We start from the raw sequence: 144179 nt of genomic DNA, 5'->3' as shown, positions 1-144179 counted from the left end.
ATGACTAATACGGATCGGCCATCATTTAAGAAAAATGACACTTTTATTATGAGAAACGTTCGCCTACGCTTCAAAATAATACATTTAAAGTATCCTTCAGGTGTCGCTTCTGAGGTATTGGGTGAGTTGTGTCGTTATAATGCTTCAGAGCGGGGCAACATTCACTCACAAGGACATCGAGAAATTTGTCCTTGCTAAGCAGCACGCCTGCGCAGGTATATATATATATATATATATTGTGTGTGTGTGTGCGCGCGCACGCACATACTCTTGAATTGAATTGAATCCTTGGGTTTTACGTGGCACAGCTCCGAGCTTATTTTGAGACAGCGCAATGGGGGAACTCCAGATACATTTCGACCACCAGGGGATCTTTAGCGTGCCCACAATGTACGGGGCACGGGCGCCTTTGCATTTCGCGTCCATCGATATGAGACCACCTCGGCAGAAATTTCATCCCACGACCTCGTGCTATCCAGCGCGACACCATAACGGCTAATCAACCGCGGCGAGCGTTACGTGGGTATGTTTGTTCCTGCGTACGTTTAACAATCGTAAGAAAATATGCCAGAATCAAATGCCTTCATTTCTGCTCTGCTGTGACAACATAGTACTCATCGGTGGTCACGCGCCGGCGATGCGAAAAGTGTTACAAAAAATCTCGAAGGAGAAGCTCCTGCAGCCAACCGTAGCCATTGTCCGCGCGTCTACGAAAGCAGTTGGGACGTTGATATACTAAATATGTCTAATAATTAACCCTGCACGTGGTGCATGTCACAGTCCTGGTTCCAGTAGTGTCCCTGCACTGGGCGTGAATTCTCCGTCTGAGCTGATTCCCTCATGTAGTAGGAGTTGATTGAAATGAATGCTGGAACGCGCAAAAACATAACAAATGCTACACGTACGCAAGAAAATAGCATGAGTCAGGTAACGTAGAAACAGGCGAATCAAGAACATTTATTCTTTGAGGGCATATCACACTGCATTCGCACTGTTGGGCAGCACCTCTTATCGTTCAGGAGTCGACCGTCGCGTAATGTCTCAAGTACCGCAGTTTTCTTACCTATAGCTATTTCCTTCTCTATGCATATTCACGTTGTTTACTTCGTGTGGCATCTTCTTAAAGGCATGTTCGAAAGAAATATTCGCTCCTTAGACGAGATATACTAATGTTAAATGACCTCAGGCACACAAAGTACAGCAACTCTGCGTACAATTGTACAGAGCAATAATGCGAATAATGTCAAACTCGCTTAGCCATGGTTTGTCGTAGACATCCTTGACCGTTCCGCCACCCTTTTGCAGCATGGAGGGGAGACCGGGACCACGGGAAAATGAGTCTGAGCCATACAGCATCACCGACTGGTAGTCGAATTTTGTCAGGAAGCGGATGTGACTAGGATCCCCCCTCTCGAAGCTTGACAGGAACTCTTCAAGGCAAAGGAAGAAAGGCAGTTCATTGGGCAAGGAAGAAAAGTGGCTACGAAAGGACGCGCTTTCAAGCACATTTGACAAACGTTTCAAACATAACAATAAATGCACACTCATTTATTCACATACTTTTATTGCATCAATACCGGGTTATTGACGCGAAATCCACCGAAACACCCTTTTTGGAAGTGTGCCTCAATTTCTTTCCTTTTCTGAAAGTTCCAGCATGAAAGAAAAAAAAAAACAGGTTTTCCGTTTCAGCACACGGACGATAGAGGCGAACAGATAAAGATACAAGACATAAGTACAGACACGAGGAGTGTCATGACTTTCCTTTCAGTCGTCCTGTCTGTCGTTATTTCGTGTGTCTCCCTTGACGTCTTGGACATGTCGCAAAAAATTTTTCGCACAACAGAGCAACAAGATATCCTAAGATGCGATATTTTTTTCTTTCTCATTTTGGTTTAGTTTTGCTCTGCCCTTCCTTATAATTTACGCCCTAATGAGGCGTTAACATTATTTTATTAGGACATTGTCGATGTAAATCATGAATTATATTTATGCCTTCACGCCTGCCTTTCCCACTGTTTCTCATTTTTTTATTTGCTCCTATTTCCTTCCTTATTTCTCTGTCAATACAGTATTGTTGGAATTGGTAGGTTATCTCTACACGTTTTTGTGTAAGCCAATAGAGCTTCTCAAGGTTATATTCGAAAGGCAATATTTTTTTATTGATGTACTAGATGAGTGACTTGCACAGAGCACTGACAGTGCGACTTTGGCTCTTTTATATATATTTTTTTGCGCTTGTATAAGAAAATTAGGTGCTTACGTGCCGTCCAATTCTTTATTTTTTGTCACACTGAAGCACTTTTCTTTCGCAATTCCCTCGATCACCTGAGGATGAGGTGGTGTGCCAGGAATTGGGAGCACCAGCTGTGGAAATCATTAGACAGCTTAGCTTACATTAGGAACATAACTTAGACATTATAATTAGACAATAGGAACATACCTTAGAGATGATGAAGGAAATGCTCGTTAAAGAATGCTAAGCAGTCAAAATCAGGACAATGATACCGCCAATAAATGTTTATTCTTTCTTTCTTTTTTCCTCTCTCTCTCGTGCTGTTCCAACAGCTAATGTAAATGAATTATGCAAAAACTATAGCCTTGCTGTATACCACCGCTTAGACTTCTGTGCCCACGTGAAACATTCATGCAATAAGCCCTTTTATGCTGTAACTCTACGTCTTGCAGTACAACGTGATAAGAGCCTAATATCAACTGTCACTCACATTTCTTACACTCCTTCAATGCCGGAGTGCGATAGCTCTCACCTGTGAGCAGTAAGTGGTTCTGCCAAAACATTAAAGCGCACGAAAGGTTCCAGTACCATGTTTTGCGCTTTTAGCGGAGTAGGATGCAGGGTAATTAGCAAAAAAAAGAAAAGGGCAAGGAAATTATACAATGTTAGGAGCTAACCACGAAAAAGAAGTCTCTAACATTTATAGATAAGGCAATACAGAAAACAAATGGATTGTTTAAAGTAGAAAAAAAGAAGAACGTAAATATACAAATGTTAGAGGGTAAAGATGAGTGAATAAGTCTGTAACAAATATAAATAACACAATACTTGAAGCAAGAAATGTTGTACAGAACGTCGCCAGTGATGCACAGTAAATTCAGTTGTGTTAAATTACAGAAATATTAGGTTTAACTATGCTCTTGAGGATATAATTTATGAAAGTCAACTGTGTCGTTTCGTAGGTTATTTCAATGCTACATCGCGCGTATCCACGCAGATGAATTGAAAGCATTGGTTAAGACAAAAATCCGCTGCAAACTGATGTGACTATGTGGGCGAGCGCATCAGTGAGGAGGGGGGCGCGCTATTGATAATTTTGTGAAACAGGCAAAGCAATACTATGGTTATTCGCGATTAGATACATGAGAGGGGTGAAATTGTCATTGTTACTCACGCTTGACTCCCTGTGAATATTCTCACACAATGAAGCGGGCGGCGCGATTTTGAACTAACTCGAGTGTCGTGATTAGGGAAGGTTGATGAGGGGACCAGACAGGAGCCGCCAATTAGAGTTGAATCCTCACAAATATCTACTAAGCAATTTGTCTCGTGAGGGCAGGCGTACCACGAAGGTTACGTTTAAGGTAACCCAGCATACAAGAATTTTAAGCAATTATTTTTCGATGTGGGAAGACAGTGACAGGTTAGATGTAATGAGATTCCCAAGGCACTTGTATGCGTTAGTGCGCGTCCTTTTTTGCGTGAAGGTTAACACTTTGCATTTGTCAAAGTTTAGTATCATGTGCCACGAAGGGCACCCGTTACTAACACGGTCAAGATCTCGTTGAAGAGTGATGTGACCGGATGGTGATCAGATTTTCCCATGGGTCACGCGGTCGTCTGTAAACAAGCGAGTGGATGAGGTTATTTTGGGTGGAAGGTGGTTTATATAAATCCGAAAGAGTCATGATTTGAGTTTTATCCTTGAGGTACACCAGATGTTACATCACTAATACTGGAAATGTGATTATCGACGACGGATAATTGTTTACCGAGTGACAAGCAAATTGTTCTGCAAGATATACTATTACGAAATCTACGTTCAAGAACGAAATTATAGCTACGAGACAGCAATGATCAATGCGATGAAAATCCTTAGCGAAGTCGATGAATATAGAATCTGTCGTGGGCTTGTATTCATGTTTAGAAAAATATCTGTAGATAATTCGTTTAGCTGTGCTTCACATGATATTTCTTTTCTAAAACCATGCTGAGGTTGGAAGAAACTGTTAATTTCCAAGTGATGTGCTACAGTTCTAGTAGTTTACCGGGAACACATTTTAGTGATTTTGGGGGGTAAATGATAAGAGCGCTCTTATGAGAGGACTTCAAAAATGTTATAACTTTACCGACCTTCCAGCCACAAGGAACTTCCCCGAATGATAGGATCTTTTTAGACAAGCGAGAAAGGGCTGTGCATGAGAGAACTACTGCATAGATAAAAATTGTTTAGTTGATGCCATCTATGCCAGATGAAGTTGAAATTTGAGGTTGTCAATCAACTCAGCAATGCAAGTGGTTCTTATATTGATAGGGGCCTTGTCTGGTTATTCGTGTTTGAAGGGTGTTGGCATTTGCGAATGACGTTCTTTGTAAATGCGGCCATTAAGTAACTGTAAGAAACAGATGCAATAATATCTCGCCCCATCGGCAAGCTAGAACTATCTGGCAGTGGTGAAATGTCGCAATCTCGGGCAGGAGGGATCCCTTTCCAAATTTTTTTGTTATCTTGAAGTAGAGATTGCTGGTTGCGGAAGCACTTATCCTTAGGATGACGCAGATCATTGTAATAGGCTTTGTCTCAAGTTTTATGTTGCCTACAAAATTCAAACCCACCGTGGTTGCTCAGTGGCTATGGTGTTGTGCTGCTGAGCGCGAGGTCGCGGGATCGAATCCCGGCCACGGCGGCCGCATTTCGATGGGGGCGAAAACACCCGTGTGCTTAGATTTAGGTGCACGTTAAAGAACCCCAGGGGGTCGAAATTTCCGGAGTCCCTCACTACGGCGTGCGACATAATCAGAAAGTGGTTTTGGCACGTAAAACCCCCATAATTTATTTTTTTTACTTGATTCACGTGTGTCCTTCTTTTGGCTGTCCTGTAGAACCGTTCTTTTTTATATTTTTGTAGAGCGAAGGGTATTACTGAACCATAGTTTCCTTTCCTTTTTGCAAAATGAAACCTTTGGTATATCCGCATGTGCTAGTTCCATCATCCTTTCTTTGTACAGGCACCGATTCTAGTGCACTGTTGGCTCAGAAAAAGTTGCCAAGAATGACATGAAACTTTCGATACCAATATGAGCATTGGGGTCTGCTCTTTTGTAATCAAGTGCTTGTTTCCTCTTTACGTGACGTGAGCAGGAAAGCACATGAACGGCGAGCTCTAATAACAATTGGTCACGGAACCCATCAATAAAAGTGATAGTATTAGCCCTCGAGGCATAGGGGAGAAAAGAACCAAATTATTATAATATAAGTTGGTTGCTTGGTAAATAGCACAATTGAGAAACCAAGTGTTAGTTGGACGAACTCACAATATAGAAACGATTGCGTTCGCAAGTTTCGCCGGTCAATATCTGCAAAGTTTGTCACCAAGAAGTAAATTGCTGTTTTGTTATATTGGGATGGAATACAGTTAATGTTGTTGCTGAATTCGTAAATGAAACGGGAGGAGCTGTTGGGTTGTGTGTAGCGTTTATCATAACTTGAATTCGATTGGTGCGATGGTCTGCAAAACCAACGAATTTGGATATTCCAAGGCATGTGCACAAGAAGCGACGTGATAACCCTTTTTATGGTCAGCAATAGCCAACCTCCATTTCAGTCGCCCACACTTTCTCTGTGATAGATAGTGTAATCGTCGGAACCGAATAGGATTTCTTCTTGCGTAATTTTAGAGCTCAGCAAAGTTTCGCTAACAGACAATATGTCGCATTTACAGCAATCTCAGTAGGACGGAGCTGCAATGGATTTACAGAACAATAATACGAATAGTATTGAATGATATGGATAGGTGCGAGTGAATAATATTAGGTTTTCATTGCGACATCAGGTATGTGGACACTCAAGGCGCATTCCTTTCGTCGGCGTCGCCGTCATATTCCGCGTAAAGTCCAACGGTGGCAACACCGTCGCCACGCACCCTGCGCTCTAAGTGCGAATGAAAGCTTGCGAGGGGAGCGGACGATCGTGGTTCGAATTCGCCCTTGCGACAGGCAAGAAAGCGGGAGGAAGCGCGCCGTCTTCCGTCGCACTCGAAGCAACCCATGTTGCGAGGCGCCGAGGGGGGGGGGGGGGGGACAGGCGGGTTGCTTTCTACTCCCGAATACAATTACGCACGTGGCGGCTGCGCCAACTCGCGCCGCCGTATCTTCAAAGCGATCTGCATTGGGGGCACAGTCTAGGTGCGGCGACGCGTCGTAGATTTGCGCGTGATGTGCGTTGTCGGCGCTGCGTTTACGCTGAAGCGACACACAGCACGAATGTCACTTCGCTCGCTGATGCAGCCACGCTTTCTCATGCCGCGTTCTGACTGAGTTCATCGAGTATGATGTTGTCATATCTGCTGTGGACGCTGATACCAAGCTTGTTAATTTATTTAGCAAGCTAATGTTTAAAAAATTTGCATGGCCGATAAAAGTAATATCCTTACATCATATGGCTGCCTGATAATTTGCTATCCCAATCCATGCTTCGCTTTTCGATCGAAACTACGACTTTTTTCTTAGATACACGTGTTTCCAAGGTAGTTCTACACTCAAAGAAAAATTTACATCCTTTGAGTCATACCTCGCCAAACAACAACGATAAACGTCATCTGTCTTGCCCTGATTTCCTTTCTTTAATTCTGTGAGCACGGTACTTCCTAGTAACGAACCGCATGCGCGTTATCAGCATGACAGAGCATTGCCGACAGCGAAGTAGTGGGCGTGGTGTTTTCTAGAAAGGAAACGCAAGCAATGCAGATGACAATTATTGATCTGTAGCGGATATACAGCCCAAAATGTGTACACTTTTTTAATGTGTATGCGATCAGTGTAAGGGAACTACGGAGACGGACGCTGCGTCGTGTGTGTAGACAATGCGATCAATTAAAAGTCTATCGAGGGTTAGCTTAAATTATGCATGTATGGTTAATGGGAAGTCAATGAGCTCGCGTTGAGCGATACACGTATGCAAAGACAATTCCTCACGAACCGCAAAATTAGTGTTTGTGAACTTGTAGCCTTTATCTGTTCAAGGCTGCTTGCCGTTGAAAAATGTCAACTTGATTGCCCTATTATTTCTCACTGTTGTACTGACAGAAGCGATGCGTGCTAACAATTTGGCCTGGATTGACAGTTATGCCAAGGTGATGGTTACATATGTCAATGACTTTTGATTCTGATGTTCCCCTTCAATCGCTTTTTAGTCAGGGATTCAAAAAAAGAGCAAGTTGCAGCGGGGAAATCTAGTTTCTGTGTCTTCACAGCGCGATCACATTATCTTTACCCGGGTGGAAATTCGGTTAAGTATGTTCACTGATTCCGGCGATCTACTTATGAGAAAATTTTTTGCGGACACAGTATCGACATCAAGAGTACGAGCCACACGCAACAACTCATTTAGCTCGACATGAAATGACGCCTGCCAACACTTTATTGCATGCAAGTCATTGCTAATATCGTACTAGCGGGATTCAATACGTCACAAAGTTGGAAGCACGCGTTCCAATACACGTGGCCCTGGGTTAGTCCCGACATCGCTGCAAGAAGTAGGCGTAGCGTACATATGAATAAAGAGAACAAGTTTTTGCAGCGCGTCGATAACGGCAGCTGCTCACTGTGGCAAGGCGCAGCAAAAATGAACCTAGATCAACCAACAATGTAAACGTGTGGTATAAAGCTTGTTTCAAAGTTCAACCAGAATATACGCTCACCCTCTATAATATTTTCTGGGAAGATGTCGATGGTAGATTACATTATGGGGTTTTACGTGCCAAAAGCACTTTTTGATCTGGAGGCACGCCGTAGTGGAGGATTCCGGAAATTTCGACCACCTGGGGTAATTTAGCGTGGACCTCAATCAAGTACACGGGTGTTTTCGCATTTCGCCCCTATCGAAATGCAGCCGCCGTGGCCGCGATTCGATCTCGCGACCTCGAAGATGTCGATGTAGTCGTCCCTGTCGGAACGTGAGTGCTCGTAGAAGAAGCCCACCGCGTGAAGCAGCTCGTGCGTGACTGTGCCCCTGTAGAGGCAACCGCGTCCCAAGGACAACTCTTGCTCACCGCCATTGCGGCCTAGGTACGAGTAGCACCTGCGTATGATGAAGCACGTTTGCAGACAGGCAGGTGGCAACGGCAAGGATGATAACGAATTCAGCGCTTAGATTGGTTAACACGATATGCATCGCGCTTCATCTAGCAATAAAGGCGGAGGAACTGCAACATTTTAACGGTGCAAGAGAGCCCTGCAGGCAGGTGTGCTAATACGAAAATAAGCACGCGCGCGGGCACTGCTTCCGCTTAGTGCGATCACTCTGCCTTGATACTATCATTCCAGTTCGTAAAACAAGTTACGGGTACGGCATCGAAGTTGATAGTTTGAACACACATATACCTTGTCTCCCGAATTCTTCAACGCTGGACCTACGCTGTACTGCGGCAAAAACGTAGACTGAAGCTATGGTTTCGTGCGTTTGCATCAATCAAATAATTTTTTGGAGAACGAGTACTCAGGAATATCGAATGAAACATTTAATATTTCCTGAGTTTTAAATAAAATTAAATGGCAGCTTTTAGCGCAGCTTGCTTGCAGCGAAACAAAACTTACTTCATATATGTACCTTTCACAACGTAGAAATGTATGTTTACAAAGGAGACGTTCTATGTTTATCGTCATGACTGCATGCCCAACGCACTGCAATTACGTCTACGTACGAGCAGTGATATCTCCTCCTGTTATTCATATACGCATTGAAGGATGTCAAATATTCGTTAAGAAGCTGGGCAATGCCGCGACCTCAAAGGTGTATGAAAGGACATTAAAATATTACTATAGCTAAACGCTCGCTGCTGTTTGCGTTCATATCGGAGCTAAACGTATTTTTTTTTCAGATCTAAGCAGCCCAATGAGTAAAAATTCTCATTCATGTATGACAAACAATCATTTATTTTGTGAAAGGCAACGTATGCACAATTCGCGAAACTCGCGCGTTTCTCGTTATTTGTACGGCAGGGTACGCTAACATCGCATTGACTCGTAGGAGTGTACCACGTGGTACGCAGGTTCAAATGCGTGATATGCCCTGACACCCAGCCGAGAAATAACTATAAGAACCCCATTTCCCTATCTCGATCATTCAGGCACTCCACTGCACATAGAAGGCTTTGATGTGGCGTCGGAAGCAGTAGCGCCATCTAGTTCCCACTCCCCACAGTGACCACTGTTCACGGTCCACAGTGAAGCAAGTTTTCGTTTCAACAATGATGACCACATGTAACCTCCGCGAAAAGAGAAACCCTTTTTAAAGTGGATTACGAATGCACTCTGTCGTGCAGCTCTTTCTCATCCGATTCACAACAGATGTTTTGCGTGCGAGAAGCGGAGCACTGTTCCAAAATTGCTAAAACTTTTTTGTCATCATACCACGGGAAACCTCAGCTTTGCACTCTAAGCTTTATGCAAGGATAGGGGTACCTACATCGAGGCAAGAGACTGGGATTCGACGTGTTCTATCGTAGTATTGGTTTTTTGCGTCCACGTTTTTTTGGCGCCGGGCCCGACTGCAGATTTGGCTCCGAAGCTTGTGCGTGCATCAGTAATGATCGTCTACTGTAAAGAACAACATTTTTCTCCTTATGCGGTCAGATTGGGATGAGATTGTGTATATGCATATGTCTGTTACTAGACAGGAAATCCAGCTGGCTCAGCTCGGTCATTGCGTCACCGCAGGGAGTGACGTAGTAGAAAGGCATGTAGTGGGCCTACGCCTAAAGACAAGAAAAAAGAGGGTTGCCTGGAAGTTTCTGCGGCTGCACTCGAGAGTTCAGAATGCCTTAATGTGCATGGATCACCGTTTAGAGATAACGGAACGCCGGACTAAAGAGCTCACGGTGCAACGCTGGTGCTGATACCTGTTGGCGCGTTTCAAACTAGAATTTGTAAGAAAAATGTTGCCTTTGCATGGCCGCTGTCTTGAGAAAGGAGCCTCCCTGACGCGTAATTGATTATTTTGCCATCCGCGTCTTTGTACCAGCGGCTATGTATAACACTCCTTATTGCCATAACAGTTGGCGATAACATTTTTTTCGCAGCCTCACAAGATGGGCAGGGAGCGCTGGTGATCACCCTGACGCCTGCACTAGTCTGTTATACCATAAATTGTAGTATCGACGGGTTATATTTCTCTAATGCGCGACTAATCAAAGCACCTTCTTTACCTCAGCGATTGCTCCAGATAATCTTTCTTTTTTTTCTTTTCTTTTTTCTTCCATTTTTTGCCTAAGGTGGACTTCTTGTTGTGGCTTGCAAATTAAATAATACGTTTGAAGTGAACCATCTCTTTGATGTATGGCACAAAGTGCCTGTTCTATCAATAACACGACGGGTCGTGAGAGCAAGAGAGTTTAAGGCGCTAAAATATAGGAAGTGGTTAAGAACGTTCACAACAAAGTGTAGAGCAACTAAAAGTGTAAATAAGTTACCCGAGGCCATCAAACAGAAATTTAGATAAACAAATGCAGTAAATCTTCAAATGACGAAAATAACATTGCAAGTTTACAAATGCGGCGAAAAAGAAATCACGAGAATACATGGGCACCCCGCAGGGGCGTCTGCGTCAGCAGGCGTTTGGTGTGTGGCGACACCACGTACCCGAGCACACGAGGGTTGGAACCTACCGCGTGTAGCCGTGCGCGGCTTAGCCGTGTCTAGGGAAAAGGGGATCCTGAGGGTTGAGCCGATGCTGGGTGTTTGGACCTTTAAGGCCCCTCGGTGGAGGCAACACACCTCTTCGGCCTCGGCTTCACATAGACGGCACCTCCAGACTGACCCACCTGGAGGAAATCGGCAGTCGCCTTTTCCTGTCTCTCCCTCCTCGAATCTTCGTCTTTATGTCTCACTTTTTGACCTTTCCTGTCTCCTTCTCTCTTCTATTTATTTCCTTTCTCCTGGCGGCAACGGTTAACCCTGTGTGGCTATCCAACCTTGGGTACACCATATTGATACGTGTACTTATCTTTATCGGGCGACCACGTTTCGCCGCTTAACAAATGCAATCGCACAGCGCGGGACGCGCCTGCATGTATCCGACGTTTCTGGAAAGTTATCGATGCTTCTACCCGGCTGTCTGTTGTCGCCGAACCTTGTGTTATCTGATTTCATCGCGTAGCGCGAATGGTGTAGAACTTTGTGGAAAGCACGCGGGTCCAAACGATTAGTCTGGAACATTCGACGACTGCTCTATAAAAGCCGACGCGCTTGACCCGCTGAGCAGATTTTCGACGATCGCCGAGCGTGTTCGCCGCTATCGTTGCGCTATAAGCGTAGCCTGTTTTGTGGGCACAGGTTCGCCCAATAAAAGTTAGTTTTCTTGTTCACAGTATTGCTACTGTGTTCTTTCTTCAACGTCACCACCACGTGACATCTGGTGGAGGTGCTTGTGCGTTCATGTACCGAACGCCCCCGCAAAGCCGCGATCCAAGCCCGAAGCCCGAGGACAAAACCGACACCGCCCAAGACCAGCGTGCTAGCCGCAGACTGCAAGGCCTGCCCCCAGAGCACGGACTTCTACCTGAGGCAACAAAGAAGATCGTGGTCAAGACAACCTCAATGGCTGCCCCAGCGTCCCCCGTTATCCTACAACAACCCCGGGACCCACCGACCTTCCATGGAGCAGCGACTGAAGACCCGGAATCTTGGCTGGAGACCTACGAGCGAATCGCGACATTCAACAACTGGGACTCCGACGACAAGCTGCGGCATGTCTACTTCGCCTTAGAAGACGCCGCCAGAACGTGGTTTGAGAACAGGGAGTCGACCTTGACTACGTGGGACCTGTTCCGTAGCGGCTTCCTGTGCACCTTTACAAGTGTCGTGCGCAAGGAAAGGGCCGAAGCTATGCTGGACGCCCGAGTGCAGCTACCAAACGAGAACGTTGCCATCTTTACGGAAGAAATGACCCGTCTGTTCCGCCACGCCGACCCGGATATGGCCGAGGAAAAGAAAGTTCGCCTACTCATGCGTGGTGTGAAGGAGGAACTTTTCGCCGGGATGGTAAGAAGCCCACCGAAGACCGTCGAAGAGTTTCTTCGTGAGGCGACGAACATCGAGAAGACACTCGAAATGCGGAACCGGCAATTCAACCGCCGTACAAGCTCTACCCCCTACGCAGGAATTCAATCACTGGCCACGGACGATCTGCGCGAGACCATCAGGGCCATTGTGCGCGAAGAACTGCGCAAGGTCTTGCCTTCGTCGCAGCCTCAAGTGGCTTCGATCGCCGACATCGTAAAAGAAGAGGTGCACCGATCGCTTGGAGTTCCTGAGGTGCAACCAGAACCACCGCAGCCTCAGCCGCAAGCGATGAGCTACGCCGCCGTCGCCCGCCGTCAAGGTCCCTTTCCACTACCGCGCCAGGGCCCCGTAACGCCGCAATTCCGTCGACCACCACCGCCGCCGCCAGCACGCCCACCCGTCGCCCAGCGCAGCTACCCGAGGAAGACTGACGTTTGGCGCGCTCCTGACCACCGCCCGCTCTGCTACCACTGCGGAGAGGCAGGTCACGTCTACCGACGATGCCCATACCGAGAGATGGGACTGCGAGGTTTCGCCGTTAATGCGCCGCGTCCACAGCTTGGAGAGCGCCCACGTGACATCGCCGACTACCTCGCCGCTACTCAATGCAGCTCTCGACGACCGTCGCGTTCGCCATCACCAGGCCGCTACCTGTCGCCGCAGCGCCGACCATACAGTGGCCCAGCCCGGGGCCGGTCAGCGAGCCCATATCCGGAAAACTAAAAGCAGCAACCGATGGAGGTGCGGTTGCTGTTCGTCGAACTGACGAAGATCCTCCGCCGCCGACGAAAGCGCCGAAGAAACCATCTCGACGACATAATGACGACGCGCCACCGTCCCGAGGAAGTCAGGAAGCCAAGACTGCACCGACGAAAGACGACTTCACGACGCGACGTACTAGCTTCAATTCAACACGACGCAGCCGTGATCCGACGCCAAGACCCAACTGCAACGCAAGACAAAGAACCACCGACCTCGACGTGCTTCTAGACGGCCACGCAGTCACCGCCTTAATCGACACACGCGCCGATTTCTCAGTCATGAGTGGACACATCGCCGTCCAGATGAAGAAGGTTAAGACTGCATGGGAAGGCCCTCAAATTCGGACCGCTGGAGGACACCTGATTACGCCGACAGGAATGTGCACGGCAAGAATTACCATTCACGACCGGACTTACCCTGTCACCTTCGTTATCCTCCAACAGTGTTCACGAGACGTCATCCTCGGTATGGACTTCCTGGACCAACACGGCGCAATCATCAACCTGAAGTCGAAGTCAATAACGCTGTCGGAAGATAAAGCGATACCGCCGGAGAGCCCTCGTAGTCACCACGCCTTGAATGTGCTCGAAGACCAAGTGAGCATCCCGCCCCGCTCCAGCATTGTTATTTCGGTCGGCACCGAAATACCCGCTGACGTAGAAGGCGTCATCGAAGGCGACCAACGTCTACTGCTAGACCGTGAAATTTGCGTCGCAAGAGGGATCGCTCGACTGCATGGAGGGAAAACTGAAGTGTTGCTGACAAACTTCAGCCAGGAGTTCAAGCACCTCAACAAGGGCACGACGATCGCGTACATCGAGGAAATTCTGGAAACAAGTAATGCGTTTGTCCTCTCGGATTCCGCCGCATCTACCCCGACGACCATGGTTCCCGAACCAGACTACGACATTAATCCAAGTCTCCCAGTGATTAAGCAACAGCAGCTCAGAAGTCTGCTCCGACGATACAAAAGCTGCTTTTCGACGACATCGAGGATTCGACAAACACCAGTCGCCAAGCATCGCATAATCACCGAGGAGTACGCTCGACCACTCCGCCAAAGCCCTTACCGAGTTTCGCCGCGAGAACGCGAAGGTATAAGAGAACAAGTCGACGAAATGCTGCGCGACGACATCATCCAGCCGTCGAAAAGCCCATGGGCATCCCCTGTTGTCCTGGTGAAGAAAAAGGACGGAACCCTACGTTTCTGCGTCGATTATCGTCGTCTGAACAAGATCACGAAGAAGGACGTATACCCCCTTCCACGGATAGACGACGCATTGGATCAGCTCTGCAACGCTAAGTACTTCTCCTCGATGGACCTCAAGTCTGGCTATTGGCAAATAGAAGTCGACGAAAGAGATCGCGAAAAGACCGCCTTCATCACCCCAGACGGCCTCTACGAGTTCAAGGTTATGCCATTTGGACTGTGCTCGGCGCCTGCAACGTTCCAGCGCGTGATGGACACGGTTTTAGCGGGATTGAAATGGCAGACCTGTCTCGTTTACTTGGATGACGTCGTTGTATTCGCCGGAAATTTCGACGATCACCTTAGGCGGCTTGCCACAGTACTAGAGGCCATCAAGTCATCAGGCCTCACTCTGAAGCCAGAAAAATGCCGCTTCGCTTACGACGAGCTTCTGTTCCTAGGCCACGTCATCAGTAAATCCGGAGTACGCCCCGACCCCCAGAAAACAGCTGCCATCGCAAAGTTCCCGCAGCCCACCGACAAGAAGGCAGTGCGTAGATTCCTTGGCATGTGTGCCTACTACAGGCGCTTTGTCAAGGACTTTTCACGCATCGCCGAGCCGTTGACACGTCTAACTAAATGTGATGTTGAGTTCAAGTGGGAAACGCCGCAGGCCGACGCATTTGAAGAACTCAAACGACGCATGCAGTCGCCGCCGGTACTTGCGCACTTCGACGAGTACGCCGATACAGAAATCCATACTGACGCCAGTAGCCTAGGCCTCGGTGCCGTTCTAGTCCAGAGGAGAAACGGAGTCGAACAGGTGATAGCTTACGCTAGCCGGTCGCTGTCAAAAGCGGAAGGCAACTATTCTACAACCGAAAAGGAATGCCTCGCCATCGTTTGGGCTACAGCTAAATTTCGCCCTTATCTTTATGGCAGGCCATTCAAAGTCGTCAGTGACCATCACGCGTTGTGTTGGCTAGCGAGTATAAAGGATCCTTCAGGACGACTGGCACGGTGGAGCCTCAGACTACAAGAATACGACATCACTGTAACCTACAAGTCAGGACGAAAACACTCCGATGCCGATTGCCTATCACGCGCCCCCATTGACCCGCCGCCGCAAGATGACGAAGATGACGCCTTCCTTGGCATGATAAGCGCGGAAGACTTCGCTGAACAGCAACGGGCAGACCCGGAGCTAAAAGGCCTGGTGGAATATTTGGAAGGGCACACCGACGTTGTCCCCAGGGCATTTAAGCGCGGATTATCTTCCTTCACGCTTCAAAACAATCTCCTCGTGAAGAAGAACTTTTCACCAGTCCGCGCCAACTACCTTCTTGTTGTCCCGTCAGGACTTCGTCCAGAAGTACTGCACGCCCTACATGACGATCCGACCGCTGGACACCTCGGTTTTTCCCGGACACTATCGAGGATACAAGAAAAGTATTATTGGCCACGCCTGACCGCCGACGTCGCCCGTTATGTCAGAACATGCCGAGACTGTCAGCGACGCAAGACACCGCCGACAAGGCCAGCCGGATTACTACAGCCAATCGAGCCTCCTTGCCGACCATTCCAGCAGATCGGGATGGACTTGCTGGGACCCTTTCCGACGTCAACAACCGGAAATAAGTGGATCGTCGTGGCGACAGACTACCTCACCCGCTTCGCTGAAACTAAAGCACTGCCGAAAGGTAGCGCAGCCGAAGTGGCGAAATTCTTTGTCGAAAACATCCTGCTTCGACATGGCGCCCCAGAAGTCCTCATCACCGACAGAGGAACGGCCTTTACAGCGGAGCTCACCCAAGCCATTCTGAAATACAGTCAGACAAGGCACAGGAGAACCACGGCCTACCACCCGCAGACGAATGGTCTTACGGAGCGGCTGAATAAGACCCTCGCCGACATGCTAGCGATGTACGTCGACGTCGAACACAAGACCTGGGATGCCGTCCTGCCGTACGTAACATTCGCTTACAACACGGCGGTGCAAGAAACAACACAGATCACGCCGTTTAAGCTGGTTTACGGCAGGAACCCGACGATGACGCTCGACGCCATGCTGCCCCACGTCACTGACGAAGAGAATGTTGACGTCGCTAGCTATCTCCAGCGAGCCGAAGAAGCCCGACAGCTCGCCCGCCTACGGATCAAGAACCAACAGAGGACCGACAGCCGACACTACAACCTCCGACGACGCTTTGTTGAGTACCAGCCCGGCGACCGTGTTTGGGTTTGGACCCCGATACGCCGACGAGGACTCAGTGAGAAACTACTCCGACGCTATTTCGGACCCTACAAGGTCATCCGACGTATTGGCGCTCTGGACTATGAGGTCGTGCCAGACGGCATTTCGCATTCACAGCGGCGCCGCGCACGATCTGAAGTGGTCCACGTGGTGCACCTTAAACCCTTTTACGGACGCTGACGAACTTCGTCATTTTGTTCTTTTCTTTGCTACGAGTGCTTTTGTTTATTACCTTCGTTTGTTTGCAGCATCGGGTCGATGCTTTTTAAGAGGGGGGTATTGATACGTGTACTTATCTTTATCGGGCGACCACGTTTCGCCGCTTAACAAATGCAATCGCACAGCGCGGGACGCGCCTGCATGTATCCGACGTTTCTGGAAAGTTATCGATGCTTCTACCCGGCTGTCTGTTGTCGCCGAACCTTGTGTTATCTGATTTCATCGCGTAGCGCGAATGGTGTAGAACTTTGTGGAAAGCACGCGGGTCCAAACGATTAGTCTGGAACATTCGACGACTGCTCTATAAAAGCCGACGCGCTTGACCCGCTGAGCAGATTTTCGACGATCGCCGAGCGTGTTCGCCGCTATCGTTGCGCTATAAGCGTAGCCTGTTTTGTGGGCACAGGTTCGCCCAATAAAAGTTAGTTTTCTTGTTCACAGTATTGCTACTGTGTTCTTTCTTCAACGTCACCACCACGTGACAATATTCGGTTATAGTGATGGCGTATGACTGGCGTCGTGCAGTCTTGTATGCAAGCTCTGCCGCGTCCCCTCGTTGGGCTCCGTGGTAGGCGGTCGGCGCTGTTGCCAAATGTATATATTTTTTCATGGAAACTTCTTTCCCCTCCCTTCTTGATCGCCCTCAGAAACGAGGGCGCACCGAAGATGTCTTCAAGTTTTTCGGACGCCAAACCCAGAATTTTCCCCGCTTCCACGTTATTCATTCTGAAAAGCCAAACAAAGCAGTGCGAAACATTTCACCATTCCTTGTTTCAAAGTCCCTGACTGATGTTTTTGGTCCAGGTTACAAGGTGTCGAGGATGGCAAGCGGCGACCTCCTCTTGGAGCTCCGCGATGTAAAACAATATGAGAAACTACCGCAACTAGTGTCATTTGGGGAGACCCCCATAACAATAACCCCGCACCGTACAATGAACACCACCCGTGGTGTTGTGTCAGATGATGATTTGCTTGAGCTGACTGAAGCGGAACTCCTGGAGGACTTCAGCGAACAAAATGTGATCAACGTCAGAAGAATTAAGATGAGGCGGGATGGTAAACAGATTCAGACGCAGCACCTAATAATTACTTTCGGAACAAGTATCTTGCCCGAGTCAATCGAGGCCGGGTACATCAAGCTCCGTGTTAGGCCGTACGTGCCAAACCCACTCCATTGTTTCAAAGCCCAGCACTTCGGCCACAGCTCGCAGAGCTGCCGAGGCCGCCAAACTTGTGCTAAATGTAGTGCCCAAGAACACACCTCTGGAGCTTGTGAGAACGCTCTCCACTGTGTAAACTGTGACGGGGATCACGCCGCGTACTCGCGGTCATGCAACTCTTGGAAGAAGGAAAAAGAAATCGTAACGACCCAAGTAAAAGAGAATATATCGTTCGTAGAGGAACGCAGGCGGGCAGCGTACCTGCCAAAGAAAAGCTTTTCCGAAGTGGCGCGTCAGGGGGCAGCGTCACAACGGCCTCCGGCGGCTGTCCGACCCACAGGCAGTGAGTCGGCAGTTACGCCATCTGCCCCCGCGGCGGTTGCAGCTAGCGCTGCTCCGTCAACACAGCAGAGGGGACCATCGACCCCGAAGGTGGGCGCAGCCGAGGCTGCCCCAACCTCTCTGGCACCTTCCAGCGCTGGCAACAGCCGGCGCAGCCAAATCCCGCAGGGTGCCTCATCGACCTCCGGGCTGGTGGGCGCAGGCGTCTTGCCCTCCAAGGCAGGACTCTCTCTTGTAACTTCTCGCTCGCAAGAGCACGTGTCCGGCGCCTCACAAGAGGCAATGGACACTACACCTGTCCTTATGGCGCACCAAACACCTAAGGAGCGGCGAGGCTCCCTCGAACGCTCCAGAAAGGGCGGAACCCCGGTTACAGGGCCTCGAAAGAGCTCTGTAACCTAAGGCATGACCTCCGTTTCCATACACACAGCACTTATTTAGTTTCAATATGGATACACAAATTATTCAATGGAACGTTACAGGTTTTCTTAGGAACCTTGATGACGTGCAAGAGCTTATCTAGAAACACAATCCAAAAGTGCTGTGTCTACAGGAAACACACTTAAAACCACAACACACAAACTTTCTCAGACGGTATGTCAAGTTCCGGAAAGATCGCGATGATGCAGTCGTATCATCAGGCGGTGTTGGCATTTTTATTCATAAAAGCATCTCCTGTAAGCGTTTACAGCTACAAACGCCCCTTGAAGGAGTGGCGGTTCGAGCTGTTCTTCTAAATAAACTCGTCACCATTTGCTCGCTTTACGTACACCAACACTACAGATTAAACAAACATGAATTTCAGTCATTTATAGACGAATTGCCAGAACCTTATGTTGTTGTTGGCGATTTCAATGCGCACAGCTGCCTGTGGGGCGACTCTCGTATAAACGCGCGAGGTCGTCTTGTTAAACAGTTCCTTTTTTCTTCAGGTGCGTGCTTGCTGAATAAAAAGGAAACCACATATTACTCTCTAGGAAACAGAACTTTTTCTTCAATAGATCTTAGTAAGATCTAACTCGAATGGGAAATTGTGAGCGATCCCTACGGGAGCGACCACTTCCCCACACTGATAAGAACATCTAAAGAAAACGAATATCCTCCACAAGCTCCTAGGTGGAAGATAGACACAGCGGACTGGGAGAAATTTCGAACTCTCACTAGGATATCATGGGCTGACATGTCTTCTTTAGAAATTCATGCAGCTGTGGAGTATCTTACAGCATTCATAATAGATGCCGCATCAAAATGCATATCCAAAGTAAGTGGTCTGGCATGCAAACGACGTGTACCGTGGTGGAACGGCGAATGTAGGATCGCTCGTAAGAATCAGAACAAGGCGTGGGGGTTGCTGCGCGCTTCTCCCACTGCTGAGAATCTTGTCAACTTTAAAAAAATAAAGTCCCAAGGCAGGCGAACCCGCCGACAGGCTAGAAGAGAAAGTTGGTGCAAGTTTTTATTGTGTATTAACTCGTTTAGAGACGAGGCCAAAGCCTGGAACAGGGTTAATAGGATTAGAGGGCGCCAAACATATTCACTCCCTCTGGTAAACACACAAGAGGATACCCTGCAAGATCAGGCAGACTCACTTGGGGAGCACTTTGAGAGCGTGTCGCGCCCAACCCATTATTCTCAGTCCTTTCTCAACTATAAACAAATAGAAGAATGTAAGCCAATAATTAGAAAATCCAGACAGAATGAACCCTATAACCGGCCCTTCAGTATTGCCGAGTTGAGAGCTGCCTTGAACACATGCGAAACCACTGCACCGGGACCTGACAGAGTCATGTATGATATGATCAGAAACCTGCATACTGACACTCAAGTTACACTACTCACACTTTACAGCACTATTTGGGCTGAGGGATACCTCCCATCTACGCGGAAAGAGGCGATTGTGGTTCCTGTCCTAAAGCAGGCAAAAGACCCCTCCTTGGCTGCAAGTTATCGTCCGATGGCTCTTACGAATTGTCTGTGTAAGCTCTTTGAAAAAATGATTAATCACAGACTCATACACTTCCTTGAATCCAACAATATACTCGATCCCTATCTGTGTGGCTTCAGACAAGAGCGGTCAACAAGAGATCTTTTTGTGCGCATTGAAGGATATATTCGCGATGCCTTTGTACACAAACAGTATTTCTTCTCGATATTCCTCGATATGGAGAAGGCATATGATACAACATGGCATTACGGTATCTGGCGAGACTTGTCGGGAATGGGCATGTGTGGAAATATGTTGAAAATAATTGAAAGATATTTGTCCAATCGTACCTTCCGTGTAAAAGTCGGCAATGCACTGTCACGTCCCTTTACGCAGGAAACTGGTGTACCCCAGGGAGGCGTGCTCAGCTGCACTCTCTTTATTGTTACGATGAACACACTACGTGCTTCACTACCACCTGCCATTTTTTATTCCGTATACGTAACGATATACAAATAGGCTTCAAATCCTGCAACCTCACAGTATGCGAAAGACAGGTACCGCAGGGCTTAAACAAAGTGTCCAAATGGGCAGACCAAAACGGATTTAAGGTCAACCCCCACAAAAGTTCTTGTCTTCTCTTCACAAGAATGAGAGGCCTGGTCCCAGATCCTTGTGTAGAACTGGGAGGACAACAAATTCCTGTCAACAAAGAACACAAATTCCTAGGTGTTATTCTTGACTCCAGGCTCACTTTCATTCCTCACACAAAACATCTTAAAGAAAAATGTCTTAGAACAATGTACCTACTTAAAATCATATCCCACACAACGTGGGGTAGCGACAGACAGTGTTTATTGAATATTTACAAGAGCCTAGTTCGATCACGGTTAGATTATGGTGCCGTTGTATATCACTCTGCCGCACCGAGCGCGCTTAAGATGCTAGACCCAGTTCACCATCTGGGTATCCGTCTGGCCACTGGCGCATTTAGGACAAGCCCTGTTGAAAGTCTATATGTAGAGTCAGATGAGTGGCCACTCCATCTTCAGAGAACAAACATCAGCTTAACGTATTTTCTCAAGGTTCGGTCTAATAAGGAACATTCGTGTTTCACAACTGCTAACGGCTTGACGTGTGAAACACTTTTTCATAACAGACCCTATATGAGACTTCCTTTCTCACTGCGTGCAAGAGAACTTAGCACGGAAATGGATGTCCCCTTCTCGAACAACGCCTAATGCCTCCAGCTAAGCTAGTACCGCCCTAGGAGTGCCAGCTGATAGAGTGTGACACATCCTTTGTAGAGGTCACTAAACATGCGCCAGAGACACATATCAAAATGAATTTCTTGGAGCTCCAGTACTAGTACTCGTGCACAGAGTTTTACACAGACGCTTCTAAGTCGCATGCCGGGGTGCCCTACGCAGCCATTGGTCCATCCTTCTCGTAATCCGGTGTACTGCACCCTGAAACAAGTATATTTACGGCTGAGGCCCATGCACTATTGTCGGCTGTGAAACATATCAAAAAATCCAATATTCAAAAAACAATTTTGTTTACAGACTCCTTAAGCGTCGTAAAAGCCTTGAAGTCACACTGTAAACACAGAAACCCCGTAATTACTGAGCTCTATTCCATTCCTGTAGAGCGTATATGTCTAACCAGCATGTCATTATATGCTGGGTGCCTGGACATAGGGGCATCGAGGGTAACGTTCTAGCAGACCAGATGGCCACATCAATTTCATCGCATACAGTTAATCCTACTGCTTCAGTCCCTGTCACAGACCTGAAGCCTTTTTTAGCGCCGGGCGCGGATGGAATCACCTACCAGATGTTGCGAAATATCGACGACGAGCAGCTCCCATCGCTGTTGGAGGTGTACAACCGCGTCTGGCGCACCGGCGTCGTCCCTCCCGAGTGGAAAGAAGCAACCGTGGTACCTCTCCTCAAGAGTGGCAAACCGCGAAGCAGCGTGAGCTCCTACCGCCCGGTTTCACTCACATATATCGCCGGTAAGACACTCGAAGCTATGGCACTTCGTCGTCTGGAGTGGATTGCGGCGGCACTCGAAGCATTCGCTACCGAGCAGAGCAGCTTCCGCCGGCTGCGCGCAACGGCTGACGCCCTGGCCGAGGTTGTCGCTACTCTCGAGCAGGCGGCGAGCCGTCGCGAGGCCGGCTACCTCGTCCTGCTTGATGTACAGGGCGCCTTCGATGGGCTGCCGCAGTCTACGATCGTCAGTGCGCTGCACGAACTCGGCATCACCGACCGGCTACTCGACTACGTGCGAGCCTTCTTGTCTGATCGCACGCTTCGGGTGCGGGTTGGAGGTGCGCTCAGCCGGCCGCGCAGTGTGTTTTCTGGTGTTCCGCAGGGCAGTGTTTTGAGCCCCTTTTTGTTTAATCTTGCCCTCGCGCGACTTCCGGACTACATCCCAAAAGCGATGTCGCACGAAGTACGGGTGGCCATCTACGCTGACGACATCGCCCTCTTTGCGACTGGCCCTACTCAAGTCGGCTATCAGGTGCGCGCATCTGTCCAGACTGCAATTGACGCGGTGGACCAGTACATGGGAAGCATCGGCCTCCAGCTGTCGGTGACAGAGGCACTACTGGTACACCCGTGAGGAACGCGAGCACGTTCCGAAGCACCACCGCTGACTCTGCGCCGTTGCCCTCTCCCATGGCGCAAGAGCGTCCGTTACCTCGGCCTGCAGATCGACTGCCACGTCAACTTCAATGCGGCCGTCTCCCACATCTGCAAGCAATCAAGGAAAGTCGCCAGCGCCGCGCGCTCTCTTCTCGCGCGTGGACACGGATGCACGCCGCAACTCGCACTGCGCGTTTACAACTCTGTGGCCACATCGAGGGCACTCTACGCCCTCCTCACAACCAACGCTCGAGCGGCGAATTGGAATGCCATTGACATGGCGCACCGTACTGCGGTGCGAGAACTATACGGCCTCCCCCGCTCCTCCCAAGTAGGGGCGATACTCGCGGAAGTGGGCAACTGGCCGCCATCGCTTCGTGCACGAAAGTAGGCGCTCCACAACATTGAGCGCCTGCAGCGCTCACCACAGGGCCAGCGGCTCGTCTGCAGACTCCACTCCCTGCCGAACTCGGGAATGGGCAAGTGCGCCACCGAGTTCTCAAAGCTCATCGGGTCGTCGCCACAGTTCGTCTCCCTGCCGTACTACTCCAGTCTGCTCGACGTGACGATCGCGGTGCCTGGCGTCGCATCAAAGCGCCGAACTGCGGTGTGCGCCATGAGACAGGAGACCGCCTCCCTACTGCACGAGCGACTGGCAGGACGACTTCTTGTCTACACCGATGGCTCGGTGACGCCGGACGGGTCGGGTGCTACGGTTGCACGGCACCGGACATCTCGGAAACACGCCAGTGCCGACTGCGCTTTGCCGCGTCATCGACAGTGGCCGAACTCGCCACCATCGATCTCGCTGCCGACCTCCTTTTGGAACATCCGAACATTGTGTCAGCGGCCATTATCAATGACTCTCGTGCGGCGCTTTGCATGCTGGCCAGGGACTATGGCGGAGTGGCCCTTGTTGCTCGAGTTGGCTGCAAGCTGCGACACATCGTGAATCAAGGTTGCGATCTGGCGCTTCAATGGATACCCGCACACATCGGATTGCCAGGCAACGCGGAGGCTGACTCCCTCGCCAAGGCGGCGCACGGTGAGCGCTTTCCCCTCACCCACTTGGTGACGAGCTTCGACGCGGCCAAGACAGCGGTTCTGCGCAGCCTCATTGCGCAACAGCCCGATCGGCGCGTCGCGGCAAGAACGCCCCCGCGCCTGCTCCCGCGTGCGGGCCTCGCTCGGGCTGACTGCGCCTTCCTTCTCCGCCTGCGCATCTGCTGCTACAAAACAGCGGCGCGCACACATAGGCTCACGGGAACCGGCAGTCCCGTGTGTGGTAACTGCGACGACGTGGAGACACTGGAACACCTTCTGCTTCACTTCCCGGCCTTCGGGACCGAGAGGGAGGCTCTGTACGCCTCCCACCGCCAATATGGCTTGCCATCCACCACCCTGCAGTGCCTACTCTTCCCCAATGCTCACAGTTCCATCACCAAGCGTGCATTTTCGGCATTGATGGAATTCTGTGAAGCAACTCACCTCAGAGCGCGGCTGTAGGCCCCGCAAACGCTTAGCTACATTGTCGCCTTTTCTTTTTTGCTATTCCGGCCTGTCTCTCCTTTTTACTTCCGGTCACTATCTCCATCTTTTTCTCCCCACACCCCTTTCCCCGTGCAGTGCTGTTGAGGTGTCCTCCTGTGAGAGACAGTTACGGCACTGCACTTATCTCTTCCGTTTCTCTTTAATAATCACTTCACACACAGCCTTTTTTAAGAAGGAAACTGCGAAACCACTGGCAACGTAAGTGGGACGCAGAAGTAAATAACAAACTGCACGTGATAAAGCCACAGTTAGGTTCTTGGCCTTCCGTAACAAAATCACGGCGAACAGATGTCCTATTCTGTCGCCTCAGAATAGGACACACATTTGGCACACATAACTTTACACTCACTGAAAATGATCCTCCAACCTGCGGTAGATGCGGGGAGAGGCTGACAGTCCTCCACGTCCTCCTGGAGTGTCGGGCAGCCGAATCTGAGAGAAAGAAACATTTTCCCCTAGCATACCGGCAGCAGATCCCCTTCATCCTGCAATGTTACTCGGCCGAGAACCTTTATTTGACACCAACGCAGTCCTAAGTTTCCTGAAAGATGTTGTCCTGCATGTTTTTAGCCCAACATGTTCGTAGCGGGTACTCTCTTCAGAGGATGCCGCTGTGATAGCTCTTTCGTATGCCCTTGTGTTTCAAGGGCTCTGGCGAGGCAGCAGGGCTCCAAGTGATTTTGCCATCTTATATATTTTCTATTTTACATCGTTCTTCTACGATGGATATTAATGCTCATAGCACGAGTCATTTGTCATCGACCTAACTTTATTACAAGTACATTTTACGCCCTTTACAGCGGCTATTTTAGGCCCCTTGACAGCCAAGTCACATCTTCACAGAACTCATCATTCCACCGCGAAATCACTAACACTGTCTTGGTGCTCTTTGGCCATACCTGGCACTTGCGCCACTAAACCACACACATTCATTTATTCAAAACATCGGCACGATAACAAAGAAGGCTGTGCTTCGCTGTTTGAGGGCCGAACTTCTTGCTAGGGAAGAAACATACAGCCGTAAATGTTCGTAGCAGGGTCAGGCATGCATCTGTTGCAGCAAAAGTAAAGAAACTCTTAGCACATCGCAATGGACTGCCGTGACATTCAACTAGCAAGGACCCTATAGGACATCCACCTTTTAAAAACTCTGGTATTCAAAGCACTCAGAAGCGTTAACTCGTGAGTAGTCTAGATAAACAATAGATTAGTGTACCAAGGGGGGGCCGGGGAGAGATTGAAAAAACCGGAGTCGTCAAAGTCATAAAGTATGGAAACAGAAGTTGCAATTAGGAGAGAAGTACCAAAGAGCGACATGCCGAATGCTGGACTGCTTTTCGTCTGTGTAATACATGATCATAGCCTAAGTATGCTAGTAACTATTTCTCACCGCCTCATTCAGTATAGAAATATTAGGCATCGTCATTATAATTGTCAACAAAACCATCGTCATGATACTCTACGCTCGTTTATTCTTGTTTTGCTTGCATTAACACAACCTTTCTTACTTGTCCGTGTAGTTATATCCGCACGTTCAAGCCCCCTTATGCAGAAAAATGTAAAGGGCGTACACGGCTCGAAAGCGAGAAGCTTCAAGCACTATACAGGCTTCTTGCCGCACAATGTCGCTATTGGGAAATCGAAACCTGTGTGGGCATCCAGCGCTAATGTTCCGCATTTCCTGCAGCAACGCCATACAACACACAGCATAGCAAGCGCAGGAACGAGTTTTCAACAGCACATGCTGCCATTTGCTGTCGGTAAATTACCCGCTTATATTGAGGCACATGTGGAAATTTCTTACTTGACTGGCAACTGCCTACTACCGCACACCGTCATGTCTGTTGGTGGCAAGATGACTATCTGTGCATATTACAAAGCAATGCGGCTTCCTCATCACCCTGCGGTGCTCGCTGAATATAGGCGAATCACTATTAAATTTTGTCGTGTTATAGGTGGAGTTTTGAATATTGCAAAGAGTCACGGCAGACGTCTTTTGTTTGATTTATTTCATGTCCGATCGATTTAAACAACAATGTTTAACAACAATGATTAAACAGCAAGTGATGTCGGCGCTTACCCGTCTTTGGATACAAGGCGTACATAGTCTTTCTGGAAGGCCTCATAACAAAACGCAGACAGATCTTCTCCTCGATCCAATCCATGGCATACCTGATTATTCTCATACTTCTGCTTGTACCTGTGAGAGAGGAGACAGTTTGCATGTGCCAGTTAAAACTAAGAATTGGCTTCGCGCGGCTTTGCACTGTTTTGTTTGGAAACAGCTCGGGATGTCGAGGACCTACGGAAGGCGAAAAGATTATTGCCCCCGCAAACCATGTCACCGTTCTATTCTAGTTAATTTGCTTAGGTACATCGATATACATTAACGGACCTTTGCTATACAGCGTAGAAAAAGGAGGCACAATGAACAGTCATGCGGGAGTTTTTCGCAAGCATCCTTTGACATATAAATAGATTCCAAACAAACGGTGTCTAGACTTTACGTTTTTTTTTTAAATGCCACAGACCTCGTCGAATTTGGTGCAGTGGTTGCCGAGATAAACGAATTCTCCTTTTACATGTATTTAGATAGGAGCACCTGAGCTAATGCTTTCTATTAAGCTTTAGCTCAGGTGCTCCTATCATAATACATGTAAAAGGAGAATTCGTTTTTCTCGGCAACCATTGCACCACATTTGATGAGGTTTGTAGCATTTAAAAGGAAAACTTAAAATCTAGTGACCGTTGGTTCCGAAGTTTTGAGTTAGGTTGTCAATTTTTTATCAAAAATTGGCAAAATCGAAAACTTTCAGTAAACGAAACTATCAAGTTTACAACTCTCAAACTCAACAGCAAAAAAGCATAATACAATTCTGTGAATTGTATCTAATAGCACATTTAAAGCGGACAAACATGATATGTTGCACATGAATATAAAAAAAATTAATAATATGGAAATACAGCTTTTGCAGAACCCTTGTAGCCAACGTAACGAATTCACATAAGATGCAAAATGACATATGGAATTTGTCAGCCTTTAACGATCTAATGGATGCCGTTGACAGAACCGCGATATGTGTTTTTGATGCAGAGATATGAATTTGTAAACTTTGTGATTGTATATTCTTCAAACGGTTGAATATTTGAAAATCTTAACAAAATGCAAGCCCTAAATCCAAATTCCGCTTCCAACAGTCACTAGAACTTTGCTTTCTCTCTCAAATGCAACAAATTTCATTAAAATCGCTCCAGGGGATATCTCAGCAAAACTTTTTTTTGCGTTTTCCATGTATTTGAATTGGCCGCGTTGAAGTTGGTCCAGAGCTAAAGCTTCCTCTTAAGGCGAAAGCCTTTCTAGGCTCATGGTGAAATTTGGGTTAGCACACCTGACGGCCAGAGTCTCCGTCGTAGCATCATCACGCCATATGAAAAGAGATTAAGTTAGTGAATGATACGTTATAACATGTATTGGTAGAGGTTAATAATGAACAATAATGACTAATAATGAATTGTAATGGCTATTATTGACTCCAATATTACCAGTATCTTTAAAGACGGCTTGTAAGGACCACAATTGATTATAAATGACTAGAAATGTCTAGTGATGTGTAGTGATGACTAAAGGGACCACTAATGACTTGCAATGACTACTAATGACTACGAAATGGCCAATATGTCTAACGACGGGTTGCAATGACCAAAATCGATTACAAATTACTAGAAATACTTACTAGTGAACAGTAATGACTAATAATGACTGAAATGATTTGTAATGACTACTAATGTCTATGCAATGACCAATGTGTATAACCAGGAATTGTAACGCCTACAATCAATTAGAAACGACTAATAATGCTTAGTAATGACCAGTAATGACTAATAATGACTGTAATGACTTTTAATTACTACTAATGACTAGGAAATGACCAAAATATCTCACGACGGCGTGTAATGACCACAATTAATTACAAATGACTGAAAATGCTTAGTAGTGAGCAAATATGACTAATAATGACTGAAATGACTTGTAATGACTAGTAAAGACTTGAAGATGACAAATATGTCTAACGACAACTTGTAACGGCAATTCTTTAAATTGACTAAAAATGCTTAGTCATGACCAGTAATGACTAATAATAACTGAAATGACTTGTAATAAATACTAATGACTATCGTACAAGCAACATGTCGAACGACCGCTTGTAGTGACCATAATTGATGACAAATGCCTAAAACACTTAGTGAGAAGTAATGACTAAAAGAAAGAAGAGAGGCAAACAAACATCGTCGAATGATAAGATGAGCAAGAAGAGGCTTTGCCTTTCACCTCTTAAGAAAGATCTAAAGAGACCCTGTAATTTTTCGTACGCTAGAGGGGCCCCTAAAGTATAAACCCTATGCAAGGGATCTTGCAGGCGACAGCGACAAGCGACGCAATGCAGATTGCTGTCGCGTTCGCTCGTCGCCTACAGCTTGTACCCGATGCGAGTGATGACTTCGAGCGACGTCTCCTAGCAATCCTAGCAATATAGGCACCGAACCTAGCGTGAAACGTGCTTTATTAACTTAAGTTGATGTGATTTACGGTAAAAAGCAGCATAAAATATTTCTCAAAGTCTTGCAGTAGGGGCTTATCCTTGCACATATAAAAATTCAAATATTTACTCGTTCCGTGTGACAATCGGAAGTACTTGAGTTATGTACATCCTGCTCCGGCTTCACCCTATTGGCTAGTCACTCAAAGCACTTCCGGGCGACGAGCGACGAATTGTAGATTTGCAGAACCTAGCGATCGCGCGACAAGACCGAGCGATCTGTTCACGCGGCGGCCCGATCCTTCGCTCGAAGCCGTCGCTCGTCACTGTCGTGCAGAAAATTGCGCTCATGGGGTTTAGCCTTAACCACTGCGCAAACAGCAACGTAGAAGCAGAGACGTACCGATATTCCCTTTGGCAGTGTTGAAGCAGTTTCCGTATGTATACGCCTACAATGCAGATCGAATCCCGCGCCACTGAAAATTTCTACTTCTGCACTTTCAAATGCGCCAAATCACAAAGCGGTCTTCTAATCACTATACTCCGTTCCATACATAGCAGTTGAAGCAGTTCAAGATCCGCTAGAAATTCCGCCAAGAAAAGCGACCGCTGTGCGCGTTCCGTCTATGCTTCGCTGCGCGCCAACAGCGTTCGCTCGCGCGGGCCTGCATGGGCAAATCCTCGCGACGGGCTTCAAATAAAACACGCAAAAGAACAACAAAAATAGAAATGATCTAAAATAACCCAACAGCACCCGTATACCACAATTCGTTTCTAAGGATGAAAACTTGTTCCAATAAATATTGAGCCTATGTCAAAACAATTGCGAACGAAATCGGGCATAAAATGTCGACCTATATTCTAGTATGAACGAAGCCAGTGCAAGAGTGCATCTTCATCCTCCACAACGTTGACTGCTATGTATGGAACGGAGAATAGTTTAAGGATTCCTTTCTTCCAGTCTCTGGCGCTTTCTTGACGAATATTAGCGAACATCTTGGAACATTAATGTTTATTGAAATATCGTGGCCGACTTTGAAATTCATTAAATGTGAAAAACCCTTTGTGCAGAATATAACACAATAAACTTTCGCACGGTTTAGCGTAATGATTGTTGAGGCAGACTACTAATAGGTTTATGAGAATATTTCTACCGTGAATGCCTACAGCTGGCGTTTTGACGTGCTGAAAGACCTGTGTATTATGTGCTTCATGTCCGTACAAAACTGTGTGCAAAACAAAAAAATAAACCAACCAACCAAAATTCGAAAAAACATTGCCTGTTGAAAAAGGTTATTGCTGCCAAGGATACAAGCACATTGCATGAGTTTAAAATGTGGGAACAAAGTTCAGGACAATCTGGAGAAGAAGAGAAAAGCAAATGCATTAACCTCGTCACTTCGTGTATCGAAACTAATTCTGTATGGAATATGATCAACCAGTTTCTAAATCGAGTAGATGTGCAAATCCTTGGAGATTTTTCCAGAGCATCGAATTACGAAGTCATCACCGATATTGCAATAGCGAGCATTTTTCAATAAACATGATATGGATGCCCCCACAAATACGCCAAGAACCGCATTTATTGCACTAACATTCATTATCCTGTTACCACCAATGAATTGATAGATGGGCATAGCAACTTAAATAATAGTTAGGCATGCTGCACGGACAATATACAAATACGGCCAGTAAAAGATGCTCTCATGCATTTTGCGCCTGCTCTAACATTTATTGTTTTATCTTTCCCTATAGAAAGCAGTCTTTCCTTGCGGCAAGAGAGTTGCCGGAGTGCTTCCTATATTCAAAAATTGAAATAAAAATGAGCTTGGCATTTATCGCCCTTTTTTCAGACACCATGTTTTCTGTAAGAGATTCGAAAAAGAAATTCTGTCCAGGCTATAGGCCGTCGCTGTTAAGCATGGCGTTCCCATAATACGCACCTCACACAGAAGTAGCACTAATAAAGCGCAAAGAATTCATTTTACAGACAATGGAAAACAAATATTGTATTGAGTTTGTTCATCGACTTCGCAAGAGCTTCCTGTTTCCTTTTTGAACAAATTGATTTTCCTAAACATAAAGTCTTACGGCTAGCAAAAGCACACACACACAATTAAATGTATCGTATCAGGGGCCCCTCAAGGGACTACTCCTGGGTAGTTTCCTTTTACCATATACATAAACGACATCGTAAACACTACACTGTACACTAAATTCATCAATTACGCGGGCGACACATTATTTCTTTCTAACTCAAATAAAGCCCACTTAGTAATTTAGCAAGAAGAGCATTAATGAAGCTTCAGAAATGGGCTAAGAAAAAAATAATAACAACCACCATCTCTAACACGAAAGTGATGCTTTTTCATACTAACAACAAGCCACTTGACGCCAGCATTGTTATGGTGTGTGATGCCAAATCGATTCAGGTAGTGGATCAGTTCATACCACGTGTAGATGCTGACTTTTTCCGTGTAAGCGTTTTTCACCGTCTAACAGTTGTTATCCCTAAGTGTGGGACATGGCTGCAAGTACCAGAAATTCCTCCAATGTTACCGATGGTTGCTTTGCCACCGAAGCTTGTGTAATCTGATTGCACGTGCGAAGTGAATTTTGTAGAACTTCATGGATGACATGCGGGCACCACCGATTACTCTGGAGCCTTCGATGAATCGTGAATAAAAGAGGAAGCGCTTGAGCGGTTGACCAGATTTTCGGCGGTCGCCGACTGTGTTCGCCGCTATCGTTGTACTTAGTGTGTAGCTTGTTTTTAAGGGTACAGGTTGGGCCAATGTAACGCTAATTTGGCCATGAACAGGTTTGCTGCTTTCTTCACCGTCACTACCACGTGACAATATTTTCCAGAGTGTCGTCGTAGACCATCACATTCAGTACATAGCTGGAAAACCCTCATCTCAAGTTGGAACTTCCCCATATTCGGTGCACCGCTCCACCTCGCGCAAACTTATTGATATTAAATTTCTTATTCTTATCTCCTCTTAATGATGGTCACCAGGTTTAGGGAAATACGACGCACATTAAAAAATTAATTTATATGCCGCAAAAAATAAAAAAGAGCTATAAGGGCTAACTATGATCTCGTCCTACAAATAGACAACTTCCTTCTTTTTCACGTGAAGGCATTGTACTCATAAATAGTATATGCGATAGCAATATCTTTTTGCTGCAGGTTCAGTAATCAGTTAATTCTGATTATCCGCCTTCTTTCTACATCCTGGGCCTACCTGCCACGTGTGGTCAAGTTTCGCCCTTCGGCCGCTATCCCAGGCAAAGCGCCGACCCCAAGAGGACACGTGCGGACTGTTCCTAGCCGTTGGTTTGCTGAGACATTTTGACGTCATCAGCGAAAAGGCTACAAATACCGGGACCTTGTCGGACACCGACCAAATGGCAGCAGTGGCGTGAACAGCACTGGATCATCCGCATGGACTGACAGCAATATCTTTTTGCTGCAGGTTCGATAATCAGTTTGTGGCGACACACTCCGCGCATATTTCTGCGCACCCTCCGTCTTATCATCTGGCCCAGCATAACACAGCTGCACGCTGGACTGCATGGTCAATAAAACATAGCGCCACCGCTACGTCACCCGAGGTGTGCGTCACCGACGGTGGCTATAAAAACAGGCTGCCTGGCTGAAAAAGGGCGTCTTCTACCTTCCGCTACTGGGACGAACGTAGCGTTGGTATGCCCGTCCGCTGCCATCGTTAGCCGAATAAAGAAGCCTTACGTTTTTATGTTGGGATTCGTCCTTCGACAGACACGACATCCCACATCTGGTGACCCGCACAACGAACAAGAACGCGTCGCCATGGACGAACAAGACGCTCTTCAACGACAGCTGGAACTTCTCAACAGACAGCTGCACACGCAGCAAGAGGTGATCCAGAGGCAAGAGCAACAGCTTCAGGAACGGCATGACCAGCTCAATGTTTCCGTGCAGCAGCATCCTGCCGGCTCCGCCGAGGACGTCACAACCCCGGCAGATGGCATCCCGCACGCTGCCCCGCACGGCGTCTGGCATGTCGCTGTCAAGCTTCCACCGTTTTGGGCCGACTCGCCCGAGGTATGGTTCACCCAAGTCGAGGCCCAGTTCTCCCTTGCGCACATCACACAAGACCGGACCCGCTACGATTATGTCGTCACCCACCTCGATGCCCGCTACGCCAGCGAGGTCCGCGATATCCTTGCCAACCCACCAACGGCCAACCTTTACGAGCACCTCAACACGGAACTCATTCGCCGCCTGTCACTCTCGGAAGACCAGAAGGTGCGACAACTTCAGTCCGCCGAACTTGCCGAGCGCAAGCCTTCGCAGCTCCTCCGCCACATGCGTGCTCTCGCGGGCAACATGGAAGTCCAGGATTCCTTCCTGCGAGCACTTTGGCTTCAACGACTTCCACCACACGTCCAGGCGATTCTGCAGGCTCAGCTTACGCTACCTCTCGACCAACTCGCCGGGATCGCTGATCGCGTCATCGAGGTCTCTTTGCCGCCGTTGTCGCCCACCGTCCAGGCTGTGGCCACACCGCTGAACACCATAGAGCTTGCGCGGCGAATCGACGATATCAACCGACAGCTCAGCTCCTTTCAACGACGCCTGGATCAACACTTGCCGACGCGCCACTCGCGAAGCCGTTGCCAGAACACTACCCCGTCGCAGCAGCCTGGTGACAACGACCGGTGTTACTACCATAGACGCTTCGGGGACAGAGCACGGCAATGTCGACCACCCTGCTCCGCTAGGAATCGGGGAAACGCCAACGGCAGCTCGTAGCCACGGCTGCGAGCTGCCAACCTGGAGGCCGTCGCGTCTTCGTCACCGACCAAATTGCAAAGCAACGGTTCTTTGTCGACAGCGGTTCCGACATTTGCTGCTACCCGCGAGCCCACCTTCAAGGTCCCCGTCCTTCTACGTCTTTCGAGCTCAGCGCGGCAAACCGGTCCACTGTCATAACTTACGGCTCGCTCCGCCTGCACGTCCAGCTTAAAAACCTACGCCGTGACCTTCATTGGAATTTTGTCATCGCCGACGTCACAGAGCCAATCATCGGCTCAGACTTTTTGGCGCACTACAACCTCCTTCCGGACTGCCGCCACGACCGTCTCATCGACGCGACAACGGGACATTCTGCTCCAGGACAGCGAACGACTCCCCACCAGCCAAGCATCAAAGTACTCAGCGTCGAACATAATTCACCGTACCACGCCATCCTCGCCGAATTTCCCGGTTTGACGCGCCCCAGCGGGTCGCCACGCGACGTGCAGCACACCACCTTGCACTACATCCGGACCACCCAAGGCCCCCGGTTTTCTGTCGCGCCCGTCGCCTTGCCCCGGACCGCATGCGCATAGCTAAAGCAGAGTTCGAAGCCATGCTCCAGGAGGGAATCGCCCGCCCCTCCGACGGCCCATGGGCTTCGCCACTTCACCTCGCCCCTAAGAAGACCGAAGGCTGGCGGCCCTGTGGGGACTACCGTGCCCTCAACGCCCGCGCGATTCCGGACAGGTACCCCATTCACCACATACAGGACTTCACCCATCGCATTTGCGACTGCCACGTTTTTTCCGTGCTAGACCTGGTCAAGGCCTACACGCAGATACCCGTCAATCCGGACGACGTCCCGAAAACTGCAATTATTACTCCTTTCGGCTTGTTCGAGTTTCCCTTCATGAGCTTTAGCCCGAGGAACGCTGGACAAACCTTTGAACGCTTCATCGACGAAGTCGCCCGCGGCCTCGACTTCTGCTTCGTCTATCTTGACGACATATTGGTCTTTTCTCGCAACGCCGACGAACACCACAGGCACCTTCGTCTGCTTTTCCAACGCCTCGATGACCACGGGCTTCTCGTCAATGTCCCAAAGAGCACGCTCGGCGCTTCAGTCGTCAAATTCCTCGGCCATGAAGTTTCATCAGAGGGAACTCGACCCTTACCTGAACGCATCTCAAACATGCAAAATTACCCTCAACCAACCACCGCTAAAGACCTTCGCCGTTTCCTCGCATGCTGAACCTTTACAGGCGTTTCTTGCCACACGCAGCCGAGTACCAGGCTCCCCTCCATGATGCCTTGGCTGGTCTGCGAGGAAACCAACCCGTCACGTGGACACCGGCTTTAACAGAACTTTTCGAAAAATGCAAAGCTGCTCTTTGCACCGCCACACTTCTCTCCCATCTTGTGCCAGACGCTCCCTTGGGGCTCTTCACGGACGCCTCTAGCATCGCCGTAGGCGCCGCCCTTATGCAGCACGTAGACAACACCTGGCATCCCTTGGTGTTCTTCTCCAAGAAACTCTCAACTCGCAAAACGCCCCCTTCTGCGGCCAGTCCCACCGACGAAACCACGACCCCCGCGCCGTCGAGTTCGCCAGCTCACTACAGAGCACTTCTGGCGATATACGAAGCAGTTCAGCACTTTCGCCACATTCTCGAAGTACAACACTGCACTATCTACACCGATCATAAACCTCTGATCTACGCCTTCTCTCAGCGCCGCGACAAACTCGCGCCGGTTCAGCAGAACCAGCTCTCGTTCATCACCCAGTTTACCACCGACATCCAACATGTCAGCGGGAAGAACAACGTGGTCGCCGACGCGCTTTCACGTGTGGCAGCTATTAACCCTTCGCAGATAACAGCTGATGTCCTCGCCGAGGCTCAGACTATGGACGCTGAACTGCAGGAGCTTCTTAAGGGCGAGTCCTCGCTACAGCTGCAGCAAGTCCCCATACCTGAATCGACAAAGACTATCTACTGCGACATGTCAACAGCGCAAAGCAGGCCTTACGTTCCCCTTTCCCATCGCCGTGGCCTCTTTAACCAGCTACATAATCGCAGCCATCCCGGCATGCGCGCCTCTGCACACCTCGTGGCTGACCGTTATGTCTGGCCCTACATGCAGCGGGATTGCCGCACCTGGGCGCGCCCCTGCATTCAGTGCCAGCGCGCTAACCTCACCAGGCATGTCACTTCGCCACTCGGCGCATTCCCCCAGACCTCTGGTCGGTTTCAACACGTCCACCTTGACATCATAGGGCCCTTGCCTCCAGCTGAACGCTATCGCTACTGCCTCACTGCCATCGATCGGTACACTCGATGGCCTGAGGCATGGCCCCTCGAGGGAATCACTGCGGAAGACGTAATAATAATAATAATTGTGGGGTTTTACGTGCCAAAACCACTTTCTGATTATGAGGCATGCCGTAGTGGAGGACTCCGGAGATTTCGACCACCTGGGGTTCTTTAACGTGCACCTAAATCTAAGTACACGGGTGTTTTCGCATTTCACCCCCATCGAAATGCGGCCGCCGTGGCCGGCATTCGATCCCGCGACCTCGTGCTCAGCAGCCCAACACGATAGCCACTGAGCAACCACGGCGGTTTGCGGAAGACGTCGCCATGGCCTTCTTCGCCGGCTGAATTGCCCGCTTCGGGCCCCCTTCGCCGCGTGATCACCGACCAAGGACGACAGTTCGAATCGCACCTTTTCCGGCTGCTCGGGCTGACCACCGGGTTCGAACGCTCACGGACCACCAGCTGCCACCCATGCGCCAACGGGATTATCGAACGTTGCCACCGTCAGTTCAAAGCAGCCATCATGTGCCACCCGGACTCAACCTGGCATGAAGCCATCCCAGCCGTCACCCTAGGTCTTCGCACCACCTTTAAGCCCGACTATCAGGCTACACCCGCGGAGCTCGTCTACGGGGAACCCCTCCGCCTCCCAGGCGAAGTTCTCGCTGCACCGCCATCCACCACCGCGACGTCAGATCCCACCAACTTCATCGCCCGGCTCCGACGCACTATCGCTGCCCTCAGCCCGTAACCTGCAGCTCACCATTTTAAGACCACCCCCTTCGTCTTCAAGGATCTGGCAACGTACTCGCACACTTTTCTCCGCGACGACCCCGTCCGCCGGCCTTTACAGCCACCTTACAGCGAACCCTACCCAGTTCTCCGTCGCGACAAAACCTTCGCCCTGCGCATTAAAGGGAACGCCGTCCGCGACTCTATCGACCGGCTGAAGCCGGCCTACACCAATTCCGCCGAACTAGGGAATACCAGTACACCCACAGACGTCCATCCACGACCGTCGACATCGCAGCCTGCTTCTATCACTACACGCATCGGACGTCGCGTACGCTGCCCAGATTTTTTCAAGCCCTGAGGGCTCTCCACTCCGCAGGGGGTGATGTGGCGACACACTCTGCACATATTTCTGCGCACCCTCCGTCTTATCATCTGGCCCAGCATAACACAGCTGCACGCTGGACTGCGTGGTCGATAAAATATAGCGCCACCGCCACGTCACCCGAGGTATGCGTCACCGACGGTGGCTATAAAAACAGGCTGCCTGGCTGAAAAAGGGCGCCTTCTACCTTCCGCTACTGGGACGAACGTAGCGTTGGTATGCCCGTCCGCTGCCATCCTTAGTCGAATAAAGAAGCCTTACGTTTTTATGTTGGGATTCGTCCTTCGACAGACACGACATCCCACAAGTTCATTCTGATTATCCGTCTTCTATCTACGTCCTGGGCCTACCTGCCACGCGCGGTCAAGTTTCGCCCTTCGGCCGCTACCCCCAGCAAAGCGCTGACTCCAAGACGACACGTGCGGACTGTTCCTAGCTGTTGGTTTGCCGACATCTGTTTACTCCTTTTGTAGCTTCGTCCCTACACTTGAAATTATGCCATGCCACTGCTGCCATACGATAGCATACCAGTGTTTGTTGTAACTTACTCTTGGTCATCATGGCAAAAATAAGCGAAGAATTGGTATGTGCCCTTGAGAACCTGAACAGAGAAATTATGATCGACCTCAAGAATTAGGAAGATCCTCTGGAATGAGACTTTCGAAATGAACTCACAGAAACAAACGCTAATCTAAAGTTTACTGATGACAAATTTGATGATATGGTAACTAATCTGAAAGCAGTTCTAGAAGAAAATAAACGCTTGCGCACTGAAAATGACAACCTAATGTCGCGTTGTGATCAAATAGGAAGTCAAGCGAAATCGAACGAGTCTCGAATCGTGGACTGCGAACAGTACTCGCGAAACGCCAATATAGAAATAAAAGGAATACCAGTGAATGCTAATGAAACACTGACGGAAATCATGATGAAGCTTAGTGACTGTATTCGGGAACCCATATCACCATCTGATATTGACGTGTGCCACCGGATTTCAATACCAGGAAGCCAAACTGGAAAGAGCATTATTGTCCAGTTTGCACTCCGAAGGAAACGAAATGATGTGCTGGAGAATGGAAGACGAAAGCGCCTAATGACTAATGAACTTGGGTTTTCTGAATCTGTTCCCATTTACGTCAATGAGCACCTGTGTCCTGAAAGAAAGCGCCTCCTTGCGCAGGCCATTGCCAAAAAGCGTGAAACTAACTGGAAGTTTGTTTGGGTGCATGACGACCACATTTATGCCCGCAAATCTGAAAACAGTGCCAGACTAAGGATCACTAGCTCGAATGATTTCTCCGCAGGGGCGTCTGCGTCAGCAGGCGTTCGGTGTGTTGCGACACCAAGTACCCGAGCACATGAGGATTGCACCCTCCCGCGTGTAGCCGTGCGCGGCTTAGCCGTGTCTGGGGAAAGGGGGATCCTGGAGGTTGAGCCAATGCTGGGTGTTCGGACCTTTAAGGCCCCTCGGCGGAGGCAACACACCTCTTTGGCTTCTGCTTCACGCAGACGGCACCCCCGGACTGACCCACCCGGGAGAAATCGGCAGTCGCCTTTTCCTGTCCTCCTCTCCAATCTTCGTCTTTCTCTCTCGCCTTTCTCATCTTTCCTGTCTTCTCATCACTTCTCCTCACTTCCTAGTTTCACGGCGGCAAGGGTTAACCTTGTGTAGCTAGGCAGCCTTGGTTATGCTGTATTTGGTTATAGCGGCGATGTACGGCCGGCGTTCGCAGGGTTTCTCCATCAGGAACTTCTGTCCCGTCACCCTGTTAGCTCCATGGTGGATGGTCGGCATCGCGGCCGAAAACCCAACTGTACTTATGGAAAACGCTTTTCCTAAACTCCCTGATCGCCCTCAGAAACGAGGGCGCACCGAAGAGACCTTTCAGTTTTTCGGACGCCAAGTCCACAATTTTCCTCGTTTTCATGTGATCCACGCAGAAAAACCAGCTAAAGAAGTGCGAACAATTTCCCCATTCCTTCTGTCTAAGTCTCTTACCGATGTTTTTGGTCCAGGATATAAGGTGTCGAGGATAGCTAGCGGTGACCTCCTCTTGGAGCTCCACGATCAAAAGCAATTTGAGAAACTGCCTCAGCTAGTATCATGTGGGGAGACCCAAGTAGTAGTAACCCCGCACCGCACGATGAATACCTCACGCGGCGTTGTCTCGGACGATGATTTGCTGGAGCTCACTGAGGCTGAGCTCTTGGAGGGCTTCAGCGAACAGATTGTTATAAATGTCAAAAGAATTAAGATGAGGCGAGATGGAAAAGAAATCCAAGCAAAACATCTGATACTCACTTTCGGCTCAAGTGTCCTCCCCGAGTCCATCGAGGCGGGTATATCAAACTTCGTGTTAGGCCATACGTGCCCAATCCTTTCAGATGCTTTAAGTGCCAAAGGTTCGGCCACAGTTCACAGACCTGTCGAGGCCGGCTGACATGTGCCAAGCGTAGCGACACTGAACATTCCTCCGAAACATGCCAGAACACTCCACATTGTGTCAACTGTGATGGCGAGCATGCCGCATACTCGCGGTCCTGCCCGTCATTGGAAAAAGAAAAGGAGATTGTGACAATCAAAGTCAAAGAAAACGTATCTTTCAAAGAGGCACGTAGGCTGGTGCCATATCTGTCTAAGAGCAGCTTTGCCGATGTGGCGCGTTAGGGGCCAGCGTCACAACGGCCTCCGGCGGCTGTCCGACCCACAGGCAATGAGTCGGCAGTTACGGCATCTGCCCCCGCGGCGGTTGCAGCTAGCGCTGCTCCGTCAACACAGCAAGGGGGACCATCGACCCCGAAGGTAGGTGCAGCCGAGGCTACCCCAACCACCCCGGCCTCTTCCAGCGCTGGCAACAGCCGGCGCAGCCAAATCCCGTAGGGTGCCCCATCGACCTCCGGGCTGGTGGGCGCAGGGGTCTTGCCCTCCAAGGCAGGACTCTCCCTTGTAACTTCTCGCTCGCAAGAGCACGTGTCCGGCGCCTCACAAGAGGCAATGGACACACCTGTCCTCAAGGTGCACCAAACGCCTAAGGAGCGGCGAGGCTCCCTCGAATGCTCCAGAAAAGGCAGAACCCCCGTTACAGGGCCTCGAAAGAGCTCTGTAACCTAAGGCATCACCTCCGTTTCCATACGCACAGCACTTATTTACTTCCAATATGGCTACATAAATAATTCAATGGAATGTCAGAGGTCTTCTAAGGAACCCTGATGAAGTGTAAGAGCTTGTCCAAAAACACAATCCAATAGTGCTGTGTCTACAGGAAGCACACTTAAAACCACAACACACAAACTTTCTCCGACCGTATGTCAAGTTCCGTAAAGATCGCATGATGCTGTCGTATCATCAGGCGGTGTTGCCATTTTTATTCATAAAAGTATCTCCTGTCAGCGTTTACAGCTACAAACGCCGCTTGAAGCAGTGACGGTTCGATCTGTTCTTCTAAATAAACTCGTCGCCATTTGCTCCCTTTACGTACCCCCACACTACAAATTAACGAAACATGAATTCCAATCTTTTATAGATCAATTGCCAGAACATTATGTTGTTCTTGGCGCTTTCAATGCGCGCAGGTCCCAGTGGGGCGACTCTCGTATAGATGCGCGAGGTCGTCTTGTTGAACAGTTCCTTTTTTCTTCTGGTGCGTGCCTCCTCAATAAGAAGAAACCCACATATTACTGTATTGCAAACAATACCTTTTCTTCAATTGATCTGAGCATAGTTTCCCCGTCCATACTGCCTGAACTCGAATGGGAAGTTACGAATAATTCTTACGGAAGCGACCATTTCCCCATACTATTAAGAACACTTAAAGAAGACGAATATCCACCACAGGCTCCTAGGTGGAAGATTGAGACAGCAGACTGGGAGAAATTCCGAAACTTAACTAGTATATCATGGGATGACATGTCCTCGTTAGGAATTGATGCTGCCGTGGAATATTTTACAGCCTTCATAATAGATGCCGCAACTAAATGTATATCACAAGTAAATGGATTGGCATGCAAAGGGCGTGCTCCGTGGAGAAACGACGATTGTAGGATTGCTCGTACGAAACAAAACAAAGCGTGGGGGTTGCTACGCGCCTCCCCCACTGCGGAGAATCTTATCAATTTTAAAAAAGTAAAATCCCAAGGCAGGCGAACCCGCCGAAAGGCCAGAAGAGAGAGTTGGCAGAAGGTTTTATCTGGTATCAACTCCTATACACATTAGGCCAAAGTCTGGAACAGGGTTAATAGGAGAAATGGGCGACAAACATATTCACTTCCTTTGGTGAACACACAAGGTGAAACACTGAAAGATCAGGCAGACTCACTTGGAGAAGACTTTGAGAGCGTGTCGTGTTCAAACCATTATTCGCAATCCTTTTTGAAGTACAAACAAGTAGAAGAATGTAAGCCCATAATACGAAAATACAGACAGAATGTACCTTATAACCGGCCGTTCAGTATTGCTGAGTTGAGAGCTGCCTTGGCCACATGCAAAAGCTCTGCCCCGGGACCTGATAGAGTCATGTACAAAATGATCAGAAACTTGCACACTGACGCCAAACTTACACTACTCACGCTTTTCAGCGCTATTTGGGCTACGGGATACCTCCCATCCACATGGAAAGAAGCGATTGTGGCCCCTGTTCTTAAGCAGGGTAAAGATCCTTTCTTGGCAGCAAGTTACCGTCCGATAGCTTTTACAAATTGTCTTTGTAAGCTTTTTGAAAAAATGGTTAACCGCAGACTTGTACATTTCCTTGAACTCAACAATATCCTCGATCCCTTTCAGTGTGGCTTCAGAGAAGGGTGGTCCACAACCGATCACCTTGTGCGCATTGAGGGAATCATTCGCGACGCCTTTCTACATAAACAATATTTCCTATCCGTTTACCTCGATATGGAGAAGGCGTACGACACTACGTGGCGCTATGGAATCTTGAGAGACTTGTCGGGAATTGGCATCCGTGGCAATATGCTCGCCCTAATAGAAAGCTATTTGTCCAACCGTACATTCCGCGGGAAAGTCGGCAATGCATTGTCGCGACCTTTTATACAGGAAACTGGTGTACCTCAAGGAGGTGTACTTAGCTGCACGCTCTTCATCGTGAAAATGAACACCCTTCGTGCTTCATTACCGCCAGCCATTTTTTATTCTGTTTACGTAGACGACATACAGATAGGTTTCAAATCCTGCAACCTTACTGTATGTGAGAGGCAAGTTCAACAGGCCTTGAACAAAGTGTCCAAATGGGCAGAAGAAAACGGATTTAAAGTTAACCCCACCAAAAGTTCTTGTGTGCTTTTCACAATAAAGAGAGGGCTCAGTGCAGAACCCAGTATCGAAATGTATGGTCAGCGAATTCCTGTGAACAAAGAACACAAGTTCTTAGGCATCATACTTGATTCGAAATTAACTTTTATTCCACACACGAAGTACCTCAAGGTGAAATGCTTAAAAACAATGAACTTACTTAAAGTGTTATCCCACACAACATGGGGCAGCGACAGGAAATGTTTAATGAACCTTTACAAGAGCCTCATCCGATCACGGTTGGACTACGGTGCCGTGATCTATCATTCTGCAGCCCCGAGCGCGCTAAAGATGCTAGATCCGGTCCACCATCTAGGAATCCGACTGGCCACTGGAGCTTTCAGAACAAGTCCTATTGAAAGTTTATATGCAGAATCAAATGAGTGGTCACTTCATCTGCAGAGAACATACATCAGCCAAACATATTTTTTGAAAATCCACTCTAATCCTCAGCATCCGTGTTTTAATACCATTAACGATACGACATATGCTACACTCTTTCATAATCGTCCCTCCGTAAGACAGCCTTTCTCGCTGCGTGTGAGGGAGGTTTGTGACGAAATGCGTGTACGTACTAGCGGACCAGATGGCCACATCCATTTCATTGCATGCAGTTAGTCCTACTGCTTCGGTCCCTGTCACAGACCTGAAGCCTTTCTTAAGAAGAAAACTGCGAAACCACTGGCAACGTATGTGGGACGCAGAAGTAAATAATAAACTGCACGTAATAAAGCCACAGCTAGGTTCTTGGCCCTCCGTAACAAAATCACGGCGAACAGATGTCCTATTCTGTCGCCTCAGAATAGGACACACGTTTGCCACGCATAACTTTCTACTCACTGGAAATGATCCTCCAACCTGTGGTAGATGCGGGGAGAGGCTGACTGTCCTCCACGTCGTCCTGGAGTGTCGGGCAGCCGAATCTGAGAGAAGCAAACATTTTTCCCTAGCATACCGGCAGCACATCCCCCTACATCCCGTAATGCTACTCGGCCCAAAACCTTTATTTGATACCGACGCAGTCCCAAGTTTTCTGAAAGATGTTGTCTTGCATGTTTTTAGCCCCACATGTTCGTAGCAGGTCCTCTCTTCAGAGGATGCCGCTGCGATAGCTCTTTAGTATAGCACATGCCTCTAGGCCCTTGTGTTTCAAGGGCTCTGGCGAGGCAGCAGTACTCCAAGTAATTTTACCATCCTATATATCTTTCATCTTACATCATTCTTCTACGATGGATTTTAACGTTTGTACTATTCGTCATCAGTCATCGCCATGATTTTATAGTACATAGATTTTACGCACTTTACTGCGACAACATTTAGGCCAGTTTACAGCCAAGTCACATCTTCCATAATACATCGTCAACATTACCACTTGTCATGGAACTCTTTGGCCAAACCTGGCCCTTGCGCCATAAAACACCACATCATCATCGAATGATGTGGATAAAATGAGCTAAAAACATGGATGCCCCCATGAGATGCCTCGAACTTCCTTCGATCGCAGATCTAGATAGCGTTTACTGTGAAAATAGCGTTGCTCTTTCTAATATGAACTGTCGTTCTGTGTGCAACAAGGCTGATGAAATACATAGCCTGTTTACTTCCCTTAATTTTTCGTTTCTAGCAATAATGTTTACTGAAACCTGGTACCACAATGATTCAACATACTTTGTGCTAGACAATTATGCTCACTTTGCTAATAACAGGGAAACTCGAAGAGGTGGTGGTGTATTCCTGCAAATTGTGAATTCGCTTCCTGCAACAATACTTGAGAAATTCACGTTCTGCGCTCCGGACTGTGAAGTGCTAACCATTCACAGTGACAAAAATATATTTTGTGTTGTGTACTACCCTCCGGACGGATAACTTGAAAATTTGTTTTCATCGTTAGAAGCACTTTTTGATTATGTGTCTTTAAATGAACACGTGCTATACCTTTCCAGTGATATGAATATTGATATGCGAACCGCGTCACCAGAGCAGACAGAATTTACTTCTTTACTTGATTCTTGCGCTCTTGTGAATGTAATTACTGTACCAACACGCGTAGCTTGTTCCCCTTCAACTACTTTAGATTTAATTATCACTAACAACGATCAAAGCACTATAACTTCCAGAACTTTGATAACTGACGTCATTGATAATTTTCCACTCTTTGCCTTTATTGCTAATAGCAACCCTTCTAAGTCACCGGTGTCTTATTATCGCTGCATTTATTCACAATCCCTCGACACCTTTCGTAATGAAATATGTACAGCCAACTTCTTCCGTATATTGTCGCTACCTGACGCAGATGTTGCGTACGACGCACTAATGATTGTGTTAAACCACATATATGAAAACTGCTTTCCTTTGGAATGCTGTCGCAAACGAAAATCGAAGAAACCATGAATTACGAATACAGTATTGAAAAAAAAAATAGAAAAAGAACGAAACTATATGCACAATTCATTAAATACAGGGATCCCGTGAAATTGTCTCAATATAAGAAATTTCGCAATAACTTGAACAGAGAACTACGTCAAGCCAAGTACGAATACTTCAGCTATTCGTTCTGAGATAATTGTAGCACGAACCCTCAGCATCGATGGCATCGACTAGGTGAACTGCTTGGACATCGCTACAACACTGGTCCAAACTGCATTATGCGCATGCGCGATGGTGCTGTGCTGACAGGGCAGGATCTATCAAATGCTTTTAACGATTTCTTTGTGAATATCACAAATACAGCAAGCTGTCCTATTAATTCAATGAACACGTCAATTCACCAAGCACCAGCAGTCTCGATGTCGATGTTTAAGTCCCCTACAACCGAAAATAAAATAATTTCTGTATTCACAAATCTTAAAAACAGTAGCGCTTTAGATATTCACCGCTTTCAAATAATACCTCTAAAGTATGTAAATGATTTGTTAGCCCCAATCTTAACCTATATACTCAACTTTTGTCTCAATAATGGAGTATTTCCTAAGCAGATGCATATTGCAAAAGTTATCGTGATACGCAAAGGAGGCGATACCTCTGAATTGTCAAATTATAGGCCAATTTATATTCCACCCGTAATTTCTAAAGGCATAGAAAAATTATTCACACAAGAATAACTAATTTTTTAGATAAGCATTCCGTTTTGTCGAATGATCAGTTCGGGTTCATACCAAAAAGATCCACTGAATTGGCACTGCTCAACCAAAAGGAACTCATCATAAATGCATTTGAAGACAAGCTCCTTGTCCTCGGAATTTATATTGATTTTTCCAAAGCCTTTGATTTAATCAATCATGACTTGTTAGTAAATAAACTAAACCACTATGGTATAAGAGGGATTCCTAATTCTTTGATACTGTCATACCTTCAACATCGTAAACAAATTGTAGCACACAATGATGCTCTGTCTGATGGCCAATACATAAAATCGGGCATGCCGTAAAGCAGCATCTTAGGCAATTTGTTGTTTTTAGTTTACTTAAATGATATATTTTACACTAAGCTACCGGTGAACCTTACTGCCTGCGCTGATGACCTTACGGTGCTCATTACGGGTAGTAGAGAAAATGACTTATCCTCTACGGGTAATGAGTTTTTGCAATACATGTGTCAGTGGTCGCAGGAAAATTGCCTAAAGGTGAACACAAGCAAAACTAAAGCCATGGTATTTCGAGTGAAAAACAACGTTGTAAGAGGTATATGCTTAGATTTCGGAACAACTATATTGAAATCGTGCGTACTATCAAATGTCTGGGAGTAGCCTTCTCGGAATCGCTTAATTGTGATGCCCAAATGAATAACATACGATCAAAAATGAACAAAGTGAATGGGGTGCTATCTCGTCAACGGTATGTGCTATCAACAACAATTAAACTGTTAATCTACAACGCTTTCTTAGTTCCAATACTTAACTATTGCCACACTGTCTGGGGCACAAGTAGGAAGCACTATTTATCCAACATTGTTGTTGCTCAGAAACGTGCAATAAGAATAATTGCTAACATATCATGGTATGTCCCCACAGAAAGCTATTATTCCGAGTTTAACATCATTCAAGTGCCTAATCTTTATGCCTTCAGATTAAGTCCTATGCAAAAAAAATGCTATTAGAGCAAACAACGCAGATATGTTGACACTATTGAACCTTCACAGCCATGTGCCCATGTACAATGTACGTCGTTGCACCGCTTGGTGTACACCGTTTTGTCGCACTGTGTAACGATTTTAATCATGCCCCTATAAACTTCCCTGCTACTTTAACACACTTCGACGTAATAACATCTCACTGGAAGAAATATAGAAAAATAAGTTAATTAGTGTTTTGCCGCTCCTGCACTAATGTATGGTGTTTCATTCTGTTTTTGTATGTCGCGCTATTGTTTCTTATATCACACAATGTTAACAAATGCACTAAGGCTGTTCTCAATTTCGTACGTATATTTTCTCTCTGATCCCTACTGTATTTTTGCGCTTGTATGTTCACAAATTTCGCAATGTATTCCAATGTTTCTATTAATTCTCTGCGTTTGTCATGACTAAGCTGTCTCCTCGCTGTACTGTCATGTGGGGCGTAATGGAGTTTCTTTTTCATGCCGCTGCATGCGGCTTTTACCCTTACGTCCGCTCTGGTTCTGTATTCTGTGGAAAGAGAGAAATAAAGATTATAAAAAAAACAGCGCCCAGCAGAGAGGATGGAAGTGAGCGGAAATACAGAAGTAACAGCATAACAGCCAACAATAGCTGTGCCGGAGAGAAAAGGTCTCTGACTGTTGGTTCAGTATCCGGCCAGCTTCATTGCAGGAACACACATCTGTTAAAATAGCATGGCAAGCACTTAAGGTGAATCACTGATTAGAGCAACGTCCTGATCGGTCGATGGAACACGACATTGCTTTCTTGCTCGCATCGGAAACACTAGAACAAAACAATACACACATACTGCCCAACAAATGACCATGATAATCTAAAGTCATCATTATTATCATAAATATATTCTAATTTATGGGGAAGCAGTTCCAGTACATTTCAAATGTTATCTCACAAACAGTATCCGAAAAGCCATGGTTAAAATAAAGCGCCATCTTTGTGTTTTAGTCGCGCCAAAGCAGCGGCTACAATGTGAGAGGGGTTCCCGGCCGAACGTGCTCTACCTCTTCTTCACAATTGGCGGATATTTTCGCACAAAGCGCTTTGTGAAATGCTGAAGCACAAGTGCGTAGGAATGTAATGTTTCGAGTAATATATAATATCACGAAATCTGAAGCCTAAATAGATCCGTAGGAAGTCTGCTACGGGAAAACAATGCTCGCAATGAATGACACTCATGACTGACGCAAAAAGTTTCCAAAATTGGGGACATACTATCAACCCCTGCAACAAGCTTTCCACCGTATACGTCATGTTTCCCTCCCCCTGGCTTCCGAGAGGTATCACACTGCTCGCTCGTGCAGCTGTAGTAAATGCTGATGTTTAACAGCCTAGCGGCTCGCAAAAACCCTGTTCGTTCGTCATAAGTGAAAGTACTTCGTAAATGTCATATACCCATCGGTCTCTGCAAGCAAGGTGTCATTCCGTAAGCTTCTTCCTGGGCCGCGTACAACATCTTACGTGGAACACCACCAGCACCATGAAACTGTCAGCGGTGAAAATTGTCGCTCTGATGCTTCTGGCTACAGCGGCATGGAAGGCAGAGTCTGCTCCCACTCCTGAAGTGCCCCTTTCCGAGATACACGAAGGTAAAGCGGTGGCATTGTAATACAGTCGGCTTTCGTCACTTTTTCATTGTTGAATCAATCGTTTCCGCGTATTTGATCCATTGTGTTAAGTGTTTATTTGCTGTACATTGACAATTTTTCAGAAATTACCAGAAAAATTACTTTTACGAAGCTTTGCACGTATCCTCCGACAACAGCCAACAATAGCAGTGCCGGAGAGAAAAGGTCTCTGCCTGTTGGTTCAGTATCCGGCCAGCTTCATTGCAGGAACACACATCTGTTAAAAGAGCCTGTGTAGGTGTGTTTTGGCGTAATGTTCAAAGAAGGCGAGAAGATAGAGCTGTGTCGAGGTCTCGAGTATGAATTTAGAGATAGCAGTTTTGAGATGATCATTCAATCCGTTGACAGTGTCAACGTCATTGCGCACGTCACCGGATTTATCGTCGCAATGTACGCGGTCTATGAGAAAGGCTCTAGAGTATAGAGGGTACCCGAAGCTCGGCACATGTTTTGGGCACACGCGAAAAAAAGGGGGGGGGGGGAGGTTGCAGTCTACTCCCATGGGGATGGAACCACCGCGAGACGGGCTGCATTGGTACTCCATAGCCACGGCGGTGGATCGTGACATGTCCGGTGAACTTCATTTGAGATCGAATAGAGAATAATGAGTGGCCCCAGTTGACAGTGATCGTGTGCAATGTGGCATGTTGAAGTGCCTTGGTCATGGTCACGGAAATAATATGGAAATATCTTTTTCTTTTTCTTTTGAGCCCTATTTAGCCAGTCACAGGCGTTCGGCGCCAGTGCGGTACTGCTTAGCGCATTGACACCATACACCGTCGTTCTGGTCCACCTTCTGCCTCAGAGTAGCATTACACGAACATTTCGAAAAATATTGCAGGCAAGTAGACGCTGTACCACGTGTCCCAGCTAACGTTAGCCAAGCTGTTCAAAGAAGAAGAATGATTAAAATATCGCGATGGAAGTTACGATTTCAATACTTGCGGTGAGCGGTTTTCCGAGGTCCGACGACCGAACACCGTAGCTCTCAACATCACATCTTCTACTGTAATTTTCGTATCTCGTAACATGGTATCTCGTAACATCATAACATCGTGTCTTCCAATGTAACAGCTTGGCTAACGTGACCTTTCACACCCAATGTATTCACAAAACGGGGCCTTTCAGTGCATAGCGGCTGATTGTACTTTCAACATCAGCCCTTCGACAATGAAATCCCGTAATGGTCTCCCAGAACGTTTGCCCTCTGCCGTCTCGCGTGTTAAAATTACGTCTCTTTGCCTTCTGCACATGTCTCCGCCTTGCAAAAATACTTTCATCACACCAGCCCACCACCTCGTCAGCACCAGCGCGAACTACTCGTCCTGCTCTTGCTAAACCGCGTTTCTACTGACAGCTTTAGACTTAATGCTTGTTCGACTGTCATGGCCACATCTAGCTTCGTTTTTTTTTTCAAATTTCTTGTCCGATTAGCAAGCACTACGACCAAGTTAGCTTTTATCAACGGAAGCCTATTTTTGAAACCTTTGTAGTTTGGTATTCGTAAGGATAAAGAACGTCACAGTCCCGCCCTAAAGTGGAGCAACGGTTGCAATACCAAATCATTGTAGAGCCATACGAAGTAAGTATAGTAGGTTTATCGGCCGCATAAAGTTTAAACATTCGCGTCTTAATAGTTAACGAGCCTGGTGTCACGTGCGAACACGCAAACAAGAACGCATCTCATCTCAAGTATGACCACTGACGTGAAGAAGATAGGCAGTGGCAGCGAGCGAATAGACCTTCGCGCTGCCTCTCGCTCTAACGATAAATAAGTGGTGAGAATAGAGCGCACACGAAGCTATCAACTCTCGGCGCGTCTACAGTTCGTACCCATCGCAGATTGCTTTCAAGTAGGACGTGGGCGGTGGTGTCATGCCACGCCGGAGTAGAACCTTCCCTCACCCGCACAAAATCTTACGCCAGGCGGAAGACTGAGAGCCGAGCTTCCTAACTGCCTGCCTCCCTTGCGCGCACGAGGTCGAGCCACGAACCTCGGCTCACCCTCGCAGACCTTCACTCGCACCCACAGTATAGGGCACGACACTACGATACTATCGCACTTGGACTTTCTACGGCACATAAGGATGACGCCGGGGACGGAAATGCACCTGGAGTGTCTATGTAACTGTTATCGCATCAAAACTTATCCGGGGATAATTGACTCCAAATATAAATAATATAAGCGTGAGTTGTGGTGCTGATGGGGCGCAAAATCTGTCTGGTAAAGGACGAAATCGGTCGCAGAAATCAGGTCCCGGACGCTGCTAACGGTGCGTCCGGGATCTGAATTAGCTACTCCGAAAGGATGCAGCACACCTGTTACTTGTGGGGTGGTTTAGTGCTTCTGGGCTACATGGCTTTAAAAAGGCGTACCGAATGAGCGATTCTCTACCCTATGCGAATTTAGTTAATCGGCAATGTACAGGCATGATTTGGTGGCTGCTACTGAGTTATTTATTCTGCCCTATGGGAATCAACCATTTTAGAAAGAAAAAATTGTGCTCCAAATAAGCTGCCAAGGTTGTTGACCAGCGAAGCTTTGGTATCACCTGATTCGATAGACCAATGTGACGTACTGCTTAGTAGATCATAAATATAATGGTTTCGGCGCAAACAAAGAAGCACGGAAGGGAACCAGGGCGAGCACTCTCCTTGTTGCGAGTGCTCTTCTTGTTCCCTTCCCTCCTTCCGTGTTTGGTGCCAAAGCGATCATAATTATGGTCTAGTCAGCAACATGGACCGACTAGCCCCGCTACATGCACCTCTGGATTTTAAGTGTCGAAGCCTTGAAGGATGGAGGAATGCATTACGCGAGATTACGGACAGCAAGAGAAATTATTGTACTGTACAAAAAGGGTTCTACTTAAATTGAGGACTACGCAACGAGCTATGGAAAGAAGAATGATAGGTGCAACGTTAAAGGATCAGAAGAGAGCAGATTGGGTGAGTGAACCAACACGAGGTAATGACATCCTAGTTGAATTCAAGGAAAGGAAATGGACATGGGTAAAGAATGTAATGAGGAGGGGAGATAACCGGTGGTCATTAAGGGTTACGGACTGGACTCCAAGAGAATGGAGGCACAGCAGGTGGCGGCAGGAAGTTAAGTGGACCGATGAGATTAAGACGATTGCAGAGATAAGATGGCCACCATTAGCACATGACAGGCGTAGTTGGAGAAGTATGGGAGAGGCCCTTGCCCTGCAGTGGGTGTAGCCAGGCTGATGATGATGATGATGACATAACTAAAAAGTATAGTGTAAAAGGCGTCCTATCTGTGCATGGTTTGCTTTGGGCAGGGAGCGCTGCATCCTGCCTAGCCTTAGCACGACGCCTTCTTGCATATTGACGTTGCTGTTCCCGACGCCGCTGATCATGTTCACGGTGCTCTTCGGAAGTCCTGTTATGCATGCATTGCCGTAGCGCTATCACAAAACAGAAGAAAGCAGTTGCTATACGTGTTCTTCGTTGACAGGGGAAAGTGTAATGACATCACTCACTGGGGTCAGTTGCCGCTTAGTGGCAAGTGAACCTTAAGCTTTACTAGGAAATGCAAGAGGTGAACGCTACATGCTTCGCATTCTATGAACGTGCCTTATCGACAGGAAGGATGCGCCTGTCTGTCGCCAAAAAGTTATTTGTCCGAAGGGAAGGAATTTTCTCATTAGTAAAAATTTGCCTGTTATTCGCGAATGATATTCTTTAAATAATAATGAATCCGTGGCCATAGCACGATTTAATATTGACATGATTTCTACACACAGGGGTTCGTGCGATGCAAGCTGGGTACTTTGAAGGAGACATGAACATGGAAGGGCTCCACGAGACTGACGTGAGCCTATTTATTAGAACGTTTATTAAGCAGCCGTACCAGAACGTTCGCCTTCATTATTTCGCGTGCGTAAAGTGTTCCTTCAAGAGCTTGGCTACTCCAAAATTATTTAATGGAGAGACATAAAATAAATGTGTATATTTTAAACATATAATGGTATCCAACTCATGCTACGAAAGTGGCTGGGCAGCGAAACTGTAAAGGACAAGTAGGACGATTACCAATTAGGACATAAGCTGAAAATGTTCACGTGGCGATTTGCCTAATCAGTATCCTAAGATGTTTTGCCGGCCTGCGACTTGGCTTGCGCCACTACGTCATGCAGCCACAAAAAGTGGACCAGAGAGAAGAGAAATTCGCAATGTCTCGTAGGCACCCTGTTCTTCAGGCGTCCCCACTACACGTCGCCTTGCCATAGCACTGTTACAACCCTGTAGCTAGGCAGGTTCCTCTTTTGCGCACGAAAGTGTAGTTACGTCACCCTCTGCTTCGTATGGTACAGTTAAGCTGCCACCGCCGTGGCAGCGTCCGCAACAGCAAATATTTCCGGGAAATATATGCGGACAGCACCATGTAATTCGCATTGCATGTAGGCGCAGGAACACCTTATCATCAAATATGCGGTTTGGACGCTTATTTTGGCTTTGATCTTTAATTAAACGTATGTTCTTCTGTATGTTGTGTGCGTGATTCCAAAGAATATATGCACTGTTCACTTCACTTTGCTGAGTGCTTCTCGCCTCTGCCTTACGTGGCTCTCAGCTATTGCATTTAGGGTAGGAGCTATTGATGATGATAGCTTTTGTCGACGTTACGCCAAGAAGAAATCCCGGTTATTCTAGCCATAGACAGCTTCGCTGCAAAAGAAAGGGCGAGTAGCTATGCAAATGACACGGTGGTACGTGCTTTGTAGCGTTTATGCATCCTACCTTGGTGTACCTATTTATTGGTGCATATATACTCAATTTGTTTTTGCTGAGAAATTAGGTGATTAAACGCCTATATTGAGATCCTCGACACCAGAGATAAATTTGCTGTATGAGGTCAAGGCAACGAATGAAACTATCGAATATGTGCAGCGGGCTGCAACGACTGACAGTAAGAGACTGTGGCCTGGGGGAATCATATGGTACGCTGTGGATTCCACACTTGGTGAGTGCGTTCCGTCACCCTCTATGCATGCGATAAGGTCTAAGTCATGTATAACATGCTTGTGCTGTGACCTTAGCATCGAGTGTTTCGGTCAATACGATCCATTTTAATAACAAGAAAAGACATTACTTTTTCATGATATAAGAGTTACATTTAAACATTTGCATAATAAAGGCTTTTGCAGTTACACGAATAAAGAGAACAGATCAAACCCAATGCTGGAAGCTTGATGACATGAGGAATGCTTGAGTTAGTGGTGTCGCAGCGGTTGAGAATGACACGAGCAAAACTTCGTCGTCTGTATATTAGCTGAGTTAGCTGTCTTTGCCACGAAGAAGGTGGCGATGTATGCCCGTGGAAAGAAGAATCTTGATGATATGTGTATGCACAGAGAAGTACGACAGATGTGAATACATATAGCTTGCTTATGGGCACATGCGCAATTGTCAAAGTCGTCAATTCGGGCGCACACGCCGTGCCATATATAGCGAGATAGTCAAGTTTTATTGAGCCCTTAGTAAAGGTTGGTGCACGCTGGCACCAGACGGGGTGGATCCTTCTTCTCAGGTCCCATATGCGTCCAGCAGTTCGTGGCTCTTAGCAGCCAGTGCGAGCTGGTTCGGTAGGTCGGGGCTGGACAAGTTCTCCCATCGCTCGAGGGGGGGGGGCGCTGTGGAGAGTGGAGGGTAGGGATGGTGGGGGGTTCTTGAGTTTAGTGCACTCTGCAAGGATGTGGGCTACAGTGCCTTCTGATCGTCTGCAAAACGGGCATGATGTGTCGTAATCTGTTGGGAACATCTTGTGCTAGAGCACAGGATACGCCAGCGACCCCGCTTACGTGCGTCGCGCGATCGTTTGCTGCCTTCGGTTGAGTTGCGGGTGTGGACGCGGAAGCCTTCATCGACCGCCCCTGTACATTTCAGGGATGTCTGTAATTTGTGACGGGGTGCGGTAGCTCTGACTCGTCCTCAGCCCTGATTGACAGTTCTCGGGCATAGTGGTTGGCGAGTGCGTTGCCTTCCACTTGCGAGTGAGCCGGGACCCACACGAGCTCAACGGCCCGTCCCGGTGAATTGCGTTTGGTGAGGATCGCTATTGCCGCGGGAGAGATGTTCCACTTGCGGTAGCTTGCGTAGGCGGTTTTGGAGTCTGTGACCACGGCCCTCACTCCCGGTTGCGCGAGTGCGAGGGCCACGGCCAGTTCTTCTGCTTCGGTTGTATTCGTCGTCCGTATCGACGCGCCTGTGACCAGTTTGTCGATGGTGCTGACGACCACCGTTGCTCTTGTGCCGTGCTTGGCAAGCGAGGCGTCCGCGTAGAGAACCTCGGGGCCCTCTTCCAGCTGTCAAGCCAGTGCCTTGGCCCGCGCAGAGCGTCTCACGTCGTTCCTCCGCGGCTGCATGTTCCGGGAGAGGGGCTTGGTCTTAATAATATCTATCCACGTTGCGGGGAGCTGCTCAGTGGTCGGTTGCTTTTCATTTTGCAATCCTATCTTGCGTAGGACGGCCTGGCCGTGCTCTGTCCGGCTCAGCCTCACCCTCTTGTGGGATAGGTGTGCTTCCACCAGCTCTTCCACCGTGTTGTGGGCACCTATGTCCAGCAGCATCTGCGTTGACGAGTAGGCTGGGATGCCCATGGCGAGTTTGACTGCTTTTCTTATCGCCGTGTTCAGCGTCTCGTGGTACGTGCGCCTTGCAATCGCTGCGAACTACTCAATCCGATTGAAGTCGTGAACTACGCATTCTATGCCGAAGATATAACGGTGTGGGCGAACGGCCCGGGGTCCGATGTCTCGGCGGAGGAAGCCCTGAAGAGAGCGGCCACGTCCGTCCACGAGTATGCCTGAGCTGCGCTCCACCGAAATCGGACCTGCTCAGGGTACAGCCCTGAAGACCACAGAAAGAGCCACCACCGAAGATAATTATCACCATCGACGCCACAGAGATCAAGCCAACGCAGCAGATCCGTGCCATATACGTAGTGGACTAAGTTTGTGTCTACTCGGCAAGATTGCACCCGAATAGTGGGAAAAAGACGGAAACGCAGCTTCACTTTAAAGAAATCGTATACGCATTCGAAGCTGTTATTACAAAACCTAACCGTGTATCAGTTCACTGACCCGACGGAAATGCGTGATCATTGTAGCGTTTACATTCCTTTCTGCGCCCATAACCATTCGAATAACTATGACCTCACTTGGTGTTTTCTGTATTCAGTGTATGACAGCTTATTCCAAGCACTAGCGGGTCGTGTATGACATCGGTGGTAATTTGCATTTACTGTATACGAGTTGACTTTTCCATGCATTTTGCGTTGTCTTTGCGATATTTATGTAATATGGACATATGTCGAAATCTGTCTTATATGTGATCTGTGTGGCTAACTTTTTTGGTGCATTTAAGTTACCGGGCCTCTTTACTTTTTTGTTTTCAACTTTCTCTTGTTAAGTGTCGCTTGTTATTCCACATTTAGTATACGGGTTGCTTCGACGAAGTAATGGATAAAAATAACCGCATTGAAATAAGAAAACAGTTCTTACAGAGGCATGCCGTAAGTGCTAGTGGTCAAGGATTGATGGCTGATACAGGGTGAATGCTGGGTATTTAGGAAGACATAAAATAATTACATTTTAAGCGTTTAGTTTCAGTGGCCTCATCGTAATAGGAAATTGAAGGGAGCTCTTCGTGCACGTCGTATCTACTATTGGATCTGGAAAAATGCGATAACACGCGGAACTATGGCCCGGCGAACTAAAGCTATCAGAGCGCCCGCCGCCAAAACTGTGAGGCTGCACCCAGCGCAAAGACGCGCCCCTTCAGGCGATGTTCTGGTTACGTCACCCTGTAGCGCTTAGGGAGCGCGCTGCGTCTTCTTGCTCCTCGCTGTCGTCGGGCAGCGTATTGTGAGCGCCCCGGCCACCAATGTTTGTCCTCCAGTCCGATGCTGAAAGTATTGTTGCAACTTGTACTTGTGCAATGGGGAAGTCTCGCCAAATGAAGTACAGTGCTTGGCAAAACGTTCTTTCAAATGTGCGAGGAAGACCGTCTATGCCGAGACGACCAGTCGAGAAGACCACCTCGGGTCGGCAGGACACGAACAATTTCGGCCCATTTCCTAACTCTGAAACAAAATACGTTCGAGTTCCGTTCATTCTAATGCGAAATTGCATCAGAGAGGTATTTGTCGGGTGGGTGTTCCCTATAGAGTGTCGCTGCATTTCTGCGTAAGTTTAGGGAGAAACATTTCTGAACTGCATAACGCCAAGCAGGCGTTTGGTGCGTTGCGACACTACGGACCCGAGCACACGAGGGTTGGACCCTCCCGCGTGTAGCCGTGCGCGGCTTAGCCGTGTCTGGGGAAAAGGGGATCCTGGGGGTTGAGCCGATGCTGGGTGTTTTGGACCTTTAAGGCCCCCCGGCGGAGGCAACACACCTCTTCGGCCTCTGCTTCGCATAGACGGCACCTCCAGGCTGACCCACCTGGAGGAAATCGGCAGTCGCTTTTTCCTCTCTCTCTCTACCCTCGTCTTCGCCTTTCTCTCCCACTTTTCGATCTTTCCTGTCTTCTGTTCATTTCTTTCAACTTCCTATTTTCTGGGCGGCAAGGGTTAACCTTGTGTAATATATCCAGTCTCGGGTATATCTATATTAGGTTATAGTGGAAACGTACCGCTGGCGTACGCAGAATAGAAGTTTTCTAATCTTGTGACGTCCCCAGGTTGGGCTCCGAGGTGGGCGGCGGGCATTCCTGCCGAATAAAGTAATCCTATAGATGGCTTCTAGTTTCCCCCCACTCCCTGATCACTCCCTGAAGAGGGGGCGCACCGATGAAACGTTGAACTTTCTGATGAAACCAAAAGAAATATTTCCCAAATACCACGTAATACATAGTCAACATGAAACCAAGACAGTCCGTACAATATCCCCATTTGTGGTTGCGAAATGTCTGACAGAAGCAATCGGCTCTGGTTACAAAGAAACTAAGATGGGAAGCGGCGGCCTTCTTCTGGAAGTGCGTGACAAGCTTCAATACAGTACACTGACTAAACTTGTTGCGTTTGGGGACATTCCTGTCTCTGTGGGCCCCCACCGGTCAATGAACAATGTGCGTGGTGTAATTTCTGATGATGACCTCCTTGAACTCAGTGAAAGCGAGCTGTTGGATGGATGGCAAGACCAAAACGTTGTAAAGGTGCAGCGAATTAAGTTAAGACGCGATGACAAGGAAATCCCAACAAAGCATGTAATAATAACGTTCGGAACAAGTCAAATGCCTGATTCGATAGAGACCGGATATTGCAAACTTCGCGTACGACCATATATCCCCAATCCGCGCCGATGCTTCAAGTGTCAGCGTTTTGGGCATGCATCTCAGAGCTGCCGAGGGCGTGCTACTTGTGCAAAATGTGCATCTAAAGACCACACATCCGACAACTGTTCTTCCGCAACCCGTTGTACTAACTTTGATGGAGACTACCCCGCCTATTCGCGATCGTGCCCATCATGGAAGAAAAAAAAACAAATAATCGAACTGAAGGTTAAACTAAACATTTCTTTTCCAGAAGCGCGGAAGCGTTTTTCTGTCCACCACCAATCGAATCCGTCCTACAGTGATGTGACGCGCCGGGGGGCAGTGCCACATCCTCTGGCGGCCGCGCAAGTCACACGGAGTGTGACGGCGGTTACGCCATCAGCCCCCCTGGCGGGAGCAGCCACTGCTCTTCCGCCCCCTAGCACGAAGAGCCAGCAGACCCCCGAGCCTGCCGGTCCCAGGGCCACTGCTCGAGCAGACAGGCCCCCAAAACCCCCGAGAGTGCCTGCTGAGCGGGCGTCATCCAGCGCCTCTGACGAGGCGATGGATGTAACAAAAACTTCTCCGGCGTCTCAAACGCCGAAGGAACGGCGTTGCTCCCTGGAGCGCGTCAAGAAAAAAGAAATACCCCGCTATCAAGGGTCTGGAAAGGTCCCTTGAGCCAACCTAAGTGATATCTCTTGACACACATCACATAAACACAAACAATACGGATACACAAATATTACACTGGAACGTGAGAGGCTTGATCCACAACCTCGACGATGTCAAAGAACTCTTACAGAAATACCATCCAAAGGTGCTGTGTGTTCAGGAGACACATCTTAAATCTACACAAACAAACTTTCTTAGGCAATAAGCTATTTTCCGGAAAAAGCGAGATGATGCTGTTGCATCGTCCGGCGGTGTAGCAATAATAGTCGACAGAGGTGTTGCTTGTCGGCAACTGCAACTCCAAACTCCTCTTGAGGCAGTGGCTATCGAAGCAGTTATATTCAATAAACTAGTTACCATCACGTCTGTATACATCCCCCCAAGATATCAACTCTCTAGCACAACATTTCAAAGCTTTATTGATGAGCTGCGTCACCCTTACATAGTCGTCGGCGATATAAAAGCGCATAGCACACTGTGGGGCGACTCACGCTGTGATGCGAGAGGACGGCTTATAGAAAACATCCTATTCACGTCAAGTTCCTGCTTGCTTAACAAGAAAAAGCCAACATTTTACAGCCCTACGCATACAACATTTTCTTCCATAGACCTAAGCATAGCGTCTAGAACAATTGTGCCATATCTCCAGTGGGATGTCATTAATAACCCTTATGGCAGTGATCACTTCCCTGTCGTTCTAAACCTTAAAAAACAAAGTGCGTGTCATGCACATCTTCCTCGATGGAAAGTTGACTCAGCCGACTGGACGACGTTCCGCGAACTAACGCAGCTGCCCTGGAATGACATCTCTGAACTCAGCTTAGACGACGCAGTAGCATACATAACCGCGTTCATTATTGAGGCTGCATCAGTATGCATTCCCCAAACAAATGGGTCGCCCTAGAAACGAAGTATTCTATGGTGGAATGAGGAGTGTAGGGAAGCCAGGAAAAAGCAAAACAAGGCTTGGAATCTCCTCCGTAACCCACCAACCACAGAGAATCTAATTAATTTCAAGGCAATCAAGTCGCAAGGGAGAAGAACGCGCCGCCGCGCTAAACGGGAAAGTTTGAAAAACTACATAAGCTGCATCAATTCATATACAGACAAACGAAAAGCCTGGAACCGGGTGAACAGAATAAAAGGCCGCGAAACTCATTCCTTACCTTTATTAAATGCACAAGGAGACACTCTTGAGGATGAGGCAGATTGTCTAGGATCACATTTTGAGCACATTTCCAGTACATCTCATTACACGGATACATTTCTAAAATACCAGCGGCTTACAGAACAGATGAATTTGGGTCGGAACAGCTCATCCAATGAAACATACAATCGTCCATTTGGTATGGCTGAGTTCCAAGCCTCACTGAACTGTTGCAACAAGTCCGCTCCAGGAAGTGACAGAATAATGCATGAGATCATCAGACACTTACACCCTGAAACCCAAAAAACATTACTGTCACTCTTCAATTCCGTGTTCTCTGCCGGCTACATTCCTTCTGTCTGGAAAGAAGCAATCGTGATCCCTATTCTCAAAGAGGGCAAGGACCCTTCCTCACCCAACAGTTACAGGCCCATAGCTCTGACCAGTTGTCTATGCAAATTATTTGAGAAAATGATTAACCATCGCCTCATCCATTTTCTTGAAAGCAACAAGATACTCGATCTATTTCAGTGTGGTTTTAGGGAGGGTAGATCCACAACAGATCACCTTGTCCGCATCGAGAATATTATCCGTGATGCATTTGTCCACAAACAGTTCTTCCTATCAGTTTCTTTTTTTTTTGAAATGGAAAAGGCATACGACACAACCTCGCTCTTTGGAATTCTCCGTGATCTGTTTGAAATGGGAGTTCGAGGCAACTTGCTGAACGTTATTCAGAATTACCTCTCCAATCGCACGTTCCGGGTTAGAGTTGGTAACGTTCTGTCTCGTCCATTTACGCAAGAGACTGGTGTTCCACAAGGTGGTGTGCTAAGCTGCACTCTTTTTATTGTAAAAATGAACTCGATCCAGTATGCCATCCCACATACTATGTTTTATTTTGTATATGTGGACGACATCCAGATAGGTTTCAAATCATGTAACCTAAGTATCTGCGAGCGACATGTACAGCTTTGCATAAATAAATTATCTAAGTGGGCTGACCAAAACGGTTTCAAGCTAAACCCACAAAAAAGTACATGCGTCCTGTTTTCTAACAAGAGAGGCATACTTTCGGACCCCGCAGTAGAACTAAATGGAGAACGGCTATCTGTGAGCCATGAACACACATTTCTAGGAATCCGTTTAGACAGCAAGCTGACTTTTGTACCACATCTGAAGTATCTGAAATCAAAGTGCCTCAAGACTATGAATCTGCTGAAGCTCTTGTCGCGCACATCTTGGGGAAGCGACAGGCGGTGCCTTATAAAGCTTTACAAAAGTCTAATATTAACACGGCTTGACTATGGAGCAATAGTTTATAATTCTGCTGCACCTAGCGCTTTGAAAATGCTAGATCCTATTCATCACTTAGGCATTCGCCTTGCTACAGGTGCCTTTAGGACTCGCCCCGTAGAAAGCCTGTATGCTGAATCTAACGAGTGGTCCCTGTATCTTCAAAGAACATATTTAAGTCTTTCTTACGCCCTCAAGGTGAAATCAGATTTGCATCATCCATGCCATTCAATTATTTACGACCCGTCTACGGCTAGGCTTTTCCGTAACCGCCCAGGCACTAGACCTCCTCTGTCCCTTCGGTTGGAAGCATTGTGCGAAGAAACGGGTGCGCCGATTTTAGAGAATGTCATAATGGCAACTAGGCGGCTTCCACCGCCGTGGGAGTGGCAGACTATCGAATGTTACATCGCGTTTGCAGAAATATCAAAACGAGCACCTGAAGCCAACATACGGTCACATTTTATTGAGCTTCAGGAGAAATATTCTTTTGCTGAATTTTACACAGGTGCCTCTATCTCTTCGTCTGGTGTTGCTTACGCAGCACTAGGAGCAGCATTTTTAATATCCGGTACATTGAACCCACATACATGTATCTTCACAGCGGAAGCATATGCAATCTTCTCTGCAGTGAAGCACATCAAGCAAACCAATCTGACTAGGGCTATAGTGTTCACAGACTCATTGAGTGTAGTGCGAGCTTTAATGAATGTACGTAAACATAAAAACACTGTCTTTAATGAATTGTATACATTGCAATGCTCAGCCTATAGTGCTAAACAAATGATCATCCTATGCTGGGTACCTGGCCACTGTGGCATAAAAGGCAACGAAGCTGCTGACGAGAAAGCTACTTTAGTAGCTTTTAGTGACACGGACATAAACATACCCATCCCAGCCACAGATCTTAAAGCATACTTGCGTTACAAGCTCAAAATCCATTGGCAGCAACAGTGGAATGCCGAGATATCAAATAAACTGCACTTGATAAAGCCCAAATTCGGATATTGGGTATCGGAGAGAATGTCACGATATAACGAAGTCCTCCTTTGCCGATTAAGAATAGGACACACTTACGGCACTCACTCTTACCTCTTGACGGGGGGGTATCCTCCCACTTGTAGTAAGTGCGGCCAAAACCTCACAGTCCTGCACGTTCTTATTCAATGCCCTGCAATAGAAACACACAGGAAAAAGTATTTCATTTCTGCATATCGCGAAAATATTCCTCTTCACCCGAAATTTTTTCTCGGCAATGAACCGCTTTTTAATCCGAAACTAGTTTTAGCGTTTTTAGCTGAAACAGACACTCTAGAAATCATTTGGCCAGGACATTTTTAGCTCACGTATAACAGCCTTGTATTCAAAGGGTTTCTTGAATCTAAAGTGTCAGTGCTATGTTTTATTGGATCATGCTTTTAACGAAACCCCATTACCATAGCCCACAGCATTACTTAGTCAGAGTCATTATTTTAGCGACTATATATTTTACGCCATCTACAGCGACCGATTTTAGGCCTTTTTACAGCCATGTCACACACACCATGAGAAATTCATTGTCTAATTCATTGCCTGCATCATTCACAATGCACTGTTAACATTACTTTTGTCATGGCGCTCTTTGGCCATCCCTGGCCCTTGCGCCATAAAACACTACACATCATCATCAGAACTGCACAACGAAGATGTATTATGTAAGTTAGAACTTATCTGTGACAGCAGCGCACTGTGCGTATCTGTTTGTGCATAACTTGTATATCGAGGTTCGCTTGCAAGAAAATGTTGTAGTTTGCGAGACAGCGGCTGTCCTTTTCGTCTTTTGGTGTCTTCCTTTAGCACTCCGTGCTAACATGGAACTCGGAACAGGTGGCAGTTTCAGGAATGGTTATAAGGTGCGTTTTGACTTTGTTTGGTTTAAAATATCGATTTTCTGTGTTTGCATTCTTTTGCTAGAGAATGTCATTCGCCTTCCAAAAAATATTTAACACTTGGGTATGCACGATTTCAAAATAGTTATCTGACTCATTTTAGTTGTCGCCTCTACTGAAAATTGATGAAGCCCTGTCATTGAGTACAGATTTCAAATCAAGCTTTCATCAGAAAAATGAACTTGTGCTCGACTCCAGTTTGGTTTTGGTTTTAGGACTCTGCATTTTCATGTAGTACATCTCACAGTCAGCAAGGAAGTCTCTGTAGCTCTCGTGCGCTCTCTTTTCTTGGTCGTGGCGCGCGCTCTTTAGGGAGCACCTTGTGTCTGTCAAGAACCTGTTTCGGGCTTTTTTCAGTATTTTCATTGAGGAGAATGCAAGGAGTTAGACAAATAACGGAAGTGTTATGAACACCACTGCAGTGCAAGCGTGATAAAGCACCTAGGGGTCACATTTGGACCTATGTGTGTTTCTTAGGGGACACTATCGAATGGCTCGCGGTAGGGAAAAAAGCTACTTCTAGCTAAACACCTAGGTAAAGCAGCCAAAGTAGCTGCGCTAAAACAGAAAGAAATACTACACAGTAATTTTAGCCATGACAAACACTAATCCTGAGATGTCTCCATAAATCGAGCAGTTTGACAGCCACTTTATTTCTATTTTTCCGAAAATGCAATTTTACTGACATTTGCTCTTAAAAAATAAACTCTAAGGTGTACGTGACCAAATACTGTCAACACATTAGTTAGGGCCTTATATATTTTCGGAACCAATTGCTTTTTTGGAAGCTAATAGAATTTTTATTAACAAATAAAGAGCTTGTCACAGTGGCAGAACTACATAAGAAAAAAAGTTCCCTTTATTTTTAGGTAACTATATATTTCTACAGCTGTATGTGTGATGTACCATTGCTCTTTTTGCAAAGTACCAAAGCTCTGTGATTAAATGTGTATAAAAATTGTATTTATGCTAAAAATGTTCCCAAAACTTGCATACGATTTGTAACCATTTTAAACTTTATAGAAAGGCCAACTGTAACTGATACCATTTGAGTAAATTAAAAAGCGCAACTATATTCATAACACCTCTATTTGCAATTGCTCCATTCAACCTCTCAAGGTCTGAGCCCTTCTTGTCGCGTAGACCTCAAACGAAATGAAAATTTTTTTTGATATCGTATGTACATAAATACAGAAAATGGGCGAACAAAAGGGAAAAGACCAACATCTCAGCTTGAATTGTCTTCAATTCTCTACTCCTCAAAGTTAGCAGACTGTAGTGAGCGAGTGCGTTACTTGAGACGAACAATAAAAGACAATGAGGGAACAACAAGAAAGTAGTTGGTGCGGACTGGCGAGAAGTTCTTCTTTACAAGTAGGTTGTTTTGCCGCGAGAACAAAGAATATCCGCATGTAAATGCCCTCTGGAAAACGTCAGTGTTCCCTTCCAAGCACTCGACGTGGCTTTTAAGCACCGGGTCTACTCGTTGCTGTTCAGCAGTATTGCGCGCTTGTTATTGCAAAGAAGGCGTTGTCACGCTCATCATCTTTCGGCGGCGGGTCAGCGTGCGCGCGTCCTAGGGAATCGGCATCTTACTGTTTTCGTTCGGACTTGTAGATTACAATGATGTGACATTCTTGCCGTCTGCGGCTCCACCGCACAAGGCTTCATGTGGGGTCCTTTAAGCTCGCTAGCGAACATAACGCGTGATCGTCGCTGATGACTTTGAGCGGCCTGCCATAGAAGAAAGGGCAGAATTTCGCTGTAGCCCAAATGATTGGGAGGCATTGCTCTTCGGTTGTATAAAACTTGCCTTTCACTTGTGACAGTTAGCTGCTGGCATAAACCATACCCGTTGAAGTCCCTCTTTCTTCTGGACTAGAAAGGCACTGATGCCTAGGCTTCTGGCCTCAATATGAATTTCACTATCGGTGGTCTCGTCGAAGTGCGCAAGTACCGGTGGCTACTGCATCCGCCGTTTGATTTCTTGAAATGCCTTGGCCTTTGGCAATTCTCGCTCGAACTCCAGGTGACACTCAGATGGGTCACCGGCTGTTGCGTTTGGAGGCGATCCCACCGCTAGCAACCAGTTTGTTGCGTTTGGAGGTGATCCCACCGCTAGCAACCAATTTGTTGCGTACTCCAGGGTAGCGTACCATACTGCTGCCGAGAAGTAGCGGCGCCTAGCTATCGAAGCTCGACCGACATTTCCAATTGGGTAGCGTGGCGTTGTCGGCGGGCTGCAGGCATCCGGTAGACCGTGGCGACCAAGCAAGGGCGAGACGATTTGCTAGTGCGAAACTTTCACTGTTTATTCAAAGGTGAGCGCATATTTCCCCCCCTCATCTTTTAAGAGGTTCAATACATATAAGCATTTGTCTCGCAAACCAGATATTTTTCAAGGGAATTTTCCATGCCTCAGTAATTTCTCTCGTCGTATTCGAGTGCTGTTTGCCGTGTTATAGTTTGTTAACGAAGCTTTCCCTCAAGTCTAAATATTTTAAGGCAGTTTTCCTAGCCTCTAAAGCCGCTCGAGTTCGCTCTTCTCCTCGAGCGGCCATTTTTCCTAGAAAGTATGCCTTCCAACCACTCGGAATTATCGCGGACAACGTGAGTCTCTTTCCACGTAAGTGTGAGGCTCGGAGCAGGAGCTGTGGCGCTTGAAAGTAGCCTGGGGCCTGACGAACCAACCGACTGAGCTATCTTTCCGGGCAACATCGAAGGGTCACGAGTTCAAATCACCTAATATGTTCCTTTTTTTTTCGCCCCTTTTTCTTTTTTTTCTTTCTTTTAGTGTCTTTTCCTTTATTTTATCACTGTACGGGAACCCTCCTAGAAAAAAAAAAAGAAGGATATATATCTTCAAATATGTATGGCCTCACATGTGCAGGTCATAAATACCAGGTTCTCTAGCCGAGTGCCATCCATGCGGTATAACCGAGCTCAGATTGGTCCACCTTGACTGATCAAATAGGGCACCACTGTAGGTTAAATGAGGCGTACAACTCCTGCGGGGCCCGCCGTGGTTGCTCAGTGGTTATGGTGTTAGACTGCTGAGCACGAGGTCGCGGGATCGGACCCCGACCACGGCGGCCGCATTTCGATGGTGGCGAAATGCGAAAACACCCGTGTACTTAGAATTAGGTGCACGTTAAAGAACCCCAGGTGGTCGAAATTTTCGGAGTCCTCCACTATGGCGTGCATAATCAGAAAGTGGTTTTGCCACGTAAAACCCCATAAATTAATTTTTAATTTAACTCCTACGGGGACGGTAGAGTATCCGTCTCCAGTGCAAGGGGACCGTGATCCAAATCCCGGTGCCGCGCAATTCTCCACCGGAAAATACAAAAAAAAAACCGTGTGTTGAGAAAATTGCTCAAACAGGCCTGGAGTGCGGCCTGATCCCGGTGACCAGAACCGGTAATGCACTCTCTCACCAGAGCAGGATTGGCCACCCTGGTGCAGTACTTGGCCACAACCTCCTATATGAATACAACAATCGAACCCCGGCCCTCAGTCCCCAGCAGCCGCGAAGCAACTGACCACGGCGGCGGTCAGATCTGTGACGCTGCAGAGGATGCTAAGAATACCTGGCTCCAGACAGGCCGCCATTGGAATCTGAACCTGGCAACGTTTAACGTTAGAACGCTATCTAGTGAGGCGAGTCTAGCAGTGTTATTGGAAGAATTAGAGGGTAGTAAATGGGATATAATAGGCCTCAGTGAGGTTAGGAGGACAAAAGAAGCATATACAGTGCTAAAAAGCGGGCATGTACTGTGTTACCGGGGCTTAGCGGAGAGACGAGAACTAGGAGTCGGATTCCTGATTAATAAAGAAATAGCTGGTAACATACAGGAATTCTATAGCATTAACGAGAGGGTGGCATGTCTTGTTGTGAAACTTAATAAGAGGTACAAAATGAAGGTTGTACAGGTCTACGCTCCTACATCTAGTCATGATGACCAGGAAGTCGAAAGCTTTTATGAAGACGTAGAATCGGCGATGGGTAAAGTCAAAACAAAATACACTATACTGATGGGCGACTTCAATGCCAGGGTAGGCAAGAAGCAGGCTGGAGACAAGTCAGTGGGGGAATATGGCATAGGCTCTAGGAATAGCAGAGGAGAATTATTAGTAGAGTTTGCAGAACAGAATAATATGCGGATAATGAATACCTTTTTCCGCAAGCGGGTTAGTCGAAAGTGGACGTGGAGGAGCCCGAATGGTGAGACTAGACTAGAAATGAAATCGACTTCATACTCTGCGCGAACCCTGGCATCATTCAAGATGTAGACCTGCTCGGCAAGGTACGCTGCAGTGACCACAGGATGGTAAGAACTCGAATTAGCCTAGACTTGAAGAGGGAACGAAAGAAACTGGTACACAAGAAGCCAATCAATGAGTTAGCGGTAAGAGGGAAACTAGAGGAATTCCGGATCAAACTACAGAACAGGTATTCGGCTTTAACTCAGGAAGAGGACCTTAGCGTTGAAGCAATGAACGACAATCTCATGGGCATCATTAAGGAGTGCGCAATAGAAGTCGGTGGTAACGCCGTTAGACAGGAAACCAGTAAGCTATCGCAGGAGACGAAAGATCTGATCAAGAAACGCCAATGTATGAAAGCCTCTAATCCTACAGCTAGAATAGAACTGGCAGAACTTTCTAAGTTAATCAACAAGCGTAAGACAGCGGACATCAGGAACTATAATATGGATAGAATTGAACAGGCTCTCAGGAACGGAGGAAGCCTAAAAACAGTGAAGAAACTAGGAATAGGCAAGAATCAGATGTGTGCGTTAAGAGACAAAGCCGGCAATATCGTTACTAATATGGATGAGATAGTTCAAGTGGCTGAGGAGTTCTATAGAGATTTATACAGTACCAGTGGCACCCACGACGATAGTGGAAGAGAGAATAGCCTAGAGGAATTCGAAATCCCACAGGTAACGCCAGAAGAAGTAAAGAAAGCCTTAGGAGCTATGCAAAGGGGGAAGGCAGCTGGGGAGGATCAGGTAACAGCAGATTTGTTGAAGGATGGTGGTCAGATTGTTCTAGAGAAACTGGCCACCCTGTATACGCAATGCCTCATAACTTCGAGCGTACCGGAATCTTGGAAGAACGCTAACATAATCCTAATCCATAAGAAAGGGGACGCCAAAGACTTGAAAAATTATAGACCGATCATCTTACTGTCGGTTGCCTACAAAGTATTTACTAAGGTAATCACAAATAGAATCAGGAACACCTTAGACTTCTGACAACCAAAGGACCAGGCAGGATTCCGTAAAGGCTACTCAACAATAGACCATATTCACACTATCAATCAAGTGATAGAGAAATGCGCAGAATATAACCAACCCTTATATATAGCTTTCATTGATTACGAGAAACCGTTTGATTCAGTCGAAACCTCAGCAGTCATGGAGGCATTACGGAATCAGGGTGTAGATGAGCCATATGTAAAAATACTGGAAGATATCTATAGCGGCTCCACAGCCACCGTAGTCCTCCACAAAGAAAGCAACAAAATCCCTATAAAGAAAGGCGTCAGACAGGGAGATACGATATCTCCAATGCTGTTCACAGCATGTTTACAGGAGGTATTCAGAGGCCTGGAGTGGGAAGAATTGGGGATAAAAGTTGATGGAGAATATCTTAGCAACTTGCGATTCGCTGATGATATTGCCTTGCTTAGTAACTCAGGAGACCAATTGCAATGCATGCTCACTGACCTGGAGAGGCAAAGCAGACGGGTGGGTCTGAAAATTAAGCTGCAGAAAACTAAAGTATTGTTTAACAGTCTCGGAAAAGAACAGCAGTTTACGATAGGTAGCGAAGCACTGGAAGTGGTAAGGGAATACATCTGCTTAGGGCAGGTAGTGACCACGGATCCGGATCATGAGACTGAAATAACCAGAAGAATAAGAATGGGTTGGGGTGCGTTTGGCAGGCATTCTCAAATCATGAACAGCAGGTTGCCACTATCCCTCAAAAGGAAAGTGTACAACAGCTGTGTGTTACCAGTACTCACATATGGAGCAGAAACCTGGAGGCTTACGAAAAGGGTTCTACTTAAATTGAGGACGACGCAACGAGCTATGGAAAGAAGAATGATAGGTGTAACGTTAAGGGATAAGAAAAGAGCAGATTGGGTGAGGCAACAAACGCGGGTAAACGACATCTTAGTTGAAATCAAGAAAAAGAAATGGGCATGGGCCGGACATGTAATGAGGAGGGAAGATAACCGATGGTCACTAAGAGTTACGGACTGGATTCCAAGAGAAGGGAAGCGTAGCAGGGGGCGGCAGAAAGTTAGGGGGGCGGATGACATTAAGACGTTTGCAGGGACAACATGGCCACTATTAGGACATGACCGGGGTAGTTGGAGAAGTATGGGGGAGGCCTTTGCCCTGCAGTGGGCGTAACTATGCTGCTGCTGATGATGATGATATCAAAGTACATTTCGGAGCCCCTAAATAGGCTCTCTACAAGTGTGGCCGGGATCTTGCCTCCGTCGATGTCACTTGACAGGCACAGAGAAAGGGCCCCTCCTCCTGCATTACCGAGCACGGGAAGGAGAAGTCAACCCTACTTTCCACGAATCCTGGCAGAAGGCCCTTTGTGCGCAAGCTGACTGACGTTGACCTTCGCAGGAGAAGTCAGTCCTCTTTTCGACGAATCCAGGGAGAAGGCCCTCTGTGCGCAAGTTGACTGACGTTGACCCTCGCAGGAGAAGTCAGTCCTCTTTTCGACGAATCCTGGGAGAAGGCCCTCTGTGCGCAAGTTGACTGACGTTGACCCTCGCAGGAGAAGTCAATCCTCTTTTCGACGAATCCTGGGAGAATGCCCTTTGTGCGGAAGCTGACTGACGTTGGCCCTTGCAGGAGAAGTCAGCCCTCTTTTCGACGAATCCTGGTAGAAGGTAGGGGGAACGACCTGTCGCCCGTGGTGTCTGGCCTGGTAGAAGGTAGGGGGAACGACCTGTCGCCCGTGGGGTCCGGCCTGGTAGAAGGTAGGGGGAACGACCTGTCGCCCGAAGTATCCGACGCCAACCCTAACAGCATCTCCGGCGCGGGAGGAAGACCCCGACGTGTAGGGGCCAGCAGCCGCTGTACGAGCGATCGGCGTTTCGGTATCAGAATTCCCCGTAGAGGTCACGAACCCTTAGTTCGTAGCAGGTAGATTCCTGGTAGTGGTCATCCGTCCTCGTGGCGATCTTGTGATTTTTCTCCCTGGTCTGGTCTGGTGAAATTGGTCTTGCAAGCAGGTCTCGCAACTTTCCGTCTCCTGCGTTGGCAAGCAATCACCCCAGAACAGTGCCGGACCCACAACCACAAAGCAGCGAGCACAAGGCCACCCTCCCCCGAGACACACCCGGCTTTTAAAAAAAAGAACCTGCTACACCTTTCCCATTACCTACGCACGTCCTCCCCTCCTCAACTCTAAAAACAGCCATTTCTTGAAAGGGTGGTTATTAAAATGAGCTAACAATCGGCGTCAGTTCGGAAAAACATAAGAACGAACGAAAAAAATGCCACGGAAACCCGGATGAGCATGAGGCTTTCGATACTCTAGGGGCAACGACTTAAACCGTCAGCATTGCCGTTAAGCTTACCTTTCTTGTAGCGAATATCGAAGGTGTACTGTTGAAGAGCCAAGCTCCAGCGCAAAAGACGACCGTTTTTCGTAGACATGGACTGCAGTTATGTGAGGGGACAGTGATCAGTCTCTGTGGTGAATCTTGAGCCAGCGATATAGCAAGCTAGCTTCTGTACCACCCAAACTACACGAACAGCATATTTCCAACCTATCCCAATGGCGAACTTATCTCACGTATTGGTGCCACTAGAACAGTCTGGCCATCTTCACAAGTACGTATTCACAAGCGCGCTAGCCTTGTGGTCACTATTCAGAACGTGTACTTGCGTCGTAGGCAAACTTTTCATTACGCCTACTCACGTTTCTTCCTTTAGTCCCTACAGTACACGTAGCTTAAACGAGCAATTAAACTTGCGTAAACGCACTCCGCAGAACCCTTAAAGAATATGTCTGCTAATAACTCGTTCTACGCACGCTCACTAAAAAAGTCAGAATACGGCTGCCCTCAACACATACGAGCAACCCAGTCATAATTCTGCTTCCTTCCGTCAACACAGGACTGACGCTAAAGGAACTAAGGAAGCTTATCGGTGCAAATCATGCCCTCGCTGAAAACTTACGCGCTTAACCTTACAAAATAAAAAAACGCATAAAAAGAAGAAGGGTAACTAAAACACACACGCGTTACTATAGGGCCTCTCATTGATAACCTTGACACTCAGGTTAGTCACACACACACAAAAAAAGAAAGCGTATATACTCACTAATGAACACCTCGCGAGACAAAACTTTTACCTAAAAGGCATCTTTACAATCTCGGAGCTTTTCAAACGAAAACACAAACAAAGCTCATACCTTACATATTGAAAGAAATTCTTAGTCTGAAATCGCGAAAATTATCTGATGCTCAAAAAATAAAACAAAACACTTGATTTCTACGGAAGCTTCCTTGGTCTCCCGTTTCAAACGTTTTTGACTGACTCATACTTTGAGCCGTACTCGAGGGGGTCGCGGTCCGAAAGCTACTCTGGCTACGGAGGAACAACAAAAGGGCTGACTCACTATCAGCTCCCCCAGGACGTTAGAGTCCCCTGCCAATTGGCGTCCTGGCGTCCCGCATTCATCATGACCTCGATTGACCGCGTCGTTACTCCCCACCTAGTCTCGTCTTGCCACCTTGCGCTTCTTCGTACTGCACGCTGAGCTTCGAAAAGAACGACGGAATGACGAGGAATTTAACTTCCCCGTGCCCTTTGTCCGCGTCCGTGCAGAACATGCTTCTCGGTCCCCTTTCGACCGGTGGCTCGAACGTGTTTGATGCGTAAACATCGTCCGTGACGACCGCACCTTTCTTTTCGCCGCGCCCTGCCTTTTCGCGCCTGTCGCCGTCTTTGGCTTTGCTACTTTAGCCACCGCATTCCGATCCTTACGGCGCTTCTTTCTGCGGCGCTTTCTCTTTGAAATTCTCCTTCATGTCGCCTTCTGGCGCCTCGTGCTGGCCGTTACACATCTCATCGGCCCGGATTGGTCTCTCGCCCGCACAGTCTGAGTGATTATCATTTAAATCGACTCTACCTTTGCCTCGACTGGCGGACAGTTCAACCGACTCTGGCACAATGCTCGAGTTATGCAACTCGCACTCTTGCGAACTGCCCTCTACTGCACTGCCCAGCTCACGCTGTGCATCGACACACAGCCCGTCGGTCTCGAGCACTGTCTCACACGCACAGTTCGAATGATTCCTAATTAAATCATCCATCTCTAGGCTACCTAGACTGGCGGAGAGCCGCACCGATCCTTGAACAATACAGTTGTCCTCTCGTGAACTACGGAGCTCGCCATGCCGAGAACTACTCTAAACTGCCTCGTCCAGCTGGCACCTCACTTCGGCACGCAGATCTGACTCGACATGGGTGCTCAGGTCTGTCAAGTCCTCAGTATTCTGTACCTAGCTAACGACCTCACTACCACGAGATGCGACGCACACGCGCGGTAACTGCGCCAATTTGTTCGCAGCTGGCCTAGCTGTCTCTACAGTCCTCTGTTGGCACAGCACCTCGTCGCTCTCACTCTGGCCGTTAAAGGCCTCTGTTGCCACTAAGGCATTGTTAGCAGCTAGCCCTTTCCGTTCGCGTATGAATGGGCCGCTAATCTCACAGGCAATACTTTTCTCGTCGGCTTTTGGCGAAAGTCTGCTAGATACATTCTCATTCTTTTGCTCTGTACTGCCTGCAAAATTTTCAGACAGGCGTTGTCTTTGTTCCTTTAACTGCTGAAAATATTGTATCGGTTTTTTTTCAATGCCACTACCGGTTTCTCGTGTTTTTGCTTACGTTCTTCTCTTTCCTCTTTCTCTAGGCGTTCACGCTCTTCTTTTTCCTCAAGGCGATTACGCTCTTCTTTTTCCTCCAGGCGCTTACGCTCTTCTTTTTCCTCTTTCTCTAGGCGCTTACGTTCTTCTTTTTCCTCTTTCTCTAGGCACTTACGCTATTCTTTTTCCTCAAGGCGTTCACTCTCTTCCCCTTTCTCTTTAATGCTCTCAAGGCATTCCATCAGTTCCTCGTCGTCAGCCCCGGTCGCCTCGATCGCCTCAATGATCTCCGGCTTTCTCTTTGATTCGGCAAATTGGAGGCCCAACTCTTTGGGCAAGCTCAACAATTCCGGCTTCTTTAGTGCCTTCAAGTTCATGGCTGCCCTTAGTGCTGCTAAACCTTCACTCTACACAACCTTGGCGCACTCAAGCTTCCGTCAACGGTTTAAAGAAAAATCACTGCTATGTACTTTCCAAAAAAATACGTAAAAGCCAAGTGATATCTCAGTGAAGAAAAGCCGTGTACTCACCATATGCATTCATGATCCAGACCCCTTCCTTCCGAACGTTTTTGTCAGGACGAAGAGGCTACGATTTCGTAGTTGTCGTCCAAGTCGGGGTCTCCAGGATTCCGTATCCCAATCGCTGTCAGTCAGTTTGTTGCGTTTGGAGGCGATCCCACCGCTAGCAACCAGTTTGTTGCGTTTGCAGGTGATCCCACCGCTAGCAACCAGTTTGTTGCGTACTCCAGGGTAGCGTAACGTACTGCTGCCGAGAAGTAGCGGTGCCTGCCTATCGAAGCTCGACCGACATTTCCAGTTGGGTAGCGTGGCGTTGTCGGCGGGCTGCAGGCATCCGGTAGGCCATGGCGTCCAAGCGAGGGCGAGACGATTTGCTAGTGCGAAACTTGCACGGTTTATTCTAGGTAGTTGAAAGAAAATAAGAAAAGCATGAAGTATATCAAAGTACATTTCGGAGCCCCTTAAATAGGCTCTCTACAAGTGCGGGCGGTATCTTGCTTCCATCGATGTCACGTGACAGGCACAGAGAAAGGGCCCCTCCTCCTGCATTACCGAGCACGGGAAGGAGAAGTCAACCCTACTTTCCACGAATCCTGGCAGAAGGCCCTTTGTGCGCAAGCTGACTGACGTTGACCTTCGCAGGAGAAGTCAGTCCTTTTTTCGATGAATCCTGGGAGAAGGCCCTCTGTGCGCAAGTTGACTGACGTTGAACCTAGCAGGAGAAGTCAATCCTCTTTTCGACGAATCCTGGGAGAAGGCCCTTTGTGCGCAAGCTGACTGACGTTGGCCCTCGCAAGAGAAGTCAGCCCTCTTTTCGACGAATCCTGGGAGAAGGCCCTCTGTGCGCAAGCTGACTGACGTTGGCCCTCGCAGGAGAAGTCAGCCCTCTTTGCGACGAATGCTGGTAGAAGGTAGGGGAAGCGACCTGTTGTCCGTGGTGTCTGGCCTGGTAGAAGATAGGGGGAACGACCTGTCGCCCGTGGGGTCCGGCCTAGTAGAAGGTAGGGGGAACGACCTGTCTCCCGAGGTGTCCGACGCCAACCCTAAGACGGCTCAGCGATGCGTGAGAAGTCCTTGACAAAGCGTCTGAAGTAGGCACACATGCCAAAGTATCTACGCACAACCTTCTTCTCGATGGGCTGCAGGAACTTTGCAATCTCAGCTGTCTTTTGCGGGTCGGGGCGGACTCCAGATTTGCTGATGATCTGGCCAAACAATAGCAGCTCGTCGTAAGCGAAGCGGCACATTTCCGGCTTCAGAATAGGCCCATATGACTTGATGGCCCCTGGTACTTTCGCTAGCCGCCTAAGGTGATTGTCGAAATTTTCAGGTCATCCAATTAAACAAGACTGGTCTGCCGCTTCAATCCTTCTAAGACCATTTCCACTTCACACTCGAACGTTGTAGGTCCCGAGTACAGTCCTTATGGCGTGACCTTGAATTCGTAGAGGCCGTAGCCAGACTTGGCCAGTAGCCAGACTTGGCCAGAGGCCAGTAGCCAGACTTGAGATCCATCGACGACAAGTATTCAGCGTTGCAGAGCCGATTCAATGCGTTGTCTATCCGTGAAAGTGGGTCTACGTCCTTCTTCGTGATCTCGTTCAGTCGACGATAATCGATAGAAATACACATGGTTCGGCCTTTTTCTTGACCATGACTACAGGAGATGCCCACGAGCTTTTCGACGGCTTGATGGCCTCGTCGCGCAGCATTCCCCCTGCTTATTTCTTTATAGCTTCACGTTCTCGCGTCAAAACTCGGTAAATGCTGCGGCGGAGTTGTCGAGCGCACTCTTCGGTGATTATGCTATGCTTTCTAACTGGCGTTCATCGAATCCTCGATGACGTCGAAAAACAGTGTTTGTATCGTCAGAGAAGGATTCTGAGCTGTTGATGCTTACTCACTGGGAAACTTAGATTTATGTCTAAGTCTGGTTCGCGAACTGTGGTCTTCGGGGTAAATTCTGCGGGATTCTAGAAGACAAACCCATTGCTGTTTCTTGAATTTACTCGATGTATGCGATCGTCGTGCCCTCGTTGACATGCTTGAACTACTGGCTCAAGTTTGTCAGCATCACACTGACTTTTCCTCCATGCATTCAAAGGATCCCTATTGCGACGCAAATTTCATAGTTGAGCTGTAGAAGTTGGTCACCATCGATGACACCTCCTACGTCTGTGGGTGTTTCGGTGCCGACAGAAATAACATTCCTGGAGCGAGGCAGGATGTTCACTCGACCTTCGAGCAGACTCAAGGCGTGCTGAACACGAGAGCTCTCCGACGGTATCACCTGATCTTCCAGCGGTGTTCCGGTCTTCGACTTCAGGCCGATGATTGTGCCGTGTTGGTTCGGGAAGTGCATGTCGAGAATGACGTCTTTTGAACAATGCTGGAAGATAACGAAGATGGCAAGATAGGTCCGGTCATGAACCGTAATGCTTTCCGTGCAGAATTCAGTTGCCTTTATTAGGTGTCCTCGAGCTGTCCGAATTTCAGGGCCTTCCGATGCTGTCTCAACTTTCTTCAACTAAGCTGCAATAGGTCCACTCATCGCGTAGTAGTCGGCTCCTGTGTCTATTAAGGCGGTTACAGCGTAGCCGTCGATAAGCATATCGAGGTCTGTGATTCTTTGTTTTGCGTTGTAGTTAGGCCTTTGCATATGATCACGGCTGCATCGCGCTGACGTGTGGCTGGCACGTCGCATCGTAAGGTCTGTCGTTGGTGAATTTTTTGCTTGCAGGCTTCCCCGGGATACCTGAGTGTCGTTGTTATGTCCAAAAAACAGTTTCTTGCACACCTTCGTCGACGGCGGAGGATCGTCAGTTCGACGAACAGCAAACGCACCTCTATCTGCTATTAGTTTTCCGGATATGGGCTGACGGACAGGCCCCGGGATGGACCAGTGTATGGTCGGCACTGCGACGACATGTAGTGAGTGGCCTGGTGACGGTGAACGGGACGGCCGTCGAGGGCTACGCCGAGTGGCGACGAGAAAGTCGGCAATATTGCGAGGGCGTTCACCTTGCTGCGGGTGTGGTACGTTGACGGCGAGCCCTCGTAGTCTCATTTCGCGGTATGGTCACGGGCTCTAGGCGTCGCCCGCTTCTCCGCTGTTATAACACAGAGGGGGATGGTCGGGAGTGCGGCAAACGTCGGTCTTCCTTGGAACGCTGCGCTGGGCGACGTACGGGCGGGCTGGCAGTGGCGATGGTGGACGACAGAATTGCGGTGATGTGGGGCCCTGGCGCAGGCGCGGAGTTGGACAGAGTCGGCGGGTGACAGCAGCGTAAGCCATCGCTTCTGGATGGGGTAGAGTGAACAGGGTTGCACCTGAGAAGCTCCAAGTGAACGATGTAGTTCATCCTTGATGATGTCAGTAACGAGGCAACCTGGGGTTGCGATGAAGGCAAGATCTTGCGTAGGTCTTCGAGCACAATGGCCCATATTGTCTCTTGAAGGTCGTCGGAACCCATTCCTTGGATGACGCACTGTGGCCTGAGCTCTTCGCAGTTATATTGCCTTGTGCGCATTTCCAGATCTTTCACAATCAGCGATGCCTCTGTAGGAAATTCAGCTAAGGTCTTCGGCGGGTTACGAATTAGTCATGCGAAAAGTTCGTGGTTGACCCTCTGCATCGGTAAGAGGACTTTCTTCTCATCAGACATTCACTTGTAGTCCTGCCGGAAAAGTAGGGCCATCTCTACCTTGAAAATAGCTATGGTCTTATAATGGCAGCAGCATCGGCGTCGCATGAGAATTATGCGCACGCTCGCGTCTACAAGAAGCAAAAGCGGCTGGAACTCTCCGGCACGGGCTAGTGTTCCGAAAGGGATCAAAAATGCTACGCTGACAGATCGAGTGTTGGATTTAAGGCGAAAACATTACTGGCAGCGAACTTGCGATTTCGCCGTGGCCGTGCTCTCAGGAGGCACATGATGTCACACCGCGTTCCTCGTCACCCCGTGTTCCTACACCGCGTTTCTCGTCGTTGCGCTCGCCTTCGCTAACTTCGCGTGCGGTGTGGTATGCTGGATAACATGTCGGAGGATTGAAAAGGAGAGCTCGCGTGCGCCGCCACTACGGTTGAGGCGGCAGTATGGACGGCGATGCAGCAGGCCTGGAATTGACATTGGAACGAGCTAAAAGTTAAAGGAATCGCCCAAGAAACAGATGAATAGCGCGACGAACGACTGGCTAAACGCCGCAACATAGCTAGACAACCAGACTAACATGGACTTGCAATCAAGACTAACCAAGGCTAACCATGCTATGCCTTAGCTTTCGCTATGTATATCCTGGCATAGCCGAGCTAAGCCACTGCCAATTTTTTCCTCACCTGAGAGCCCGGCTGAAGGATGGCGGACAAATTGTTCTAGAGAAACTGGCCACCCTGTATACGCAATGCCTCATGACCTCGAGCGTACCGGAATCTTGGAAGAACGCTAACATAATCCTAATCCATAAGAAAGGGGACACCAAAGACTTGAAAAATTATAGACCGATCAGCTTACTGTCAGTTGCCTACAGAGTATTCACTAAGGTAATCGCAAATAAAATCAGGAACACCTTAGACTTCTGTCAACCAAAGGACCAGGCAGTATTCTGTAAAGGCTACTCAACAATAGACCATATTCACACTATCAATCAGGTGATAGAGAAATGTGCGGAATATAACCAACCCTTATATATAGCTTTCATTGATTACGAGAAAGCGTTTGATTCTGTCGAAACCTCAGCAGTCATGGAGGCATTACGGAACCAGGGTGTAGACGAGCCGTATGTAGAAATACTGAAAGATATCTATAGCGGCTCCACAGCCACCGTATTCCTCCATAAAGAAAGCAACAAAATCCCAATAAGGAATGGCGTCAGGCAGGGAGATATGATCTCTCCAATGCTATTCACAGCGTGTTTACAGGAGGTATTCAGAGACCTGGATTGGGAAGATTTGGGTATAAAAGTTAATGGAGAATACCTTAGTAACTTGCGATTCGCTGATGATATTGCCTTGCTTAGTAACTCAGGGGACCAATTGCAATGCATGCTCACTGACCTGGAGAGGCAAAGCAGAAGAGTGGGTCTAAAAATTAATCTGCAGAAAACTAAAGTAATTTTTAACAGTCTCGGAAGAGAACAGCAATTTACAATAGGTAGCGAGGCACTGGAAGTGGTAAGGGAATACATCTACTAAAGGCAGGTAGTGACTGCGGATCCGTGTCATGAGACGGAAATAATCAGAAGAATAAGAATGTGCTGCGGTGCGTTTGGCAGGCATTCTCAGATCATGAACAGCAGGTTGCCATTATCACTCAAGATAAAAGTGTATAATAGCTGTGTCTTACCAGTACTCACCTACGGGGCAGAAACCTGGAGGCTTACGAAAAGGGTTCTCCTCAAATTGAGGACGACGCAGCGAGCTATGGAAAGAAGAATGATAGGTGTAATGTTAAGGGATAAGAAAAGAGCAGATTGGGTGAGGGAACAAACGCGAGTTAATGACATCTTAGTTGAAATCAAGAAAAAGAAATGGGCATGGGCCGGACATGTAATGAGAAGGAAAGATAACCGATGGTCATTAAGGGTTACGGACTGGATTCCAAGGGAAGGGAAGCGTAGCAGGGGGCGGCAGAAAGTTAGGTGGGCGGATGACATTAAGAAGTTTGCAGGGACGACATGGCCACAATTAGTACATCGCGGTGGTTGTTGAAGTATGGGAGAGGCCTTTGCCCTGCAGTGGGCGTGACCAGGCGGATGATGATGATGATGAGAGCACGATACATTAGCGGTCTACGTGGTCGCTCGTCACCACAGTTTGGTGACCGCGGACGTGATAATGCCATACCCTCCTGTGTTAGAGACGACCATGGACCAGACCAACGTTACAGAGCTCAAGGCCAGAACCTTTCCGAGGAACGCGGTGAGCCCTCCGGTTCGGCTATCACTCTCGGCCTCCCACAGTACTGGGACCAGCATCTTTTGGCGTGGCTTCTTCTGGCCTGATCGCAATTTCAAGCCGCTGGTATCCGCTCTCAAACCTCAGAGCTTTATTACGGCGTTGCAGCACTCAGTCCCGCCACCACTGACGAAGTAGCAGATTTGTTGAGCTCTCCATAGTCTACTGCTGCCTTTGGCGATATCGAAGCAGCCCTTCTACAGTGCAGAGCACCTTCACAGTGTTCTCGCATCCAGCAGCTTGTGTTCGTTGATGATGAAAAACTTTATTTATCCTTCTTTAATGGGAAGGGGGCAATGGGATAGAGTTTGGGGCAGGAACTACTTGGAGTAGGCCTCCTTTATCCTTTCAGCCCACTCCAGGATGGCCTCCTGAAGATCGGGCCTGGAGCTGCGCAAGGCAGCCTCCCACTGCTCCTCACTAGACATTAATTGCTTGATGAAAGGGGGAACGGGGTGCTTAGGGCACCCCCACACGATGTGGTTCAAGTCTGCTTTGGGAGAGACACAGAATTTACCAGAGGGAGAAAGGTGGCGGAATAAGTGGCGGAAAGGTTAAGCGGTCTAATCGGTAGTGTGTGCAGATGTCGTGTTAAGTAATAAGACGGTCCCGCGCTGTAAACGGCGTCTCTTCCGTGGCGAGGTCTGACACATCTGATGCCTGGGCCCGGACTGTAAATCCTCGGCCACGGGCATGAGCCGCCTGATTTCCGGCAAGGCCCGCATGCGCGGGAGTCCAGATTAAGGCCATAGTTTGCTGGAAAGGATGGGTCAAGAGGATAGAAAGGGCTGGCTTAGAGACCCTACCCGCTCCGAAGTTATGTATGGCTGCTTTGGAGTCGCTAACGATAACTGATGAATTTGGGATTGTGAGGGCCAGGGCTATGGCCGCTTTATCCGCCTCCTCCGAGGAAGAGCGAGGAATGGAGGCGGCCGCAGTGACCTGGCCATGAGAGGTAACGACTGATATTGCGTAATGATTCCTGTTCCCATATTCCGCGGCATCAACATAGAGCACGTCTTTTGAGGTGAAGAATTATTTTTGGAGAGCCTTTGCCCGCTGCCTCCTGCGCTGTTTGTGGCGACAGGGTGCATGTTTTTAGGAAGTGAGGGATGCAGGGGTTTTCGTGTACGTGATTTGGAATGGTGTGTTTAGTCTTGATGATGGGTGCCGGAGTGATAGAAAGAGTTTGTAGAATGCGTCGACCTGTTGCGGTGTTAGAAAGTCTGCTATATTGGGATGTGAGGAGGGCTTCTGTGAGTTGAGTAGGTGTGTTGAAAGTTCCAGTAAGCATTAGCCTTTCAGTGGAGGTACGTATGGGGCCCCCCAGAGCGAATTTATATATTTTGTGTAAAAGAGTGTCGATCTTATCTCATTCTGATTTAAGGAAATGTAGATATGGTGTTGCGAATGTAATCTTACTGATAACGAAGGCCTGGATCAAGCGGAGAAGTTCGGCCTCCTTTTGTCCGCCATGTTTATTGGAGACTCGCCCTTGAAGGCGCAGGGTGTGATCGACAGTGGTGTGGAGTGTATGTAGGGTATATGTGTTGAGCCGGTTGCTTTGAATGTGTAAACCGAGCACCCGGAGCCTGTCCACCCTAGTAACGGCAATGTGGTTTAGGATAACCTGTATACTAGACATGTGTTTTCCGTCCCCCCGGTGGGATGGCAGAAGTAGCAGCTCGGATTTTTGAGGGGAGCATGTGAGATTCATAGCCCCGGCATGAGCCATGACGGCGTCTGCTGTGGCCTGTAGAGTGTCTTGAATTTCTCCATCAGAGCCGCCAATCGTCCAAAGAGTGATGTCATCGGCGTAGAGTGAAAACTTGAGATCGGGAACAGACCGGGATGCTTGCGCCATTGGCACCATAGAAATATTAAAAAGAAAAGGGGACAGCACTGAGCCTTGGGGCGTGCCGTAACTACCTAAAGCGTACGAAAGGGATTGCTCTGTGCCTATGTCTATTGCGGTACGGTTGGATAAGAAGGTACATATGTAGTCATATGTCTTTCTGCCAACCCCAATGAGATTAAGCTCTCGGAGGATGGCGGAATGTGAAACGTTATTGAAGGCTCCGTGGAGGTCCAGTCTGAGAATCGCTTGCGTATCTGGACTGCTATTAGGTGTAATGATGTCATGCTTCATTCGAAGCATGATATCTTGGCATGAGAGAGATTTTCTAAAACCTACAATTTCTGATGGATAAAGATTGTTGTATTCCATGTATTTACTGAGTCGGTTGAGGATGACGTGTTCGAGTGTTTTACCTAGGCAAGAGGTTAGTGATATAGGCCTGAGATTAGAAGTGTTGAGTGGTTTGTTTGGCTTTGCGATAAAAATTAGTCTGGCATCTTTCCGCGAACTAGGGAGGGTGCCAGTGTCGAAGCAGTGATTGAAGTACGCCGTGGTGGCTGTGACAGAGTCGTCGTCTAGATTGCGGAGTATTTTATTGTTAATAATGTCGGGGCCTGGGGCTCACTTTGTGCGCAGGGTGGCGAGGGCATGGCGAACATCTGCTTCCGTGATAGCGGGTCTAAGTAGCTCGTTGGGTTCGCCGGTATATTTTTGCATGTCATACTGTTGAGTGGGAGGCAGATGCTTATGCCGGAGGTCGTCGAACAATCTATTGAGATTGTTCTGGTGTGCATGTAGCAGTTTGTTTATGCTATGGTTGTGGTGTGTGCGCGATGTGGTAGGGTCTAGCAAGTGTCGCAAGAGTTGCCATGTGCGCTTGTTATCGAGGTTGTCATGCATGCTTTCAGATACCTGGCCCCACTGCTAGCAGGCCAGTTGTGTGGCGTACTCCTGGATCTGGAGATCAAATTTGGTGATTCTGAGTCTTAATTTTCGGTTGAACCGTTGCCTCCTCCACCGTTTGAGAAGAGACTGTTTTGCTTCATGCATGTGTAGAAGCTTGGAATCAACCGTTGTGAGAGCGGTTTCGGGGGCAGAGTGGTAGTGTGCATCTGGGCGTCTGAGTGTAGTTGCTGAACCCATTCTGAAATGTCCTCAATGTTTGTGGGAGCTGATACCTGGCGGCACTCTCGAAAATTATCCCAATTGGTAAGGCTGAGGCGTTTGGGTGCAAAGAGTTTGTGTTTAAATTGTAGTGTGATGGTAATGATGTAATGGTCGCTACTGTGGTTAACTTGTGAGTTGTGCCATGTGAAGTGTTGGATTCTGTGTGCAAGCGTAAGATCGGGGGAGGTGCCCTTAGCTACGCTGTCGCCTAGCCTGGTTGGTGCATCGACGTCACTATGTAATGTGAGTCTGTGGTCTTCTATGTGGATCCATAGGGCTCTGCCCTAAGGAGTAGCAATGGAGTGTCACCCCACAAATGGTTGGGTGCGTTGAAATCGCCAAGAATTAGGAGGGGGTGGTGCGTGGCAGCGGCAATAGCTTGAGTGAAAAGGGAGTCAAAGCGGTGATGTTTTTCTTGTTGACGACTATAGTTATTGAGAATGTAAAGGCCAGATGCATTATTTTTGCGCGGAATTTTTTCTAGAAAATTGTGCTCTATATAGACGCTGTCGAATTGGGAGTGATTGGCAGTGAGGTGCTTTTGCGTAAGAATTGCCATATCGGGCCGGGATACCTTATTGGTCTGATAGACATTATAACCTGGAAAGCTGAATAGTCCGTGAGTTTCCTGAAGCGCAATGACAGCTGGCAGATTAGAAGAGGACGCTAGAAACTGCTGGAGGTGTGTTTTCTTTATTCGAAACCCCCTACAGTTCCACTGCCACACTTCAAACAGGGAGCTTGTCTGGTTATTGGCCATTGTTAAGCGGAGTTGGTGGGGAGGCGGATCGAGCAGGTGCAACTTTGTTAGGATCATTCGTGGTGACTCCAGCTTGTAGTTTGTAGGATGTGTGCTTGTACAAATTCAGTAAATTTGTCGAGCTTTTCATTCCTGGCTGTGTAATCTGTATTGATTTCCTCAATCGCAGTGAGTATATTATGGAATTTAGTCTACAAAGCGGTTAGCCTGTCGTTATAGTTTAATATTGTCTCGTCCAGGGTGTCCTCTAATCGCGGAGTGCTCGGAGTTTTACGTTTACTGGGGGAAGGATGAAGCGATTCCCGTTCAGTGGAGGGGCTAGTGTCCATGAGGCGGTGTGAAGAAGTTTCAGGTAGGGCTAATGGATGATGAGTCGAAAGGCTCGTGTTAGAGAGAGGGGCTTCCGAGGTTGAAGTAGAGGGGTGGCGAGATTGGAGTTTTAGTTTAAGTCTTTGAATTTCGGCTTTTAGAATTGTATTTTCTGCAAGGAGGGGTTCATTATTAGCAGTCTGGTTTGAGGAGCAGCTGGAAGAGGCTACCTTAGCCCAGATTACCTGGGGTGGGTTGCGCGAGGAGTTGGCGAGAGTAGGGCTTGAAGATAAAACTGGCAGGCGATGTCTTGGGTTGCATAGCCAGGCCCGCGATCCTTCCTACTGCTGCGACTTCTTCGCCGGCTTGAGTCGCGAGTGCGGTCGTGACTGGGAGTTTGGTTGGTGGGTGAAGTGTCTTCTTTATGCCTGGGACGTGTAGGGCGCGGTTTGAACCTGTGTTTGCACAATGAGGAGCCGGTTTGATGGTTTCCGTTGCGCACAACACATATTGGGTCACATTCGTGGTCTATGGGTGCGTCTTTCATTCCACACTTGGGGCAGAGTGTGTCGGTGGCATTAGTGCAGGCGTTCTGGCAATAACCAATCCTGCATCATCGGGTGCAGGCTTCTACCTTCTGCCTGAAGGGGCATGATCGAAGTGAACAACCGCCGTAGATGACGTAGAAAGGGATGATTTTGCCTTGGAATATGACCATGATGGTTTCAGTATTACCCCGGCGTCGTGCACCCCCAATAATAAATGTTGGGTTGCATCTGCGGAGGGTTGAGGCGATGTCATCTTCTGAGTAATGTGGGGGCAAGTGAATGCATCCTCTGCAGGTATCGATTGGATCGGCCACATGGGTGGCGACTTCGTAACGCAAGGGTTACCATTGAATTGCAGACTCTGGATGTTGGGGCTCTGACCTGCCCGTCCCATGTCTGGTGGGCTGATTAGAACGGTATTGTTGATGGTGTTGACACGAATTTGGTCAGAACGGGTGCGGTCGGTGATGGGGAGCCCTGCAGCCTTGAGGATGACTTGCCTGAGGATGCATGCATGGATTCCAGCGCAGCTGTGGCCGCGACGAACTCTCACGATGATTTTATAATCGCTGCGTGGCAGCGGTGGGGGCTTCAGTTCAGATCTTGATTGAGTCCCATGAGCCACTGTGGGGTATGCAGGTGGCGAAGGATGCAGACGCTGTCTTGAAAGGCTATCGTGGATCTCGCACTTGGTGCGCGCACCATCGATGCCAGCGGCATCGCGCTCCGTACCTGCGCCCATGCTAGGCTGAGCTAGGCCCAGCGGCGAGACGGTCAGCCGAGAGCCCTAAAAAGGGCTACGGCTCGCGTAAGGGGCGTCAGAGTTGCTAAAAGACCTGTCAAGAAGTGCCGATAACACTCACATAGGTCCAGGCAGGAAATCAGCCTCTTGAAGTGATCGGGTAGGCACGAAAAAAAAAATGCAGGAGCCGAGGCAACATCCTGTCCGTTGGAGAACTCGGGGACCGACGTCCTAGTCAACTTTTTTGCCGAATGAGGTAACTGCTCGCAAACAACGCGATATCCATCGACAATACGCTGTTGCGCGAATTGTTTTTGCACTGACTCCCGGCTAACGTGCTGATGGTCCTGACGACAGCCTCTACCAAGGACCATACCGGAGTCATGTAAGTAGCTACCAGAACCATCGCAGCCACGGCATTGTCTCCGGGTAACAATACAACCATGCTGCAAACCCTTCCCCGCTCTTCAGCAGCGCAATCTCCACTCGACTCCTTGTGTGAGCGCCTGGAACGCATCATCTCTAGAGCGGAACATCGCCGCACGTCGTCTCGTCCCTCACGCAGCCGTAGTTCCAGCACATCAAGACGCACGGGCACCCACACTGAAACATCAACTCATGTTTGGTATGTTTCCGCGGCAGCAACGAAAAAGTTATGGTTATTATATAAGACAGTTATTAGGCCAATACTCGAGTGTGCCGATATAGTGTGGGACCCTCACACAAAGGCTGGTATAGACATTATCGAAAGAGTACAAAAAAGCTCTTAGATTTATCTACAATGCTTATGATTGGCGTATTTCAGTCACCCCTTTAAGATAGCGATTTGATTTCCAGACATTAGAAACTCATCGCAAAATGCACCGTCTACAAACAATGTATAACATAGTTAACAACCACACTAAAATGAGATTTGACAACCGCATGCAATTTAATAAATCGTGACTGAGCAGAGATAAGCACTATCAAACAATATTATTGCCGCGTGCTAGAACAAACGCATATCTTTCTTCCTTCCTGCCCAAGACAATTCGCGAATGGAACGCCCTTCCGCAAAGCGTGGTCAACTCAGCCACTCCAGATTCCTTCTTATCTGCAGTACAGACGTGCTTGTAATATCATGCATATATAATATCATGCTTGTTACATATTCTGATGTCTCTTTTATTAGACCTTTCCTATTGGCAGCAGTGTGACAGCATCATCGTGTTTATTTTGTGTATTCGCATGTTTTCCTTGTCTATTAGGCTGTCTTTTTACTTATTTTTTCTATCCCGTTGAGGCAAAAGTTTGAAATCACGTGAAGTTTGTACCACTCCTGCCTGGGCTTACGAAGAGAAGCTGGCAGTATGGGGGAATAAATAAATAAATAAATAAATAAATAAACCATAACGTCTGGCGTTTGCTACTACCACGTCCGTTCTGGAAACGACGCTCGTCACTGTCGGCGTCGCTGCGCTTGGCGGGGAAGCGGGCCGGCCGAACTCTTACGGTGACGAGTGGTCCAGCCCAACACACAAGTCGCCTTTTCTACCTTACGAACAGAATTACGGTTCAGCGGTTCATAAACAGCACAGGAGCTGACATCAGCATTCTACCCACCCACCACTGGGACCAAAAAGCGACTCTTGTGTCGTTTTCGCAAGCCATCAACGGCACCATATTTCCAGCTTTCTCGTCACGCTCGGTCATGCTAAACCTTGGCCTTTGACGAATGTTCCGCTGAATTTTCCTGGTTACAGGTGCCCGTCGTGCAGTCATTGGAGCAGACTTTCTGCACAACTACGGACTCCTTGCCGCCGTCCAACGACGCCCTCTCATCGACTCCGTAACCCAGCTATTCGTTCCCGGCGTCCCATCATCAGGAATATCGCCGATCGCGCCTGCTTCTGCTATGTTGGGCGAACCTTTCGCCGCGCTCCTACGCGATTTTCCTGTTTTACCCGCCTCCCGGACTGACGCAACCGGTGCAACATGACGTGTGCCATCACCTCGTGACCTCGGGCCCACCAGTCTATTTCCGACCCCGGTGTTTGTCCCCGGAGAAACTCGAGATCACTTGCGCGGAGTTCCTCCAGTAATTGGGCATCAGCACTTCACATGGTGTCTAAGAAGACGGGAAGCTGGTGCACATGCGGCGATTACCGGGTACTAAACAACGTAACAGTTCCTGATCGCTACTCTCTACAGAAAATTCAGGACTTCGTAGCAGCGTTGCACGGTGCGACGGTCTTTTCTAAGATCGATCTCCTTCGCACCTATCATCAATTAACGGCCGCTGAAGAAGACATTCCCAAGCCCGCCATTACCACACCCTTCAGTCTTTTTGAATTTCTTCGCATGCCTTTTGGCTTACGGATCGCAGGTATAATCCTTTCAGCGTTTCATCGGTTCCACCACCGGAGGCCTGCCTTTCGTTTTGCATACATTGGCGACCTTCTTGTCGCTAGCTCTTCCGCAGAAGAACATCTTCACCATTGCGGTTGTTGGTTTCACGCCTTGTCAGTAAAGGAGTCGTCATCAATGCCACCAAGAGCAAATTCGGTCAAACCGAACTCGAGTTCTCCGGTCATATCGCCGACGCTAACGGCATTCAACCAAAGCCATCCAAGATTCGCGTCACTGAAAAACTTTCCCGAGCGACCACACTTTCCAAGCTTCATCAATTTCTCTGATCCGTCATATTCTACCACCGATACATTCCCGACTGCGCACGACTTCTGGCTCCGCTCGGCGCTCTGCTGGTAAACAAACGTAAACAAGTGCTTCAGTTCAATGAAGAGGCCACCGACGCTTTCACAAGAGTCAAGTCAGCCCTCGCCGACGCTAACGCTGCTTAGACACCCGAAGCCAGACACGCCCACTGACATCACGGCAAATGCTTCAAACACCGTGGTTGATGCTGTTCTGCAGCAATTAATCGACAATGCGTGGAATCCACTCACCTTATTCTCCAAGAAACTGAAGCTTGCGCAATCATGCTACAGCGTATTCGGCCGTGGATTACTCGCCGTTGACCTGGCTATCACACATTATCGCCAATTTCTAGAAGGCCATGCATTAAATGCCTTGACTGACCACAAGCCCGCTTTGCGTGCAATGAACCGTTCGGCGTGCTGTTACTGGCCCCGGGAGAGTCAAAACCTTTCCTACATCTCCACGTTTACAACAATGTTCCGCCACAGTAAAGCAACCGACAACGTTGCAGCAGACGTTCTGGGTCGCGTCAATGCTGTTTCCACGTTGAAGCCGGAACTTTTCATCATCTATGTCGACTTACTCACCAGTAAACAGCGCGACGACAGCGAACTCCGTACTCTATGGCATTCGCCAACGTCCCTGAAATCTGAAGAAGTCGTTCTGACTCAAGTTGGTACGTCCTTCGCCTGCGACACTTCTACCGACACACCTATACCATACATCCGGTATTCATTCCCAGACGTCTATTCGAAACCATGCACAACCTGTCGCCTCCTGGCATACAAACGACACATAAACTTTTTCCAGTCGTTTCGTATGGCCTCGGCTGAACGCTTAAGTCCCATTTTGGGTTAGGTTCGCTGCTTTTTGTCGTGTCAACGCTCTAGGATCCAGAGTCATCCCATTCCACCTGCCAAGTCTTTTCTTCCACCGGATGCTCGTTTGACCCAGTACACATTAATCTAGTCAGCCATATCGCACCTTCGAAAGGTTACTGCTGCATACTGACATGCATCGACCGCTATTCACGGTGGCCGGCAGCCACACATATATTCAACATATCAGCGCCCACTATTGCATCAGCTTTCGTGCCTACATGCATGGCAAGGTTGCCAGCTCATCCTCCCTAGTCGCGGATCGCCGTCTGCAGTTTGACTCAGCACTCTTCAACGAGCTACTCAAGCTACTCGGAACGACACGTTTTCGCACGACTGCTTACCACCCGCAGTCCAGCGGACTAGCTGAATACTTTCACCGGCATCTCCCGGCCTCCGTTATGGCGCATGAATCGCCGGAGAAGTGGGTTCTACATTTTCCTCCCGTCTTACTAGGCATCAAAGCCATACTCAAGAGCAACCAAGGTCGCTCTAGTGCTGAACTTGTATACGGCAATAACCTACGCTTTTCATGCGATTTCTTCGTTGCCACCACCAAAACACCTATGCCATCACCTGGCGACAACGTTGCCGAACTGCAAGCTTTCTTTAGCCAGATACAATCCGTGCCTACATGTTCGCAAGAAGCAAGGTCTCCGTACGTTTCACCTCTGCTACCCACGTTTTGGTGCGTAACTGTGCCGTGCGGAAGCCTTTGCAGCCGCGCTACTCCGGGCCATATTGTGTTCTCGAGCGTCGTCCGCCGACTTTTGTCGTGAATGTCAACGACCAATCAGACGCAATATCCTTGGAACGTCTCAAACCCGCCTACATTGAAGCACCCGCACCGTCGGCTCCATCAATGTGCTAAGCAACCCTGCAGCATCTTTCACGCCGCCTCCGTACGTGGCACCCAAGACCAACAACTTTCATGCCACGTCACGTGTACCTTCTATCGTTCCGTCAAATTTCCCTCCTCTCTAGGGGGGTGGGGGGAGGGGCTCTGTAGCGGCACCAGTATCGGCGGCACAAGAGAATTATGTAGACGCTCGCTTCTACACGAAGCACGAGCGGCTGGCACGCTCGGGCACGGGCTAGCATTCCGAATGGGATTAAAAGAATGTTACGCTAACAGATCGAGTGTTGGTCTTTCCTCTCCCGTGAGAGCCTGAGACTTTACCGGTCCACGTGGTCGCTCGTCACCACAGTCTAACTGGGCACCTGCACGGTGGTTTCTAGTAGAGCTTGGGCGCTCTCTTTGCACATGACGCTTGTGAATGGCTGCAGGAAGCCGCTTCGGAACATATCCCACGTTGTTAGGATGACTTCTTGATTCTCGATCCACGCCTTGGTGGAGTCTTCCAATGCGAAACAGATATGTCACCGCTTGTCGTCGCTGTTCGAGTGACGACATATGTAGCGACCCTCTCATACGTCTCCTGCCAGCTTTCGGGGTCCTCGAATATGGAAACGCGGAACGTCGATAGCTCCCTGGGCTGCTGCAGCACGATCGGTGTTGGCGACCCTGCGGTTGTCATTCTAGCTGCTGTCGCGGCCTTGCACTTCCTGGTCTTCTCAGGCAAATGTCCGTGCTGCGGGCGCAGTCCTTGGAGCGAGCGGCTAGCTCGATGGCCCTTGGCGACGTTCGTGTTGTCTTTGTGGCTCGGGCTTGAATCAGGGCTTTGAGTTGGCGTTCGGTACATGAACGCACTAGTACCTCCACCGGATGTCACGTATTTGTGTCGGTGAATAATACAGCTGTAAAACTGCGAATGACAAAAGTGACCTTTTATTGGGCAAACTTGTGCCGATAAAATCAAGTTACACTCAAAGCACACCAAATGCGGCGAACACAGTCGCGATTGTCGAATTCTGATCTGCCGTACAAGCGCGTTGGCTTTTATAGAGGAGTCATCGAAAGCTCCAGAGTAGTCGGTGGTGCCCACGAGTCCTACAGAAAGTTCTATACAATTCGAGTCGCACTTGCAGTCAGATTGCACAATCTTCGGCGACAGCAGTACCATCAGTAAGATTCGCAATACTTCCGATACATGCGGGCGCGTCCCGCGCTGAGCGAGAACGTATGTTAGAAGGTGAAAAGTGCTCACCCGTGAAAGGTAAACAAGTCCACGTGTCAATATTATCAACGATCCAATAATACGTCAAAAAAGGGGTAATAATTTAAGTAGCGAAGCAATAAACGAGAACTTGGACATATTTTCTTCACAATACCGAGAAAGCATCAGTGACTTCACTGATGCTTTCACTAATGAACAATGAACTGTTCATTAAGCCTTCTGGTCGTGCGGTTCGGGTCAGCGTTTTATTGAGCAGCGTTGGAAGTGTGTAGGATAATCCTTGTTCGCTGTAGCTTGTCCGCGAAAATTGCACGTGCCATTGTTCGAGGTACCACATTGCGTGAATTATTATTTTTGCTACGGAAGGATGTAATAGTGTTGGGCGGCTACCCAGCAAGCTCTTCCGACATTCGAGAAATAATGTCAGTTGGCATATATTTGTGCGTAGAATGCCTGCACGTGAAAAAGAAGGACGTTGTTTATTTGCAGGGCCAGATCATAGTTAGCCCTTATAGCTAGTTTTTTTTGTAGAATATATATTAATTTATTTTGCGCGTGCGTCGTCGTTCCCTAGACCTGGTGACGATCATTAGGAACAGATAAGAATAAGAAATGTAATATCAATAGCTTTACGTGAGGTGGAGCTGTGTACCGAATATGGGGAAGTTCCAACCTCAGAAGAGAGTGTTGCAGCTATGTACTGAATGTGATGAAAAAATGCTCGCCATTGCAATACCGGTGATGACCTCGTAACTCCATGCTCTGGAATTATCTCCAAGCACTTGCATATCTACTCGATTTGGAAACTGGTTGATCATATTCCATACACAATTAGTTTCTATACAATAAGTGAAGAGGTTAATGTATTTCCTTTTTCTTCTTCTCCTTCAGATAGTTCTAAAGTTTGTTCTCACCTTTTGAACTCGTGCAATGTGCTAGTATTGTTGGCTGCAATATACTTTTTGATCAGGCAATGTTTTTTTTTCGAACTTTCGCGAAGCTTGTCTTCAATGATTGATATGTACCTGGTTTATTTTTTGTTTTGTTTTTCACACAGTTTTGTACGGACATGAAGCACATAATAGACAGGTCTTTCAACACGTTAAAAACGCCAACTGTAGGCATTCTCGACAGCAATATTCTCATAAACATATTACTAGTATACCTCAGAAATCATTACGCTAAACCGTGCGAAAGTTCATGGTGTTATATTGTGCACAAAAGGTTTATCGCATTTATTTAATTTCAGAGTTGGCCATGATAATTCAATAAACATTATTATTTTTAGATGTTCGCTAATATTCGTCACAGAAAGCGCCAGAGATTAGAAGAAAGCAATGCTTAAACTATTCTCCGTTCCATACATAGTAGTCAACGTTGTGGAGGACGGAGATGCACTCTTGCACTGGCTTCGTTCAGACTAGAATATAGTTCGATATTTCAGGCCCGAATTTTTTCGCAACTATTTTTACATCAGCGCAATATTTAACGGAAGAAATTTTTATCACTATAAACAAACAAATTGTGGTATACAGCCACTGTTGGGTTGTTTTAGATCATTTCTATTTTTGTTGTTCTTTTGCGTTTTTATTTGAAACCCGTCGCGGGGATTCGCACGTGCATGCTCGCGCGGAGCGATCGCTTTCCTTGACAGAATTTCTAGCGTATCTACCACCGCGTCAACTGCTATGTACGGAACGGAGTACAGTGATTAGAAGACCACCTTTTGATTTGGCGCGTTTGAAAGTGCTTCAACGCTGCCGAAGGGAACATCGGTGCGTCTCTACTTCAACGTTGCTGTTTGCGCCGCGGTTAGGCGCCCTCTAGCGTACGAAAAATTACAAGGTCTCTTTAGATCTTTCTTAAGACGTGAAAGGCAAAAGCCTCTTCTTCCTCTTGACATTCGCCTCTTTCTGCTTGCCTCTACTCTTTCTTTTCTTTCTTTTAGTCATTACTGCTCACTATATACTAAGCATTTTTAGTGATTTGTTATCAATAATGATCAGTACAAGCCATCGTTCTACATGTTGCTCATATGATAGTCATTAGTATTCATTACAAATAATTTCAGTTATTATTAGTCATTACTGGTTATGACTAAGCATTTTTAGTTGGTTCAAACAATTGTCGTTACAAGTTGTCGTTAGATATATTTGTCATTTCGTAGTCATTACTAGTCATTACAAGTTATTTCAGGCATTATTAGTTATATTGCTCACTACTAAGCATTTTGAGTCATTTGCAATTAATTGTGGTCATTACACACCGCCGTGAGACATGTTGGTCATATGGTAGTCATCAGTAGTCATTACAAGTGATTTCGGTAATTATTGGTCAAAACCGGTCATTACTGAGCATTCTTAGTCATTTGTAATCGATTATAGGCGTTACAACACGCGGTTAGACGCATTGGTCGTTTCATAGTGATTAGTAGTCATTACAAGTAATCTCAGTCATTATTAGTCATTACGGTTCACTAGTAAGTTTTACTAGTAATTTGTAATCAATTGTGGTCATTGCAGCCCGTCGTTAGACATATTGGTCATTTCGTAATCATTAGTAGTCACTGCAAGTCATTAGTGGTCACTTTATTCATAACTAGTCACCATTAGACATTTCTAGTCAATTATAATCAATTGTGGTCCTTACAAGCCGTCTTTAGAAATATTGGTAATTTTGGAGTCAATAAAAATCATCACAAGTCATTAGTAGTCATTATTAACCACAAACAATATCTGTTATAAGGTTATAATTTCCTACAGGTCACTAGGAATCATTTTTTATTCTTTAATTTGTGTTTAATCTCTCTTCATATGGCGTGATGATGCTACGGTTGAGACTCTGGCGGTTAAGTCTGCTGACCCAAGCTTCACCGTGAGCTCAGAAAGGCCTTAGGAGGAAGCTTTCGCTCGGGTTCTCCTATCTAAATACATCCAAAAGGAGAATTCGTTTTCATCGGCAACCAATGCACCATATTTGAAGTGGTTTGTCGCATTTAAAAAAGAAAACGTAAGAATCTAGTGACTTCTTGTTTCAAATTTTTGTTTATACGTCAAAGAATGCAAACGAATAACTCTCGCCTGAATGCTCATTGATCCTCGTTTTTCTACGCTGTATAGCAAAAGTCTGTTAATGTTTATTGATGTACCTAGGCAAATTAGTTATAATAGAATTGTGACATGATTTGCCGGGGCAATCACCTTTTCGGCTTGCGTAGGTCCTGGACATGTTGACCTGTTCCAAACAAAACAGTGTAAAGCTGCGCGAAGCGAATTCTTGGTTATAACTGGCACATGCAAACTGTCTCCTCTCTCACAGATACAAGCAGAATTATGAGAATAATCAGGCGTTCCATGGATTGGATCGAGGACAAGACCTGTCTACGTTTCATTAAGCGGGCCCACGAGAAAGACTATGTACGCATTGTATCTAAAGAAGGGTAAGCGCCGACATCACTTGTTTAAATCGGTCCGACATTAAATAATACAAAGAAAAGAAGTCTGCCTTGACTTTTTGCTATATTAAAAACTGCACCTATAACACGACAAAATTTAGTAGTGATTCACCTATACTCATTGACCACCGCGTAGTGATGAGGGAACCGCGTTGCTTTGTATAATGCACACTTGTCCATCTTGCCACCCACAGCCATGACGGTGTGCCGTAGCAGGCCGTTATTACACAGGTTAGAAATTTCACATATGTGCCTCAATATAAGCGGGTAGTCTACCGACGCCAAATCGCAGCATGTGCTGTTGAAACTGGTTCCTGCGCTTGCTATGCTCTGTGTTGTATGGCGTTGCTGCAGGAAAGCTGTACATTAGCGCTGGATGCCCATACAGGTTTTGGTTTCCCAACAGTGACATGGCGCAGCAAGAAGCCTGCATACTGCTTCCAATTTCTTGGTTTGGAGCCGTGTAAGCCTTCTACATTTTTCTGCATCAGAAGGCTTGAACGTGCGGATATAACTACACGGACAAGTAAGAAAGGATGGTGGTAATGCAAGCAAAACAAGAAGAAACGAACATAGAGAATCATGATGATGGTCTGGTTGATAGTTTTAATGATGATGCTTAACATTTCTATTCTGAATGGGGCGGTGACAAATCGTTACTAGCCTACGTGGGCTATGATCATGTATTGCATACGGAAAAAGCAGTGTAGCATTTTACATATTCATAAATACGCCCTTTGGTATGTCTCTCCTAATATCAACCTCTATTTCCCTACCCTATGCCTGTGACGACGCTGGTTTTATCAATCTCCGCCCTCCCGGTGCTCTAAACTATTGTTTATCTAGACTACTCACGAGTTGACGCTTCTGTGGGCTTTGAATCCCAGCGCTTCTAAAAGGTCCATGTTCTCTAGGGCCCTTGATGGTTGAATATCAGGACAGTCCACTGCGATGTGCCTATTAGTTTCTTTACTTTTGCTGCACCAGATGCATGCCTAACCCTGCTAAGAAAATTTGCGGCTGTATGTTTTTTCCCTAGGAAGAAGCTGGGCCCTCAAATGCAGAGGCACTGCCTTCTTTGTTATCGTGTCGATGTTCTCTCGTGATTTCTTTTTCGCCACATTTGTAAATTTGCAATCATGTTTTCGTCATTTGAAGCCAATTTACTGCATTTGTTCGTCTAAATTTCTGTTTGATGGCCTCGGGTAATTTATTTACAATTTGAGTTGCTCTGCAATTTGTTGTGAACTTTCTTGACCACTTCTCATATTTCAGCGCCTTAAACTCTGCTGCTCTCAAGACCCGTCGTATTATTGATCGAACAGGCACTTTGTACCACACATTAAAAACATGGTTCACTTCAAACGTATTATTTAATTTGCAAGCCACAACAAGAAGTCAGCCTTAGGCAAAAAACAGGAGACAAAAGAACAAACAATAAAATTATCTGGAGCAGTGACCGAGGTATAGAAGGTGTTTTGATTAATCGCGCAGTAGAAAAATTTAATCCGCCGATATTACAATTTATGGTATTTAAGATTACTGCAGGCGTAAGGGTGATCACCCGCACTCGCTGCGCATCTTGTGACGCTGAGAAGAAGATGTTATCGCAAACTGTTATTGCAATAAGGAGTGTTATAAATAGCCGCTGATGGATGCCGTGGATGGCAAAATAATCAATTATTCAACAGGGAGGCTTCTTCCTCAAGTGAGCGGCCATGCAAACGCATATAGTTTCTTACGTATTGTAGTTTGACAACGCGCCAACAGGTATCACCACCAGCGTAGCACCGTGAGCTCTTTATTCCGGCGTTCCGTTATCTCTAAACGGCGATCCATGCACATGCAGGCTTCTGAACTCTCGAGCGCAGCCACAGAAAGTTCCAGGCGAGCCTCTTTTTTCTTGTCTTTAGGCGTAGGCCAACTGCATGCCTTTGTACTACGTCACTCTCCGTGGTGACGCAATGACTGGGATGAGCCAGCTGGTTTTCCTGTCTAGTAATAGACATATGCATGTACACAATCTAATCTCAATCTGATCAGATAAGGAGAAAATTTTGTTCCTTACAGTCAACGATCATTACAGAAGCACGCACAAACTTTGGAGCCAAATCCCCAGTCGGGCCCGGTGCCCAAAAAAGCGTGGACGCAAAAACGGATACTACCATAGAAAACGTGGAATCCCAGTCTGTTGCCTCGATATAAGTACCCCTATCCTTGCATAAAGCTTTCCCACGCACTCAGGATTGGGAAACAGAGAGTGCAAAGCTGAGGTTTCTCGTGGTATGATGACAAATAAGGTTTAGCAATTTTGGAACTGAGATCGGCTTCTCGCGCACAAAACATCTGTTGTTGTGAGTCGTATGACAAAGAGCTGCATGGTAGAGTGCATTCGTAATCTACTTTTCAATATGGTTCCCCTTTTCGCGGCTAGGTTACATGTGGTCATCGTTGTGGAAACGAAAACTTGCTTCACTGCCGACCGTTAACTGTGGTCACTGTGCGGAGCGGGGACTACTAGATGGCGCTACTGCTTCCGACGCCACATCAAAGCCTTCTCTGTGCAGCGCAATGCCTGAATGATCACGAAAGGGAAATGGGCTTCTGATCATTCTTTTTCGGCTGGATGTCATGAGATATCGCGCATATGAATCTACGTGCCGCGTGATACACTCGTACGAGTCAGTGCGATGTTAGCGTACCCTGCCGTACCAATAAGGAGAAACGCGAGATCACGAGTTGTGCACACATTGCCTTTCATGAAATAAATGATTGTCCGTCATAGATAAAGCAGAATTTTCACTCATTAGGCTGCTGAGATCTGAAAAAGACATGTTTAGCTCCGATATGAACGCAAACAGCCGCGAGCGTTTAGCTATAAGAATATCTTATTGTCCTTTCATACACCTTTGGTGTCGCGGCATTGCCCAGCTTTTTCACGAATATTTGACATCCTTTAATGCGTATTTAAATAACAGGACGAGACGTCACAGTTCGTACGTAGACGTAATTGCAGTGGATTGGGCATGCAGTCATGACGATAAACATAGAATGTCTCCTATGTAAACCTACATTTCTACGTTGTGAAATGTACATATATGAAGTAAGTTTTGTTTCGCTGCAAGCAAGCTCCGCTAAAAGCTGCCATTTCATTTTATTTATAACTGTGAAAATATTAAATATTTCATTCGATATTCCTGAGTACTTTTTCTCCAAAAATGTTGTTTAATTGATGCGGTAGACGCAAACGCACAAAACTGTAGCGTCAGCCTGTGTTTATGCCGTAGTCCGGCGTAGGACCAGCGAAGAAGAATTCGGGAGACAAGATATATGTGTGTTCTAACTATTCACTTCGATGCCGTACACGTGATTTGTTTTACGAACTGGAATGATAGTATCAAGGCAGAGTGATCGCACTAAGCGGAAGCACTGCCCGCGCGCGTGCCTCTTTTCGTATTAGCACACCTGCCTGCAGGGCTCTCTTGCACCGTTAAAATGTTGCAGTTCCTCCGCCTTTATTGCTAGATGAAGCGCGATGCATATCGTGTTAACCAATCTAAGCGCTGAATTCGTTATCATCCTTGCCGTTGCCACCTGTCTGTCTGCAAACGTGCTTCATCATACGCAGGTGCTACTCGTACCTAGGCCGCAATGGCGGTGAGCAAGAGTTGTCCTTGGGAAACGGCTGCCACTTCGTCGGCACAGTGACGCACGAGCTGCTGCACGCGGTGGGCTTCTTCCACGAGCATTCACGTCCCGACAGGGATGATTACATCGACATCTTCCCAGAAAATATTATAAAGGGTGAGCGTATATGTTGGTTAAGCATTGAAACGGGCTTTACACCCCCCCCCCCTCCCCCCACGTTTACACTGTTGAATGATCTAGATTCCTTTTTGAGGCGCCTTGCCCCAGTGAGCTGCTGGCGTTATCGACGCACTGAAATAACTTGTCCTCTTTATCCATATGTCGGCTACGCCTATTTCTATGCAGCGATATCGAGTCTAACCCAGCGCCACGTCTACTGTATAACGTGCTTCCAACTTTGTGACGTATTGAATCCGGCTAGTATGATATTCGCAATGAGTTGCGTGCAATAAAGAGTTGGCAAGCGTCAGCTAATGTCGAGGTAAATCAATGTCCGCGTGGGCTTCGTACGGTTGATGTCAATATTGTGTCAGCAATACATTTCGTCACAAATACATCTCCGGAATCACTGAACATATCTAACTGAATTTCCACCTTCGAGAAGGCAATAGAATCGCGCTGTGAAGACACAGAAACTAGATTTCCCCGCTGCAACTTGCTCTTTTTTTGTATCCCTGACGAAAAAGCGAATCAAGGGGAACATCAAAATCAAAAGTCATTGACATATGTCACCATCACCTTGGCATAACTGTCAATCCAGGCCAAATTGGTAGCACGCATCGCTTCTGTCAATACAGCAGTGAGAAATAATAGGACAATCAAGTTCACTTTTTCAATGGCAAGCAGCCTTAAAGAGATAAAGGCTACAAGTTCACAAACACTAATTTTGCGGTTCGTGAGGAATTGTCTTCGCATGCGTGTATCGCTCAACGCGAGCGCATTGTCTTCCCATTAACCATACACGCATAATTTAAGCTAACCCTCGATAGACTTTTAATTGATCGCATTGTCTACACACACGACGCAGCGTCCGTCTCCGTAGTTCCCTTACACTGATCGCATACACATTAAAAAAGTGTACACATTTCGGGCTGTATATCTGCTACAGAACAATAATCGTCATCTGCTTTGCTTGCGTTTCCTTTCTTGAAAACGCCACGCCCACTACTTCGCTGTCGGCAATGCTCTGTCATGCTGATAACGCGCATGCGGTTCGTTACTGGGAAGTACAGTGCTCACAGAATTAAAGAAAGGAAATCAGGACAAGACAGATGACGTTTATCGTTGTTGTTTGGCGAGGTACGACTAAAAGGTTGTAAATTTTTCTTTGAGTGTAGACCTACCTTGGAAACACGTGTATCTAAGAAAAAAGTCGGAGTTTCGATCGAAAAGCGAAGCATGGATTGGGATAGCAAATTATCAGGCAGCCATATGATGTAAGAATATTACTTTTATCGGCCATGCAAAGTTTTTAAACATTCGCTTGCTAATTAAATTAACAAGCTTGGTATCAGCGTCCACAGCAGATATGAGCACATCACACTCGATGAACTCAGTGAGAACGCGGCATTAGAATGTGTGGCAGCACCAGCGAGAGAATTGACCTTCGTGCTGCCTGTCGCTTCAACGTCAACGCAGCGCCGACAACGCACATCACGCGCAAATCTACGGCGCGCCGCCGCACCTAGACTGCCCCCAACGCAGATCGCGTTCAAGATAGGGCGGCGCGAGTGGGCGCAGCCGCCACGTGCGTAACTGTATTCGGGAGTAGAAAGAAACCCCCCCCCCCCCCCCCTCGGCGCCTCACAACATTGGTTGCTTCGAGTGCAACGGAAGACGGCGCGCTTCCTCCCGCTTTCTTGCTTTTCGCAACGGCGAATTTGAACCACGATCGTCCGCTCCCCTCGCAAGCTTTCATTCGCACATACAGCTTAGGGCGTGCGGCGACGGTGTTACCAGGGTTGGACTTTATACGCAATATCACGGTGACGCCGACGAAAGGAATGCGCCTTGAGTGTCCGCATACCTGCTGCCGCAATGAAAATCCAACAATATTCCCGGGCACCTGTCCATATTATTCAATACCGTTCATAGTATTGTTCCTAAACCCATTGAAATTTCGTCCTACTGAGATTACTGTAAATGCGACATATTGTCTGTTAGGGAAATTTTGCTGAGCTCTAAAATAACGCATAAAGAAATGCTATTCGGTTCCGACGACTACACTATCACAGAGATAGGGTGGACAACTGAAAAGGAGGTTGTCTGTTGCTGTCCATAAAAAAATGTTATCACGTCGCTTCTTGTGCACATGCCTTGGAATATCCAAATTATTTGGCTTTGCATTCCATCACACCAATCGAATACAAGTTACGATAAACGCTACGCAAAGCCCAATAGCTCCTCCAGTTTCATTTACGAATTTAACAATAACATTACCTGTATTCTATCCCAATATAACAAAACTGCAATTTCCTTCTCGGTGACTAACGTTCAGGATATTGTGCGACGAAACTTGCGAAGGTCATCACTTCTATATTGTGAGTTCGTTCAACTAGCACTTGGTTTCTCAACTGTGCTATTTATCAACCAACCAACTTGTATTATAATAATTTTGTTCTTTTCTCGGTTTACCACGAGGGTTAATATTATCGCTTTTACGCATGGGTTCAGTGGCCGATGGTTATTAGAGCTCGCAATTCATGCGCCTTCCTGCTAACGCCACCTAAAGAGACAACAAGTACTTGATTACAAAAGAGCAGACGCCAATGCTCATATTGGTGTGGGAAGTTTCATGTCATTCTTGGCAACTTTTTCGGAGCCAACATCGTACTAGAATCGGTGCCTGTACAATGAAAGGATGATGGAACTAGCACATGCGGATATACCGAAGGTTTCGTTTCGCGTAAAGGAAACGAAACCATGGTTCAGAAATACACTCCGCTCTATAAAATATAAAAAAGCGTTTCTACAGGACAGCCAAACGAAGGACACACGTGAATCTTGGAGCGAACATAAAACTTGAGATAAAGCCTCCTGCAATGATCAGCGTCATCCTAGGGATAAGTACATTTGTAACATGCCATCTCTGCTTCACAATAAAAAAAATGTTTAGAAAGCGGTCTACCCTACCCGAGGTTCCGCCATTTCAGCACTGCTGGATAGTTCCAGCTTGCCGATGGCGCCAGATATTATTCCATCTGTTTCTTGCAATTACGTAACTGTCGCAATTACAACGAACAACATTCGCAAATGCCACTACCCTTCGAACACGACTAACCGTACAAGGCCCCTATGAATATAACAACTACTTGTATTGCTGAGTTGATTGAAAACCTCAAGATGTCAACTTCTTCCGGAATAAATGGCATCAACTCAAATATGCTAAAATATACAGTAGTTCCCTCTTGCACCCATCCCTCTCTCGGTTGTCTCAAAAGACCCTATAAATCGGCGAAGTTCCTTGTGGCTGGAAGGTCTGTAAAGATGTAACATTTTTTAAGCCCACTCATAAGAGCGCTCTTATCAATTACCACCCAATATCACCAAAATGTGTTCCGGGTAAACTACTAGAACTGCAGCACATCACTTGGAAATTAACACCTTCTTCTTCCAACATCAGTATGGTTTTAGAAAAGAAATGTAATGTGAAGCACAGCTGAACGAATTATCTACAGATTTTTTTCTAAAGATGGATACGCGCCCACAGACAGGTACTATATTCATTGATTTCATAAGGATTTTGATCGCATTCATCATTGCTGTCTCGTAGCTATAATTGTGTTCTTGTACATAGATTCCCTAATAGTATATCTTGCAGAACAATTTGCTTGTCATTCCGTAAAGAATTATCGGTTGTCGATTACTACATTTCCATTATTAGGGATGTAACATCTGGTGTACCTCAAGCATGGAACTCAAATCATGACTCTTTCGGATTTATATAAACCACCTTCCACCCAAAATAACCTCATCCAATCCCTTGTTTGCAGACGATCGCGCGACCCATGGCAAAATCTGCTCACCACCCGGTCACATCGCTCTTCAACGAGATCTTGACAGTGTTATTAACTAGTGCTTTTCATGGCAAATGATACCAAACTGACAAATGCAAAGTGATAACCTTCCCGCAAAAAACGACAATTTCCGCTATCGATTACTGATTGGATAAGAACCCCGTTACACGCACTTACACATACAAGTGCCTTGAGAATCTCATTACACCTAACCTGTCATGGTCTTCCCACATCGAAAAATAACTGCTTAAAATTCTTGTATGCTGGGTTACCTTAAACGTAACCTTCGTGGTACGCCTACCCTCACAAGACAAATTGCTTATCAGATATTTGTGAGGATTCAACTCTAATTTGCGGCTCCTGTCTGGTCCCCTCATCAACCTTCCCTAATCACGACACTCGAGTTAGTTCAAAACCGCGCCGCCCGCTTCATTGTGTGAGAATATTCACCGGGAGTCAAGCGTGAGTAACAATGACAATTTCATCCCTCTCATGTATCTAATCGCGAATAACCTTAGTATTGCTTTGCCTGTTTCACAAAATTATCAATAGCACGCACCCGTCCACACTGATGCCCACGCCTACATAGTCACATCAGTTTGCAGCGGATTTTTGTCTTAACTAATGCGTTCAATTCAGCAGTGTGTATACGCGCGATGCAGCATTGAAATAACCTACCAAACGACATGGTTGACATTATTGAACTAAACATAATATTTTTGTAATTTAACACAACTAAACCTACTGTGCATCTCTGGCGACGTTGTGTACAATAATTCTTGCTTCAAGTATTGTGTTATTTATATTTGTTACAGATTTGTTCATTCATCTTTACCCTCTAACATTTGTGTAATTTCTTTTTGCTCCTTTTATCTACCTTATACAATCATTTTGTTTCCTTTATGGCCCTATGTATATATGTTAGAGACTTCTTATTTCATGGTTACCAGCTAACATTGTATAATTTCCTTTCCCTTTCTTTTTTCTTTTCTTTTTTTTCTAATTCGCCTGCATCCTACTCTGCTAACAGTGAAAAACATGGTACTGGAGCCTTGCGTGTGCTCTAATGTTTTGGCAGAAGCACTTATTGCTCACAGGTGAGAGCTATCGCGCTCCCCTATTGAAGGACTGTAACAAATGTGAGCGACAGTCGATATTAGGCTCTTATCACCTTGTACTGCAAGCTGTAGAGTTACAGCATAAAAGGGTTTATTGCATGAATGAGTTTCATGTGGACACATAAGTCTAAGCGGTGCAATACAGCAAGGCTATAGTTTCTGGTATAATTTATTTACATTAGCTGTTGGAATAGTAAGAGAGAAAGAGAAAAAAAGAAAGAAAGAATAAACATTTATTGGCGGTATCAATGTCCTGTTGTTTACTCCTTAACATTCTTTAACGAGAATTCCCTTCATCATCACAAAGTTATGTTCCTTGGTGAAGTTGTCTAATGATTTCTAGAGCTGGTGCTCCCTATTTTTTGGCACGCCCCCTCATCCTCAGGTAATCGAGGAAATTGCGAAAAAGAAGTGCTTCAGTGTGATAAAAAAGAAAGAATTGGACGCCACGAAAGCATTTATTTTTCTTACACAAGCGCAAAAAAATTATAAAAGAGCAGAATTCGAACTGTCAATGCTCTGTGCAAGTCACTCGTCTTGTACATCAATAAAAAAATATTGCCTTTCCAAAATTACATTCAGAAGCTCTAGTGACTTACACAAAAACGTGTAGAGATAATGTGCCGATTCTAATAAAGGTGATTGGCGGAGAAATAAGAAAGGAAATAAGAGGAAATAAAGAAATGAAAAACAGTCAGAAAGACAGGCGTGAACGCATAAATATACTGCATGATTTACATCGAGTCATTTTCTAATAAAACAATGTTCACGCACCATTAGGGCGTAAATTATCAGGAAGGGCAGAGCAAAACTAAACCAAAATTAGAAAGAAAGAAATATCGCCTCTTAGGAATTCTTGCTGATCTGTTGGGCGAAAAATTTTTTTTCCGACCTGTCCAACACGTCAAGAGAAGCACGTACAGGAAATAACGACAGACAGGACGACGGACAGGAAAGTCATGGCACTCGTCGTGTCCGTTCTTATGTCTTGTATTTTTATCTGTTCGCCTCTATCGTCCATGCACCGAAATGGAAAATCTTTTTTTTTTCACGCTGGAACTTTCGGAAAAAGAAATAAATTGAGGCACACTTCCAAAAAATGGTGTTTCGTTATATTACGTGTCAATAACCCGGCATTGATACAATAAAGATGTATAAATAAAGAAGTCTGCATTTATTGTTACGTATGAAACGTTTGTCAAATGAGCTTGAAATTGCGTTCTTCGGCAGCCACTTTTCTTCCTTGCCCAATAAACTGCCTTTCTGCCTTTGCCTTGCAGGGTTCCTGTCAAGCTTCGACAAGGTGGAGCCTAGTCAAATCCGCTACCTGACAAAATTCGACTACCAGTCGGTGATGCTGTATGGCTCGAACGCATTTTCCCGTGGCCCCGATCTCCCCTCCATGCTGACAAAGGACGGCAGAACGCTCAGGGATGTCTACGACAAAGCCGGGCTAAGCCAGTCTGATATTGTTCGCATCAATGCTCTGTACAATTGTAAGCGGACATAACAGAACTTTGTGTGCCTGAGGTCATTTAACATTAGTATATCTCGTCTAAGGAGCGAATAATTCTTACGAACATGCCTTTAAGAAGATGCCACACGAAGTAAACAACGTGAATATGCATAGAAAAGGAAACAGCTATAGGTAAGAAAACTGCGGTACTTGAGACGTCACGCGACGGTCGACTCCTGAACGATAAGAGGTGCTGCCCAACAGTGCGAATGCAGTGTGATATGCCCTCGAAAAATAAATGTTCTTGATTCGGCTGTTTCTACGTTACCTGACTCATGCTGTTTTCTTGCGTACGTGTAGCATTTGTTATGTTTTTGCGCGTTCCAGGATTCATTTCAATCAACTCCACCTACATGAGGGAATCAGCTCAGACTAAGAATCCACGCCCGGTGCAGGGGCACTACTGGAACCAGGACTGCGACATGCACCACGTGTAAGGTTAATTATGAGACATATTTAGTATATCAACTTCGCAACTGCTTTCGTAGACGCGCGGAAAATGGCTACGGTTGGCTGCAAGAGCTTCTCCTTCGAGATATTTTGTAGCACTTTTCGCATCGCCGACGCATGACCATCGATGAGTACTATGTTGTCACAGCAGAGCAGAAATGAAGGCATCTCCGCCAAACAATTCTGGCATATTTTCTTACGATTGTTAAACGTACGCAGGAACAAACATACCCACGTAACGCTCGCCGCGGTTGATTAGCCGTTATGGTGTCGCGCTGGATAGCACGAGGTCGTGGGATGAAATTTCTGCCGAGGTGGTCTCATATCGATGGACGCGAAATGCAAAGGCGCCCGTGCCCCGTACAACCCAAGGATGCAATTCAATGCACACCCGCACGCATGCGCACATACACACAATATATATATATATATATATATATATATATATATATATATATATATATATATATATATATATATATATATATATATATATATATATATATATATACGTACGCACGCATGCTGCCTAGCAAGGACAAATTTATTTAGATGTGAGTTCTGCTACGCTCTGAAGCTTTATAGCTGCACAACTTATCCAATACCTCACAAGCGAAATCTGAAGGATAGTTTAAACATATTATTTTGAAGCGTAGGCGAAAGTTTCTCATAATAAAAAGTGACATTTTTCTTAAATGTTGGACGATCCCTGTTAGTCATGTAATATAGGAGCTATGCTTTCAGCACGCCTGGCCCATGTGCTGCATGGCTCCGTTGGCAACATTCAGTATGCTCTGTAGCAGTTGAGCAACGCTCTCGATTGCGTGCTCCGTAACATGAGGCAATGATTGCCTCCACGCACTCGCTGTAGCTGTTCTCGAGGCCAGCAGTTGCTGGCAGATGTAACAGTCGGGTATCTGGGCAGAACTCGAAGCAGCCCACTTATGTGCTCGCCCAAAGGTGACACTAGCCCCTTTAACGTAAAACTATTTCATTGTGTTTTTGTTTCAATCTCCTGACGTCAAATTTGCGTAACCGCCTACGCGAGCATCCGGCGGTGACCAGCAGGGTTGTCCGAACAGACCAATCAAATGCTCCCCTCGTTCGTGGGAGGTCACTTCTGTTTGCTTTAAAAACGAATAATATTGCCTACAGTGAGCAGCTTGTCTTATTTAATTGGCTTGCAAGAGGCGAGCTGCACGCGCAAGGAGAGAGTGATTCGATGGGGTCGGGCCAGTGCACTGAAAATCGATAACCGGATGAAGAGGGTGGTGCCGGCGTCTGCGATTGGTCCGCTTTCCCTTACTTGGCTTGAGGTGGGTGGTCGGAAATCGCTGCGGCGTGCAACAGAAGGTTAAGAATGCAGCTAAAAATTATCCTCAGCTAGAAAAGTTGGCTGAGCGAGGTTGTAAACGTGCCAAAAGTGTTTAAAAACGTTACACGACCGTGCAAAAAGTTTTATTGTACGCAAATAAACCTACTCTCTGCGGCAGGTGCGAGTAGCCAGTGCCTGAGCGATCGGCGGCAGCAATATTTTAGTCCTTTCGGAACGGGAGAGTAGCAGTTACTGAGAAAAATATTCAGTTTTGTTCGGCATATTAATGAATATTTAACGTGTATAGGTCACTTTGACATAGTGAGTTTTCGCTGTTTTGTGACGTCGCGTGACAGGCAGGTGAAGTGGGTGCAGCCTGAAAGCTTTTGACCAACAGCCGACGGTTACTGGCTAAGAGGTATCAAATCAGAAATAACAATTTTTTTTTGTTTGGTCCAAAGATGCATAATCAGTCAGTACGCGTTATATCAGATGGGGAGCTATCGCGATATTTGTGACGTCGCGTGATAGACAGGCGAAGTGGGGGTGGTTCAAAAAAGTTTTTGACCAAATGCGAAAGGCTGATTGCAGGATTGGAATAGAACAGTTTGGAATAGCTTTGCGGTATAGCGCCCAATGTCAGGCTTCCTAGGTGCACGCCTGTGACATGAGCTATTTACGTTTAAATAGCGGAGCTGTTTAAGCTTTAGTGCCTCAGTGCAACGCTGTCAGAAAGCTCAGCCCAGCTGTGCGCCGCCTCGGGTTGTCAGCAACCACCTACGAGAGCACCGAGCCATGGGAAGACCGAAGAATGCCCGGACGCCCTAAGAACAAGCGGCTTTCCAGGAAGAGCGCCGTACTGCAAAGCGAGAGGCAGTGCTTTGCCGCCGAGCTGATCTGGAATTGCGCCGAAGCTGCGGCTGCGAAGAGGCGACGTGGAGCTGAGGATCCCGAGCTTCAGTCCGGGGAACGTGAGAGTCAGCGCCTGAACGCTCGACATCGTGAAGGAAAAGATCTCGGCCTGGACTGCTCGAAAACTTCCAGAATCAAGACCGCCGAGTCAACAAATCCTAGCATAAGTTCTAAATAACTAGAAACAAGTTAGCCAAGCCTGCCATAGCCTCTCCCAACCTAGAAGCGACTTAGCCAAGCCTACCAACACTTTATCAAAAGAAACCCTAGCATAACCTCGCAAAACTTACAAACAAATAAGGTAAGCCACGTAAAAGCTTGGTGACCACAAGCTCCGTTGCCGAGTCCAACCTTGCAGCACTAGTGCAAGCTGAACGTTTTTTTCATGTTGTTGTTGCCGTGCGCTTTGATTGTTAGCTTTCGAACTGGTACCATGAGCTCTAAACATAAATAGATAATTGGTCTTAGTTAATTGTACGCTTCTAATACATAACGTTAGCGGGCGGTGTGTCGGCGAAACAGAACAGGCAATCTACGCAAGTCCCATTGGTACATTTGGCATATAGTGTTTCAAAGAAATATAGGGAAAGCTTAACCCCTCAGGCTCGGTAGTTATTTTCATTTCAATAACGAAAGACGCCCCATCTGTTCTAAGCAACTGTAACCTAGAAGCACTGAAATGTAACCTAGCATGTGACTATGTATTATAGCAAAATGACGGACAGGTGGGCTAGTTGGTAACCTAACCTAAAATTGCGGCCTACACAGTAACTCTGCTGCAACACACTGGAGGGGTGCCCGGATGGCGCAAGGCGTCACGATGGAACGCCGTTTCCACACAGTTGTCATAATGAGAGTATGCTTCATATAGCCTGCAATTTCACGGTGCACAAGCGCTAAGCCCACGGGAAAGTGGTCTTCGCGACTGCAACTCTACCACACGGTGTACAGCTCAGTCCGATCGCGGTCGCCGTGTGTTTAAATTATTTTCCCACACCCAGTACTTAGTAATTATTGACGTTAACAGACGGCAGTTAAAGGGAGTTACTTTAGGAACAAACAAATTTTATCTGGAAGAGGCAATGACGACGGCGCGGGAAGCAGTTACGATGTGCTAGTTAGATAGATCTTCATATAGCCCCTCATAAAGCCCCATATCAAATTCCGGTTACACACTGAAAGTTGTGATGCACCCTGTAGGAAGGGTTCCACCACAATAATTTTTAAATTTAGTTCAATGATAACACAAATATAAATATTTCAGTGCGGCGAAGCCACGATTTCGGGAGGCGAGATTTCAGGAGTCGAGGCGGGAGGGAGGCGACGCTCTTTTCACTTGCCCCAGCCTAGCCCCCATCACAAGCGAAATTCCTTCACGGCATTCTCCCATGCCGGAGATAGACCAATGTGTCATGTACGCGCCACACGACCCGCCTTCTTTATTTTTTTCTCGGGTTTCGGGCTGCGTGGGGCACTTCTGCTCACGCTCTCGGGCACGAGATTTTACGGTTGTCTCGTTTTCTGCAGTGCGCGATTTTGAGCATGATGCACAAGAACAGCTGACCAGCGGCATAGGTCCGGGCTACACAAACACTCAGTCAGGCGCAAGCGGATCACAGAGTTTCGCTCTCTGTGCGCACGACTGCAGGACATGGGGCCGAGGATACGAGCCATCCCTTGCAACGCTACGAAGTAAAACAAAAACACGTAGACATTCCGTTTGTATGTGTTAATAGTGCTTTAAATTTTAATTTGTCTGTTGAAGCAACCGTCTAAGCAAATAACTCATGTTGCCTTCAATAATTCTCGAGGCCACGTGTCGACGAGAGTGACGTCAGAGGATGGCGATATACGTAGTGCACTTGCCTAATAGACATCACGCTCAGGCTGGGAGCACGGCGCCCGTGAGGAGTAGGGCAAACGATGTTTCGTTTGAAATTTCGGGTTTTTCGGCGGTGCGTACCGACCTAATATTCGACAATGCGCGCTTAATAATAAGCACCCATTGTGTACATTGCGCTTGTCAGCTCAATGTAGCCAGACCTAGTGAGCGGCCCTTTAAACAAAGAAATTCACGATTCAGGTAAACACATAATGCAAAAGTGGAAGAGGGCAAAAAAAAGGGAGGGGGGTTTCGGATATTCGTAACCTATACAAGACACACATTCACAGGAAGATTAAGGCTTCAATTGGGCTACAGTAGTCAAACATGGGAAGATTACCGGCGCCAACTTTTAGACAATTGGGCACTTGTCTTGGTGAATGAAAACTCCACTTGTCGGAACGCAGGCTTCAACGGTATTTTCTCCTTCGACCATCGTTTGTTGTAGGTTACGTGTGACGTCGTCGGCAAAGCAAAAACAAGTGAAGAGAACTGCTAATAAATCACTCGCTCACTCACGCGATCTTTGTTCCTTCACGAGGCGCTGAGTCGTGCTCCCGAAAGGGTTGGCGAAATTAGCTCATCTTTCTCTTCAGAATCACTCCCCGTCTCTTATCATGAGAGGATATGATGTTGATGATCGCGATCCCAAAACGAGGGTGGGATGAGACGAGTCAGACTTCTTCCGACTGACTATCCAGGTAGCGAGCAGTCTCATGCGTTTACTATTAAACGAGACATCTTTCAAGAACGAATAATTTCATTTCTTAGCAATATGATTGTGAAATCAGCATTCGATATGTCATAGAGATCACTAAAACAAGCATATATAGAGGTGCTAAGGATGGGTAAGCCCAAGCCCTTAGGCCGCTATATTTCGCCGACGAGATTTGAGACTGGAGATATCATTTTGGTTAAATAAAAAATAATCAAAATAAGTAAGCCACAGAATGTCGATTTCACTGCCAATTTGCATGAAATCGAGGGCCAAGGCGCATGTTGGACATATGATAACTTTTCGTTAAACGCAAAGGAACGTTCGCGCCACTTACACTTAGTGATTGACAAGTAAAGTTTTCATTGTTGTTGTTCTTCCTTCACTATTATTATAATATTATTAGTAGTATTATCAGTAGGAATAATGATTATTATAATTGTTACCTTCATTTATACAAGGTCGTGAAGACAGCAAGTGAATGTTGCTCAGCGAAAATTATATTCAGAAGACACATGGATAAAGTAGCAAAAATGAAACGAATGTCCCCTTTGCGATAAAGACACTGGAGCACATAAATAAGTAAATAGCGAAGATAACTTTGTTCTTTTTTGGGTTAGGGGATCCGTAGGAGCTGCTGCTAGTTTTGGGATCGCGAGGTTTTTGCGTTACAAATGTTTTCCTTGCTCCATTTTAACCAAATGGAATACGAAATTAGAGGGCGGCTGCGCAGATTGCAGAAATAGCATAGGCATAATACTGAACGAGCGTGCACACAACCGCTTACTGCTTGTGTTAAGAGTATTAAATGCGTTTTATATACTAAATAAAGTAAATTCGCTGTCACATGTGGCTCGCAAATTAATGAATTTATTCATATGCATCATAAGATAAGAGACATAAAACATGGATAGGAAAGGCAGGGAGGTCAACCAGAAGAGCATCCGATTTCCTACCCTACACTGGGGGTGGGAGAAAGGGGAATAGAAAGAGGAATAAAGGGATAGAGTAAGCATTGAGTGCGTTTGGGAGAGACACTATACACAAGGACACTATAAACGTTCTCTTAAGTCGGTGCACTTCAAGTATTGCACTAGAGAAGAAATCGCTTTTCGTGCCGATGACGGGCGTGGCCATAGTTCCGCAGAGAGAGGCGTTGGACATCGTAGCGAAGCCGGGTACACAATAGGTTCTCAATGTCTTTCTCGCACTCACACGAGTCGCACATCGTGCTCACGGCCTTTCCCAAACGATAAGAGTACGCGTTCGTGAACGCCACACCCAGCCACAAGCGGCACAACAAGGTTGTTTCGCCGTGGGAAAGGCTAAATGACAGTTTCAGCCGTAGCTTGGGGTCCAGTTTACGTAATATGCGATCGAAGGCGCTTGAAATCTAGAGATTTTATGACATCTTGCGTGCAAGTAGACGAAGTTCCCTGGCAGGGTCTGACCTCGCCAAAGATGTTGGGCGCGTCTGGGTATCTTCGCACGCAGACCGCGCAGCCTTATCAGCTAGGCTGATGCCGGCGATGCCACAGTGAGCAGGAATCCACTAAATTATAATGTGGTGTCCTCTTTCCAGAGCGTGATGGTGCACTTCCCTGATGTCAGACATTTCCTGCTCGTAAGTTCTGGGATGTAATGCAGATTTTATACCGTGAAGAGCTGCCTTAGAATACCAAAATGCGACCCACCTCTCTGTTGGCTGCTCGGTGATGTACGTATAGCGGCATGGAGAGCTGTAAGTTCTGCCGTTGTAGTTGTAGTAGTGTGTGAATTTCAGTCTAACTGTAACCTGGCTAGCTGGAACGACGAATGCGGCAGTTGAGCAGGTAGGTGCGGTCGAACCATCGGTATAAATATGAATGGGTCATGATACGTCTGGTGCAGTAATAGGAGCGTAAGTTGCTTCAGAGCCGGCGATGGATGATTGGACGTTTTTGTAATTCTAGGAATAGCAAAATTCACTTGAGGCTGTCACATGCACCACAGGGGAGGTGAAAACTTCGCCGCTGTTGTAAAAGATGTTGGTATGCACGCTTGATGACCGCTAATCACTCGTGAAAAGGTCGCTTGAGGTCTCTCGGCTGGTAGAGAGGTCAAATGATGGTCGGGGATCCTTGGGAGATGGCGAATGTGCGCTCTGAGAGTCAACAGCTATATGTGTCTGGATTAAATGGTCTCCCGCGATGTCAATTGTCGCTACTGCTGAGGTGCAGGGAGGCAGCCCTAAACACGTGCGCAGGGCTTGACCTTGTATGCTCTCCAAAGCGCGAAAGTTCGTCTTGCATGCATTTGACAACACTGGTTCGCTGTAACGTAGGAGTCCGAGAAACAGTGCCCTGTACAGCTGCATCATAGAATGGACTGGTCTACCCCAGTTTTTAACGCAGAGAAATTTCAAGATCTGAGCAATGGCAACTAACTTCTTCAGATAGACGCAGTGAGGGCTCCACGATAGGTTGCGGTCAATGATGAGGCCCAGAAAACGAGGCGTCTTAAGGTAAGATACAGCTTCACCATTGATTGAAAATGAATACAATGACATTTCTTTGCGCGTAAAACCAACCAATGCGCACTTTTCAGTAGACGCACTGAGGCCTTGTTCTCAGAGATAAGATGCCGTCGTGGTTGCCGCACGCTGCAGCCTGGCTCTTACCTGAGGGCGAGTCACCGCAGAGGCCCAGATGCAAATGTCGTCGGCGTATATCGAGACATGAACTGTCTGTGGTAGGTACTCCGCTAGTCCTACCAAGATGAGGTTGAACAAAGTAGGGCTCAACCCTCCAACCTGTGGCACACCACGGCCGATGTAATGGTCTGAATTTGTGCCGTCTTCGGTCTGTAAGAAAAAGCGCCTCTCAGTCCCGAACCCATTGATACATACGGCCAGCAACTCCAACAGTGTCAAGTGAATTCAGTATGGCCGCAAGGGCGAGGATGTCGTATGCTCTTTTTATATCTAGAAGTGCCACTGATAGACACTTGAGGCTTTTCTTATTTTCGACCCAGGTTACGATGTCAATGACGTTGTCGATGGACGAGCGACGTCGACTAAAGTCCTTCATGGCGTCCGCATAGATGTTGAATCGCTCGATACCATTCCAAGCGAGCAAGAATCAATATTTCCATTACTTTACCGACGCAGCTCGAAAGCGCGATCGGACGATATGATGAGAGCTCAAGCGGATACTTTCCAGGTTTCAGAATGGGGATCAAGCGGCTCGATTTCTATTGTTTAGGAACTGCATCGTTTTACCAAGACTCATTGTAGTAATTCAGCAGATCATCACGTGCGTCATGTCCGAGGTTGCATAGGGCAGCATACGTGATGCCATCAGGTCCTAACGACGATGAACGCCTGCAAGTCACCAACGCAGCATTGAGCTCTTCGAGTGAAAATAGCACGTTCATTTCGGGTACGCATGCCTCAGGGATGTCATTCAGTTCTGCGTCAGTAATGATGACCACGGTCCCAGCAAACCGTGGAAAGAACTCTTCAGTCGAAAACACGTCGAATGACTTGAAGTTCCGAGCGGGTTTGGTAAAGGGCCAGAGCAGCACAGGGCTTCCTTTGATGCGAGATTAGCGAAGACACCTAACCGTTCTCCAAATGTGCGAGAACGATTTTCGGGGATCAAGCGACTGGCCGAAAGTTTTCCATCGCATGTCTTCCATGCGACGCTGGACTTTCTTTTGCATGTGTCGTGAAGCCCTCAGATCCAAGACGGACTTCGTGAGCCGACACCTACTTCACGCCTGTCGGCGAGCCATACGCAGCCTCTCCAGTTCTATGTCCAAGTCTGTTCGCCTTGCTGACCTTGTCAACAAGCAGATGGATGTTTTCAATGCCTCTGCGATTACTTCTTCGATAGTGTGTGAAAGGCCTTCCCTACATATCTAATCCATATCCTTCTTAAACTTTAACAATTCAATTGTACGCAAGACAGTAGAGGAGTGTTGCTGAACTCCTCTGCTCTTTATGTATGTTGGAATATGGTCGCTTCCATGTGTTCCTATGTCCATAAACCATTAGACACTCGAGGCAAAGCGCTGTGAGACCAAAGTTAAGTCAAAGCAGCTACTATAGGTCGTGCCTCGCAGAAATGTAGGGCTCCTGTCATTCAGACAGCACAAATCATGGTCCGCAGCATAGGGTGCAAGACTCCTGCCTTTGGAGTAAATTTTAGTGCTTCCCGATGGCTTGTGATGCACGTTGAAGTCACCTGTAATAACCCAGGGGTCATTGTTCATAAGTCGTTCATTAGTCATTCATTAAGTCGTTCGCCGTCAAAGTGGCCCGCTGGGGATATATAGGCTCCAATTAGTGTAAATGACACTTCCTTCTTTAGGACATTCAGGCAGACATACTGTTTGTCGTCATGAGGCTCTATGTTAAGTCCGAGTGGATGTAGATAAATACTTTCGTGCTCGCACCGCATGTGAACGAGACGAAGGTTCGTATCCTCACAGTATGAGTAGAATATATGTATTTGGTTTACAAATGGCCAGTATGGGGAAGCGATTTGTAAAAATGAATGCGCGAAAGAGTGCTATACGAGTCCAAAGACCCCCGGCATTCCTATGAAAGATCGACTCACTTTTAACTTCAGTGCGGAAGGGGACTATTGGTCGAGCCATGATGCTTAAACGATGCCAGCAAGCACTGGATTTAGTGCATCCAGGAGCGCTATAACGTAAAACTATTCCAAACTTTTCTATTCCATTTCTGCAAACAGCCCTCTGCGATTGGTCAGAAATAGTATTGGACCACCCCCACTCTACCTGTCAGTCACGCGACGCCACGAAAACCGCGATAGCTCTCCATCTGATATGACGTGTACACACGGATTATGCAAGATTTAACTGAAGAAAACTAGTTATTTCTGATTCGACGTGTTTTCGTCATTAGCCCTCGGATATTGCTCAAAAGTTTTTGGGCTGCGCCCACTTCGCCTGCCTGTTACGGGACGTCACAAAACCGCTAAGACTCACCGCGTCTAAGTGACGTGTACGCGTTAATGAGGAATTAATATGCCGAAGAAAACTGAATTTTCTTCTGAATAGCAACACCCTTCACCGTTCCGAAAGGAAAAAAAGATGACTGTGGCCGATCGCTCAGGCAGTGGCTTCTTACACCTGCCGGATAGCACGGGTTTATTTGCGTGTAATAAAACTTCGGCTTCGAAGCACTTTCGGCACGTTTACGATTCTCATCTCATCTTTACTGAAGATCCGTTTTAGCGTATTCTTAAGCATCCGTTGCCTGCCGTTGCGATTTTCGAGCAACCACAGCAAGGTAAGTAAGGGAAAGCGGACCAATCGCAGAAGCCGGCGCCACCCTATTCACCCGATTACCGATATTCAGTGCAATGGTTCCGCCCCATCGAATCCCTCTCCACTTGAGCGTGCTCCTCATTTCTTGGGAGCCAATCAGATAAGACAAGCCGTTCAGTGCACGTAATGTTATTCATTCTTCAAGCATACAAAAGTAGCCTCCTATGAACTAGCAGAGCATTTGATTTGTGTCTGTTGAGACAACCCTGCGGGCGATCACCCGATGCTTGCGTCGACGGTTGCGGAAATTTGACGTCAAGAGATTGGAACAAAAAGAGAATGGAATAGTTTCCCGTTATAGGGCCCCCAATTTTGCAGAGCACTTAGAGCTGCTGCTGTGTGCAGCTTGTTCAGTATAATGGGCATTGTATTAATTAGCGATTGTAGCATATCAGCCTGCCTGATATGCAGCCTGCCTGATATGCAGCCTGCCTGAGCCGACCTACCTGTCTTCGTCGCAGAAATTCATGACAGTAGACGTCGGGGGTTGTGCAGTGAAAGTTTGCTGTGATTATGTTGGTGAATGCTGGCGTTTCGGTAGAGCCAGCCAAGATTCTGCTATTGTGGTCTTATCAGTGGCCTTGTTCTTCGCGGTCCTTTCCGCAGTGTCTGGCGTGGGCGGTAGAGGAGGAGGTGGTGTTGTAGGAAGTGGCATGCGCGTCGCAGAGCCTTCCTTGATGAGCACCGGTGACGTGAACGTCGCTTCCTGATTTTATCGGCGCCTTCGCAATGAGATGATCTCTCGCCATCTCTTTCAAGATGGCCATTTCCTTCTTAATATGTGGGCATTTCTTCGATGGAGCTTCATGTGATCCTTCGCAGTTTGAACAGGTCATTACAGTCTCGCCACATTTATCTCCACATTTATCTCTGTGAAAGCTCACCGCTGCGTGGGTACGCTGCCTGAATTTCGCAGATGCTGCTCACGTGTCCTAGTTTCATGAATTTGAGGCACTGAAGTGGTTTTGCAATGAAAGGCTGCACGGAACGTCTGAAGTGTCCCACCTTAACATGCGAGGGTATATATTTACCCTTGAATGCTATGTTCACGCAGCGTGAACTACCTAGCCGCTGAATATCAACAATGACCTCATCATTGGCAGGCTTGATAAGAGTCGACAAGTCGCTATTAAAGATGGCGACGTCTTCGCCGTAGATAATGCCAGGTGACTACATCAGATCCCAGAGGGATGTAAGCCCGCACGTGAATGTCATCGAGGTCCGTTAAGCTTCTTTGAGTGGTCATAGCAGCCGCATTCTGGACATTAACCTCCAGTAGATTTTTCGGGTGTTAACTAGAATGTCCGATATTTCATTTCCCATCAGGGCTTCCAGTGACATCGACACAGATTGCCTGTTAAGTAGCTTCATCTTGATGGTGGGAAGCAGGGGAACAAATATGGTGGTATTCGCGTCCGACCTTTGCGTGTGTCTTACTGTCCTGGTGTTCCTTGTCTTCTCGCTTCGGCTCTACACAAGCTGGAAGTCGTCATCGCAAGTGTTCTCACTGCTGAAAGAGTATACATTGGTGTCCTTGTTGTCACTGTCGCTCTGCTGAGCGATTCGATTCCTGAAAGCGGCCGCCGCTGACGTCGCCGCCGCCAGCAGATATGCGGGGTCGTCCAATCCATCACAACCGAGCACGGAGCAAGGATCAGAGGATGAATTTAGGTTTTCACAGAACTAAAGAAACAACAGCGCTGTATGAAAAAACTCTTCGTTGTCGTCCACCTATGCATCAGGTTTCGGAAAAGGCAAGGAGCTCTTGCTTCGGTCGTAGGACTTGCACCGACGTGTTACCATGTTGAAACATGACCCACGTATGTTTAGCTACAGCAAATCACTATGGAATGCTAACGGAAGTTTGGCGCTGTTTAGTGTTTTAGAACTTACGAACTATTGTGTATAGCCGGCTCACAGCAAACAAAAGGAATGCGTCGGATTATTTGCAATAACAAAGCAAAGCACATGACGGTAAAAAAGACAATCATCTTGCTTGCATGTCCGAAGTTTTATCTGAGCGGCGTTGGGCAGTTTTCCATCCTTATACTGTTTCTGACGTTAATAGAGGCGTCTCCTCGACTCCTTGAAGAAGGGCTAAGTACAGTAGAATGACAGGCGTGTCTTAGCTGATTAAATAACTACTTACCTGCATTTCACGTAGCCGTTCAGGCCATAAGCCCGGGTGAAATTAGCCACACCAGTTCAAATAGCTTATTGTGTAAATGTCGCTGCATGCAGCTTGTATTTTAACGGTTCAGTATACATTTCGTTGTTAAAATGAAAACTCGAAAACTTTCCTTTCATGCTGGTTGAACATTTCACCAAAGGAGCGGCATGGTACGCGACATCCGCCACACCCGTATCAAGTACTTAATCTTGCTGCGGATATCTGAAGTTTTGAGACAGCTAAATTACAGACACAGCGTGAGGAAATATTGATTGACCTGCATATCGCCCGGAGTACAATACCAGTAGTTTTTATTGGCTTATCTTAACGACTCGAATGTGCACAGGGGCAATGAAGGATGTCGTGGTCGAGGCCAGGGAATAAATTAGATCCAGGGTTTCTTAGCTTTCATTGCAACCTAAAGACACACGTACGTGGAGGTTTTTCAGACTGAAGCTGTATATCGCTAGCACATTTCCGTCATCGGCGAAGACACCGTGAACTACCTCGTTGGGGCCTCTTGGCGCCACCGCGCGAACGCGCTCGTATATTGCTCACGAGGTCGCCGTCGTGGTGTGTCCTTCAAGAGCTGGCTCCACTGCCACCACCACCACCACCACCACCACCACCACCACCACCACCACCACCACCAAGCAGCAGCAGCAGCAGCAGCAATGATTCCCACTGATTTTTCAATTTTTAATAAAGTATGTATGAATGGTATTTCTTTCTAAATATTCTTCATATGATAACTAAATGGTTTCTTTTTGTATAAGCTTACTCTAATACTACACGCTACTTTATGGACTGATAAGACGAGCATCGCCATCTTTGTCGGCAGCAACAAAGGAATCTAGATGGATAATAGCAATGTTGATGTAATTTTATTTATATTTTTCCTCCAGCAGTGCCTAAAGTTCTTGTAGCCAACAAAAAGTATTCTAACGGAATACAGGCAAAAAGAACTATCGTGTGTGCTTCGAGATCGAGCACACGCATCCAGAATACTTATAGGCCCAAAGTACTCTACACAGTACACCTGCTTTCATTTTTTTGCGACAGTATATATATCAATTGTACAGAATGCTATGCGTTCATCATTTACATCTTCCTTTACTAAAACATACACAAAAACTTCAGCTTCGAGAAGCTTATGTGCTATGCTTGACGAAAAAGAAAGAAGCTACATGTGCAGCAGCACAAGCTGTCTTCAGCACTTTTCCAAGTTTGTCGATGAATAGATCAAACACATCATGCAGCTTACAAAAACTGCAATGCGGTCGTCTTCGCAGGAGCCTTTTTAACAAAACAGCGTACCCAGGAACACGTACCCAAAACAGCGTACCCAGGCATGAAAATGGTACTTTACTTTTAAAGGTACTCTGGGCGTGTATAGTTTAATACAGACGTAATATGAAAATGTGTGTGCATACCTATCGCTATGATGCCCACTGACCAAGGACAGTAGATATGTTCACACCTATGTTCAAAATTCCGTATCACTTTTGTGTCATATGCTAAACAGCATCGCTCGCCATGAACCTTCACAGAGCGGCATGGCCGATGCTTCCTTTAAAAATCGAAAAAAAAATATATGACCGTAAGGGCCGGCTTTGAACCAATGACCTGATACAGACCAGCAGACCATAATGCCCCTACAGCCAACGCGGTGGATATAGTAATTTTAATTTGGCCATGTGCAGTAGTCTATATTCGGCTTCATTATGCTTTCACCAATGCTTATTTATGATGCAAAAGGCAGTATAGCCTTCCGTGTGCCTAAAGACATAAACGGCTGCACGTCTTCTTTTATTGCGAGCTTACGATACCAGTGGAACAATTCGCGGTTGTTCAAACTATTGCGCCTCACTTCAAGCACATCTGTGAAGCAGTGCTTTAAACAGTGACCAGTTAAAGATGGATTTTCGCTACTCCCCCGCCTTACCACATCGTCAGGAAACCTAGTCTGCTTGTTGACGTTGCCTATGCGGAAATATAAAAACAATCAAGAACACGCAAAAAATAACATATCGATGTCTGTGGCAGTTAACCATCATGTGGCCAGCGCCTGCACGCAAAAGCGTAAACCGAGGCTATGCGAGCTTAAGGACGCCAAGCCTGCGGGTGCATATTTTGAAACTACCACCATTTAGCAAGTATGCATACCTTCTTTTAAAACAACCTTTTCAGATTACGAGCACTGCAGCGACAAAAGGGTGTTCTTCCTTTTGTTTTATGCGGCACCCTGTGAAGCCGCCCGACAATCGCACGGGACAAAAAAGTTGCACGCGGCATGGGGTGGAGGGATGCAGGTCGCTTAAGATTATGCAACCGACTTCTAATAGCGTGACCGAAGCTCTTGTACACCTATCAATTGCAGCAAAGCCGCTGATTCATACACTGTAAACGGAAATCAGCCAAAAAGGGCATTTCGAGAGGAAAAAAATTATGGCGTTTTACGTGCCAAAACCACTATCTTTCTAATTATGAGGGACGCCGTAGTGGAGGACTCCGGAGATTTCGACCACCTGGGTTTCTTTAACGTGCACCTAAATCTAAGCCCACGGGTGTTTTCGCATTTCGCCCCCATGGAAATGCGGCCGCCGTGGCTGGGATTCGATCCCGCGACCTCATGCTCAGCAGCCCTACACCATAGCCACTGAGCAACCACGGCGGGCATCTTGAGGGATGTGACCTCCCTTGAGACTACGTGCCTGAAAATCGTGCGCCCTTACACTGGCGTAAAAATGTTCAGCGTCCTCCATTTGGCTTCCTCGCATAATGGGGATGAAAGAAGGAGGAAGAGCCTCAATTCTACATCCATTTAAGAGGGAGTTTGGAAGATAGACAACTTCCTATAGCGTAAAGGGAGTTGTATTTCAAATTTTATGCGTTGTTTTATTTTGTTTTACACATTTGTGAGAAGGAAACAAGAAAGGAGAGATAAATTGTCCAAGTGGTTCCTTTACTTTTTTTTATTTCTGCTAATATATTCATTTCCAGAGTGCAAGCCAACTTTTTTAAGGGGATATAATAGACGATTTCGTCTCGTCGACCTGTACGTCCTGTCACTCTGCCAGAACCTTCGTTTAGCCCCTGACGACTTGACTTCGGAAGCGGGACCATGAAAAACTTCGAAGGCTTTGGCCGCAAAATTTTCTCGCTTCTGTCCCTTTTCCCATCAACTCAAAGTGAAACTGAAGGCAAAGCCCGCAAAACAACACTGTCGTCGGCACAGCGGTAACGGCACCTCTTTGTACTTTGTAGTTCGGCGTGTGTGTCTATATGCGTGTTTACGAGAGAATTTAGGCAGCCATCGGACAGTGTTTCATGTACTCGGGAACCTCCAAGAAAACTACATGGCCCCACTGCGCAGCACGGCGGGGATCGGCCACCACGTAGCCATCGCCTTGTCGTGATCTGTGTACTACAATACACTTCTATGGTTCGCGCGGCCGTGCTCGGGCATTTCCTGCTGCACCACGATATGAAAGCGGCTAGTCAAACCTCACCCACAGTCATCACAAAATCGGAGCGTGTACTGTGCCGACTGCTTTGGAAACGGCGCGTTTCGGATTACCGCTTGCCCAGTTGCCTAATATTTCGCGCGGACTTTTTCAGCTGGGGTGGCGAGTATGGCGTGAACCAATTGTGCCATGCGCATAATGCTCACACCTTTTATGCCGCGGTGTTGAGAACCATCGGTCCGCTCAAGAGAATTCAAGGAACTGGTGCCGTATGAAGAAGATACATTTCTATCTTTTCTCAATTTCTCGTGTTTTACGTGCCAGAACCAGGATCTCATTATGAGATACGCCGCACAGTTGGGGACTGCGGACTAATATTGACCTGCTGGGGTTCCTAACCGTTCACAGCTCTTTAATGCACGGCACGCGGGTGTTCTTGCACGCCCTCGTATCGAAGTGCGGCCGCAGTGGCCAGGATTTGATCCTGTGACCTCGTGCTTAATACTAAGCATAACGCCAAGGACACTTATAGCAACCACGGCGGGTCAATTGAAGGGCGTTGGATTTTCGTCATCAGGTGTGTTTGATAACCATTTCGTCCTAAGTGTCACTATAGGTTGTGACAGCAATTTGTGTCGCAGCAACATTCCTTTTAAGGCGGCAAATTACTGTTAGGCAGCGTCAATAGTGCGAATGACCAGCCTGTTTCTGTGTTTGATGGAGGCACACAGTCTGCGCACACAATTATGTTCATTCGATCAGTTTTGTGAAATAGACTTTAAACTGCATGTATTTTCACTGGAAAATCTGTACCAGCACTTTCTTGTATGAAATTCTCAATGCGTCTATTTATTCCAAATTTCTAATGCACACAAGCTTGTTCATTAGAAATCACAGTTTCAGGCTGTTACAGCATACAATCCTTTTCTGTATGCACACAGTAACTGTGTTTTTATAGTCATGTATTGCACATTTGACCCGTGCTGAAAAGGATAAATGGAATAAATTCAATGAAGCCTGCGAATTTGTCTGCATGGTCAGGCTTTGATGTATTTTAGTAATGTGTTCCTGTGCAGATGTCGTGTGAATGCATACTTGTGCTTTAGTTGCATTCCACTGCATTAAATTAAAGCACCTAGCGAATCTCAATTGTTTTTCTTGTTTCTTACCCTTAGTGTCAACATACCTGAATGTATTCTGAGTTTTTGTACCAAGACAACGGTAGGGCATCGCACATGCTAGAAACATTAAAACAAAGAACAAGGAATGTGGCACGAATGATCCACGGAGTCACAAAGTAACCAAGAGGCTTCAAAGTAGCGAAGGCAGTCAGACTTGTGCAAGCATTCATTATTAGCAGGGTGACCTATAGCTTCCCCTGTCAAATACTAAATATGGCGGAAATGACTAAAGTGACCTCCATCATCAGGGCAGCTAGAGCTCCCAAAAACATAAGCGCCAAAAAGCTGGAGGCTCTTGGTATTCACAACGCATATGAAGAACATGACACGGCAGTTTTCACGCCACAGAGGGAACATCTGAATTCAACAGAACAAGGAAAGCCCCTGTTTCAAAACGTGAGATATCCCCTGAGAGCGCAGTATGGCTGTAAAAAACAGTTTTGCTACCCAGAAAAACAAGAGGAAAAATTCTAATTTCACTAATCCAGAAGAACATGAGCACGGAACATCACCAAAGCAGAAGAAAAACGCAATCTAAGGCTTTACAAAAGAAATATGAAAGAAATCCCGACAAATACTACACAGATGTGTGTAGAGTGGCAACAGACAAATTCACAATAGTGGCCTTCAATCGGTCTACAGCGATAACGACCTCCATTCCGAACCCTTCACCCTCAATCATGGAGGCAGCAGCCATAACACTGTCCCATCGAGATGCAGAAGCAAAAGAAACACTCTGCATTGGCCATGATAGACTCTAAGGAAGCGTACTGTTCGTTCATGACAGGTACCATCTCAACCAAAATTCACAGCATTGCACGACGCGGTAATTTGGTGCCCGAGGCACTCTGGACTCGAAGGAAATGAGAGGGTGGACTGAACTGCTACAGCAATAAGCATCCGAGCACTAGTCGGTCCTTTCAAGGAACCCCCATTGACACACAAGACACCTTCGAAAACCTGGAAAAAGACAAAAATACAGGCGCTTGTACCCCTACATTATGGGAGAACCGGCCAGTAATTAGCGCTGTGTACAGACTAACACATATCTACACCTACAAATACTCAATAAGATACACCCGGCATTCTCTAAAAGCAAGTGTTCTTGGTCCGGGGAGCTGCCAAGTCTTGCCCACATAACATGAACGTGTAAACTACAGTCTGCCAATTGAGATTCGCCCCTGACGGCGCAAGTGCCAAGTAACAGACAGTGGGATATTTGGCTTGCTATTGAAGATGTAGAGAGCCAGAGAGCTCTTCTCGCTCAAGCCCAGCGAACCACAGAGACCAGTGGAGCCCTGGACTGAGACGCACTGACCACCCAAACCACTAAGAGAAATAAAGTTTATACTACTACTGCTTGAGCTTAGTGCTACAGCCATGAAGTTTACCTGCAACTAGGAATGAGCCACATGTCATTTGATTCATGCAGTCTTGATCCAGAAAATGCACTCTTTGTTGGAGGGCATGCATGATTAATTGCGTAAGTGCAACATTGTTTTGCCGCAGAGGGGCATTTAATATGGAAACTGACGTAAACATTAATACACTCTACGGTAACCTTTCCTGAATTGAACTTTATAAAATAAAGAGCAATTTCAATAAATGACAACATGTGTTTTTTTAAACTCTGTCTGCAGTGTCACACCATCTGGGATTTTCTTATTCCACGTAGTAGAGGTGTGTCGCTGTCACTGTATTGCTTTCAAGCTTTAGCATTAAGTGTTCTTGTGAAACTAGGGACGAATACTCAAAGCAAATATGTTTCAGAAAATTTTAAATTATTATAAAACATGACACACATATTGCTGTATTTGTCATGAAAGGTTTATTCAGATAAGCAGCTTTTATACCTTCAGTAAATTATTCATTGTGGCCAATTAAGCTGACCCTTCTCGAGATTGAGCATTAATTTTACAGCAGTGGCTTTCTATAATTCTAGTATTCAGTGTGTATATTGCTTATTTTTAGATATGTAAACAACATACACGCCTGCATCCCTTAAATATTTAAACAGCCAGAGGCTGCCTTGCAATGACGGGGATCTGAATATCAAGAAAAAAAATTCTATAATGAAGGTAGCAAAGAAGTGCTCACAAGCAAATGTTTATTGTCAGAGGAATGCAAGAATAATACAGCCTATCCAGGGGGTGCATAAAAACCAGATAATAGCCAGAAAGAACGAAGCCCACTCATATGCCACAGCCATTTTAATCAAAAACGACATTTAACTCCAGTGTATGCATAATGAAGCCTTGCTAATTACGTCAATTTACTAGCACTACTGCCTAGTACTGCTGTGTTCCTGAATGGTGGCTCGAATTTGCAGGCAGCAACAGGTGCAGCGACATCCATCATTCGTGCATCACTTATTTTCGACAATACACACCTTGCTGCAAGGAAAATGAGCAACAATATGGGTTTTTAAGAATTCTTGGCAATTAGTTTGAGAGAGGCGTTTCCAACCACGCCATACTAGAACAGTGTTGCGTTGCAGCATGCTCGACGCCGAGAACGTAAGCCCTGCCCTCGAACCAAAAATTGCTGTTTACATATCATACGACCATGTGCAGACAATGCTCACCTGACGAGGCCCTCCTCCCCCACCCAAACACACGCGCACACACGCACACACACGCACACGCACACACACACACACACACACCAAAATATTCCTGGCTACGGCACGGGTTCTTCTTAAAAGAAACAGAACTACAGATACTTGGTCTCGATGTTCGGCAATCCGGAAGCAAAATATAGAAGAAACCAATGTCATTATTCCACCTGATATGAAGGATTGCAAGCTTCTCAATGTGGAGGAGCATGTACCGAAGTTCCGGTTGTGTTGTTTGGTTGGTACTCGAGCCCCGTATTATTTATTAGGCTCAGTTTTACTGGCTCTCATTAACGCAGAGTGACCAGATTGAGATCATTGATGATAACGTGATGAGGGCAATAGCTGTTCTCTGTCTGTTCGCACAAGACCATGTGCAGGTGAACGCCGTGGCAGCAGTGCTAATCAAACGTGAAAGAGTATGGGAATCAAAGAGGTTGCATGTTGCAGTTACTTCTGATTGCTTGGGAACAACAACAGACTTAAGGCAATGTACACTGTCTGTACACTGATGTTCCTTTGGACCAATGTGTTTTGTATAGATGCTGCTATTACAGGAGAAGAAAGCATGGTATGAGTCAGCCTAAAGTACTTCCCTCTTGATAAAAATAACGACTCTACAATGGATGTCTGCAACCCTTCTTGAGCTTCATACCATATATGACAAGATTCTGCAGAACAGGGATGGTAAATGGTAAAGTCATACATGACAACAATGAGGCAGCCTCATTTTTATCAAACATTGCCCGAAAGCAGACACACAAACAATTCCTTGAGTGCCATTTAGCAGCTGAAGCAAGACGGTAAAGCCACATTGGTTTGTCAGAAGATACAGAAGCTTCACAACGAATTAATTTTAATGTTTGCTTAAACTAGGTACAGGAACACATCTCTGGCCTTGTCAATGCCATGGCAGATAATAAAGCCCACAACAACATGACAATCAAGTATCTACCCGCACCTGTTATGCCAGGCTCACTTACCGCCTTTCTACCCCAAAAAGTTTGCTCCGATGCGACACATGCTTTTACGCTCAAATTTGACAGCCTTTGCTGCATCAATTTTGCCAGCACTGTGAAGGACGCAGTATTCTTAACTGCAATTTATTAACAGGAAATACATAATTTTAATATTGTGATTACAGGCATGTTGACTAACTTATCATGAATGGAGAGAAATGTCACTGCTGCCCCAATGAAGAAAGTAATCTTCTGCAGTTGCAGAGAGTCAATGTAGCTTCATGTAATATTTTTTCACGGCAAGCTTGTACAAAGCATCTTTACAGGCAGGGAATTATAGGCCTAATCGTGCTTTTCACTTGCTCTGAACGTAACCTTCAGCAAAGCATTGTGTGTAAAAAGCGCAAATGTTGTTTGAAATGAACCATCTATCAGCGAGTAGCATGTTGCGTTTTGAGAGTTTTTAGCATCCATGGTGGAGAGAATTAATTGCCAATATATCTCTATAAGTCATGCCTCTAAAGGTGCACATGTCGTTTAGGCAGGCAAACTTTTTGAAACCAAGGACGAACAGACGGAAAAAGCTTTAATGAGAAAAGGACCTTCGAGGTTGCCAGCCCAGGCTTAAGGCCCCTTCACACTATTACAAAAATTCGGCGAGCGAAACGGATTCGTTTGCCGGAAAAAAGAGAGAGTGTTCTCATCTGTTGACGCGCGCATCGGCGGATCCGCCGCCGCTTCTCGCTTTTCCGCGACGACAGCGAGATTTCGCGGCAGTTTCTGTTTCGGTTTCGCGACTTCGCGAACGAGACGAGAGTTGACGCGAGTGCCTCTCGTTCGGGGGCTTTTGTTGTGCCTGTTAGTATTGCGCCGTTTCTGGGCTTACAGCTGCGAGATACTGAGCACAGCGCAATGGCGAGCTTTTCAGAAGACGAGAAAATGTCGGAAGAAGAAATTGTCACGATCCTCCTCTGCAACTCAATGACGGCTATGCTTCAAGAGCTGCGACGGGCTGAGCAACCAAGATCGCGGTGGTGGCGACGACGGTGGTGGGCCCGCCCGTCCTTGCAGGAGTGAGATAGGTTGGGACAGGCGAACAATCTCTTGCCACTGCTTCGTGATCGAGACGTCGAGTACTACAGAGAGTAAGTATGCGTGTCTGTACATGGTGTTTTATCGAAGTTTGACTATGACTGTTGCAGCGCTAAACGCACTGCAACATGCCTCGCTCGGTTTCATCTGCTACTTATTAGCGTTATTTGACTCAGAGATGGCATACGATAGTCTTGCTTTTTAAATATCACGTTTGGGGGATGTACTTGCCTGAATCGTTCAGAACTGCTTAGAAATCCGTGTCGGCTGCAGCATCGGAGACCTTAAACAAGCAGCTGTCGCGTATACTGGTGGTGCCTTCCGAGCAACGCTCGTTTTGTCTATTCTGGAACGATTTACCTTTGAAGCTGCAATATGTATAGGCACCAAATGGCACTACCGGCATCAGCTTTGCGTAAGCTGACTGTTCTAGGTCGCCGATGCTGCAGAGGCGCCGATTTCTAAGTAATTGATGGAATCAGGCAACTACACCACCCATACGTGGTATTGGAAAAGCAAGACTGTTGTATGCCATCTCTGCGCAAATTAAGCGCCATTAATCGAGCGGTTTAAGCGAGAGGAGCATTTCACGGTACACGTTTGGCGCTGCAGCACTCATGATAGAGCACACAGGGGCGTTGTATGTGGTTTCTTCGCACTGCCGGTTCTCTTTCGGCAGCCTCCTGCGTATGTCACCCAGCAGCTTTGACACACTGATGGAGCTACTTGGCCCCCGCATCGCAAAAAAAGAACACGCGGTTTCGCAAGGCTATACCTCCAGACCACCGCCTGGCGCAAGTTATTAGGTGATGGGAACACATTTTTGCTGTTGTGCACGCCCTGTTGTACACATGCTGTAATATTGCTTTGCTTTTTGTTTTGCTCCGAAAACAGACTACTAGTCATATCAGGGATACTGTGAAGCTCGTAACGGATACAGCATAACTTGAAAGAATGCGAGGAATTTAGAACACATTTCCTTTCATTATTTCGGCGCCTCATGACATGGTTCTTGAACTTCATGTGGATTACGGTTGGTGTTATCATTTTATCCAGTGAAAACAGCTGCTGGAACTGGAGGCGATTAGAACCATCGCTTTGGAACCACAGTACACATGAAGGCTTACTTAGCGAGTGTAGCTGAATTTGTTTGTCCCTTCTCTTTCCCTCTTTTCAGATTACTGGCTGTTGGCGATACCCTGCGGTCATCTGCCTTTAATTTCTTGGCTGGCAGGTCCACAACGTGCAACCTTGTTTCAGAGGTGTGCCTGGCCATTTCGGAAGTGCTTGGCCCTATATATGTTATAACGCCATCATCTCCAGATGAATGGTTGAGGGTAAGTTCTTCGATCTCATTTCCTTGCACATACTGCATAGAGCGTAAACCAGTGACAGCATCGATAAAATGTAATTTAGGCACTGAAACTTCATGACCACTGTCCTTGAAACTAAAGCGACCAGTACAAAAAAATCTGCATAAAAGCATAATTGTCAGAATAAATAATTTCAGCGTCATTGTCGAAGGTACAAATCACTACTACGACTTCTAGGACTGCTATTCTACATGGAGCATGTTACACATCCCCCGCCCGAGGTTATCTTCGAGACTTGTGCTTAACATATCAATAGCGCTGTTTTTTCTGCCCTATACTTAGGTCTCCGAAGAGTTTGAGCGCATCTGGAACATGCCACACTGTCTAGGCGCAATAGAGGGAAAGCATGTCAATATTGAGTGCCCGAACAATTCAGGCAGTGTGGACAGAAACTATAAGAATGCTTTCAGCAAGTCGATGCTTGCAATCAGTGATGCACACTACAGGTATGCAAGTACAGTTGCTTTACTTACAAGTGCTTGGAGCTTTTGTATATGCTGTGCCTGGCTGATTTTCTTTTCTTGGTAATTGCCAGCTTTTTTGTGTGTGCTGGTGGATCTCAATCCCAGAGAGCACGATGTCATGTGGTAGATGCATAAGAATCATATACGGCCTCTAAGTAGTCATCGGTAGTGTTAATTTCAGAAAACAGCCAGTAAGGGATGCTTTCTTAAGAACCTATAATGAAAACAGAGATATAATTGATGCAACTTTATTTTACAGAAACACCTTTCAAGTAAAGTTTAAAACCACTTTTTGCTTTTTACTAACCACTGTAAGTCACTTACGGCTAGACCTTGTCAGGTTCTGACTAGAGCCTTTCTAGCTCTGTCACCTATAAAACTCCTCAAAGGATGAGGAAGGTTGTAGTTGTATCATTTAGTTGGTGTTTGAACTGCATGTTGATGCATGCAACAGTCCAACTGTCATGATTAGTTTTTATGTGAGTGACGTGGCACACATACCAAGTTAAATGTGCCTATGTTTCCTTGAACCAGATCATATGAATATAAAAAAATTTGTTTCCACTCCACTCTTAGGTTCTTGTTTGCAGAATAGGCCACAATGGCAGCGAATCAGATGGGGGTAATTTTGGCCGGAGCCCATTCTTCAAGAGAGTTGACTAACGCCTGCGAGGGATTCCTGAAGACTCTCTTTTGGCAGACATTGGCAGCACGCCCTTTTGTAGGAGACGAAGCGTTTCCTCTGAAAACCTACCTCATGAGGCCGTATGAAGGAAGAGTAAGTAATACCATTACCTTCGTCATTTCTTGGCCGTTACAGTGCTAGCCATTAGCTAGATCTTGAGGAGTGATTTTACACACATTTAGGGGTCTCGTAATATGATATATGTGTCATCAGCCAGTGCTGCAAATTTATGCAAACGAGGGATTGTATACAAGCATGGAAAGATCCTTTTCCGCCATTGACCTAAACCACTCTAAATGTTGCCATCGCAGTTATTTCTGACAGGTAGTGATTTTATGTAGCACATTTGTTGTGGTAAACATTTAGTGTGCTTGATCTTGGGGATAATTTATACCTGCAAATTTACACAACTTTTTAAGGAAACTGAAGCGGCACTCCGTCTGCAGGTCTACCCCCTTTGTTTGGAAACTGTGTTGATGGGCAAGCTCAGCAACCAGATGTGCAGGGAGCACCAAGTCAATTTTCACAGCTACAAGAAAAAAGAATTTTCAACTATAGACTGAGCAGGGCTCGACGAGTTGTCGAAAAGGCCTTTGGGATTCTGGCTCAAAGGTGGCGCATCCTGCGCCGTCCATTTAAAGCCAAAGATGAAAATGTCAGACGGATTATATCAGCGTGTGTATGCTTGCACAATTTTCTGATGACAGAAACAGCTTCCTCTCGTGCAGTTTACTGCCCACCAGGAACTACTGATTATGAAGATTGGCAGAGACGTCAAACCGATGGAACATGGAGGCAAGAAGCGGATGAGAATGGCGGACTGACTCCTGTGCCTGCCACAGGTTATCACCCAACGAGGTAATCATGTTGTGGAAATATCTGCAAACAAAACTGGAACTGCTGTTTACTTACTATTCCCCCAAATAGCTTGCTTTTATGATTAGAAGTTTAAGTGATGTTAATTCCCGCATGTTGGAGCGAGCACTTACGCTTCAATGTTCCATTGCTACACTACGCGAGACAGGCTTTGCAAACACTTCATCGGAAGCGGCAAGGTCCCCTGGCAAGAGGAGATGATCAGGAGCAGCAGAGTATAGTAATGATAACATTTTTTTTTTACGTACAGCCACTTTAAACACATTTTATATTGCATTGCCTGCTTGCAGTAATGACAGCACCCTCGTACACTTTGCTGTCCTCTAAAAATTATTCTTGAGGCATATGTATGTTGCAGGTACGGATGCAGACAATAGCAAATGGAGCACGCTTTTGCCTTCTAATATTTTTCACGTGTTCAGTAATTGAAAGTGGCATCTGCGGTATGTGCGGGCTGCTGGTGGACACTAGTGCGCTTCCTCATGGACAAACAGTGTTTCTTCATGTCAAAAGGAAAGGCCTGATTGCAATTAGAACGGAATAGCATGCTCTGTTTACTTGTGTCTGCACCTATATATTTGGCAGCACTTGTGACAGAAAAAAAGGCACATGCAATCACAGATCATAAAAACGTGGCAGCAGTTAACCCCATAACAGCTGGCTTTGTAAAAATGTGAATAGTTTTCGTTGGTAGTTGCAGGTGAACACCACACCCTTTCAGTACTGCACAAACCGTATTTCCTGACATATTCCATATATAAGTAAATCTAAAAATGGGCCAAGCGAGAAATGCCAAAGGAAGAAATGCCATCCAAAATGTTTGTTTATTTAAGATACCTTACAGGCCCCTGAGCATTGTGTGAAGGGGATGTTATTAACAGTGCGTTTGTAAAAGCAATACAAAAAGGGAGAAGTTCAGCTCATAATAAATAACATTTGAACACATGATTACAGATAAAAAGCATGAAGCAATGGACGATACAGTCTAAATCAAGTAAGAGAAAAAAGAAACAAGATGCATAACAGGTAAACAGAAGTAAAAAGTATAGTGTTACAGTGGTGCAGCAAAATAGAAGAAATATGTGGGGATGAAGTAAGCATATAAAACATTAGTGAGAATTTTGTTCATTCATGGCTCCTTGGAGTCGGTGATACATCATTGTTTGAATTTCGAATATCGCATCTGACTGGTCTCTCGGACCAAGCATTCGCAACTGTGCGGCAAGTGCCATGCACGTTTGGTATACGACACCTTGTGGCTCCCGCGGCAGTTGTTGCTTCTGCTGCCTCTCAGTCCGCACCGCCTGGAGGTGCTCCATGCAGGCAGCAGTTACAGCAGCATGCTGAGGGGCTTTCAATGGGCTGCAAGTTGAAACAGTTTTTTTAGTAGTCGTGTATTATGTAATCATTCTTGATTTACCTCTGTTGTTTCCTTGGTGACCGCCGTGCTTTTTTCCGCCTTGGAGTCCTTCGAAAAAATTGAACCTTTCTCAGCAGCGAAATGCATTCACTCCAGAGACACTATAGCAAGCGGTTAGATGCAAGCATGTGCTACATGAGAAATAAAAAAGCTCGAGTCGCAGAGTTCCACCTACCTATCTGTGTCAGACTCTAAGTCATCTTCTGTTGGTTGGCTGTAAAACTGAGTGTGTAAATGCCATGTTTCTACAGGTTGCAAGGCATTTCAGTTATTGCAGTCTTGTATGCCTATATCATAAGTTATTTGCCTTTCAGTTGCAGCAGCTGCTGGTGTTGCTGAGCGACTTGACGGAACTGAGGAGCCAGAAGTTCCCGGCACCTCATCTTGGTCCTGGAGATTTCTGTTTCCAGTGCACAAGAGTTATTAAATGAATAAACCTATAATTATTTGACGGCCTAAGTTTGGGCAATAACACTGTGATAAATTCATTTTAGATATAGTCATGACTGGCAGGAGTCGCAACGTGTACATGATAGAAAGAACATTGTTCAGGAACTTACTCTTCAGGAAGGAAGTCGAGGCTTGAATAGAGCCTGCATAAATATATTTACGCATAAGGAGAGCACTCTGAAAGGTTACGAGCTTGAGAGCGTAGGTTTTGTTCCCTCCTGGGTTTTTGCATGGATAACATATAACAAGCAAGGCTACAAATGCTCGTGTAGATTTTGGAAAATTGCTCCACTCACATTGCCTCTTCAGGAAGGAAGTCGAGGCTTGAATAGAGCCTGCAAAAATATATTTACGCATAAGGAGAGCACTCTGAAAGGTTACTAACTTGAGAGCGTAGGTTTTATTCCCTCCTGGGTTTTTGCATGGATAACATATAACAAGCAAGGCTACAAATGCTCGTGTAGATTTTGGAAAATTGCTCCACTCACATTGGCTCTTCTGAAATTGGCTCCATTATTGCTTGCATTGACAGAAAGTGTTTCCATTTTATAGTGGCGACGTCTGCGGCACCGGCTCCGCTGTTCATGCTTGTTCGAATTTGGTTTCGAATCTTTGCGAATGTGTCCTTCAGGTTCTTAAACTTTTTTTGACACAGCGAACCTGCGGAGAATAAAAGGCACTTTCGTCAAGTAGAATGAACCGAATTGATGGGCTGTTTGTTCGCTTTCATTCGCGCTCTTTCGAGTCATACAGCAGAGCACCTCTGAATTTTTAACGGCTATTTACTGTGCTCTATTGCAATACTCGACCGCCGTTATTCCTTTGGCTGACCACAACACAACCGCCGTTGCCCGCGGCAATAATTGCCGGGCATCGGCTGTCGCCGCAGATCATGAATCGTTAGAAAACTTTACGCTCACCGTTGTAGCACAGGAAAGTTTCTATTTTAACACTGCGCTACTCTCGCGGTGCCATCAGTGTCGCGCGTGCATGCCTGCGCAGGCATTCGAACGGCGCACGAGCGGAGCATGCACGGCATAGGAGCAAGCAGCGGCGCGGGAAAAATGTTTGCTGATGTTTGACGGAGAATATGCATAAAAGCAAGGTACTGGCAATGAGAAAGTCTCGTCGCTCCGGCATCGCCGCAAGTAAGCGTGAATAGCAGTTGTACTTACCACTCACTCCCATTTCTTTCCCGATCTTGTCCCATAGCTGCTCTTTGTAGGCAATGTCCTTGAAGTTCAAGTGCCGTTTGTCGTGTAGTATGGGGTGCTGCTTAATTGCATCGATGAGCATTTCTACGGGGAAGATCGGTCGCTCAGACATGCTGGCCGCCATGTTGACATTGAACGGGTTATGACGTCAAAAACGAAACTTGCGGCTGCGGCGAAAGCGGAAAAACGGGGTCCTGGACCGATTGCCTTCACCGCGCCGCTTTCCGCGCTCCTCGGCGTCAAAAGCGGTCGAATCCGCATCGCTCGCCGGATATTTCGTGCAGTGTGAACAGGCCTTTAGGCCACTCGGGCATTATGTACGGTGTGGCATAGCCTTTCCACCGCTGCCCGTTTCCGCTGGACAGCCAATAGTTGGTGGTGTAGTTCCGAGATAGTCAGAGCACTTAGCCATCACTCATCGAGAAAGTCCGGCTCTATCTTGTCCTCTACCTATATTGATCGGATCTATGTGCACTTCCACAAGATGTTTGCCAAGTCTGCGTGTTCGTGCTTGCAGAGCTTGCAGCTTGCGTCTAGGTGTTGTGTTGAATTTACTCTGTTTAAACGTGCTGGGTTTCGAAACGTTCTGGTTCGCAACCTTCTCCAATCTGTTATTTGAGACCTGTCGAGTTGTTGGGGCGGTTGTGGTTATGCTTCTCTTTGTTTCGTATAGTGTGTCAGTATGTCATAATACGTGACTAGTCTGTCCCTGTCGTATTGTATCGCTACTTCATTGCCGTCACCTCCCCGCAGTCCTTCCCCATTCCCCGGGGGTTGCAGGTCGTTGGGCCGTCACTGACCGAGCCACGGTAGGTTAGTTCTTGCGCGGCTCGGTGGGCCTTCTCATATAGGTTGGGAGGGTCATTCATGGTTACTTCTACCATATGTGCCGGGATCCATTTGAGGCATTTCGGTCATGCCAGAGGCACACAAATGTATTGTTCCAAATATGGAACAGTGTTACTCCTCTGTTAGAAAGGTGATTCAGAACAGCTCTCTAACTCCATTGACTAAATTATCAGAGGTGATTGCAATGAGTGATTCCCCTATTACTCTGGTACTGCTATTCTGCTACTTACTGTCGGTGATAAACACAGCATACAAGTCTTGGAGCTCAACATTCAAGAGCCAACAGACATGCCAACAGACATGTGATGGGTGTTTAAATCATGGCTCTTATCAGACAAATGGAATTGCCACATAAAAACTGTGTACAAGCATTTCATCATCAGTACAGCTGTGAAAAGGTGGTAGTTTTGTGTGGTATAGTCTGCAATATGCCTGACCAGTGGTATTCTTTTCGAGCCGACGATTCAGGCCTCCCCACTAGCTGAATTGTGGACACCACAGGTAGTATCTCCTCCATGCTGGGTTACGCGTTTATAAGCCTTTTTTAACAAATAATTAATTTTTGCTTTCATTTTGATGGCCTGTCTATGCTTCTTGTTTTCAAACGCCATATTATTTTCAATAATATGGCCTTCAATATTTAACATGACTTCTAATATCCCATATAATGCAACGTGATTACTCGTAAAAGAGAAATCAATATAGAACGATCAGTAGATGTGGGCAAACGTATGTGCATTGAATTGAACAGTCACCTGGATTGATTTAAAGTCAAGTTGCCCAATGGATTGAATAATTTCAGTTGGGAAGCAGCACCTAGTGTGTTCATATGCCTCTCACTCATCCAGTATATGTAACTGCATGCCTAATCAACACACTTTCAGACTTTAGAGCAATAAGTTAATATGTTGTTTAACGCAGTTCAGTTAGGACTGTGAATGGAACCTATTTTAAAACCAGCAAGCTAGACACTATTAATGCAGTGTTAAATTCGTGCTAAGTGCAGCACGATATTGCATAAGAACAGAAATCATGCTCGTCTCAATGTTTCTGTCTTTCATTCATCTCTTAGACTCTCCGAAATTAAGCAGCAGGGAGTACGAGTACTGCTGCCTACGTTTATAATAGAGCCATCAGTAGGTTTCAGACAGAGCCAGCTGCTGTCGCATATGCACATATGTTTTATTATCGTCAAGACTGTTCCTGTCATACCAAATCCAAGACACACTGGCCCCTCATGGTATTGAAGCTTGCTCACCAATTACTTGGAGTGGATGATGCATTCTCTGGATTTTGTAAGGTGCCATCTGCCTTGCCTTAATCATGGCATGAAAGGTAGGTCCTGCTGGTCCAATGCAGGCATATTAATAAAGATAATATACTTTGCATGTTTCTTCTCTTGGTCACCGAAGAGCATCATCCAAACAGAATAAAAACACTTTCCTTCTTAGGTGCACCCTTGAAAAAAAAGGCTTGCAGCCACATGCATGCAGCAAGTACAAAACAGCTTATGCAACGTGCTCTGCAGTGTGCCGATTATGCAATGTGCAATGTGTATAGCAAGTAATGCTGCACATCTAATGCATTGTGGCTGTATTCAAGATTCAACAACTTCTTGCTAATTAAGCCATGTTCTAAAATTGGCTTGCATACCCTAGCTGCATGTGACTCAAAACTATGGTACCTCAGTTGTAAAAGCTGCAAGTGACATTCCTGTGGGGTATGCTTGTTCATTTGGAAAGCAGATTTTCCTCAGTTGGTCCTTCGAGAAGAAATTTGGTTGTTGTGTTCTTAATACTTCATTCCTACATTTCGTATTATACAACACGCTGAAGGCCGATACAGTCCACATATATATAATCATTAAATTAACAAAATATGAATACCATGTGCACGTCTGTACGGTTTCTCTTCAGGCGAGTATGTACCGTACTAGTTGTACGTATATGCTGCGCTCATCACTGGTCTACACGCTAATAGAAGGTTTATTTACAGTTGTGTGCAAGAAAAATACTAAAATATATAAATACTAAAAATATATATATATATATATATATATATATATATATATATATATATCTATATATATATATATATATATATATATATATATATATATATGTGTGTGTGTGTGTAAGTATATATCTATATTGGATTTAAACACAACCGTCGGAAAAAAATTGATCGCAATTGCACCTACTGTGCAACACAATAAGAAAAAAAAAACGCAAATGTCAACAGAGCTGCGATACGTAGGCGACCGACGTTTCCCGTACCGTCAACTCGCTAATTTTTGACAAAACGCGATTTTGCAACTAGCGGTGGCCCGACAGAAAGCGTTGTCCGCCAAATGTGCAAAACTCAGCCACACGTAGGCTCGGGGCGGGCAAGCAATTGCTGACTCAGGCCCAGGCCGGGCTTGAATCTAGGAGCTTGTGGGGGACATTCATTGGCGACAGCCGGGAAGTCAGCGACTCGTTGAAAGTTTTTGCGTGAGCAAAATTCAAATATGCTCATTTCGGCGAGAAATGTACAATATTCATCGTCTACAATCGTGCAGCGCGAAGCATTGGGCAGCGCAGCTGCTACGCAGTTAATCTAAGAATCTTTGGGCTAATGTCAGGTCTGATCTCGAACCCCGCGCCGTAAGAATGGACTATTTTCCCATGCCTTTCACCTGCGAGGTTCTCTCACGCAGCGAGCATACCATCCAAAACTCAATCTATTATAGCCCGGCCGGCATCGTGTATGGCGGACGTGAGGCGGCACACAACGATGGGAACATTGCCCAAGCCGAATTACCGAACGAGAAGAAACTACCATATTGTAATAACTCGTGGTTAACAGCGCGTGAAATGACAAAAAAGAGCTCGATCATAACCTACGCTTATCCATGCCGGCCTGGTCATTGTGGTCGTGGATATGACATATAGCATTACAGAAAAGTGTTCACAAACCATTAACAGCCCTGCTCGTGTATACATTACCATTTTCTATTCATCGTACCTTTGCGCTAGCTGTTACCAAAAGAAAGATAAATCCAAAACATTTAGCCCACCTTGCTGTCAAACATGACTATAATATGATATGGCATAATACGACTGATGAAATTTATTCCAATTCATACACATATCGTATTTCAGTTCAGTTCACTTTCAGTTTATTAATCGTTCATAACAATTTCCTACAAAATATGGTATACAGACAAGGGTCCCAAAGTCAGAGAGTGCACCGGGACCCTTGGATTAGAAGTGATACAAAAAAATAAAGCGGAATACAGAGCAGAGAAACAAATCATCAAATAAGCAAAATATAACCAAGAAACTGAGTGACGACACACATAAAAGACAAAAGGAAGTGGAAAGTGGCACAATCAATAGTAATTCCACAGCTTCTACATAGCAAAATAACATTGTAGGAAATTAATTAGACAGAATATAATTCTTGAGTTCATATTTGAAAGAGTACAAGGTAGCTGACAACTTAATGGAATATGGAAGACTCTACCAAAGCTTAAGCGCGCAAAAAGAGGAAACCATCTTTCCGTAATTAGTATGACATAAAGGCAACAAGAAATTTCCTTGTGCTTGAAACCTTGCGTTATAAGTTCTAAATTATAAGTTGTATAAGTTGTAAGAAACTTGTTGAGTTAGTATATTGAAAAATAATATCGCTAAATGATAGGTAAACAAATCAGTAACTTGAAGAATGCGGTTTGTACGTAGTTGTGAAGAGGCGTTAGAGAAAAAATGGTTCGCGTTATAATGCGGATAGCCTGATTTTGAATGTGCTGAATAGAGGAAAGATGACAATGAGTATTACTCCAAGAAGCGATACCATAAATGATATAACTATGAATGAAAGCGAAGTATAACGATAATAATGCTTCTTTGAAAAAAAAAATGCAAGTGATTTGAGTAGTGCTCTAATGGCAAAAGATGTTTTTTGTTTGATGTGTGCAATGTGCTTCGCAAATTTAGGGTGGGGATGTAATTTGATGCCGAGGAAAGAAACACAAGTGGAGGCAGGAATGTCATGCCAATTCAGAGTTATGGTCGGAGAGTAAGGTAAATGTCTCTGTGATGGCTTAAGTAACATGACTTGCGTTTTCGTAGGCTTTATAACTAGAAAATTTGCGTTACACCATTCATGTTCATTTATTGTTTACTTCAGCATGCAAAAAAGGATGCTCCCTCTGTTTAATTTCACATAATTACATTTTCCTTCCTTACTTTTCTTTATTTTTAATGATGCGGTGGGTATAGCACAATATTTACAAATGTCATATATGTCTCTTTTGCACTACTTCATCACTTAGGAACGGCAAATCAGCAAACAGGATGGCAGATATATGTATTTTCTCATTATTTTTTTAAAGCTTGTATTCAGTATGAGACAGCTCACACTTAGTTCGCTTTGTTTTTAACACGCTCTTGGTCAACGAGGACACGTATGTTTGGCACACAGAAATAAACTGTGCAGTGCGTCTGTCTCAGCATGGCTTTGGAATGACAAGCGAAACCTTCATCTTCTGCAAGTGGGGAAACTGTCACCTTACGCAACCACACACCCATAACATTTCTATAAACCTGTCATTCTTATGCACGAACGGTTGAAGTGTGATGCCAAAATAAATGTTACTTTATCACTCTATAATTCATGCGCGACATCTCTTCTTCTACTAAGCAAGACGTGGCTAAACGACACCATTTTTGGTTACTAACAACTTTATTGTCCTGCAGAGCTTTCGCCGACGGGGCCTTAGGTCTCCCACGTGGGGACGTCGAGGTGTTGCCTTGCCGCCACCTCAAAAAAAAATTTCTTTCCACGTCTGCAACAACACTTTTCATTGTAAATGATGCGACTGTGGAGAAGGTGGCATGTTCATAGCTTGAAAAAATAATTTCTTGCAGTTCTAACTTGCATTGGTTCATTCCTAGAGCCCATTTTCATTTCGCTTCAATGCTCAAGCCGAATGTTATCATCTGTAGATACTGCTGCCCTCCTGATGCAAATTATGCATTTTCAAGCGAGCTTTAAGACATATAAATGAAGCGCAGACGTGGTTTCCTTGTGTTCCTTGGAAATTGCTCGACAGCAACGAAAATCTCGCCATTATGCGGATACGAAGCTCATCGGAAGCCTATGGGGACCTGTGGACTCTCGTGAGGACTCTTCTTTGCCTTGTCCTACTGATCCTGCTCGTCTGATAGACTCAAAACAAGCATGGCTGGCGCTTAGGCTTAGTGCGGCCGCGCCGCCGCGCTCGCCCGACGAACAAGAAGTGTTTGTGCCAGATGTGAGCTCCTCATCTGTACCTTCCACTGGACTACTGCGCGCGACAACATCCATTCGAACTATCCAGCCGAAGTGTGCAACCGATAGCTCGAATACCCAAGATGCAACACCGAAGGTCAGTCCTCTTCGTGATGTGAATGTGAAGCTATCCGCAGTCGTGCCGACGCACACTGGTGACCCTATGGGCGTGCAGCCGTCTGGCGGTTCGACGAATGCAGCCAAGCGAGGTGCTTCAACGTGCTTCAACAAGACGCCATCGCATCGGAGCAACCGGCAAAAAAGGTAAGGGCCACCCCAGACAATTCCTCCACGGCCTCCCCTACGCCCGCTCCCTCTCAGTCTTACCCAACGCCCACCCCTTCTCAATCATATCGAGTTCATATACGCCCCCTTTCATGCTACGACATAACTTCAGTAGCCACAAAATATGTCCAAAGGGTCATCCACCAATCTTTTGAAACCACTAGATACAAAGGGTTCGCAGCATATAAATCTACCAACTCGATCACTGTGCACTTGGCATCTCTCAGTGATGTGCAGAAAATGTGCACTTTAACATCTATCCCGCTGTCAGAAGATCAACACGTACAGTCGCGATCAATTTGAAGGTGATCGCTCCAGCGGCGACCGAAACTAGGAGCAGCGCCAGCGTTACGTCATCACCGTCATTCAAGAGGGAGACGTCAGATAGATTCCCTCTCTCTCTTTTGCTGTTCGCTGAGCAGCTCTCACCCCCGCCTGGCAACTCGCACCTTTTCGTCACCCTTCACGAGATAACCTGCAAATTAATTTCGACTGCCTTATCAGCTATTGCAAAGAGGCGTCATTGTTAGCCAATGTATGCTTGAGGCAGGGACGCACACACATCATTGCCATCAAAGGGTAACAAGCACAAAAATGTGGCGAGTTAGTCTAGGGGGTGACGGTTGCAGCCTGCAGGAGCGTAAAAGGGTAAGAAGGTAGCGCAACTTTTATCTTCGCAGTTCAGAAATCGGCCGCTATGCTGCTTGGAAGGCTCGCCGGTCGCAGCTCGAGCGATCACCTTCAAATTGATCGCGACTGTACCTGTGCAGTGCTACTTTGCATCGGGCCCTAATATACAGAGGTGTGTTGTCTATGGCATTGACGCGGAAGACACCCCTGAGATAATATGTCGTGAATTGACCTCCACGACACACAGGGTGCTCGCAGCTAGATTCATGGGCAAAAGCCGTACATGCTTAGTGGCGGTACAGGGCCCTCAATGTATCGCAGAACGGTTTTATTACTATGGTTGCATATTGCGACCTAAACTCTACCTCCCTCGAGCAATATTCTGCTACCGCTGCTTTCAACGTGGACACATGCAGGCATTTTGCCCACAGCGTACTATTGATCCAGAAAAGCTCGCGCCAGAAGGCCAACCACGATATCGATGTGGCTTATGTAAATCTGATGAGCACGATATGACAAGCACAAATTGTCCGACTAAACAGAAGGACACAATACGGTTACGAAAGGCTATACCAAAAATGACTATAGTAACAACACACAATCGTTATAAGGTTCTTGCAGAAGAGCCAGAGATGCTCTTGGCAGAAGAAGAAAAAGCCCCAGAAACACAACTGTATTCTTCTGTTCTTAAACGTGGCAAGCAGTCGCAGACAAAGAAACAGAAATTACCGGAACCTCTGCATCAGTCGGATGATGACCGTGATGGCATTGACGCTCGGATAGACGCACTGGCCAGAGAGATTGAGTGACTGCGCAACATAAAGAATTGGTAATTCTGCGTCGTCAGAAAATAGAACCAACACGTGATGCTTCAACCACTGCGAATGCCACCGTTACGCCTGGATCCCGTCCGGCACCACAGGTCAACCGAGCTGTTTGGACAGCAGTTTTAGATCAACTTGCTCAACTAACGTTGCTCATTCAGAACTGCCTGCATCATGGCTAATTCTCTGCAGCAGCTGTCACAGGATGGAATTCTACAGTGGAATTATCGGGGCCTAAACTCCAAGTTAGGAGAAACTAAAACCAAGCTTCAATACAATAAGCTACATGTATTCAAGAGCTGCTTATTCAAGAGCATAATAAGCTATGCTCCCTGTCCAATTTTAATGGGTATCATAGCCCATCTATTAGAGATAGACGTGCGACTACAATGGCTTGAGCTCCGGGAAAAGCTGCAGTTTATATATCATCGCATATTGCTCACACAGTGACTGATCTGGAGCTTGGTGTAGTGGTAATCAAGGCGTTGTCGGGGTCCTGACAAGACCAGTGAAGACTCCTGTCATTCTAGTGTCATTCTATGCCAGACCGCAGCACACACGTTTGAACTTGGGGTGGATAGCCCATCTCCGGTCTACGTATCCGGGAATTCCTTTCCTCGTGGGTGAAGACTTCAATGCCGCACATACAGAATGGGGGCACAAGAACAACTCCCGAAGAAGATACCAAGTTAGAAACATCATGAGTGATCCCACTTTTACACTGCTGAACCATCACGCTGTGGCTATCTGTGCTGTACCCACAGTATCTAGAACAAACGCTCCAGACCTCACGTAGTGGTTGGGACCTGGAATGCCGCAGTGGCGGGTGGAACCAGATACATGGGGCAGTGATCCTATGCCAATAATGATAGGTTTGCACAGAACGTGCGCAAAGAAAATTCGACGACGAGTAACAGTCACGCCGTAAGATAAGTTTCGGGAATCATCGATTGATAAAGTACCCTCAAAACCCTCAGAAATTCTTCCCGCTTTGCAAGAACTGCTACGGAGGAACACCACTGTAACCACAGTTGACGAGGAACAACCTCAACCGGACCTCACCCTTTTGCAACTTTGGGCAAAGCGACGTCAGGCAGAATTGTATGCGTCGAGGAATCCCGATGCACCAGGTAGCCGTGCACGTGCTAACCATATAGCGGCGAAGGCGTGTCACCAGGAAAGCAACTTTTTCGGCGACGATGGTATGAGTGGTGCGAGAATCTTGGATCGGGCATTGGAAACAGAGCACTTTGGCGTACGTTCCGGTCAATGGAACGCGGTCATAAGCAACCTGACCCTGCAGCGAGCGTTAGGTTAGCGATGCAGAGTTCGCCACATCAATTTGCAGAACACGCTGCTAGAGCATTTTTCCCGAAATACGATCAAGCGTCACCTATAAACTGCTCCGAAATTGATGAGTCTGACACGACCTCCAAATCCAAAATATCCCGCCCTTTCAGCATGGCCGAACTAATAGCGGCGATTGAAACTTCGAAGCAATCAACAACACCTGGTCCCGATGGTATTCCTTATGAGGTTTTCAAGAACATGGAGGGAGCAGCTCTCGACGCACTTCTTCAGGCTATTCATAAAGTATGGGAGACTGGAAACGTTCCACCTGATTGGAAGCATTCAATTATTGTCGCGATTCCGAAACCAGGAAAGTCCACAAATAGCCTGCAGTCTTTACGCTCAATTTCACTAACCTCAACTGTCTGCAAACTCGCTGAAAAGATGCTGGCCAACGAGTTTCCTGGTGGCTTGAACGCCACGATAAATATCATCCTGCTCAAATTGGATTCTGTTCTTACTTGGGAACTGACTACGGACTTTCTATGTTATCAGACGATGTTTTACAGGTTTCTCCACACAGTCACGCTGTGCGCACGGTAGTAGCAACAGACATAGCGAAAGCTTATGACAATATAGACCATGAAATCATTATATCCAACCTCATCGACCTGGGACTTCCACCGCGGGTGATAAGATTCATCTACTCATTCCTTCAGAATCGCACATTTGCGATTAGAGCAGATGGAAGGCAAGAAGGATACTTCACATCGAACAGAGGAGTCCCACAAGGTTCGGTTTTGGCTTCTCTTCAACTTTGCTCTCATGCTTCTAGCCTGGCAACTACATCGGATTCCAGATGTGAGGTTCTTATTCTATGCGGATGACGTCACCTTGTAGTCCGTGCATAAAGTTATATCTAGACAAACTCAACAGCTTCAAGAAGCCCTTGATGTGCTGAACAACTACGCTCGGAAAGCAGGGTTGGACATTTCCACCCAAAAATCAAGCTATGTTGTGGTGGCCAACAAGAAAGGACGCACAAGAATCACGCAGCACCCCTGTACATTTAGACTCGGCACAGTGACAATCCCTGAGGCTTCTGAGGCCCGCATGCTGGGTCTCGATATTCACCACTCCCGCAGTGGTGCACACTGGCTCCGTAAAACCAGACAGAGTTAGACAAAAACACTTCACCTTATTCGTCGCATTGCAGCAAAAGCAGCTGGAGCTCATACTGACGTAGCTCAACGGTTGGTGCGTGCATTCTTGCAGTCACAAATTTTATATCAAGCACGATTTCAACTGCCCACTTTGGCACAGCTGGCACAGTTGGAGACGATTAATCGCGATGCTATGCGCACAATCATAGCACTGCCCCGCATCACTCCGATACCAACCTTACAGCAACATCCCCAGCTCAACAGAATTGCAGAGCGAATTTCGCAACGTGAAAAAGCACGTGAAATAAAAAAGCAACTTATTCCGGCTGTCGCTGCGTTGCATGCTCATTTTCACCGCGGCTTTCGGGTTGACAATCAGCCCTATCCAATGCCTCCCTGGGAATTCGCCAGCATCACAACTAATAAGCCAACGAACTTACGACGCAGCGATACAACAGGTATTATTGACGAACACAATATCGTTGATGCATCATTCGTTAACACCTGCAAAGTCTATACGGATGCTGCCATTCTCCCAGACTGCGGAAGGACATCATTCCGGAGTACTACGCATAATTTCATCAACGGCCACCAGCGCTATTTATCTACGGAAGCCAGCGCTCTAGTAATGGCACTTCAAGCCATCCACGACGCTGTTCAAGATGCGACATCTAAGCTGCCTACCATCAAGCAACTAGATATCTCCACTGATTCTTTAGCGGCTATTCAGGAACTCAAGAAGGTTGATAAGGCGATGGAAGTCTGCGAGACAATACACACTATGAATAGTAAGACAGCTACTTGCGTCAAGGTACACTGGATTCAAGGCCATTCAGCCAACCCTCACAACATTGCTGCTGACCAGCAGGCACACTGCCCTCCTAATCCTGATCTTCCGCCTATTCCCGTCCCACCTCAACCCCTTAACTCGCTCCGAGCCCGTAAAAACTTTCTCCGGCAGGACACACGCGCTCTTATCCCACCGTGTGTCTGCTCCCTTCCCCTTCAGCTTTCTAGGGCGGAGGAAGTTGTGCTTAGGAGGCTTCGGGCCGGGGTGGCCCTTACATCGGCTGTTATCTCAACGTGGAACTGGTCGCATTTACCACTGGGTGCTACGTGTCCATACTGCTCCGTTCCTATGATGGAAGCAGATGCATACAACCTAATATAGGCATGTACTGGTTTAAAATCGGAACGCTCGCGTCTCCTACTGCAAGCTGGCCTCCGCTACAGTGTGACAACCACCTGTGACCACTAGATACATGACAACAGATTCCACAAAACACTGCTTCAATTCATACACAACACAAGCCTCACAGAACAGATATAATACACATATACGCATCAAGAATTATGCCTTAAGGGCAAGTCTTTATCGCAATAAAAAAAATTATGTCAATTTTAATTTCTCCGGTATTACCTGGAGTTCCTGCAAAAGTTCAAATATTATAATAGATACCTCTTATTACAAACTCTTATCGGATCTTCTTATTACAAACACACAACTATGTAAAGCAAGATCTAGAGTGATATCGTACCATATCAGCGTCCACCTACTTGTGCTCCTCCATGTGATGGTA

At 46.7% G+C, this 144179-nt stretch overlaps 3 protein-coding genes and 1 long non-coding RNA gene across 5 annotated transcripts; 3 read left to right on the top strand and 1 right to left on the bottom strand.

Moving 5' to 3' along the window:
* Positions 1-752: 752 nt before the first annotated feature.
* On the bottom strand, positions 753-8835 carry LOC140219124 (astacin-like metalloprotease toxin 4). Its single transcript, XM_072289009.1, has 5 exons — positions 8831-8835; positions 8156-8315; positions 2769-2787; positions 1215-1430; positions 753-868 (listed from the first exon to the last, which is right to left on the bottom strand). Exons 1-5 carry the CDS (start codon positions 8833-8835, stop codon positions 753-755), a joined length of 516 nt encoding a protein of 171 aa, XP_072145110.1.
* Positions 8836-32723: 23888 nt separating this feature from the next.
* On the top strand, positions 32724-33689 carry LOC140219123 (uncharacterized). Its single transcript, XM_072289008.1, has one exon. The coding sequence runs from the start codon at positions 32724-32726 to the stop codon at positions 33687-33689; it is 966 nt and encodes a 321-aa protein (XP_072145109.1).
* Positions 33690-51931: 18242 nt separating this feature from the next.
* LOC140218835 (astacin-like metalloprotease toxin 1) lies at positions 51932-103928 on the top strand. The gene is made up of 5 exons (XM_072288563.1): positions 51932-52002; positions 53082-53154; positions 93233-93353; positions 96997-97172; positions 103431-103928. Exons 1-5 carry the CDS (start codon positions 51946-51948, stop codon positions 103658-103660), a joined length of 657 nt encoding a protein of 218 aa, XP_072144664.1. The 5' UTR covers positions 51932-51945; the 3' UTR covers positions 103661-103928.
* A 22562-nt stretch (positions 103929-126490) lies between these two features.
* On the top strand, positions 126491-129195 carry LOC140218834 (uncharacterized). 2 transcript variants are annotated; one of them, XR_011895024.1, is made up of 4 exons: positions 126491-126566; positions 126938-127097; positions 127416-127579; positions 129011-129195. It is a non-coding gene; the product is annotated as an uncharacterized lncRNA (long non-coding RNA). The 2 variants fall into 2 exon arrangements; XR_011895023.1 differs by lacking the exon at positions 127416-127579.
* The last annotated feature ends 14984 nt before the right edge of the window (positions 129196-144179 follow it).

Source organism: Dermacentor andersoni, chromosome 6, assembly GCF_023375885.2.
Source record: "Dermacentor andersoni chromosome 6, qqDerAnde1_hic_scaffold, whole genome shotgun sequence".
In the NCBI taxonomy this organism is placed as follows: Eukaryota; Metazoa; Arthropoda; class Arachnida; order Ixodida; family Ixodidae; genus Dermacentor; species Dermacentor andersoni.
The sequence above is the reverse complement of the archived record's forward strand: the minus strand, read 5'-3'. Positions and strand labels throughout refer to the sequence as shown.

Bases quoted from the DNA above. Each gene is read 5' to 3' on its own strand.
- LOC140219124 (XM_072289009.1), bottom strand. The intron at 869-1,214 runs GTACGCAGAGTT...TGCGCGTTCCAG, and splicing joins CATTATTGCTCTGTACAATT to CATTCATTTCAATCAACTCC.
- LOC140219123 (XM_072289008.1), top strand. From the start codon at position 32,724: ATGGACGAACAAGACGCTCTTCAACGACAGCTGGAACTTCTCAACAGA.
- LOC140218835 (XM_072288563.1), top strand. From the start codon at position 51,946: ATGCAAGCTGGGTACTTTGAAGGAGACATGAACATGGAAGGGCTCCAC. The intron at 52,003-53,081 runs GTGAGCCTATTT...GAATATGTGCAG, and splicing joins AAGGGCTCCACGAGACTGAC to CGGGCTGCAACGACTGACAG. The intron at 53,155-93,232 runs GTGAGTGCGTTC...CCTCTCTCACAG, and splicing joins CGCTGTGGATTCCACACTTG to ATACAAGCAGAATTATGAGA.